This window comes from Pinus tabuliformis, chromosome 4_1 (genome assembly GCF_031772625.1).
Source record: "Pinus tabuliformis cultivar Carrire ecotype Pingquan chromosome 4_1, CPIR1, whole genome shotgun sequence".
Taxonomy (NCBI): domain Eukaryota; kingdom Viridiplantae; phylum Streptophyta; class Pinopsida; order Pinales; family Pinaceae; genus Pinus; species Pinus tabuliformis.
The window spans coordinates 953,774,777-953,918,955 of NC_142303.1; the positions used below are offsets into that span (position 1 = coordinate 953,774,777).

Consider the following 144,179-nt stretch of genomic DNA (forward strand, 5'->3'; position numbering starts at 1 on the left):
GCCAACATTGATCATGGATTATGAATATTTACCTTCATTGACCATGATTGACCATGGTTCAACAAGATTGATATTTTAAAGCAAAGGGAATAATAAACACAAGGCAATAATACTAAAAACCCAATGGATTATAAACCGTAGGGACTACCATTTAATCAAAGATAACAATATAAACTCAAGGTATATAAACCCTAAGATAAATATTATAAACCCTTAAATAAACATGTTTGGCCATGCTTGACCATGGTCGATTTTCATATTGAGACAATCTTTGTCAGAGTGCGATGTTGAACCATGTTTGACCATGGTTCAACCCTTAGATTAATAAACCCGGGAGATTGATTGTATAAACCTAAGGGATTGATTTTTATAAACCCTAAGGTTTAGTATTAAAAACCCTAGGTTTAAACCCTCATATACTAAACCCCTAGGGATTATTAATTCTTTGTGCTTTAAATATTGATCCCAAGATACTAATAACCCTAGAATTTTAAATCTAACGTATTAATAAACCCGAGGGATTAAGTTATTAACCCAAGGAAATATTAATATTATAAACTGAAGCCACTAATGAACCCAAGGGTTTAATATTATAAATACAATGAATTAGTAAACCCAAGGGATAAATATTACAAACCTAAAGGATCAAACAACCCAAAGAATCAATATTAAAAGCACGTGGGATTAATAAATCCTAACAATTAACATTTTAAACCTAAGGGATTAATAAACCCTAGGAATTAATATTTTAAATTCAAAGGATTAATAAACCTAAGGGATTAAATTATAAACCCAAAGTATTATTAATAATATAAACCCAAGGGAATAATAAACCCAATAATAAAATAAAATTAATCATTAACGATAATAATTAATTAAAGTACTCTAAAAATATTATTAATATTTTTATGAAAATATTAATGCTATTAAAGTTATAGTAATATTAATATTGCTAAGTTTATAATAATAATAATATTTATACTTATATATTAGTAACAATTATATAACATTAATATTTATTATGAGTAACATTTTCTTATTGATAAATTTATTATTATTATTATGAATATGAAGAAAAAGAATAAATACTTTATTATATTAACAATATTATATTAATTATAACATAAATAATTTATTAATGTAATAATATACTAGGCAAGAATTTTTTTTTTATATATTAGTATTAATTTTATTAATAACATTATTACTAACTTGTTATTAATAACTTAATATAATATGTAATATAATATAATAATGTGGTTGATATGTAATATAATATAATATAATAGTATGGTTGATATGTAATATAATATAATATGTAGTAAATTTTAAAATTTAAAAATTATTAGAAAAATTAAATATAAAAATTATAAATATAGTTTTTTATAATTTAATTTAAAGTTAATTTATTTTAATAGAATATATTTATTATTAAATCATAATTTAGAATGCTTAATTGTGATTATTTATGCTTGATTAATTATTCATATATATATAATCTAAATATGTAAATATATAGGTTAATTACAATAGTTATTTATTATAATTCAACACTAAAAATATTTTCAAAATATAAATATGTAAATACATACATTTTCAAAATATGTTTATTAAAAGAATTATTGTAAATTAAAAAATGAATAAAAACTTAAAAGTTTCATTTTGAAATTGGGGATGTATGTTTTTTTTTTGGCATCTCTATTCACGTAAACTTATTAATAAGAAGTGAATATTAAATCATAATTTAAAATATTTAATCATTATTGCCTATGTTTAATTAATTACAATAATTATATATCATAATTTAATTTTAAAAAATATTTTCAAAATCTAAACATGTAGATATATACATTTTCAAAATCTAAATATTAATATAAAATATGTCCATTCAAAAAAAATAAAAAACCCTTAAAAAGTTCATTTTTCCAAAATCATTTTCACATTGTAAAATATTTTACTTCAGCATTAAAATTTATATATGTAAATAAAACAAATTAATGTTATTGCTCAATCTCAAAATTCAGTTTGAGCATTAAAATCCAGTGGAATATGTAAAAAGTGAACACCCTCTCCAATAAGACAAAATGGTAATCTATTGATAGGATTTTAAATTACATATATGCACACAAAGAATATCAGAAAAAATCAACATAACACATGCAAATAAAAAAATGAATGCAATTTTAATGGGCTTAATTTGGGCCAAGGGGGGTGGGGTTTATGTTTATTTGTTTTCTTCTTGTATATCTATTCAAATGAATTTATTAATAAGACTTCATAAAGACTCACAAGGCTATGAACTTGATTTGTGCAAAAATACTTGTAATACTTTTGATTTTGGAGATGAATTTTCACATTATAAAACATTTCCAGATTATCATAACAATTTATATATCTAAATAAAACAAATTACTGCTATGCTCAATCTTAAAATTCCATTTTAGGATTAAAAACCACTATATGTTAGCAATATGATTTTGGAGATAAAAATATTTTAAAGTTATAAAGCATTTTCCTATTATCATAACAATTTACATATCTAAATAAAACAAATTAATGCTATTGTTCAATCTTATAACTCCATTTGAGGATTAAAACCACAATCTTGTGCAATATGTAAAATGTGGGTACGCTTTCCAATCAGACAAAATGGTAAGGTATAGATACAATGATGTTGTCTAGTTCACTCTTATATTTGAAGGCCAATTATGTTGGTAGGAAACTTCAATGCATATACACATATCTGAAAACTGGTTCCAACTGCTACAGGGGACAATTATGAGCTTTAGTCTTGTATGCTATTTTAGATGTTTCTAAAAACTATAATAACAAAAGATTCATTTAATTGAATTAACATGATATAAAAATAATAAATCACTTACAAATCAATGAGTATGCACTATAAGTTGCATACAGTTCAATTGGATCTGCACATACACATCAATTATCTATGCACTATTTACATGAATATAAGTAACCTCTCAATCTAGTGATTCTACCAAAATTAAAGAGTTACTTGCTTCAATACAAATTGAAAAGTTGATCTTGCATAAATCGTATATAACTGGAAGCAACCACTATTGGATTGTGGGTTAAAACGAAATTTTTTTTATGGGGCTCTAATTTGATTTTGATAATTCTATTCGACTCTAATGTTAACCCTAAACTGGTAAAAGGTCCATAATTTATAAGAATAAACATCTGGAATTGTCATATTTAATTAATTGTAAAAAAATACACACACACAAACGTTTAAAGCTAAAGTTGGATTGATTATTACAATCACATTTTGTGCAACAAAGTCTAAAGCAAGCTTGCAGTTATAGTTTTGACATTACCATCTTAGCCTTAATAATATGGCTACCATCATGTGCACGCTTAATTAAAGGCGGGTACACACATGTTTTTCACTGAAAATTGTGTCATTATGGATGCTTCTGACCACTATTGGACTGTGGGTTAAAACTACAGATTTTTTGTGGGGTTCTAATTTGATTTTGATAAATCTATTTGACTTTGATGTTAATCCTAAACTGGTAAAATGTCCATAATTTATAAGAATAAACATCTGAAATTGTCATATTTAATTAAATGTAAGAAAATACACACAAATACATTTTCAAAATCTAAATATTAATATAAAATATGTACATAAAAAAATTAATAAAACCTTAAAAATAATTTTTCCAAAAACATTTTCACATTGTAAAATATTTTCATTTCACCATTAAATTTTATATATCTAAATAAAACAAATTAATGGTATTGCTCACGTCTCATTAGAGAGCGTGTTCACCTTTTACATATTCTACTAGATTTTGCTTTCAATGCTCAAACTGAAAGCTATAGATAGGATTTTAAATTACATATATACACACAAAGAATAAATAAAAAAAATTAACATAACACATGCAAATAAAAAAATGAATACAATTTTAATAGGTTCAATTTGGCCAACAAAAAAAGGGGAATTTATGTTTATTTGTTTTCTTCTCGCATATATATTCAAATGAACTTATTAATAAGATTTCAGAAAGACTCACAAGACTATGAACTTGGTTTGTGCAAAAATATTTGTAATACTTATGATTTTGGACATGAATTTTCATATTGTAAAACATTTTTAGATTATCATAACAATTTATATATCTAAATAAAACAAATTAATGCTATGCTCAATCTTAAAATTCCATTTGAGGATTAATAACCACAATCTCGTGGCAATATGATTTTGGAGATAAAAATATTTTAAAATTATAAAGCATTTTCATGTTATCATAACAATTTACATATCGAAATAAAACAAATTAATGCTATTGCTTAATCTTATAATTCCATTTGAGGATTAAAACCACAATCTTGGGGTAATATGTAAAATGTGGGTACGTTCTCCAATGAGACAAAATGGTAAGGTATAGATACAATGGTGTTGTCTAGTTCACTCTTATATTTGAAGGCCAATTATGTTGGTAGGAAACTTCAATGCATATACACATATCTGAAAATTGGTTCCAACTGCTACATGAGACAGCTATGAACTTTAGTCCTATATGTTATTTTAGATATCTCTAAACTAGTAATATGGTAGCCTTGTATCTGATCTCATCACCACTATAATTTCCCACAATCTATGACATTATGAAATCTGAAAAAAAAAAAAAAAAAAAAACCACAATCTATGACATTATGAAATCTGAGAAAAAAAAAAAAAAAACTAAACTTAAACTTTGTGGATCCATAACATTAAAAATAGATCTGTAACTGATGAGTCTCATCATTGGGTAACTATATGGACCTTAATACACCTTTAAGCTTAGTAAAATCAACTCTTCTCATAATTCCTTACATGTTTTAATTATCTTTTTCTCAATGAGATGAGTAAAAGTAAGATGTTATGTCTAGTGGGCTAATGTGCATTGATTATAGGTTTTTGGGAGAAAATCATGGCAATTTGGGCTAATTAAGGTGAAGGAACTTGAATGAGACAAGAAGGATGGATTATAGGATATGGATCTTCCTCATTAAATCCTCACTCATTCGAATATCCCACAAATCAAATAACACTAGCTCAAAGTTGCAAGCAGCCAAGTCAGGGAGATCATGGGCAGTCGAGCCAGTGGCAGTTAAGAACCAGTTCATCTTGAGTTTGGGAGCCAAGCCTCCCTAAATTTAAGGAAGTTGTTGGAGACTTCAATTGTATAAATAAGGAGGCCTAGAGCCTCAATAGGATTCAGATTTTTTTATGTAAGAGCACTAAGTATTTTCAAGTTATTTAGGATTGTGCCAAAACACTCTTATGTAATTTTGGTTATGATAATGAAAATGAGCATTTCCTTGATCCAACGCTAAGTTGACTCAAAGGGTTGAAGCTCTTGGGTTAGGGCCCAACCCTAGTAGTAGAGGTTCCTCTTATTGTACTTGTATTCTTAGGTTATTTCATAGATTAATTGTTGAATTGATTTTGGCATTATTCCATTGCAAGTAGTAGTGAATTTGATTAGTTTGCTTCCATTTGTGCATAGATTTAGCAGTAGCTTTAGAGAGATAAAGGAATACCAAAAAGGATTATATCAGGTGGATTTGGCCTCACTCCTCCCTTCAGGGACCATGGTTTGAGGGAAAACTCCTATTCAGCCCCAAAAGAGAGAATTCTAATTTCTTATGGAATTTACGGTTTTATGCTAATTAGACCAGCATCTTTGCAGTTTTCAAGAATAGGTTTCAGTTGGTCTTTCTGATATCTCCAGCTTTGTATTAGATCTCGTGGTGTTTAACAATATTCTGCAAGTATTTCCATGCATGAACTAGGCAACTAAATAATGGAATTATGTTTTCTTATATTGATTGGAAATCTTTCTTGTTTGACATGATCCATGGGTAAATGCCAGTGATGTATGTATTGCATGAGTTTCAATAGTGCACAAATATCTCATGTTAGCAGCCCCAGCCTAACCTCATTCATCCACGATCACCAACGACCACTAAGTCCATCAACCAATTCATCATTTCATAAGAACAACTTTCCAGGTTTATTGAGAAAATCTAACCATCTCACAAACTTTGGTTTGAGCTCTAAGGAAGTCCTAGCCACTCCCTTGCTTTATTCCTTTCATCATTCACCTTCCCTAAGCCTTATACCACCTTCCAAACCCCTCCTTATGCTTTCGGCCGGATTGTGTAGGAGCATTAGGACATCCTGTAGGACGACCTGTAGTAGCCTGTTTTGAGGTTGATTTAAGGAAAATGCATCTAGGAAGTTAGGAGAAGACCCTTGTTTGCCTCCTAAGCTATCTGACCCTTCACATCCATCTCTAACCCACCTGCCATACCACCAAGAAGATTTAGCATTCACAGTTTCACAAAAAAAGACAAAAAGGGAAAAAAGAGTTATTGTGTTCATTCATATGCACAACAGTAAAGTGTTTGATTATCTCAGATTGCATGCCTAGGATAGTTAGGATTACACACATGTTAGCCTAGAATTCTTCTGAAGCAATATCTGTTCACAAATAGTTAGATGAGTGGTGTGTTTAAAGCATTTATTTCAGTCTTTCATTACTACAGTAGACAATGTTTCAATTCTCTTAATTAGGGTTAAATTCCCCTTTCTTCATTGGTAATCAAACTTCTTCTAAATCAATAGAAGGCTGATTTGAGAAACCATAGTAGTCTATCGTCGACGTAGCCATGACAAATAGTGGACTCATTTCATCTGCTTGTGTATACAACACTGTCACCTCCAAGTTTGTACGAACTCCGTGTTAATAAAGTAAAGTTGGTAGCCCCAAGAGTTGCAGCATTCTTGCTGCAATACTGGTGCTCATCAATGATGAAACCATCTTCAAATGGGGTAGCAACGATAATATGAACAGGTATCCGTTACATAATCAAGTGAATTTTGTGATGAACCTAGGATAAGAAAAATTATTGTTATTCCTCCATGTTGCATTTTATTCCTCTACATTCCAACAACCATAACTTTCACTTCGCATGGCGCAGCAAAGAGAATATGAACCGGTAGTCGTTATATAAGCAGACCAAGTTTATAACGACGCTAGGGCAAGAAGCCTTATTGTTATTCCTCCACGTTGTCATTTATTCCTCCACGTTCTAACACCCATACATTTCAAAATGTAAATAGACATTTGTTTCACCCCTTAGAGAATTCTTAATTATTTTCAATTTAATTTTCACTAATCCTTGTACGTGCTGATAAATAAGAGGTACAGTAAAATTTTAATCAAGATTTGGTCAAATATTATTTTAAATGGGGTTTAAACACCTGATTTAGATATGCAAGGAAGTTATCACTTTCAATTTCATTCATTGATGGAGTGGCAACGACAAGAATACACTGACATCTTTCAACTTAAACCATCTGATCAAAAACATTAATTAGCAAAAGTATTAAAGTCCCCAATTCCAATAAGCGGGCGCCTATCAGCGTAATTATTATATATAATTATTACTTTAATATTATTAATAATATATAATGTAATATCATTAATGTTAATTAATGATAATAATAGTATTTTTATTAATATAAATATCATAATTTTAATAATATTATTAACATTAATAATAAATATTGGGGTAGCATGAGGGGGAGGGATTCTCATTAATCCCACAGGAATCGTAGAAGACAAATATGCTTGGGACCTGGGAACGAAGACAAATAATCAAGCTGGGGCTTATGGGTTGTACCTCAAGCTTTCTCTAGCTCAAAAAAAGGGCATAAAGGACACACAAATTATAGGAGATTCCATGTTGACCATAAAGCATATGAAATATAATTCATTAGCCCAAAATACAAAAGTAAACCAAATCATCAAGAGATCCCAAGGCATGATCCCTCTCTTTGATCACATTACATTTTTCCATATCCTAAGAGGTAATAACAAGGAAGCTGATATGCAAGTCAATATGGCATGTCAGATGAATGAGGAAAGCAACAAAGTGAATGGTATAGTGGGAATAATCTACATTCCCTAATAATTGTTATGATTCGAATTATATTGACAGCGGAGTATGCTATTAGTAGGACCAAGAATCTTAGTAAAGGAGACAACTTGGATTATTATTGCTCCATCCCCCTAGCTTGAACCTTATTCTCCCTTGCTCCCCCCTCCCCCTCCTGCCCCTCTGCCTATCATTGCTCCCCATCCCCCTCATCCTCCATCCCCTTCACCTCTCCTCCCTTTTCTCCCTCCTCCCTCCTCCCTTGCCACCTTGGTTGCCTCCTCACTGCCCCCCTCATCTCTTATCCCCCTACCCGTGTCCCATCGACAGTCATTTCCCCTAGCCCATCTTCCTACCCTATGGCTTCTTTAAATTTGGGATTATGAAGTAGCATGGCTACTTCCCTCATGCTAGTACTACACTTGGAATCGAGAGGCTTCTATGTGTGAGAACTCAGGCTTCAGTTCCTCGTACCAGTAGCAGCGGTTGGAGAAATAGAAAAGGAAACATGTGAAGTATTAGGGAGGGTGCAGAGCATTTAATTCCTCTGGTCCAAGAAGGTCAGCTTGCGCGAGGGAAGATGGTGTGGGACAACTTGATGGATGCTTCGTCGAGCAGAGAAATAATGGTGGAGCATTGGGATATCATCGTCATGAGTACCCCTCATCAATTTGGCATCAGAGTTTGGACCAACATCTTCTATAAATTGAGTAATGGTATGATCTTCGGTCTCATGATTTGGTCTGTCTCTGTCCAGGGGAATTTCTCAAAGGCCTAAAGGTCGTGGCAGAGGCTCCTGGGTAGTCAATGCAATGGCAGAGACAATGTAACAGGCAAGGCGAAGGTGAATTGCACGAAAGGAAGTCAGGGGAAGAAGTTGGGTGATGTAGAGGATGGCATCACAGTTGTTAAGCTCGGTGGTGACTATGCGTTAGAGATTGTTGTCTGTCATAAGCAGAATTTGATCATTTTCGGATCAAAAAATCGCATTATCTTTGTGGGTAGTCACTATGGCGTCTCCCTTGTTGGTAAAATGAATGTGGTGAGCATTTAAGAAGACGAGGGATCGGTTTCTAGTTCATGGGGCCACCACCGGTCTCGGTCGGGCAGGATGTCTTGGCGAATGGCGAGGGAGGGTGGAAGGCTTCAATGTGCGTGTGGTAGCTATGAGAAGGAACATGTGGAAATTAAGGAAGGTCAGGAAATTGTTTAGCGGTGTATCCACTAGCAAAATTCTAGTTGATGAGCGCATTTTCTAGTTGGAAGACAAAATGGACGCTCTTCGGTAACAAATTGAACTCCTGAAAATCAAGTTGGTAGAGAACAACCCAAGGTCATAAGAAGAATCCACTGGAATAGATCTCAATAGTCTGGCACTGTTGGAGGAGTAACAAGTCCTTTTTGTTTTCTTTTTGCAAGCTTTTTGATGTCAAATTACACTTGTAAATATTTGTTAAACGAGTACTGTAGAATGTATAGTCATAGGCAAGTGTTAAGAGAGAATTTTGATATTTTGGGAAAGAATACTCTAGGTTGGGTTGAACAACATGTAATTATAGAGGCCTTGAGAAGTTTCTACACTCTGATATAAATCTCCCGATTTTTGTCCACTTACCTACGTGAATTAATATATATCTACTACTTTCTTTATATATATATATATAATTTAAAAATATATATAGTAAAATATTATAATTATTTATTAATATTATAATTTAAAATTAATACTAAAACAATAATTTAATATATATTAAGATTTTATCATAAAAAATATTAAAACAATAATTTAAACTTTAAAATTATTTAAAACCTGAAATAAATAAATCTACACCAGAAACCAAGTAAACTCTTTATATAAAAAAAAACCTAATGTTTGAAATTTCCCGAAGCAGGTAAACTTTACTGCAGCGAAATCCTAAAACGCAAAACCTAAAGTTACAGGGTGGCCAGAAACCCTACTTTATTTTGGCAGCGAACAAACAAACTCATTTTTGTATTGTATCCCACTGTCGAAGATGTGTGGAAAGAGAATGCGAACAAGGACAGGTAGGTTTAACAAGTTATGTTTAAAATCTACGTTCATTTTTCTTTTTATCCCACTGCAGCAGATAAGAAAAATGCGAGCGGGACAGTGTTTTACAAGCCCAACTATGCTTAATGCAGGATTAATAAGTTGCCTTTTAAATTTATGTTTAAGATAAGTGGTTATATAATTTTGGAATTTGAGAATTTGTCATTTGTGAATTTGTAAAACCAATAAATAAATGGAGGGTAGAAATAGATATCTGAAGCTAAAAACTATTTGATAACTAATTCTTAATTTCATTTGACTAAAAATTTTTGTAGATTATTAATTCTATACCATTCATAACTTTTTATACTTTAAAAAATGAAATAGATCAAGACTATAAACACAATTAAATATCATATAACAAGTTATGATGAATAATTTGCAAGTATTAATTAATATAATATAATATAAGTAAATTTAATATTTAATTTTTTACTCCTCAACATCACATAACATATCATACTATATCTATAATAAACTAAATAACTTTATAAACACACATAGCATAAGTGGATGGACTTCTTTTCCTTTGTCTTCCAGTTCCTGTTGCTGTTGTAAAATGCCTTCAATCTAAGAATTGAAAGGAAGGTCCACTGTTTCATATCTAACAGTTACCAAGTCAATAACAGCCATTCTTTTTTATTGTTTGAATATGTTGGGTGGGTGTGTCGTCTGTGCAGGGTTATTAAAGCTGCCATGCCCAGACATGGACATCAATTCATTCCGGTGGAAATGCTCAGTATGTATATTTGGTGGAAATTGATGTCCATGTCTGTGCATGGCCGCTTTTATATATATATATACACATATCCGAAAATCTTCACGTGCAATAATATGCTGATCAAATGTAGACTTCAGTTTTAAATCATATTGGAGAATATAGGCAGTCTTCGAATGCGCCACTAAAAGTTGCACTGGTTAGTTGCCTCCACTTTTTCAAGGAGTTGCCCATCTTCGTTTTTCTGTTTTCGATCATAGAGATCAAATAAAAATTTGAAACATGTTATCTTTCTTTCTCTAGTTTCAATTTCAATCACAGAAATTAAATAAAAAATTGAAGGTATCTCACTGCACGCTTGAACATGGATGGCCCGTACCCCAGTGTTGTTTTCAATCAGAAAATAAATAAAAATATTCGCGTATTGGCATATTGTTATAAAAAGCAAATTACAAGTGGGCTTAAGTTATTAGTATTCTTCAATCACAGAAAATAAATAAAAATATTAGGGTATTGGCATATTGTTATAAAAAGCAAAATAAATAAAAATATTAGGGTATTGGCATATTGTTATAAAAAGCAAATTACAAGTGGGCTTAAGTTATTAGTATTCTTGGAAACTTGTTCTGTTCTTTTTCTTTTGCTTTTAGGAGTGAGTGCGATTCCCCCATGCGTTCTGGCCCAGACCGTGAATCAGAGTGCAAACTGTCTGGCTTGTCGTAGAGACTTTCTGTGCTGTGGACATTTTCTTTTTCTTTTTTCTTCTCATGATTCAAACGAAACTCTTTGATAGGTGATCAGTACATTATTTAATTTGTTTCCTTATAATTTACCTCCAACAAAACCGTGCAAATTGGTTAATGGTTTCATTGGCTATCTAACTGTTTACCTTCCACATAATTATCCACGTTGGTTAATGGTTTATAATTCAACTTTGGTTTATTGTTTATAATTCTGATGATGCAAGTAACATAGATAATTGTGGCAATAGAGCTTGGAAGAATTCAAATCTTAAAATTATAATTATTTTAAATTGCTGATGAATTCTGATGATGCAAGTAAAATATATAATTGTCCCAATAGAGTCTAGAAGAATTCATTCAAATCTTAAAATTAGAAATCAGTTATTAACAAGAGCTACACAGTAACTAGTATCTGTGGCTCTTAATTTAAATATAGTTTAAATATAACTTAATTAAACTAAAAAACAATAAAGACAAATCATCATAAAAATAAAAACGCTAATGAAATATTGTATTGTTAAACTAATAGAAATGGAAGTTAATAAACAACCCATAATAAGAACTAAACAATCATTTTACAAATAAATAAATTTAAATAATAATAAAAAACAACAAAAATTGATTAACAATGTTAAAGTATAGAAAATTTTGGTTAATGACAAACTAATATGATCTCAAAAGAAAAACTCAATAACAAATACTCATTTATAAAATGCAATTAACTTAATAAATTTAATTGCAACATTTGATAAGAATGTGTTTTCTATTAAATCTTCAACATACACACTTAATATTTATAATAAAAATTTCTAAAACCTAACAACCTCTTTCAGATATAGACACATTATCTAATTAAACTTTAGCACATTATCTAATTAAGCTTTATGTTCGCTTACAACATTGTTCAAGTTGTTTGTTCTCATCTCTTATGTTCCTTAATAAATTTATTTAGTAATTGCATATATTTGCTTACAACATGTTCAAGTGATTCATGCTTATCCCTTATGTTTTTTCATAAAATATATTTGTAATGTATGATTCCAAATCTTTCCAATATATACTGGGATATTGGCCTATTTAACGAGTATTGGTTTGGAAACATATAGATAAATTGAGCTGAGTACTTTATATGATCAATTTAAAATATTTGAAGGAAGTTGTATGCAAATGGTAAAAAAAATAAGGAGAGTTATGGTTCCTTGGATAAGATAGAGGAGAAAATTCCATAATTCTACTTTCATATGGTCTTTTAATTGATTATGAACAAGAGCAAGTTAGAGAACTATAATAAAAAAAGAAAAAGAATTTTAAGAGATCAAGAATTATATTGAAAACTCAAAAGTTGAGACACTTGGATCATTGAAGGCTAAAACAACATTTCTTACACAGGTTTGCTAGTCATCTAAGGGTTGTAAACCACATTTGGGAAATTTTTACATTGGATGGTTCAAAAGTTGTTTCTTCCTTTGATGAAATTGCTTAGATTTTATTAGAAATTGTTAGTGGACATGTAAATATTATGGATCAATTGAAAATTTTCTAAACCTATTCTTCATGGATGAAGAATCAAATTCAATAGAGAGACTTGCTACACAAGAGGAAGCTTTAAATATTCTTATGAAGATCCCCAAGGACAAAATTCATGGGCATAATTTTTCTTGTCTTTCTTTGATTTGATGAGGAAAGATATATTAGAGGTGGTCGAGGATTCTAGAAAAAGGGGGTTTGTTTATGGAATTCTTAATACCACTTTAGTTGCTTTAATTCCTAATATGGAGGAGCCTAAGTTTTTTAATGACTTTAAGCTTATAGCCCTATGCAATTCTCTCTACAAGATAATCTCTAAGTTGATTGCTAACAAGTTGAAGGTTGGTTTATCAAATCATATGTCCTTAGCTCAATTAGGTTTTCTCTACGACAGGAAGATTCATGATGCAATCAGGAAAATTCATGGTGCAGGAGGTCATTCATACAATCAATACTCATAATTTTCCAACTTTGGTGATGAATATTGATTTGAAAAAAACATATGACTAGTGGTTGGTCTTTCTTAAGATTGGTTTCCATACAAATTGGTTTAAAATTTGAAGTTGTGTCTTGGATCTTGGGTTGTATTCGATCTGCTAATTATGTTGTTATTATCAATGGTGAACCTTTTGAATTCTTCAGGGCTTCAAGGGGAATAAGGCAAGGATGCTCCCTATCTCCTTTTCTATTTTTTCTCACTATTGAATGCTTAAGCATATTAATAACTGAAGAAAAGGAGAATGGAAGAATTAGAGTGGAAGTGAGCATGTAGCCATAACACATATCTTCTTTATTGATGTCTCATTATTACTTGGTTAGGGGAATGTGGATGAATGGAAGATGTTTAAAGAAATTTTAGATCATTTTTGTAATGCCACAGGCATGGAAGTAAGCCTTGATAAATTGATTAGTCTCACTAGCAACCTCGAGGAGGAGAATCTTGAATCCATTAAAAATATTTTTCCTCTCAATTTGGTATGCTAAATGATGGTTTTAAATATCTTTCTTATTTCCTCAAACCAAATAATTACAAAATAGTTGATTGGTTCTAGATTCGGAGAAAAGTGGAGAAACACATTAATATTGGTTGTAATGATTGGCTCTCTTCAGGAGGCCTATTGATTTAGGGAAATTAGTTATAGAGAGCATTCTAGTTAATTGGATAACCTCACACAAAATTCCCAAAAGTATTTTAATGTCGATAAGGAAAGTGAATGCTCATTTTTAATGGAATGAAAAAAATAAAAAAAGAGGTGTGTCTTTGGCCAAGTGGGAAAGATTGGAAATTCCGAAAAAAGATGGAGGTTGAGGCCTAAGAAAGATGGAGTTGTTCCCTTTATCCCTTGCTGCAAAAAGTTGATAGCCAATGTTTTTTAAAAACAACATATGGAACTCGTTCTAAAGGATAAGTTGATGGAGGTATGGTTAAGACAACACTCAAAATCAAACAGGGGTGTGTGAGTGATTTGGAGAAATGTGGTCAAGGGGATACAGGATATGGGAAAATGGATAGCCTGGAAAATTGGTAATGGCAGGAATTTAATAATTGAATGAGATTTGTGGATTAGGTGTGATAGTAGGCACAAATTGTGGTTGGTAGAATTTTCAAATTCTCATGGTGTTTATTATATTGTGGATGTGACTAGATATGACCCTAAGGATGTTAATAATCATGTCTAGGCTTCTACTCAAGATTTACAAATCTGTAAGTTTTTATAGGTGGATGGAATATTTTTTTGATGACTTTGGGGAAAGCAATTATCTTCTAAATATGGATGAAGAGGATAGTATTTCTTGGTCGAAAAATAATCAATGTGGGGTTATTTCAACAATATAGGGTATTAATGCTTTGATTCAGCAAAATTTGACCTATGAATCAAAATGGTGGTTTAATTTAGTTTGGAAGGGCCAAGGAACCCTGAAATGTTGTCTTTCTTTATGGCTTCTCCTTGAAAGTAAAATTCTCACTTGGGGTGTTTTAGCAAAAAAAAGGATGGGAAGATCATGGATTCTATGTTTTATGTAGTTAGAACAATGAATCTATTGACCATTTATTTATTTTTTTCCCTTTTGTGAAGCTTGTTTGGAAAGAGGTTATATTAGTCCCAAAAATAAAAAGTTGTGGTTTGGGAACTTTGTTGAAGAAATTTATTGGCTTTGGGTTCAGAGATTTAGTTTTTCATCTTTTAATTTTCTCTCTCTCAGTGTTCATGACGTGAGGAATTTGGATAGGGAGAAGCATAGTTCTTTTTCAAAATGATGGTGTGTTCCCAACAATAATTGCACATAATTCTAGAGTTTCTTTTATCGAACATTTCAAGCCCTAAAAATGGAAGAAGACAATAATTATAGGGGATTCTATGCTATCTAAAGTAAATGTATGGGCTTTCTTTGATGGCTGTCAAATGGAGAATTCTGGGGCTAGTGTTGTCATTCTACTCCCTCAAAATGTGGTTCTAAAATGTAAGTTGGCATTAGAAATGGTACAAACTTTGTTTCTAAGTTGCTTTGTGGTGTCCATTGAGGTTAGATTTTTGAAAGTGAGTGAAGTTTTTAAAACTGAATGATGATTACAAAATAATGGTGGATTGGTTCAATGAAAAGGTGGATATTAGAATCCTTCAATTGGAATCATGGAAAAGGATCTTACAATTACAACAACAATTTGATTATCTTAAGATCCTTCACTATTATAGGGAGTATAATGTTCTAGAAGACCTGCTCTAAAAAGAGGATTTACTTTTGGATGTTGGAATTTGTACTTGTTCATAATTTAGCAATGGTGTCTTATCCTTAGTCTTTTCCTTTAATCTCTTTGATCTTTTTTTTCTAGTGACAAGTTATTATTTCTTCTTCATGTACAAGTAAAGCATATTTTGAATGCTAAGATTAAAAAATTGTTAAGAAATCAAGTGAGCTATTATGCAACCAAAGGATTGTATTTTTTTATTAATATTCTAGAAATATCAAAAATATGTTTTATCTTTTAATATATATGTATATATAAAATGTTTGCTTACAATATATTCAAATAATTGTTATCTCTTATATTCTTAAATTTATTTAATAATATTATTGGCTTACAAAAATTCCAAATAGTTCTTATTCTTTATGTTCCTTCATAAAATTTATTTATTAATGTTGAATTCCAAGCAAGTTAAATAATTTTTACACTCTTATCACTCTAATTTAAATTCTAATAAGATTCTTTAGCATTCATGGTATTAAACATTAATTTTGTAAACTAGATGTTCATGCTCAAGTGGTTCTTATCTCTTATATGTCTTTATGAAATTAAATTCATTTAATAATATTGGATTCCAAATCATTCACATATATTTTATTTTTTAATATGTTTTATAAGCTATTTAAAAAAAAACATTATTAATACTAACCTAAAATTAAAATCATACTACTAATTAACCAAATTTGAACCCAAACCTTATTTAAATGATCCTCGCAATGAATGATCCCCTTATTTGAAAATAGAACATAAAGTCCAGGATTTAAAACAATTCAAAATAACAACTTGTTCATGTGTAATATTCAATAAATTTGAAGATAAAAATATATTTATAATAATACATTTAAATATATATTTGTAATAATATAAATTTTGTATTGAAAATATGTAAAGTAATAAATATCTGTCAATATTTATATGGTAAGATAAAGAGGAAAAGAAAGACCCAAAAAATGTGTTGATTATATTTATATTAATATCATTTTATTTTTCTTATATTTTATATTTTATTATATTAAAATAGTTAACCTATGAATTATAATTATATCTCTCAATTATATGTTTTTTTAGTTTTTTTTTCTAAGTATAAATAAATTTTTAGGATCTTTGAAATTTTCTTATGTATTTCAAATTTGTTGGTCTAAGTTTTAGTTAGGTGTTTACAATAATTTCCCAATGATTTTTAAGAACAAGATTTTATTTATTGTAGATGTGAATTTTTTTCAACTCTTATTTGTTTCTCTCTTCCTTCTTTCTCTTTGGTCCTTCTTATATATGCATTCTTTTTTTTCTCTTTTGGTTCTTCTAGTGGAAACACTTCTCCCCCTTCTTCTTTTTTCATTTCCTATTAGCTTATATTCCACCTCCCTTATTTCCTTTGTGATGCTTCCACTCCCTTTTCTTTGTGCCATCCCTTTTCTTCTTTTTCCCGTGCTATTTATTTCCTCCTTCATTATATCTCATTATATCCCTTCCTCTTGTGTAGCACAAACTAGAATGAGACAAAAATCATAATGCCTCTCTCCTCCAACCATCCTCCCATTTTAAAATTTAATGTCTTTAATTAACTAACCAAGGGCTTGGTTTATATAAACTCACAACATCATTAGTGAGCCAAGGATTTATTAAAACATACATGGAGCCATTTGAATAGTGATTAACTAGTAAAGTAGAGGGCAAGTGAATGAGAATATGAAAGCGATATTACACCCATGCATCATAGAGTCAAAAAGCATGTTCTAGAGCTGAGGACCAACTTAGTAGTTGGATATTCTATAGTTGTTGAATAATGAAAAATCTTCTTTATCAAATATATCATGAATTTATGCCACTTCTTTTTCTTTCTCCGACTTCACACTAAAATCATTTTTTCTCATCTTGAGCTTCATGTTCACTCTTTTCCCCATTCTTAATATCTTCTTAGGCTCCTCAAGCTTGTTGCTATCATTATCAAGAGTAAAATTTCTTTCCATATGTACACCACCATTCAAATGCAAAATGCCCTTCACTCCACATGATGTTATCTCAACTTTCATTATTTCCAGTTGTTGTAATGTGGCATATCAAGATCCCACTTATTGTTATCATCATCATATACATAAACATTAAACTTCTGAATAGTTTTGTAACACATCATCAATTGTTAAAAGAAATTATCTCCTTAGTGCAACATATCATAAGAATTTCTTCAATGGATTCCTCTCCCAAACACTCTTTCTTAAAGGAAACAATGGAAACTCCTCTAAATTTGTTTTCCTCCTCCTCATCATCTCCATAATATTCTCTTGTCTCGTATTAAAAAACATGATCATTCCTTTCTTTAATAACTCTCTTTATCTACTACTGCATTTTTTTTTTTTATTTCTTACCTTTAACATTTTCATCAACACTCATGTTGTCATTGTGTTAGCAATTGGGGAAAATTTGAGGTTTAATATAAGGTTTATAGGGAAAATAATAAAATACGAGTTATGAATTTTCAAGTGAAAGAAAGAAGACTACAATTTTTCCCTCATATTTTCATCTTATGGCCTTATAGGTTTTCTAAAATCTCAAGTGTAGTGACTCATTGGATGAAGAATTAAATTCTACATCCATTGAGTACCCACTTTACATAATTTTGATAGACTCACAATGAGATGTACTAGAAATATATGGAAAATTTATAGAAAAATTGTTTTTCATGTATTTCCAATATATCTCATAGTGGGTATATCAAAAGTATTTCATGCATTTCCAATCTATGTCATGGTGAATCTACCAAAAATATGTAGAGTGGGTATTCATTGGATCTGCATTCAACAAGTGCCTACACTTGATATTTCAGTAAACCTATAAGGAAATAAGTTAAAATATGAGAAAACTTATGTAATTTTCTTTTCTTTTCCTCCAAAATTATTTTCTCTTGTGTTTGATATCATCATCTTGAATAATGTTAGTTTTTTTAAAATTGATATTGATAGTAAAATTTTGTTTTGGGCCCATTTTTAATCTCAAAATTATCCTCAAAATCTTAGTATTTCTTTATGATTCCCTATTTAATATATTTAACTTTTGCAACTTTAATGTTTCCATCAACTCGAAACACTATTGGTGTCATCACAATCAACTTCCTCAATTATATCCTTGACTCTTGGCATGCATTTAGCATCATGCCCTTCATCAACATCCTTGATAGTAATTATATCAACATAAAAGTTTTCTCCAAAATTCTTCATCTATGTAGTTGCTTCAAATTCTAAATTATCTTCATTTTAATTCTCTTCATTCTTATTCCACGAGAGTGGCTTTCCTCATGAATTCCTGCAACTTTCATAACACTGTCAATACTTGCACAATAAAAAAACACTTAAAATGTTAAACAAAATAAGATCTTCTTTCATGTTCTCGTTTTCTCCTTCTCTTGTTGCTTGGATCACTATACATGAAACCTCAAAATTTTTTCACTACTTCTATGCCAACTACTACACCCAATGCAATGCCATCAATTTTCCATACCACTAGTAGGGCAATCTTCATATTCATGTGTTCATGTCCATCATCAATATGGAATTTCCCATCATAATCATCCTCTTGTAGCTCCATGATAGAATGATTTCAGTGTCACAAATAATAGCTTTCATCTATCTTCCTTCACCTTCTATAGTCTTCAATGCCATTTTTTTTGGCTTCTTCAAATTTGATTGCAATCCTCCTTACTTTGTGGTTTTCTTATCCTCAACTATTGTAACACAATCTCATCCTCAACATTGTTAATGACCTATATTAGTTGTCTTCTTTGTTAAACAAAATTCAAATTCTCAATTAACACCATTTCTTTACTAATTCTAATAATTTCATCTTTAATAAAATATTGCTTTGAATTCAAATTCTTTTACCAATTCATCCTCTTGCTTTATTTCCTCTTTCACAATCTCCTCATGCCTTTCTAATTCTTCTGCAAAATATTCTTCAACTTCATGTTATTTAGTGTTAGTTATAGCTTCTCAATAATGTTGCCCAAATCTTCAAAGTCTTCAAATTTGTCAAATTTCACTTCAAGATTAGTCACATTTCTATCCTCTTTTTCACTTGTAATTTTAAAATGATTGTTTTCTTCTTCATACTTAGCATCTGAACTTGGTTACTTTCCTTTGCACTTGAACTTGCACATGCACAAATATTAAAGTCATCAAACAATTTCATTGAGTCCATAAGCATGCCCTCCAAAGCTCCTTGTTTCTCAACTTTATGGGCAATGATTTTAATATAGTCATCATCATCTTCTTCAAATTTTACATCAAACTCTACCACATCATCACAATGCATTAGGGAACTTAGATTATCTCATGGATCATCATCTAATATTTATTCCTCTGCTAGTACACATTCAATAATTTCATCATCATAATCACCATATTTACTCAAATGCTAATCATTATCCTCCAATTCATTGTATGGATTATCTTCTACCTCATCTTCTATAAGGACTTCATCCATTCTCAAGTTCTCATTACATGCACATAAAATTCCCTAACATGACAAAGTTTCTTTACTTGTTCTAAAGCTTTCAATTTTTTCTTGATTGATTCACATGCACTTAAAATTCCATCTTCACTAGTGTTTTTACCTTCTACTAATTTTCTCAAGGCCTTATCTTGATTAGAGTTTCGTGAATTTTTGCATTGCTTCCATAGCTTCTAACTTAGCCATTATTTTTTTCGTGTATTCACTTGTTCCATCCAAAGCCTCTTTTCATAGGACCTTCCTATACTGCAAACTTTAATTCTCACTCCTTTATAAGTCATTTTGACACCTTTTCAATGTGCAACTTCTTCCCCAACTTTATAGCTCTACTCGATTTTATTGTTGGAGTTGCCTTATCAAACATCCATTACTCTCCTTCACTTAAATCTCTTGCAATATTTTTACCCATCTTCAACTCTTATTGGAACTACTCACTTCTCAAACCTTCCTGCACAATATAAATCTACCTCCAAATTTCTAAGCCCACCAAGGAATTTCCTCTTCAGCAACTACCCATGACTTAAATTCTCTTAAACCTTCTTAGACAACTCTACCCACATTATCTTGAAGTCGTTCCTAATCTTCCTTCTTACAACATATACCCAACATGCACCTAAAGTTGTATCATCTCTTCTTTTGTAACTCTACCTTTCTTAAGTAGGATTCCAACTACATAAGATACTCCTACTTTGATACCATTAATTATATAGATGGACACAACCTCTTACAATTTGCTCATTGAATTATACAAACACCTGATCAACTACTTTAATACTGCTTAGAGAAAAATCAAACACAATTTCAAGAGCTCTCGAGTTTGAAATCCAAACACAAAACTCAAAGGTGCAATAGATTAAGCACACATAGTGAAACACACAATTCAAGCATAGGAATCTTTGATTCAAATTCTAGGTGAAGCATACCTTCTATTAATTCTCAAAAAATTATACAAATGATTTTTGCGAAACATTCAATTCTTTTTATTTATTTCAAAAATATCTATTTAAATCTCAACCAAACATTTACAATAATTTTTTAACAATTTCTAAAAACAAACTTTTACTAATAATATGAATTTTCCACCAATAGAAAACAAAAACAAAAATCACCTTACCCAACTCATATTATTTTACTTTTCCCATTTAATTATTTTTTTCTTCTTCCATACTCTTCTTCCTTTTTTTTCTATATTATTTTACTTTTCCAAACAAAAAATTCTTCTACACTATTCTTCATTTTAAAAAAAAAAAAATTCCATTTATTTCCTTCTTCAATATATATCGTCACAATTCCAAAACAAAAAACGAGATACAAATTACAATGCTTCTCTCCTTGTAAAAATTTGCCATATTAAGATTTTAGTATTTTTAAAAATTAATTTAAAACACCTATATTAAAATTTATATATATTTACGTCGCCAAAACAAAAATGGCATAATGACATAGAGATCAGGATGCTTCAATACTCTCTCCCATATTAAAGTTTTAATGTATTCAATTAATTAATCAAAACGTCTTATCTTAATATTTTTAATTAATTAATTAATTAAAGCAATGGTTGTGAATCATAGGATTTGCCATAGGCCAAAGATCAAACGGTGCAGTATAATGCCGACTTGACCACACTAAACATGGGTCTTTCATGACGGGGAATATGACGATGACGGCAATACTGCGTTCCTGCATCATGACGCCATGCGAATCTGAGTTGCAGAGGACGAACATCTAAACTAATATTCCATCAAATTCATCAGGACTTCTGGACTTCGCTTTATCTCTGAACTGCTTTCCCTGGCGGGCTAACTTAAGGCTCTTTAGACGCATTTGAGATGTATAGAGAGCAAGAAACTTAGAAGTGTACATACTTTCATTTGAGATGTATAGAGAGCAAGAAACTTAGAAGTGTACATACTTTTCCATGCCTTCAAGCTACGGACATCAATATGATTGCCAGATTGGTTTTGTGCCTTCGATTTGTCCAGCCACCTATGCACAATGGTTTCAACAACTGAAATTGCTAGAACGTGCTTTTCTTGGTGGACAAACCATGTTCACAAGTGTTGGTCTCACCTGTATTTATAAGGTTGGAATTCATTCTTATATCCTTAAGCAAACGATATTTACATGTTCGGCTCTGCAACATGATCATTAGGAGGCTCACTGAACATGGAATAACCATCATCAATGCAACTCTTGCTATTGCTGTGAAACAAGCAATTTTCCATGTTTGGCAGCAGGCTCATGCATGAGATTTTTTTCGTGAGATCATTGACTTTAGTTTCTTATATTGGCAATAGATTATTCACAAGTTTAGATTCCTAAGTTGGTAGAAATATTTCATGGAAGGAAGCATGAAGAGAACTAGTTTAGCTCAAGTTCATAGCAATGCCAGAGATTTGTTGAAGGAACCACTTATAAGCGAAAATGGCGAGGACACTCAGTTGCTTTCCACGTTTGGAGGCGAGCACAGGCCTGGTATTCATGAAATAGAGCCTTTGGATGATGTGAAGTGCACTGCTGGGGTTGTATGGGAGGAAATCAAAAGGTTGTGGTGGATAGCAGGACCTATGATTGCAGTGAATCTGTTTCAGTATTGCTTGCAGTTGATCTCTGTTATGATGGTGGGGCATTTGGGAGAGCTTGCACTTTCTAGTGCTTCAATTGCCACTTCTTTTGCAGGTGTTACTGGGTTACATGTGTTGGTATGATTTACAAAACTTTGCCATAGTTATTTATTTTGCTATCCTTGGGTGTTTTACAGTCTAAATTCATTTATGAGGCTTCGTTTGTTCAAAAACTCAAAACAAGGAGGGGTCGGTCTGAACGATAATGTAACCCATTCTCTGATCTTGTTGTTTTTGCTCTTCCCTGAGTGTATCTGTAAAACATATCAAGCTACTTATTTGGGCCATTCTATTTCTCTTTTTATGTGATACATATTGCTGGAAATCTCTAACGACCTATTTTAGGAACTTTATTTCAGTTAGGTCTGCTTGGCAAAGATTGATACTCCATTTAAATTGAATTATTTTTTCTTTTCACTAAGTTTAATATGATTTGCAAAATAAAAAATAAAAAATAAAACAACAACCTTGCTGGGTTCTTGAAGTTCTTGAATAGTGTAGCAGTCAGGGGTTGACAACCGAGCACGGAGCTTTCATAGTGCACAGCAATATAATCTGCAAACAAGGAGAAAGAAAGAACAATTTCTTTTGTTCACCAAACTGCACAGAAGAGAAATCTGATTTTTTTATTAGCAGTTTTATCATTCAAATAGAAGGACAAAACCACATATATAAAATCCCTTTTGATAGTATTCTTTACAGTTTATTTTAATTTATTTATTTAGAAAACCAACACGGAGTTATTGCTTAAGCACCAGGAGTCCCTTTCATCCCACCTCCTTAATAATCTCCAACACAATTCTTTTCTTTTTCCCCACGGGTGGTGCATTTGTGCATTTACAGGCAGATAAAGAACTAATGATTCCTTATCTATGAGAATAGGGGTAATATCACTTAAATTAGAATTTAGATGGTTGTATTATTATTATAATAATAAAGTGTTTTACTGAATTAGATGCTCCTACGTCATTCTTCCCTTCTCACAAAAATGTCATTTTGAATTTAACATTTTCAAACCCATTTGAAAGTGGAAATTGATGAACACTATCAGTGATATTTAGTTTCCAAGATCCAAGAGGCTTCTTCTGTTTTTTGTCTATCAATGGAACCAAATAATGTTTGTAACTTCATCATCTGGTGGTAATAGTTTGCTCATCAGATACTCCAACAATTTCCTCTGGTTCTTTTATTAAAAGGTGTGAGATCCAGTCTTCAACCTGCTCCCCTTCTTCCCTTGCATTAAATTCATATAATCTACAACAATAAAAACATTAAAGGTTATTAGAGAATTTTCCTTATGATTCTGCACAGAACTCTCTTCTTGTGCTACTATTTGTTATATGTTTTAGCAAAAAAACCTTTATTTCCTCAAATAGACCGTTACTTGATCATCTACTTCAAATGATTTTTTTTAAGAGTCAACTGCTTTATTTTTGTAATTTTGGTTTACTGCTTGCAATCACTCCTTACTATGTTCATGTAATCTTTGAATTTGTTCAGCAAACAAATCTACATCATCAGTTCTCCTCTCCTCTATAGGCAGCTCCACTAAATCTATCGATCCTTTGGGGCTCTCCATATAGACAATATGGGATGGGGAAAGTCTTGTATACTAGTTAACTAAGCTATTGAATGCAAACTCTGTGAAAATTCGATTGCCTGAATCATCACTGCAGCAACGCTGCAGTCTTCACCAATGAAATTATAAGCCGAAACAAGAAACTGAGCAAGAAAGAAATACACAACACATTACATCGTTGTTGGATAAAAGTCCCCGGAAAAACCAATACTGGAAAACCGGTGCAGCAACTGAGGGTTTGTATTATTAAGCAGTAGTTTTTCTAATTACAATCTTTGGATGCCTTGCTGGCTACCCAATAAAGAGAATATCACTGACAGAAGATTAGTGAGAAATACCTCACACTATCACTGGTGATCCTGACTAATGCAGCCTCATAATAGCTAGTCCCTTGTTGCCTCTCACTCGCAATCACTGTGTAGGCCCAGCATCACAGCTCCTAGGGACTGCGTCACTCCCTTTGCTGATCAATTTTCCTCTTTGAGACTTCGATTTTGTCCTCTCGATCTCACACCCCAACTTCCGGCTTCAGAAATTGACCTCTCCAACAAAAAATACTAATCTCCAAAAGGCTCTGCGTCAGCCTACACTAGACAACGTAGCCTCTGTGTTGCCTCTGTGTCAGCCTACGCTGGACCATGTAGCCTCTGCGGTGCCTCTCCTGGATCTCTCTCTGCCTCCTCTATTGAGTATTCCCGGATTAGGACAAATCTCCAACCGGAACTATCCCTACCCCTCTTTGCAGGAAATCACTTCGAATTTCTCTGGCAACTGTTGCGCTTCTCTCTTTAGAAATTCGATCTCTGATCTCCCACTCGATGTGTTTTCCAAATGCCCATCAAGTCTCTTCTTATAATCATTTTATTGAGAACCAACAGCCCAAATTAGATTTTAATCAATGGCTCAGACCATTTTGGCTTGATCCTCGTCTTCTTCTCAAAGTTTCACCCACAATTAGATTAATACCCTTTAATTATTTTAATTTCCTAAGTTTAGACTTAGGCACCCATTAAAAACAATTAATTATTTTAATAGAACTGATTCCAGGTGGAATTTCCCAAAACAGTTTTTGGGTATTGTGCAATACATGTGTCCAAGTCTCCCTGCAAATTTTGAGGCTTATAGCACATCCGATGCTACCAGAAATCAACACTCCGTCTTAGCAAGGAATGTGCTCTAGTAATGCAACCCGTTGAAGCATCACCCTTCTCTGTAACATCTCCCTCTACGTTGTTGATGTTCAACATTGCTGCCCACCAACTGCTGCGCAAATGATGCATCTGTACTACTGCTGACACTGCCACTGTCAAGACTCAACATTGCATCCGTACTACAACTCCCTCTCAAATTCTGCATCCATGTTGTTGCCGCCACTGCCATTGCCACTGCCAACACTGCATCTGCACTGCAACCTTCTCCAACTACTGTTGCTACTACATCAACAACGGAAAAGCATCCAAAATTACTGAACAGGTGTTCAATATGATGCATCTTGTTGTTGGAGTTCTGACTGCCGCTAATCTCTGCATTGACCCTCTAAAGCCTCTGCGTTGTTGCTGACCTTTGCTCTGTGCCAATTGCACTGCTGCCAACTCTGCTTTGCGCTACTTAGTCTCTAGCGCTCCTAGCCACTACAACTGTCACTTTGGCACTCCTCTGCACCAACTGACACTATTCCATCCTGCTACTCCTTATCTGGGTCCCTATAGCAAGGTATTGATCGAAGAGGTGTACTCCTCAAGGATCCTGCCCAACTACAGTTCTATATCACCTCACCTCTGGGAAATCATGGAAAACTCCTCCTCCTCCTCGATCAGTGCGAATGTAGCCTTCGAATCATGCTTCTCGTCCTTGTCCTTCTTCTTGAGAGGGCACTGTGTAGCGTAGTGACCAATTTCACCACACCAGAAGCACTTGATCTTTGAAACAACTTTCTTTTTCTTCCGCTGCTCCTGTTGCCTCTTAGATGTGAGGGTTGCATTCTCATCCTCCTCCTTGGGCTTCGTCCCACTGCCACTGCTACTACTATCAAGTTTTCACTTGACTACGTCTCTCCTCATCTCTTCCCGCTAAAAAGCGGCCCACATCCCTTCCCAATCTAGCAATCTCTCTCTATCCAGGATACTCTGGACAAACACTTGCCATTCTTCTACGACTGAATTTAGGGCTAGCCTCACCATCTCGATAGGTTGAGGTGTTGACCCCACAACTTCCAACTCGTTTTGGGTTTCCTGAAGCTTTGCAAGGAACGGATCTATTCATTCCCCCTTTTACATCTGCGTGGATCTCATCTTCTGCTCCAAGTACATCTTTCGTTGCTTGGAAGATCCTTAATATAGCGTGGACAAGGCATCCCACATCTCCTCGACAATCCCTTTGCCAGAGATGTGATATACTACATGATCCTTCACTCCATTGAGGATCATTCGCTTGGCGTTCGCCATCTCTCCTCTATACTTTTTGAGCGAATTTGGATCTGTCAGTACAACTACCACACTATTGACATAGGTCTTGAATAAAAGTTCATCCATAAGGAATGACATCCTCGTGTTCCAGATCACATAGTTGGATGCACCATCCAACCGATCATGATCTCGTAACCCACTAGCTGCCATCTCTGCGAATGAAAGTGTTGAACTGCTTCCTCTCTCCTTTGTGCAACACTGGGTTGGCCTACGCACTCCCTGTTGGAGTTAGTAGATCTGCTGCCCCTTGCTCTTGCTCAGCAAATGAGAATTTGAACTTCTTGGTTGGAAGTCCTCTGAGGAAGAATTCCCTCAACAATGTCTCTCTTCTTCCTTTTGGCACACTTTTTTGCCCCAGCAACTGCTACAGAAAACTACCTCTTCGCTAAAGTTGTTGCACTACTCCCTTTGACACAATTCGATTACCCGAATCAACACTGCAGCAACTGATTAAGTTCCTTCTATTTGTTAAATACTGAACAAAAATATTTATTGTTTCCTACAGTAAACACCGAAACAAATACACTGCAGTCTTCACCAATTAAATTATAAGCGGAAACAAGAAACTGAGCAAGAAAGAAATGCACAACACATTACACCATTGTTTTTGGGCAAAAGTCCCTGGAAAAACCCAATACGAGAAAATCAGTGCAGCAACTAAGGGTTTGTATTATTAAGCAGTATTTTTTCTAAATACAATCTTTGGATGCCTTGCTTGCTATCGAATACAAAGAATATCACTGACAGAATATTAGTGAGAAATACCTCACACTATCATTGGCGATCCTGACTGATCCAACCTCAAAATGGCTAGTCCCTTGCTGCCTCTACATTGCCTCTGTGAAGTCACTGTGTAGGCCTAGCATTACAGCTTCTAGGGACTATGTCACTCCCTCTGCTGATTGATTTGCCTCTTTGAGACTTTGATTCTATCCTCCTGGTCTCACACCCCGACTTCCGACTTCAGAAATCAATCTCTCCAGCAAAAATACGAATCTCCACAGGGCTCTACGTTGCCTCTGCACCAGCCTACGCTGGCCAACGTAGCCTCTGCACTACCTCTCCTGGATCTTTCTCTGCCTCCTCTATTGAGTATTCCTGGATCAGGAGAAATATCCAACTGGAACTATCCCTGCCCCTCTCTGCAAGAAATCACTTCAAATTTCTCTGGCAACTGTTGCACTGCTCTCTTCGGAATTCGATCTCTGATCTCCCACTTGATGTGTTTTCCAAATGACCATCAAGCCTCTTCTTATAATCCTTTTGTTGAGAACCAACGACCCAAATTAGATTCTAATCAATGGCCCAGATCATTTTGGCTTGATCCTTGTCTTCTTTTAGAAGTTTCACCCACAGTTAGATTAATACCCTTTAATTATTTTAATTTCCTAAGTTTAGACTTAGGCACCCATTAAAAATAATTAATTATTTTAATAAAACTGATTCCGGGTGGAATTTCTCAAAACAATTTCGGGGTATTGTGGAATACATGTGTCCAAGCCTCCCTGCAAATTTTCAAGCTTAGAGCACATTCGATACTACCAGAAATCAACAAACTCAACTAAAATTCTGGCAACATCAAATCCCATTGTCCCAACTTGTTCCTTGCAAGACATCTCCATAAATTTACCAAACTCCTTTTCACAACCTTAGTTTACCTATTGGTCTGGGGATGATAGGCAGAACTGTACTACAACTTTTTTCTCAAGTTTTTGTAAAGAAACTAGTCAAAGTGGCTTAGACTCTTGGAGTCCCTATCTAATATGATTGTCTCTGGCAATCCATGAAATCTTTGAAAAAGAAATCAACAACCTTAGACACATTATTACTCTTTTTGTAAGGGATGAAATGAGCTACTTCAAACAATATGTCAACCACTACAAAGATGGAAGCATCACCTCTATGAAGCTAAAACAAAATCCATGGATAAATCCTCCCATGGTGCCTTTGGTTTAAGAAAGGAAGTATACAAACCAACATTTTGGCTTCTTCCCTTTTATAAATTACATATTTTGCATCTCTTAACATTTTTTCTAATATCCTATTTCAAACTCCACAATAATATTTTTCTTCCAACAAAACGTGTGTAACATACCCAACCCCTAAGGTGACTCTATGCATCTCATTCAATAATAATTTTTCAACTACAATGGGTTTGGTATGTAAGTTCTAGTTTTGTACATGAGGAATCCATCCTCACTGAACTCATAGTCCCTGTACTTAGCTTGCAAGTTATTTTTCTATAAGTCCTCTTTAATTTGTATGTATAGATGATCTGTGTTTCCAAACTCTAGGATTCTGATTTTTAAATCAGACTTGCATACATTGATGGTTGTAGCATGCACTTCAGGAATCCTTCTACTAAGTGCATCTACCACGTTTTTTTTGTGACTAGAGGAATAAAAAATTGGGCTGGTTTCGTACTTGTGTAACATGAGGTCGATTCCAACTACTACTACTAATATAACCCTAGGGTGCCTACATATGACCCTTCTGCAGACACGGGTAAATCAAGGGGATTTAAATCTCTAATCTCTTGGTACATAACACTTCATTTTCACGACCCTTGTCAATTGAGCTATCCCCCGGGGGCTAGTGCATCTACCACATTGTTATCCTTCCCTTTTATGTATTTTATTTCATAGGTGTACTCAGCTAGAAATTCTAACCACCAAATTTTCCTTGCATTTAAAGTTGGTTGTCCTTACAAGTGCTTTTAGGCTTAGACCACTGTGGTCTATTCTACGTTGAAATCTCTTACCCATAAGGTAATGTCCACATGTTAAGAACCAGCTCCAAATCATGTGTAGCATAGTTCCTTGTGAAATTTCCATGATTACAACAAATTGGAATTTAATCTCCTATCTTTTGTAATTTACTTTAGGACAAATAACAATTAAATCACTATTGCAATCTTCACAAATAAAAACGTTGTGGAAAATAAAATACTGGAACTAAGAAAATGATGCACACACTTTTAAAAACATGATACCGTTATTTTTGGACGATTGTCCCTGGAAAAGCCCCGAATGGAAAACCAGTGCAGCAGATGGAGGTTTTATTATTATGTTTAGAAATTTGAGAAATTACAATGGGTTTCCTTTCACAGGAAAACCTCCAGCAAATACTGATCTCCCCTAGAAAAATAATCGGGTCTCCACTACTCGATCTGGCCCTCTTCAGGAAACTCGCACTCCTCCAAGCTATTCACACTGCCTATGGGAAATGTGCACTGCTACTCTCAGAAATTTGTTCAGCCTCTGGAATCAACTCCCAGTAAGTCGCCTTCCCTCCTGGACGGTTCTAGGCCCACTTGCTCTGCCTCTGGATGATATATCTGGCCTTTGGCTCACTGAACGAGTACCTTTGCCACTCGCACTATCAACTATCTACTTGCATTGGCTGAGTATGGCCTCCTCCTCCTCTCTCTTGGAAACTGGAAAATACTGAGGAAATATCCTCCGAAATCTTGCTCCCAAAGCGACCTCCTCTACAAATAATTTGGCCTCCTCTTCCTATTTCCCAGACACTAGAAAATATTGAGGAAATCTCCTCCAGAATCTCGCTCCCAAATCTCTGTTGAACCCCTACTTCTGATGCTTCCCTAGCTTCAACTGTGCCTTTATTGAATACCTACGATTGGGTAGTCGAACTGCTTGAATGTTCACTCTGTCTCAATGTCACTTCTCCAATCCCTTCGACTTGCTATTATAATCTCTCGTTGGACTCTCAATGGCCATGATCACATCTCAATCGATGACTACGATTATCTTGACTCTGTCAATTAACTTTTTCGGAAGTCTCTAGAGAAAAATCGAACTTCCTCAATTAATTCACTTTAATTAACCACTTTTCCTAAGTTAGACTTAGGAAATATTTTAATTATGGCTAATTAATTTAATTGAGGTATCTCCAAGTCTTTTCTCGTGAAACCTTTTCTAGGTTTTGGAGATCCCGTGTTCCTTAGCCTCTTAGATACCTTAGAGACTAAAACACCTATCCGATGTTACCCTAAACTCAAAAACTAACACTCCCTCTTAGCAAGGAAGGTGTTCTCCACTATACCAATCTACTCCCTAAAGTAGTCAAACTTTTCCCTACCCAAGGCCTTTGTGAGTATATTTGCAACCTGTTGATTTGTGGGAACATGTTGTAGCTGGACTGATCCACACCACACACAATCTTTGATGAAGTGGTATCATATGTCAATATGCATTGACCTATCATGGAACATTGGATTCTCAGATGGCCTGATGCAACTCTAATTATCATAGTAGATGTTGGTCGACTTCATCCTCTAACTGAACGAACTCACTAGCAGCTTCCGAACCCAGATAGCTTCACATGTAGCCATGTCTTATGCCTCTACAGAACTCAATGCCATGAAATTTTGCTTCGTGCTACAGCAAGAGACAACCCCTGATCCAACACTAAAGTAGCACCCTGACATTCTTTTCCTATCCACTGAACTGCCTGTCCAGTCTACATTTGTATATGCACATAAGCTAACACCATCACCTCGAGTATATCTCAACCCATACTTGATTGTGTCGCACAAGTACCTTAATATATGTCTCGCCACTGTCCAATTCACTCTCTTAGGTCCCACTATAAAATGACTAAGAGTGTTGACCGCGAAATAGATGTCTGACCTTCTGTTGACTAGATACATGAGTGAATTGATAAGTTTTCTATACAAGGTTAGGTCCACATCCTTATCTTTGATCCATCTATCTTCCTCTAGTTTGTAATCATAGGCATGGACACAAGTCTACAGTCCTGCATCTTGAACCTCTTCAAGGTCTCTATAATATATCTCCCTTTGACGAAGGAAGATCTCCTCACCCATCTGCCATACCTCTAGGCCTAGGAAGTAATGCATCAGCCCCAAATTCTTCATCTCAAATTCTGTTGCCAGGTTCCTCTTGCAGTCCTCTATGAGCCCTGATGATCCTGTCAAGAAGAAATCATCCACATACAACACTAGGATGAGTGGCTCACCCTCTACCATCATATAGTAAAGGTTGGAATCTGTGTCACTCTTTACGAATCCCATTTGCTGCAAGTAGCTGTCAAGTCGACCATAGCATGCCCTAGGAGCCTGTTTGAGCCCATATAATGCTCTCTTTAACCTACACATGTGTGTGCCTCTCTCATACGTCTCGAAGCCCTTTGGCTATTCTATATATACGTCCTCCTCTATTACCCTGTTCAAGAATGTTGTATTGATGTCCATCTAGTGAATCTGCCTTCCCATTTGTGTTGCTAGAGATATCACTGGCCAGATGGAAGTATATTTGGCTAATGGGGCGAAGGTCTCCTCATAGTCTATACCTTCCTTCTGTGCATAGCCTTTAGCCACGAACCTAGCCTTGCACTTCTCTACACTGCCATTTGTAGCGCACTTAACCTTATAGATCCACCTGGACCCACTATTGACCTATCCATAGGCCTAAGCACTACCTCCCATACATCGTTTGTCATGATGGAGCTATATTCCACCATGGCATCCTGCCACACCTGATGTTGTGCAACCTCCTGATAGTTGGAAGGTTCAACAACCTATGCCACCAACACTTGGTACCTGTCTGGCTATCTGCACTCCCTCTTGCTTGTCCTAGGAGCCCCCATAAACTCTTGCGCATCCTTCAGCATTTGACGAACTTCTCTGCTTGTTCTACCAGCTCCTCATCCTGTCTCTGCTGCTTCGTCTGTTGCAAACTCATTGGGTTCCCTATACCTGAGTTCATGCTCAAACTAGTAATTGTACTAGTACTCTGTTGACCTTGCGACTGTACCTACAGCTATCCCTGTTGCTAGACTAATGGAGCTTTTTCTCACTCTGATCACCTACTGGAAACTCATGAGATCTCCTAAAGGCCCTTTCCTCCATGAATTTTATATCCCATCTCATGAGGTTCCTCCTATTGCTCAGAATATAGATCTTGTATGCCTTTGAGGTTTCGCTATACCCAATGAAGTACCCCTACTCTACAGTCTGATCTAACTTAGTGTGTTTCTCATCTAGCACATGGCAGTATGTTATACTACCAAAGGTTCTAAAGTGACTGACCTCCGGTTTCTTCATTGAGAAGACCTCTGGTGTTATCTTCCCCAACGCTTTGTGAGGAACCTTGTTTTGTATGTACATCGTTGTGCTACATGCCTCTGCCCATAGAAACTTGGGCATGTTCTGATCATATAGCATAGCTTTTGTTGCCCCAACTATAGACCTGTTCTTCCGCTCCGCTATTCCATTCTATTGTGCATTGTATGGAGTTGTCCACTCCCTCTTGATGCCCTCCTTCGCACAGAATCCCGTGAAGTCACTATCTATGTACTCTCCTCCATTATTCGTGCAAAGTACCTTGATCTTTTTCCCTGTCATGTTTTCCACTAGAGCCTTGAACTCTTAAAAATGACTGAAGACCTCATCCTTCTTCTTCAAAAAGTTGATTTGGATCTTCTTGAAGTAGCCATCTATGAAGGTAATGAAGTACTTGTACCCTCTGAGAGATCTGGTGGACATTGGGCTACAAATTTTTGAATGTACAAGCTGCAACATACCATCTGATCTCCTGTCACTCCTTGGGAACGTTGTCTTAGAAAATTTCCCAAGCACGTACCCTTTGCACACATCATCGTGTTCCATTCTTAATTCTGGAACACTTGTCACTGTCTCCTTGAGCATTTTCAGTGCTCCATGGTGTAAATATCCCATTCTCCTATGCAACAATTCACCCAAGTCTCTACCACTACTACTGCTATTGATGCTACTACTACTAACTAGTGCCTTTGGAGAGTCGAGCTGCAACTTATATAACTTGTTTCTACGAACTCCAATCTACTTCACCTTTTTCTAGTTTTGGTGTTTGATGCACACCTTCTTCTCTACGAAGTAGACATCATATCCCTTGTCTTATAGTTCTGAAACTAAAATTAGGTTCATGCCTAAGCTTGGCACATGCAGCACAACTGTAACACTGGTGCTTGCTGCTGACTTCCTTTGAATTTTGACGGTACCTCTCAACTGAAGTACATTTAGTTTTGTTTCCCATTTGGATCTGGAAGTCCATCTTCTCCTCCCTATAGCTAGAGAAGTAGTCTCTAATTCCTGTCATGTGTGTTGATGCTCTATTGTCTATGTACCAGACACCTTGTGAAGTCGTGCTAGAGAGGCAATCTATCTGAGTGAATTCATCCTCCAATCTGGAAGACAAATCCATATCCTCCTAGCCTTTGAATCTTTCTACAGCCATATCTGGGAAATCTGATTATTCAAACACACTAGAGAAATGAAACCCTTGTGTGCTTTCTCTTCCTTGCCCTGCGTTGATCTACTGCTACAAAACCTTTTGCTGCAAATTCTCTACCCTATATTTGCTCTGTGAAATCTCAGATCTTCCTCTAGAAACCCTTTCCAACAACCTTACTTCCTGCTGCTGCAATTGAGAGAATTTGATTTTTCCTTCGGATCACCTCCTTGGATTGGAAATCAAATTTCTGCCTCTGAAATTGACACTGCGTGGCTTGGCCTGCGCAAATATGGTTCTCTATGCTTCAGATCTTCTTTTGAACTACACAACCCTCGCTCTAGAGCTTCACTGATCTGATCTTTGCTCTAATACCATGTGAAATTTCCACGATTGCAATAAACTAGAATTTAATCTTCTATCTACTGGAGATTATTCATCTTTTGTAATTTACTTTATGGCAAATAATGATTAAATCACTATTGCAATCTTCACAAATAAAAATGCTACTAAAAATAAAATACTAAAACTGAGAAAATTATGCACACACACATAAAAATGTGTCACCGTTATCGGAAAACCAGTGCAACAGATGAGGGTTTTATTCTTATGTTCAACAATTTGAGAAATTTCAATGGGTTTCCTTTCACTGGCAAACCTTTGGCAAATACTGATCTTGATTGGAAAAATAATATGGAGACTAATTGTCTCTCTCTACTACCTGATCTGGCCCTCTTTAGGAAACTGGCACTCTTCCAGGCTATTCGCACTGCCTCTGGGAAATGCGCATTGTTTCTCTCGGAAATTCGTTCAGCCTTTGGAATCACATCTCAGTAAGCCGTCCTGCCTTCTGGAGTGCTCTATGCCCACTCACTCTGCCTCTGGATGATAGATCTGGCCTCTAGCCCACTAAACAAGGTCCTTTGCCACTCGCATTGCCAATTGGCTACTCGCACTGGCTGAGTACGGCCTCCTTTGCAAATAATTCAGCCTGCTCTTCCTGTCTCCCAGACATTGGAAAATACTAAGGAAATCTCCTTTGGAATCCTGCTCCCAAATATTTGTTGAACCCCTGCTTTTGATGCTTCCCTAGCTTCAACTGCGCCCTTGTTGAATACCAGCAATTGGGTAGTTGAACTTCTTGAATGTTCACTATGTCTCAACGTCACTTCTCCAAACCCTTCAACCTGCTCTTATAATCTCTCATTGGACTCTCAACGACCACGATCACATCTCAACTAATGGCTAAGATCATCTTGACTCCGTCAATTAACTTTTCCAAAAGTCTCTAGAGCAAAATCAAACTTCCTCAATTAATTCACTTTAATTAACCACTTTTCCTAAGTTAGACTTAGGAAATATTTTAATTATGGCTAATTAATTTAATTGAGGTGTCTCCAAGTCTTTTCTTGCGAATCCTTTTCTGGGTTTTGGAGATCCCAAGTTCCTTAGCCTCTTAGACACCTTAGAGACTAGAACACATGTCTGCTGCTACCCCAAACTCAAAAACTAACATTCCTCTCATGGTCTTTTACTTTTCTATACTCAAAGCATATTAAATGTCCATTTTGCATGAGGATTCCTCCTAGCCCGCCCTTGCATGCATTTGTGCACACAAATGAATTTCTCATTTGGATCAACTATCTACAAAATTAGTGCACTTGCCAAAAATAGTTTCAAATTCTCAAAGGTGCTTTCACAATCTTGAGTCCATTTAAATTTTACACCCTTTTTTTCTAAGGATATGATTAGGTGTGAACCCCTCAATAGACCTTTCGTAGTAGCTAGCCAATACCATGAAATGTGAAAATTCCTAGACTCGAAGGAACCCCTACTGCAGCAAATCTGAATCTACTTCACCTACTTGATTTTTATCATACATTAACCAAGTTATTCTTCTGAATACTGAAGAAAATTACTTCTGCAGCCTACACTAATTAAAAATTTGATCTCATGAATGGAAAACGCAGCAAAGAACAAGATACATAGGACACACGTATTTTTGGACACAATAGTCCACAAAAAAACCCAATGTGGGAAAACTAGTGCAACGGTTCTGAGGGTTTATTATTATGCAAGAGAAATATCTGAATACAAATCTCGGATGCTCATCTAGCAATCCTTTCCAAAGAAAATACTGGACAAAAGACTGGTGAAATAATCTCACCCTGTCACTGGAGAAATAGTGACTGATCCTCAGCTCTGGGAGGCTCTGCGTCACCCTCTGATGGCCTCTGCGTCACACTGGGCAACTTCTGCATCACCCCTGCTGGGTATTACGTTGTCTCTCTGCTCTGGATCTTCTGCTAGCTGAGAATTTGACTTTCTTGCCTCCAGTCTCACACCCTTGCTCTCGGCAACTGCAAATCGAATTCCCTCTATAGAATTTCAATCTCTCCTCAATGACTACATTGCCTCTGCATCAACATTGCATAGACCAGCGTCAACCCTCCTCTCGATGTCTTTTTGTTCTTTCTCTGCCTTGTATTCTCCGGAAAATCCTTCTCCCAGATTCTCACTTCCCTTCAGCTGCAAGACCTCTCTAATCGATTTTCCTCCTGAGAACTTCTCACCTCAGAAAACTGATTTCCTCAATCTCTCTGTGTGTGTTTCCTAATGAACCCCAAGCCTCCATTTTATATTTTTCCTGTTGAGTCTTCAATGGCCAAGATTAAGTCTCTAATCAACAGCTAAGATTAAAACACGACTTGATCCACCTTCTAGATCATTCTCACCCATATTTTGATTAATACCCATTAATATTTTAATTTCCCTAAGTTTAGACTTAAGAACTCCATTAAAAATATTAATTATTTTAATAAAATACAATCCAGGTGGAATTTCACCAAAAAGTTTATGGGTTCTTTAGAACTCATGTGTCTTGGCATCTCCACCAATTTTCAAGGCTAGAGCACTTCCGATGCTACCAAAAACTAACACTCCCTCTTAGTGAGGAAAGTGCTCTAGCAACAATGTCCACCTACATGTTGCTTTGTTTCTGAAGCACCTCCTTTCTGCACTGTTGCTGCCACCAACACTGTGTTGCTGTTGCTACTGTATTGTTACCCATGACATTGCCACTGCCACTGTTGCCTCTGTACTACAACTCCCTCTCAAACGCTGCATTTGCTATGCTGCTAGCAGTGCCACTACTAACACTGCATTCGTACTGCAACTCAGTTGCTTGAGAGAAGCAACTGAAAAACATCCAAAATTAACTGAACTTAACTCTGTTCAGCATAATACAATGAATGTTGGAATCTGACTGTTGTTGATTCAGACCCTATGAACCTTCTGCGTTGATGCTGACTTCTGCACTATGCCAACTGCACTGCTGCCAACCTTGCTCTGTGTTGATCAGTCTCTAGTCCCAAGCCACTGCATCTGTCCTCCAAACAATCCACTACATCATCTGACACTAAGTCCATCTCGCTACTGCTGAATCTTGGGCTCCTGTAGCAAGGAATTGATCCAAGAGGTGGACTCCTCAAGGATCCTGCCCACATGTATTCATCCCGACTACATCTCAATATCACCCCATCTCCCACCTGGAGATGCGTGGGCACTCATGGAAAACTCATCCTTGTCAATATTTGTTGAAGCAGTCTTTGGATCATGTTTCTCATCCTTCTCCTTTTGCTTCAAAGGACACTAAGATGCAAAGTGACCCGTCTCACCACATCTGAAACATTTCACCATCGAAATGTCCTTTCGCTTCGGCTTCTGCTATCCCTTCGATGCTAGAGTTGCATTCTCCTCCTCCTCCTTCGTCTTTGTGCCACTCCCACTGCTGCCACTATGTTAAAATTGGCAACTAGGGGCAAACTCCATGTGGATCATCTTATTTATGGTTGCTGATATTTTTCTTGGATTCCTCTCATCGAGAGGTGTAGGATTGATCTAAAGATCATCCGATTCCGATAAGTATTCATGGAGATATGAATTTATTTGTGTTATGGGACAATTCGTCAAGGTCGGCCAGCAACCAAATAACCCCCACTTGTGCTCAACGTTTTAGTATAAAAGGAGGTGTCTTGATAGTAATTTAGACATACACTTCACTCTTGATTTCTCTCCACTTGTTTTGGGTTTTAGTGGCAAGATAAATCTAAGAGAATGAAGCCCTAAACGCAGGTCTAGAAGGAGACCCTACACGCAGCAAAAGAAGCATGCCCTAGATCTGAATGCTGCCATGAGAAGGAAGAGTTTTGGATGTGCCCTAGCCGCAGTCAAGAAAGGGTATCTATGTTGCCCTAATGTAAAGAAGCTCTACGCTAAAGAAGATACCCCAACCCTTAGACGCAGCTATGGAGAAGAAGGCCTAAAATGCAGTGACGAAGATGATGAGGATGCCCTTGCTAAACGCAGTCATGATGCCCTAAACCTATATGTTGTTTTGGAAGGGTTTCTTATACTCTACGTTGTCATGGAGGAGAGCCATTGGACGCAGCAAAGAAGAACTGAAGATAGCGTCTTAAGGCCACTTAAATACAGTGTGGAGAGCCTATATTAGAGGTTGAGTTGTGGGAATGCGGATTAGTTTGAGGGCTGTTTGAGGGTGCAAACAGGCCCGAGAACAGGGTTGTCTCAAGGATCAAAGAGTTGGAGGTTAGGCTGAGTTGAGGAGGCTCCTCGCAGGCCTATCTTGAAGGCATTTCAAGAGCACCGAGATGTTGGAGTAAAGGCAGCTAGGGCACTTCTATTGAGCCGCAGAAGAGAGGCTACTACTGCATGGGAAAAGAGGTTGCATGGAGCCTTTTAGGAGTTGTGTGTAGGGTTGTTGCTTCAGCTAGGAGGCCGAGTATCTTCAGGAGCCTAATCAAGGTTGTTTGGACAGAAATCAAGGTAAGGAAAACTGGTTTTGGGGTGAGCTGTAGATGACAGCTGAACTGTGATAGGCAGCAAGCCTAATCACCTCAGAACAAGGGCAGCGTGGATAGGTTTGGGGCAGATTTGTGCCCAGAACAGCAGCACGGTTGAAGAGAAGTCTCCCTTGCCTAGGCCGCAGATTGTAAGGGTTGTTTGATGAATCTGTTAGGACTGTTGCAGCAATCGTAATGCCCAAATCAGTTCGAAGACATTGGCATTGCTATGTGCTAGGCCGCAGGCCATAGCACCATAGCAAGCCACCTTGGTGTCTTATGATGAATGTTGTAAGTAGACAACATTGTATATGACAATAGTATGCATAGTGCAACACTGCACAGAGCAACATGATGAAAGGTATGCAACATGATGATGTAAAGGGGCACAACATGGTATGATGCATAGTGCAGCAGTATGAAAGATGCAACACAGTGAGACACAGTGATGGTGCAACATGGTGCAGCTCAGTGATGCTGGACATGGTATGATGGTGCAGCACAATGATAGGTGCCGCATGGTGATGGAGTCACCTTGGAGGATCAGTTGAAGCAGCACGCCTTCTACTGAGTTCAGTTAAGCTACCTCATGTGTCATGTTCTTAGAGATAATCTCTACTCTTACTTAGATAAGTCAATATGTTAACTTCTGATGTATATGTACTATCTCTCCCTCTGTTGAACTATTGAAGAGCATATGAGAAGAATTGATCAAGGGTTTCCCCACATTGGGGTTTGTCCCTGGCTAGCGCCACATCTTGTGTCCTCTTGTCTTGGCTTGTCTTCTGTGATTTATGCTTATGTTCTATCTGCAATTTACTATTATGCTGACGTGATTGCTAATCTATAAAAGATATTGAGCTAATTGGGAAAATGGAAATAAATTGCTCTAAGCATAGAACATACCTAAAATTAACATGGTATCAGAGCTGAGGTGAAGACAAAGCCCAAGCAAGAGTAAAAGAGCAACCACCGAAGACAGTTGGAAAGGACAAAAGGCTCAATGGATTCCTCGTCCCTCTTCAAATTCACCAAGGGTGAAGTCGAAGCAAAGAATATTATCCAAGTGGCGCAACGGAAGCATCTAATGACCTACCTAAAGATCACTTCAATGCGAAGTCCAGATCTAAGGGTGGAAGGAAAGGCAGATGCCTTGCTTGCAATAAGTTTGGCCATTATGTGAAGGAGTGTCCAAATTGTAGGGACACATCACTTGATGATGATAACAATCATTCCAGGGACATCTTCAATGATCAGAGGAATGACAGGTAATATAGGACATCAAGGAAATGGCCGACTCTTCAAAGAAAGCAAGGAACCCCAGGTATGAAAAATCAAATGTTGTTTTTGATAAGATAAAGAAGTATTATCTTATATTGGCCCTCTCCTCTAGACTCTTTGGGAATCTGGCTTATTGATTGTAGTGCTTCAAGGCACTTCATCGGATAGAAGGGTGCTCTCTCTAATTTGGTAGAGATGGAAACAATCGTGGGATTATACTTGGAGTCAATGCCACCTATCCCGGAAAGGGTGTAGGGAATGTTACCCCTCAATTGAATGAGGGTAACTCGATTCATTTACAAGAATCTCTTTATGTACCTGATCGCAAGAAGAACTTGGTGTCCATTTCGGCAATGGAAGTCAAAGGTTTCAGGGTGGCATTCATCAATGGAAAGGTACTTTTACTCATGGGTTCAGGGTTGGCAATTTGTATCAAGTTGCAGGAAGTCCATTGGGGACCATGTCGATTGACACATCTCTTCTATAGCACCGGAGGTCTACTCATTATGGGGCCCTACCCAATGTGAGTCAGATGGTGATAGGGATGCCTGAATTCAAGAAGAGCATGGAGGTAGTTGTCCGAGATGTAGCGGAAGAAAATATTATAAGGGAACCATTCCCCTCATGTAGCAGGTCCACAGGTTTGGAACAACCCGAGGGGTTTGAGATTCATGATCGGGGATCTCTTGTATGCAGGTGGAAGAAATACCTCTATGGCTTGAAGCAAAACACCTCGGGCTTGATATGAGAGGATTGATAGCTGTCAGATGAAGCTGAGATTCACTAGGAGTGAAGCCGATCCAAACCATTTCTTGAAGGTTATGGATGATAGACCTCTCATACTTTCACCTTATGAGGACGACCTCTTCTTGATAGGTGCGGACCCTCACATTTGCAAAAGTAAGAAGGAGTTGGATTCCAGATTTGGAATGGTAAACTGCACGCCCGTGACTACTTCGATGGAGCTTAACTTTCAGAAGTTATGTGGTAGTGATGCTGGACCTGATTTGGGAAATGCCTCTGAGTTTCATAAACTCATATTAGCATTGATGCTCTTGGTGAACTCCTATCCAGATATATGTTTTGCAATTAGCATGTTGACCTCATATATGGTTGAGCCTCACTAGATTGGTACCAAGAATCTTCTGAGATATCTTCTGGGCACAATCTCTCATGGATTGAGATACACTGCCAGAAATGTGAAGCTGCATGATTATTCGAATGTTGACTAGGCAGGCAGTGTGGAGGATCACAAGAGCACTTCTAAGTGCTGGTTCTCTTTGGGTTCTTCTACGATATCCTGGATAAGCAGGAAGCAAAAGTCGGTTATTTTGATCACCGCTGAGACCGAATACATAGCTGCGAGTGTGACCTCGTGTGAAGCTGTCTGGTTGTGGAAGCTCTTCAGTGAGTTGTTTGGACACGTATTGGTATCATCATGATCTCCTGTGACAACCAGAGGGGGATTCGATTATTGAGGAATCTCGTGTTCTATGATCGCTCCAAGCATATAGACATCAAGGACCACTTCATCTGGGATATGGTACATCGATGAGCAAGAAGTTTCCATCGCATTGGGACTGATGTGCAGGTCACCGACATTCTATCGAAGCCCCTAGGAAAAGGTCAAATTGGTGACTTTCCGAGAACGACTAGGAGTCATGGAGAGAATCTCTCCTAAGGGTCCTATATGGTATGGACATTGAGCTTTGAGAGCTCCGGGGGGCTTGGGGGTACATCTTGGAGCGATGAGCAACCATAGGGTGAATGGTTCAGCCTTCTCCTAGTGGTCTGCTATGTAGGCAGGAAGAGTGGCTCATCCTTCTCCTGCCGAGACACAGTCATAGGGTGAGTGGTTCAGCCTTCCCCTAGTGATCTGTTGTGTACAGGGTGAGTGGTTCAACCTTCCCCTCGGATACCCCTTGCGACATGTAGGCAAGATGAGTGGTTCATCCTTCTCTTGCTGAGACATCCTACCCATGCAGTCTGGGACTCATGGGAAGTACCTATCATCTGGCCAATGAGCAAAGAAATGAGGATAGGACTATAGTAGTACCGATGGACGCATTGTGTTACTATCGTACTCCCTATGCTAGGATGATATTGATCTGGGATCAATGAAACTGACTTCGGGTCAGTATGAGTGGTTTGAGACACTTTCTTTTGATATTGATCTAGGATCAATGAAGCTGACTTCGGGTCAGTATGAGTGGTTTGAAACACTCTCTTTTGGAACTGACTTCGGGTCAGTAAGATTGATATAATGCACTCTCTTTTGGAACTGATTTGGGATTAGTAAGAGTAATATGACACACTCTCTTCATATGGGACTGACTTCGGGTTAGTAAATACTAAAGAATGGTATGAGACATTCTCGATCAATTCTTCTTCTTCATGGTTTAGCAGAGTAGAGAAGAGTAGTGCAGGGCACTGATGGCAGAGATAGTACAGTCTGGCAGATGGATCAGCGGATGGAGTTCTCCCTAGTTGAGAGGGAGTGTTAAAATTGACAACTAGGGCCAAACTCCATGTGGGTCATCTTATTTATGGCATCTGATATTTTTCTTAGATTCCTCTCATCGAGAGGTGTAGGATTGATCTAAAGATAATCCGATTCCGATAAGTATTCATGGAGATATCAATTTATTTGTGTTATGAGACAATTCATCAAGGTCGGCCAGCAACCAAATAACCCCCACTTGTGCTCAACTCTTTAGTATAAAAGGAGGTGGCTTGATAGTCATTTAGACACACACTTCACTCTTGATTTCTCTCCACTTGTTTTGGGTTTTAGTGGCAAGAGAAATCTAAGAGGATGAAGCCCTAAACGCAGGTCTAGAAGGAGACCCTACATGCAGCAAAAGAAGCATGCCCTAGATCTGAACGCTGCCATGAGAAGGAAGAGTTTTGGACGTGCCCTAGCCATAGTCAAGAAAGGGTATCTATGTTGCCCTAATGTAAAGAAGCTCTACGCTAAAGAAGATACCCTAACCCTTAGACGCAACTATGGAGAAGAAGGCCTAAAACGCAGTCATGAAGATGATGAGGATGCCCTAGCTAAATGCAGTCATGATGCCCTAAACCTATACGTTGTTTTGGAAGGGTTTCTTATACTCTATGTTGTCATGGAGGAGAGCCATTAGACGCAGCAAAGAGGAATTGAAGACAACATGTTAAGGTCACTTAAAGACAGCATGGAGAGCCTATATTAGAGGCCGAGTTGCTGTGGGAATGAGGATTAGTTTGAGGGTTGTTTGAGGGTGCAAACAGGCCTGAGAACAGGGTTGTCTCAAGGATCAAAGAGCTGGAGGTTAGGCTGAGTTGAGGAGGCTCCTCGCAAGCCTATCTTGAAGGCTTTTCAAGAGCACTGAGATGTTGGAGTAAAGGCAGTTAGGGCACTTCTATTGAGCCGCAGAAGAGAGGCTACTACTGCGTGGGAAAAGAGGTTGCATGAGTTGTGTGTAGAGCTGTTGCTTCAACTTGGAGGCCGAGTATCCTTAGGAGCCTAATCAAAGTTGTTTGGACAACAATTAAGGTAAGGATAAATGGTTTTGGGGTGAGCTGTAGATGATAGCTGAACTGTGATAGGCAGCAGGTCTAATCACCTTAGAACAAGGGTAGTGTGGATAGGTTTGGGGCAGATTTGTGCCCAGACAGCAGCACGATTGAAGAGAAGTCTCCCTTGCCTAGGCCGTAGATTTTAAGGGTTGTTTGATCAATTTTTTAGGACTATTGTAGCAATCGTAATGCCTAAATCAGTTCAAAGACATTGTCATTGCTATGTGCTAGGCCGCAAGCCATAGCACCATAGCAAGCTACCTTGGTGTCTTATGATGAATGATGTAAGTAGACAGCATTGTATATGACAGTAGTATGCATAGTGCAGCACTGCACATAGTAGCATGATAAAAGGTATGCAGCATGATGATGTGAAGGGGCGCAACATGGTACGATGCATAGTGCAGCAGTACGAAAGATGCAGCACAGTGAGACACAGTGATGGTGTAGCATGGTGCAGCTCAGTGATGCTGGACATGGTATGATGGTGCAGCACAATGATAGGTGCCGCATGGTGATGGAGTCACCTTGGAGGATCAGTTGAAGCAGCACGCCTTCAACTGAGTTCAATTAAGCTAACTCATGTATCATATTCTTAGAGATGATCTTTGCTCTTACTTAGATAAGCTAATATGTTGACTTCTGATGTATATGTACTATCTCTCTCTCTGTTGAACTATTGAAGAACATATAAGAAGAATTGATCAAGGGTTTCTCCACATTGGGGTTTGTCCCTGGCTAGTGCCACATCTTGTGTCCTCTTGTCTTGGCTTGTCTTCTGCGATTTATGTTTATGTTCTATATGCAATTTAATATTATGCTAATGTGATTGCTAATCTGGAAAAGATATTGAGCTAATTGGGAAAATGGAAATAAATTGCTCTAAGCATAGAACATACCTAAAAAACACACTAAGATTGACCTTCATTAGGTCCCTCCTTAACTCCTATTGAAGATCCGCCCACATCTCCTCCCATGAAGGTAGTTTTTCTCTGCCCAATATACTTTGGACAAAAAATTGTCATTCATCTTAGACTCCATTCAGGGCTATCCTCATCATCGCAATTGGCTGAGGAATGGACCCCACTGCAACAAGATGGTCTCTAGTGTCCTGAAGACGCTGAAGATAGAGGTTCACCCCTTCTCCTTTCTGCATCAAAGTCCGCTACAACTTCTGCTCCAAATACATCTTCCGCTGTTCGGAAGAGCCTTCATATAGAGAAGACAAGACTTCCCACATCTCTTGGGCTGTGTCCTTGCCTTGCAACTGTGAGACCACATGATCGAGAATGAGCCTCTTTACCTTCTCCTGCTTGTCCTTGTACTTCTTCTTTTGATCGTTGTCAGCAAGAAAAGCTATAACACTTTTGACGTAGGCCTCAAGATTGTATTCTTCTAGAATAGCTAAGATTCTGGTCTTCCATATGATATAGTTGGAAGCACCTTCCAACCTGTCCTGATCTCTGAGCCCATGCGATGCCATCTCACCCAACTGTTGAACTGACTCCTCTAGTCACTGCTCAGTTGCTCAGCAAGTGAGAAATTCGAACTTTCTGGCGGAAAGTTCTCTGAGGAGAAAATTCCCCTTCTACGTGTCTTCGTTCTTTTCCAGCGGATTTCTGCCCCGGCAAAAACTGCACCTTTGAAGCACTGTACTGAGGCTTTGCATCACTCCCTCTGCCTCTGCAAACTCACGAATTGGAAATCGTACCTCTATGTCGTCTCACTCATAGAGATATTTCCTCGGATTTTCTTCCTGCAAGGACTGCGCAATCCCTTCAAGGGGATTTGAATTATTTCCAAGTGCATCTTTTGGCCTCACTACTCGGCACTGGATCTGCTCTTCCTGTTTCAAAATCAATCCTCTGATACCATGTGAAAATTCCTACAATTGAAAGAATCCCTACTGCAGCAAATCTGAATCTACTTCACCTACTTGATTTTTAATATACATTAACCAAGTTATTCTTCTGAATACTGAAGCAAATTACTTCTGCAGCCTACACTAATTAAATATTTGATCTCATGAAACAGAAAACAGAGCAAAGAACAAGATACATAGGACACACTTATTTTTGGACACAATAGTCCCCGAAAAAGCCAATGCGAGAAAACCGGTGCAGCAATTCTGAGTGTTTATTATTATGCAGGAGAAATATCTGAATACAAATCTAGGATGCTCATCTAGCAATCCATTACAGAGAAAATACTGGACAAAAGACTGGTGAAAGAATCTCACCCTGTCATTGGAGAAATAGTGATTGATCCTCAGCTCTGGGAGGCTCTGCGTCACCCTCTGATGGCCTCTACATCAAACTGCATCACCCTGGGCAGCTTCTGCGTCACCCCTATTGGGTATTACACTGCCTCTCTGCTCTGGATCTTCTGCTGGCTGAGAATTCGACTTTCTTGCCTCCAGTCTCACACCCTGGCTCCCGGCAACTGCAAATCAAATTCCCTCTGCAAAATTTCAACCTCTCCTCACTGACTGCGTTGCCTCTGTGTCAACACTACATAGACCAGTGTCAGCCTTCTTCTGGACGCCTTTTTGTCCATTCTCTGCCTTGTATTCTCCAGAAATCCTTGTCCCGGATTCTCACTGCCCTTTAGCTGCAAGATCTCCCCAATCAATTTTCCTCCTAAGAACTTCTCACCTCAAAAAATCGATTTCCTCAATCTCTCTGTGTGTGTTTCCAAATGAACCCCAAGCCTCCATTTTATACTTTTCCTGTTGAATGTTCAATGGCCGAGATTAAGTCTCTAATCAATGGCTAAGATTAAAACATGACTTGATCTACCTTCTAGATCATTCTCACCCATATTTTGATTAACACCCATTAATATTTTAATTTCCCTAAGTTTAGACTTAGGAACTCCAATAAAAATATTAATTATTTTAATAAAATACAATCCAAGTGGAATTTCACAAACCGGTTTCTGGGTTCTTTAGAACTCATGTGCCTTAGCATCTCCACCAATGTTCAAAGCTAGAGCACTTCCGACACTACCAAAAACTAACATAAAATACCTGACCTTTGTCACATTTTCAAGTGTTGGACACTCACTGAAATATTTAATCTTCTCTAGGTCCACAACTATTTTAGTCTCTGAGATGATATGCCCCAAATAATGAATCTACTTGTGGTAGAAGGAACATTTACTCATTTTATCATTGAGTTGATGCTCTTGAAGTACCTATAAAACCATCCTCAAATGTTGTTCATGTTCTTCCTCTAATTTTGAGTATATAAGGATGTCATCTAAAAATACTATGACAAATTTATCCAAGAACTCTCTAAAAATTCCATTCATCAAGCACATGAAGACACGTGGTGCATTGCATAAACCAAAGAGCACCACAACAAACTCGTAGTGACCATATCTAATTATGAATGTTTCTTGTTCATGTCCTCTTCTTTAATTTTGACTTGATGGTATTCAGACCTCAAATCAATCTTTGAGAATACCTTAGCTCCTCTTAGTTGGTCAAATAAGTTATCCATCCTAAGTAAAGGCTACTTATTTCTTTATTGCCATCTTATTAAATTATCTAAAGTCTATGTACAACCTCAATATACCATCTTTCTTTTTAACAAACAACACTAGGGTACCCCAAGATGACACTCAGGCAGAGGTACCCCTTCAAAATTTCTTCAAGCTTCATTTAAACTCCTTATGTCAGTAACCCTTTTAGGTGGCAACCCTGGAATATCACAAAAGGCATCTTCATATTCCTTTAGCACTAGATAACCCTCGATGTTAGGCACCTTATCCTTGGCCTCTTCCTCCACATGTGCTTCATAAATTTGGCATCCCTTTCTAAAAATTCTTCATTTGCATCGCTGATATTTCCCTTACTGAAATAGGTCCTAGGATTCCCTGTAACTTACATTGTTGCCCTTCTTCATCAAGATAAATAAATGCCTTATTATAGGAGTCTATGTTGGCATGCTGCTTTTACAACCAATCCATGCCTATGAGGCAGTCATATGACCCCAATGAATGATATTTAAATCTACTTTGGTATTTACCCATTCATGTCTGTTGGACATTCTTTTACCAACTCATTAATTCTTCTCTTTGCCCCTATAGCTAGATGCACTATCCAAGTCCTTCCATGCTTAGTCTTTTCAAACTAAATCTTTCAACAAGCTTTGGGGCAATATAACTATGGCTAACTGTAGAATCAATTAATATTGCTATTGGTTGGTTATTAATCTTACCTTCAACTTCAATCATATGCACTTGATGATTAGCTTGTTGATTGTCCAATGCTGCATATATTGTGGGCATACTTCTACCTATGTCCTCCACTGTACCAGCTCTTTGTATATTGGCATGGTTCTAATTTTTGCATCCTTATGAGGGCAGTCCTTGAACATGTGGTCTCCCTCGTAACCCCAACATTTAATGGGCAAATATCTTGGCCTCTTTCCTAATAAGTCTGATTTATTTGGCTCACTAGGTGTGGGCTGTCTTGGCTGATTTTCCTGAGTTATTCTTGAAAAAATAGGGATTATACCCTTTTCTCCTGTGCTTCATCTTATCTTTCTTCTTCTCATCCCGAGCTTTCTGGAATGTTGGCTTGATTTTGCTTTGTTCATAGAGACATTTGGCCTTTCTTATTGCTTCTTCTAGGGTCTTGGGTTGATCAAACTTGATCTTGTCACTGTGATAGGGAGGCAAAACACTCAAGAACTTGTGGATCTTGACTTTTCACTAAAGAAGGCCATGGGATTACCTTCGTTAGAGGAAGGGCACTGGATGAGAAGAAGTCAAATCCTTATGATAACCTTTACAGCAATTCCTTTTTTGTTTTACTTCTAGTGGTGCATGAATGCAGTTACAACTAGATTACTCAAGTGATTATTCCTTATCTATAAAGGTAGGGTAACACCGTAACACTACTTTTAGATTCTACAGGCACAACTGCTACTAATAATAATAATCAATTTTCCAAAATTAGATGCTCCTACATCATGGAACAATCATTTATTAAATGCTTAATCAAATATCTTTTATTAAACTATGCTCAGAACATAGCAGCATGCTTAACAGGCTCCTGAGGTAAACAGCATAAAAGTGTGTATGAATCCATCTCAATTCACTTGCTAGTTAAAAGTTGTCATTAATAGAGGCTTAACTTTGTAGTTGCTTAACAAACAAGCTTACCAGGTTTAATATTTTGTTTATCGAATGATCTGTAAGTGAATGCACTTCAATTAAGTTGTAAGTGGGAAACGGAACTTTCAAGCTTTGACTATCCTGAACAGTAGACTGATCAGTTATCTTCTTGTTACTCTTGTCTGAACAGATGGGAATGGCAAGTGCATTAGAGACGCTTTGTGGGCAGGCCTATGGAGCAAAGCAATACCATTTGCTTGGTATTCAATTGCAGAGAGCAATTTTTGCTCTTTTTTGTGTGAGCATACCACTTGCCTTGATATGGGCATATATGGGACGCATTCTTGTAGCCCTTGGGCAAGATCCTTTGATATCTTTTGAAGCAGGGAAATTTGCAAGATGGATGATTCCTAGCTTGTTTTCTTTCGCGGTTTTTCAACCCCTTGTGAAATTTCTCCAAGCACAGAGTATCGTCTTTCCAATGATGTTAAGTTCTGCAATTACACTTTGCTTCCATGTTCCTATCTGTTGGATATTGGTGTTCAAAGTTGGATTAGGTAATAAAGGGGCTGCATTGGCAAACAGCATTTCCAATTGGCTGAATGTGGCACTGCTATCACTTTATGTTACATTTTCCCCTGCATGCAAGAAGACATGGACGTCATTCTCAAGGGAAGGTTTATATGATATTACAAACTTTCTTAAGCTCGCTATTCCATCTGCAGTGATGATCTGGTATGAGTCCTCTCTCTTTGGCTGTGAGTGTAGTTGAATTTAAAAAATTTATACATTAGTTCAATCTCTATTTCCATTTGGCTTATTCTACTTCAGGGTGATTAATATTTTTCAAACCATTTCTTCAGTAGGAATCAATTATGTACTATACTATACTAAATATTGCTCTATTCCTAAACTAATATCTCTATGTTTGTTGACAGCTTGCAGTACTGGTCTTTTGAAATGCTTGTTCTCCTCTCTGGTTTGTTGCCTAAGCCTGAACTTGAGATGTCTGTCCTCTCCATCTGGTAATTATGTCAGTTATCTACATCTGACAAATTTACTGTACATAAAGTTAATAACAACATCTGCTTATCCACTGCCGATTGTTACTTTATTTTGGTTGAGCTCTCTTTTGATTCTTTGCAGCATTAGCACTATTGCACTTGCATATATGATACCCTTTGGCCTGGGCGCTGCTGTAAGGTTGGTATAACTGATTTAGAAATGTTTCTTAGAGCAAGTTCCTTAAGGATATGATATTGTCAGTTCGAATTCTGTTCATATATTTCATACTAACCTTTTGCAGTACAGCACACGAGTTTCCAATGAACTAGGAGCTGGACGCTCACGTGCTGCACGGTTATCAGTGCATGTTGGGGTTTGTATGGCAGCCATGGAGGCCCTCATGATAGGCTCTACTTTATTCTCTGTTCGAAATGTCTGGGGCTATGTTTATAGCAATGAAGGAGAGGTAGTTGACTACATTTCAAGCATGATGCCACTGCTTGCAGCCTCAACAGTTATTGATGCTATCCAGGGTGTTCTAGTAGGTAGATAACCTTCTCATAGATTGTCTGATCTTGAAATAATCTCGAACTATATATTTGCGAAAATCGCGATTTTATCGCGATAACATCAAAAAATCGCGATTTTTTCATTTTCCCGATAATATCGTGCCATTAATTCAATGATTTTTTATTTTGAAAAAATCGGGATTTAATCTCGAAAAAATCGCGAATTTTTGAGAAAAAATCTTTATTCTTTTTTTATTTTTTTAATTTTGCTGATTTTTTCCGATTTTTTCCCTCACCGATTTACTCCCGATAACGATTTTCACAACACTTAGTCTGTCTCTAGAAACAAAAACATTCCTTCAGAGGTCATGTTTTCTTAAACTTCAGTGTTTCTACAGGTATTGCTAGAGGATGTGGATGGCAAACATTGGGTGCCTATGTAAATCTTGGGGCATACTATGTGGTTGGCATTCCTATAGCTGTCATTTTGGCCTTTGTATTGCATGTTGGTGGCAGGGTCAGTTATCCTTCTCTTCTTGATTTTAAAATACTGAATTTGTCCTTTCAATGTTAAAAGTAGAGTGTGGGTGGAAATTTTAGTCAAATTTTCAACTCCTTTTGATAAATAGCAAAACCATGATTTCTAAGAATGGAAACGTAAATAAATCACTGATTTTATAATGTGATTCGTGCTATATTGTTCAAATTTCTTTTTCCTGTAGTCCATAGATATAAAATATTATACATTTGACGGGATTTTACCTCCCATCAGGTTGAAAACAGTTGCTCTTCATCATTTGATACTGACCTCTGAAATGGATGCCTAATATCCCACCTAATATTGAGAACGAATATGTCTAGATTATTCGTTTCCTTTCTGGGTTTGATAAGGGATGTAAGAACAAAATCTAGGACATGAGATAGCTATAAATCACCTGCCAACTCTCTTGTAACAGTCAGAGATATTAATATACGACTCCATTAGTATATCATTCAGAGCTATGACCAATAACAGTACTAAAATAAGACCGGAACTGCCAGCAACCAATACATAATCCAGCATTATTAAGGATCTCAAAACAGATAACAGAGCTACTAGCTACTTCAAATAACAGCTCTTACAGCTAGTAGAATCAACCATGTCATCAACATTAGAATGTCCATGTATAGAAATTAAACAAAAATTTCAACCTGGATGGTTGTTGCACAACAAAAACCCATTGCAGTAAAGAGATTTGAAAGAGTTTAAAGGTAGAAAATCTGAAGGAAAAACTCCAAATTTAAGCATTCTCATCTTTCCTTGACCAAAAATCTGACCCTCCTTTCCATGCTTCATATCCTGTGTTAATATATCTCCTTCCGTGGGTTCTTTTCTAGGTTCTATTGCCAATCAAGGGAGGGTCCCCGATCTGGTGGAGGTTGTTTCTCCTCCAAGGTTGAGTATGCAGAATGCATTGTCCATAAAATTGGCCATCATCATTGTCATATGTTAATTCATTTTAACTTTCTACGTTTTTAATCCTAATGTAGCTTCAATTTATCTCCATTCCGAAAAATTAGAGCCAAACCAAACTGCTCGTTTGAAGTGTTTTGAGAAGCAACTCCCTGAGGAACCAAAGACTAGCATTAAATTTTTTAATCAATCTTCATCCAAATCCTATAGATAAACAAGATGACTTCCAATTCAAAGTTAAGGAGCTCTTTACTTCCACGTAAATAGCATTGGATATTTCAATGGTTGGTTCAGAAAAACAGATCCAAACTTTAAATGACTAATGTGAGCCTGTGCTCCACTATGTCATTATATTTTCGTAGTTTACATTCTTTAACAGAAATAAAAGCACAACATTTGGATCTTTAACTTCTATGACATGTGAAATACCCTTACAATAGAAAAGCCACAAAACAGAACACAATACCTTGGAAATTCACATGGGAAACCAACAAGCAATGAAGGATTGTGCCTCTGTTTTTTTATATTATGGAGATTACAATATATATTACAATGTTGTCCAAGGTTACTATGAAGCTATGACACACTATGGTATTTTACAGCCCTCTACAATATGCTTTGGTCTCTTTGTTGCATTAGTTTCTCCTCCACACTCTTGCTCATACAATGGAGCAACAAATGGCTAGTAAAAATTTGAACTCTTTTCCCTCTTGCTATGTTTTTGATAGCTAGAATTAGGATTAGGGATAGGATTTTGAAAAACACTCGGAATCTCCATGATGCTTTTAGAAGTCTCTACTAGATTCCCATGGATTACTAACTCACCATCTTCAAATTATGGTGAGTGGACATAGTCGTCACTTGGGCCAGTGGGGAATAGTTGGACTGTTACCTTGATGGGGCCATAACTTTCACATACGAACTCGATTTTAGGTACACAGTAACTTGTTGGAAAGATTTCATTGAGACGTAAATTTTCCATGAAGGGTGATGAAACCTGCAACAATCGTCAATTGTCAACCACAAAGCTAGAAGATCCAAAAATGTGCTAGAAGTTGATGTCTTGAAATCTAATGAAGTCAAGACCATACTTGAGACATTACAAATCCTAATCCCCACAATATAGTACGTAAGTACATTTATATTGTGCTTATGTAGATCCATTTGGATTATCCCTCCCCATTTGGGGAGGCTTTTGCTCTCTAAAAGCTTTAGTTTTGAAGGAAATGAGGAAACAATTCATCAACTTTCTATTTGGTGTACCATATAGCCTTGGCTAGTAGTTGATACTTCAATCCCAGCTTCCAAAGTTCTTGTTGACCACTTCTGGTCATTCTGATCTTCTTTTGCAGAATTGTGTTCTCTAGTAATTATGCATGTGCATCTGGTTTCAAACCTTCAATGGAAGGTAAGACTTGGCCCTCTTTATTTTCAGTTGGCAGGGATGATCATGGAGTTCTAGGTTCCTTATTTGATATATAGCACACGAGATGGAGACCTTTTTGCACAAGCACATCCAACCAAGGCACAACTCTCTCCTCCACCATGTACTAATCTCCATACTCTTATTTTCTAATGATGTGGTTATCTTGGCCTCCAAGCCTAGGGGTCTAGAGAGATAGTTGGATGTGCTTGCATTGTTTTGTGAGCTTCAGGAGTTGATATTCAACATTGGGAGGTGATCTTCAATTGCTTGAAGAAGTCCATTTTAGGTTTCCACTTTAATTTGAGGGGAAGAGGTTGATATTACCACTGCATATATATATCTATGTTTGGGTCTAGGCAAGTACTCTAACCCCATGTATATAAGGGGTATGTTTCCCTTTGTCTTATAGATAGAAAGTGTTTTCAAGACCATGTTCATATCCAACCTGGACCTCATGGACTCCATCATTAGACCCATAGTTCTGTACAATTTAGACATTTGGGTAGTAAGCCGGCTCAATTTAGATTGGGATTGCATTGAGAGAGTTCAAAACCTCTCACTCCATTGCATCATGAGAAGCAAGAGGATGACCCCCTAACCCATTGTTTAGGTAAAGTTTGTGGACACACCCCTTCTGGATTGAAATACTTTGACTGGTGGAGCTATTACATATTTGAAGATTCTTTAACTTGATCTTCAATAGGGAGTAGTACCCTTATCTTGCTTACCAATCTTCAAAGGTCAACACCTAGTTCCTCCCACCTGCTCTCGGAGAGTAAGGTGCTAGTACTCAAAAGTGTCCTATTTCCTTCATTCATTTGGTATATCAATAGATCAACTTCTCTTGTTTAGGTACATTTTGAATGTTTCTAGCCATCTCTTGCTAGGAAGCAGGAAATAAATGGGATTATCAAGGAGGATATTTATAAGTAGCACATCCAAGTCCCTTGGATCACACCCTCAGGGAGCTTGAGACCCAAGATGGCTTTTTATGTGGAGGAATTCTTAGAGATTATGGAGGACCTTATATTGTGGTTCCATTATATCTATGTTGCAGGAAACAACCCACAAGTTGGCATACTCGTACCCGAAACACCCTGAAATGTCAAAACGTTGCTGAATGCGACCAAAACGTGACCGAAACACCTAGGTGGCATTTCTTCATTTGGAAATGCCACTGAAATGTTTCGGCCCAAATCAGCCTCGTTTCCATGACATTGTTGCTCCTACAGGCTCACTCAAACACCCAAGAAGGGTGTGGGACCCTTTTATTGCCACAAAAGATTTAATCTACCACTAAATTTTATCTCTAATCACTCCACAAACTAATTTATCTCTAATCAATCCACGCTCTAGTTCTACTAAAAAAGCACCTTGTTCTATTTTTGTTAATGAAGATGAGGATGAGGATTATAAGATATGTAATTGTACTTGTCATTAGCTCATGTTTTATTTCATTTTCAGCACATATAGCCACGTATAAAGGTTGATTTTGGATGTAAAGCCTCATGTATAAAGGTTGATTTTCAAATCTTGGATGTACAACCTCATTTATAAAGGATAATTTTGGATTTTGAATCATGTAATCATCTATGAGAGTTAATATAGATTGGGTTTTCCTTCTAAAATGTCATTTATGTGTCTCATTCTTTTTTTCTTGCAAGATAATGCGTTATTAACTTATTTGTAAAATGTATACACACACACACATATGACGTTTCTCCTAACATTTCCATTTTCCGGGGGTCGCTTTTCCAGTCGTACCCATTTCAGAAACTTCTAGGCATTTCAATGTTTCATGTAACTTAGCCTTATATGCATCACCACTAGATGCATGAGAACAGGATCCCCTTAGGCTGGTTTATGTGAAGAATCGATTCCCCGATTCCTACTGCAGCAAACTGATGATATTTCTCCTATTTGTTAATTACTTGAACAAATTACTTGCAATTTTCTACAACAAATATTGAAATATATACACTGTAGCCTACACAAAATAAATATTGCAGAAACTAAATATGGCACAGGAGAGAAATAAACACACACACATCTACACAGTTATTTTTGAACAATTTCCTCGAAAAAACCCAACTCGGGAAAACCAGTGCAGCAGCTGAGGGTTTTATTATTATGCAGTAGTTTTTGAGTACAAATCGTTGGATGCCCAAACTGTCTATCTGATACAGAGAAAAACTGGCAAAGAGTTAGTGAGAAAAATCTCACATTGATTTGGGATATTCAACACTGAACAGAGACAGGCTAGCTAGCCCCATGCTGCCTCTGCGCAGCTTCTGCGTCAATCCTATGTAGCTCTGCGTCACCTCCTCTTTTTATCTCTTGTTGTCTAGAAATTCCATCCACTGGCCCTCCAGTCTCACACCCCGGCTTCTGGCACTAGATCTCGACTCTCCCAGCTGAATTTCGAACTCCCTCTGAAGCTATACGCTGCCTCTGTGTGGCACTGCATTGCCTCACTATACTGCTCTATGCCTTCTTTACCTTGCACTCTCTGGACCTGGAAAACTCTCCTCCGAACTACTATCAAGCCCCTCGCTGCAAGACGATCACTTGATCTTACTCCAACAACTCAACGTTGCTACTCTTGAGAAATTCGATCTCTTGATCTCTCTCACTCGATGTGTTCTCCAAGTGCCCATCAAGCTCCTTATAATCTCTCGTTGGAGCACCAACGACCAAGATTAAAACATAATCAAAGGCTAAGATTAACTGGGAGTTGATCCTCGTCTTCTTCTAGAAGATTCACACCAGATTTAATTAATACCCTTTAATTAACCAGAATTCCTAAGTTTAGACTAAGGGAACCATTTTAAAAAGTTAATTATTTTAATTAAATCATCTCTAGGTGGAATTTTCCAAAGCGATTTTTGGGTATTGGAGAATGCATGTGTCTTAGCCTTTCTGAAAAATATCAAGGCTAGAGACATCTGATGATACAAAAATCAACACTCCCTCTTAGCGAGGAATGTGCTCTAGTGCAACAACCCACTGAAGTATCACTCTATCTCTGCACCATCTCCTGCTGCGTTGCTGATGTTTGGCTACTGTTGCCCACCAATCACTGCGCAACTCTGATAAACTTTGCATTTGTGCTGTTGCTGACCTCGCTGAACTACTGCCAACACTGCATATGCACTGCAACTCCCTCTCCATTTGTTGCTACTGCAACCGCAACAATTGCAACGGAAAAGCATCCAAAATACTGAACCAACTGTGGTTAGTATGATGCATGTGTCGCCTTAGTCCTAACTGCTACTAGACTCTGCTCTATGACAACTGCACTGTTGCCAAATCTGCACTACGCTGCCCAACATCTGAACTACTACTAGCTACTGCATATGTCACTCTAGCACCTGACTACACCAACTGCCACTGATCCATCCTGCTACTGCATACTATGGGCTCCCATAGCAAGGTATTGATTCATGAGGTGGACCTCCTCAAGAATCCTACCCATCTTGTAGCTCTCAGGGGCTACAAAACCAAATCACCCCACCTCACTCCTGAAGGTATGGTTGTCATCATTGCGAAATTTGATCTACTCATACTGTTGTTGTTATTGCTATGTTGATACTTCTGCAACTACTGCAATAATGAGTTGATCTCCCCAGATCCAGAAGTACTAGCCTCTATAGGGCTACTCCCTTTGAAACTAGACTCCCTCTAAGTCTCGATCTCCCTATGGGAAATCTCTATACTCCCTTCTGGCAACTCACACAGTCCTGCACTGGAAACTGGATTGCGAAGGTTTGCGCTGGGAATCTCCTGGCTGGAATTGCACCTGCATACTACAACTAGGCAATTCACTTTGCCTGTGTCATTGCAACTAGTTCTGCAACTGTCTTCCGAAAACTGACTGCAACTAGCTATGCAACTGTCATTTGAATGACTAGTTGCATCTATTGACACTGTGATCCTCCTGCTACTGATTATGTTGGGCTTCCATACCAAGGATACTGATCTATGTGAGAAATCTACGGCAGCTGGATCTAATTTGTTTCTCTTCCATGGATCTTGCCAATTCGTGGCCATCTCTGGAAATGTCGAATTCCTCCTCTTCTCCTTTGCCCAGCTGCAGACTGTCTCTACGCACTCCCTATTGGAGTGGGAAAATTAGCTCACAACTACTACTGCTCTACTAGGAAAATTCGAACTTCTAGGTTAGAAGTCCCTTGAGAAAAGAATTCCCTTTGTGTGTGCTCTTCCTTCCTCTTGACGCTATTTTGCACTAGCAACCTGCCGCAAAACAACTGCATCCCAGCTGAAGATTTGCTCCGTAAGGAAAATACTACGTCTCTCTTTGCCTCTGGTAAGCTCTGATGTGGAAAGTCTAGTTTCTCTGTCAACTCTCTCAGAGAAATAAATTTTCCTCAAAAACTGACCCCTTGGCCCAAGGACTACGCTGCCTCTTGAGCATTTCAAACTGTTTCCTCTGTAGAGATTCAAAATTATTCCTTCCTTCTACTACTAAGCTCTCCGGCTTACGATCTGTGGTCTAATACCTTGTGAAGAATAAGTTACTTGATTCCTACTGTAGCAAACTGATGATATTTCTCCTATTTGTTAATTACTTTGAACAAATTGCTTGCAATTTTCTACAACAAATATCGAAATATATACATTGCAGCCTACACAAAATAAATACTGCGGAAACTAAATAGGACACAGGAGAGAAATAGACACACACAGATCTACATAGTTGTTTTTAGACAATGTCCCCGGAAAAACCCAACTCGACAAAACCGATGCAGCAGTTGAGGGTTTTATTATTATGCAGTAGTTTCTGAGTACAAATCGTTGGATGCCCAAACAGGCTATCTGATACAAAGAAAAATTGGCTATCTGATACAGAGAAAAACTGGCAAAGAGTTAGTGAGAAAAATCTCATACTGATTCGGGAGATTCAACACTGATCAGAGACAGGTTGGTTGGCCCCACGCTGCCTCTGTGCAGCTTCTGTATCAATCGTACACAGCTCTCCGTCACACTTGCTGGGCTCTGCATCACCTCCTCTTTCGATCTCTTGTTGTCTGGAAATTCGACCCTTTGGCCCTCCGATCTCACACCCCGGCTTCTAGCACTAGATCTCGACTCTCCCAGCTGAATTTCGAACTCCCTCTGAAGCTCTGCGCTGCCTCACTGAACTGCTCTATGCCTTCTCTGCCTTGCACTCTCCGGATCTGGAAAACTCTCCTCCGGATTACTATCCCTGCCCCTCACTGCAAGAAGATCACTCGATCTTACTTCGACAACTCAACGCAGCTACTCTTGAGAAATTTGATCTCTTGATCTCTCTCACCCGATGTGTTCTCCAAGTGCCCATCAAGGTCCTTCTTATAATCTCTCGTTGGAGCACCAACAGCCAAGATTAAAACATAATCAAAGGCTAAGATTAACTGGGAGTTGATCCTCGTCTTCTTCTAAAGATTCACACCAGATTTAATTAATACCCTTTAATTAACTAGATTTCCTAAGTTTAGACTTAGGGAACTATTTTAAAAAGTTAATTATTTTAATTAAATCATCTCTAGGTGGAATTTTCCCAAACGATTTCTAGGTATCAGAGAATGCATATCTTAGCCTCTCTGCAAAATCTCGAGACTAGAGCACATCCGACGCTACAAAAGTCAACACTCCCTCTTAGCGAGGAATGTGCTCTAGAGCTGCAACCCACTGAAGCATCACTCTATCTCTGCACCATCTCCTGCTGCGCTGCTAATGTTTGGCTACTGCTGCCCACCAATCACTGCGCAACTCTGATAAACTCTACATTTGTGTTGCTGCTGGCCCTGCTGAAATGTTGCCAGCACTGCAACTACACTTGTAATGCTCCTAAGTAGGAATACAAGTGATACAAGCATACAATCAGTTCAGCAAATAGAAAAACGAAATAGATACTAAGCACCCATGGAAATGCTGGAAATAAAGAACTGTTGAGCCATTTTATTACGTCTTCAAGAGAAAAATACAATAGTAAATAGAATGGTGCACCTGGGCTTATCTCAATGGACAAGCATGACCAAACCCAGGTGAGCAATAGCTGAATTGGTGGTTGCTACAGTTGTTGCAGCAATCTGCACTGCGCTGCCTAGAAAACTACTCTTTCTGCTGACTTCGAATGGCTGGAAACACCACTTCTCGTGCTCAGAAAATTATGAGATTCGAGCTCTTGACTCCTTGGCCTAAACCCAAAAAAACCCATGAAGAAATTTAGCTGGTTCAGACTTCTGAAATTCGACCCCTAAGGAGCCCAACTTTGGCTGCAACTGTAAAACTCGGTCTGCTGGATTCTAATTGTAAAACCTCCTGGAAAGTGTCCAAAAGTGCTGGGCTGATCCCTCCTACAAATCTCCTGACTTCCTGGATGAGTTTCCGGGTTGTAGCTCTTGCCCCCAAGACCCACGAAATTGCTGGACTGGCCCTTTGCGCTGTCTCCCAGACCTGGAATTCGAACTGTTGGGTTGCTGGTTTCTTTGGCTCCAAAGCTCTCAAGAAATATTGGCCTAATGTTGTCCTTCAGATTCCTTGGCTCCTCCAACAAATCGCTGATCTATTGTGGCTCAATCTCGTTCTGCGTGTTTTCGTGGTAGCCCAGAAATACGCATTTCTTGAGTGTGGTTGAATGATGGTGTTGTAGAAAACTCCCAGATCTCCTGAAACACCGATGGAACTGCCTTCCTAGGGCGGGCACTCAAGGGCCCCCGAACAACCAGTTGATTCGGCTAAGTAGTTGAACGAACAGTCAAGAAAATTCGATTTGCAAGGTGAATGAATGATGCAAATGAGAGCCTCCTCCTCCTTTTGTCTTCATGGGCCTTCCTTGCCTCATGTGGGCCCCTCCATTCAGCATTTTGAATTCCCTCCAAGCCATTCGAATGGCCTAGTTCGAATTCCCACGTGGGTGGCCCCCACCTTCCACTAGCAACCAAATTAAACTGAAATTTCTCCTAAGTCCCTAAGTCGAAACTGCTGGGTCCTTTTCCTTAGCCAAAAATGTGCAAAAATGTGTAGAGACACCCTGTTACAAATGTGTTTGAGAAGGGACATGACAGTCCTCCCCTCCCAAATGTTGCTTGCCCTCAAGCAACCTCAGAGCTGGGTGCTCCAAAATGTGCTCACCCTCCCAGGTGGCATCCTCATCCGGCAAGTTCTTCCAGCGTACCAAGAACTCCCTGATGGTCCTACTCCTCAGCTTCCTCTCCCTCCTCTCCAAGATGGTCTCAGGCTCCAAAACCAAGTGGCCCTCATCATCCAGTGGGGGTAACTCTGCTGCTGCTGTCACCTGTTGCCCCAGCACCTTTTTAAGGCACGAGACATGAAATACATTGTGAATCCTGCTCCCCGGAGGCAGCTCCAGCTCATAGGCCACCTCCCCAACTCGTCTGATCACCCGGTATGGCCCATAGAAGCGGGGTTGTAGCTTCTCGGCCCCCTTCTGCTTCAATGTGGACTGCCTGTACGGTTGTAGCCGGAGGTACACCAAGTCCCCCTCCTCGAAATGCCTCTTTGTCCGGTGTCGGTCTACGTACACCTTCTGCTGGTTTTGTGTTGTCACCAAGTTATCCTTGAGAGCCTTGAGGATGTCTTGGCTCTCTTGGATCCAATCTTTGGCCTTTGGGGCCCGACTGTCTCCAAAAACAACATCAGCAAAAGATAATGCATCATATCCATACAAAGCACGGAAAGGAGTCATACCAATGGACATGTGGTGGGTGGTGTTGTAGCAGTACTCGCCCAAATGCAGCCACCGGATCCAAGCCCTCTGTTATCCTATCATGTAGTTCCTCAAATACCCCTCCAGCCACTGATTAACTCTCTTTGTCTGGCCATCTGTCTGGGGGTGGTAGCTCGTGCTAGGAGTGAGCTCGGTACCGACCAATCTGAAAAGCTCCTGCCAAAAGCCTCCCATGAACCTATTGTCCCTATCACTCACAATGTTCTTAGGAAGCCCGTGCAACCGGAAGATCTCCCTAAAGAACAACTCTGCAACCTGTGCAGTCGAATACCTGGTGGGGATGGCGAAAAAGTGGGCATATTTGGTCAATCGGTCGACCACTACATAAATGCAGTCCTTGCCCTGCACTGTGGGGAGCCCTGTGATGAAATCCATAGATATGCTTTCCCATTTCCCCTCGGGGATGGGAAGCGGTTGTAGCAATCCTGTAGGGTGAATCATCTCCCCCTTGTTTTGCTGACATGCCTCACACTCCTATACATGCTTCAACACGTCCCCATTGAGGCCCTTCCACGTGAATCTGTCCCTGATTGCCATATATGTCTTCCAAAACCCCTGTTGTCCAGATAGTGGCGAGTCATGTGCTGCCTGGAGCACTCTCTCTCTCAACTACGAGCTGCGCACCAGAAAAATGTGCCCCTTGTAATAGGTGACCTCATCCATCACTCGGTAGCACTCATCTGCATGGGTACCTTCCGAGATCTCCCTTGCCCTCCTGTCCTTGGAGTACTCCACCAGTAGTTGAGCCTTCCAATCATGGCAGATGCTCATGAGTGATAGACCAGCGAGTCTCCGAGATAGAGCATCAACCACCACATTGTGCTTTCCTCGCACATACTCTATATCGAAGTCATTGGCCTTCACCTTGCTGACCCATCTCTGTTGCCTATCATTGAGGCCTTGCTACCCCATGAAGTGACGAAGACTATTGTGATCAGTCTTCACTCGAAACCTGTTGCCTACCAAGTACTGTCGAAATTTGGCCAATGCATGCATGATGGCCAGCATCTCTTTGTCATATATGGAATATGATCACTCATGTGGTAGGAGCTTCCAACTCTCGAAAGCAATGGGGTGTCCATCCTATGATAGAACTGCTCCAACTCCCTCCCCAGATGCATCACACTCCACGGTGAAGGGCTGGGAAAAATCTGGAAGTGCTAAGACCGGGCAACTGCTCATCACCTCCTTGAGGCGATCAAAGGCTACTTGTGCTCCATCAGTCCATGCGAAAGCCCCTCTCTTGGTCAAATCTGTCAAGGGTGCTGCCAGCTATGAAAACCCCTTGACAAACTTCCTGTAGTAGGTGCAGATACCCAAGAAACCCCTCAATGTTTTCACATCTCGGGGCACTGGCCAGTCACGGATAGCATGTATCTTCTCCTCATGGACCTTCACCCCATCAACACCAATGATATGCCCTAAGTAGAGCATCTTTGTCAAGCCAAACTCACACTTGGATAGTTTGGCATAAAACTGCTGCTCCTCCAGAATACGTAGCACCTCCAAGTGCTGGAGATGCTCCTCCCACATCCGGCTGTAAATCAAAATATCATCAAAGAAAACTAACACAAACCTCCTCAACTGTCTCTGGAAGACATAGTTCATGCACGACTGGAAGGTAGTCGAAGCGTTGGTCAACCCAAATGGCATGACCAAGAACTCGAAGTGCCCATAGTGGCACCTGAAAGTTGTCTTAGGGATGTCCTGATCCCTCACCCTGATCTGATGGTGCCCGGAATGCAGATCGATCTTAGAGAAGTACTTGGCTCCTCTAAGCTCATCCATCAACTCATCTATGTGGGGGATGGGGTACCTGTTCTTCAGTGTTTTCCGGTTGAGGGCCTGGTAGTCAATGCACATGCGTAAGGTCCCATCCTTCTTCTTCACCAGTACTACTGAAGAAGCGAAGGGACTGGAACTTGGCCTGATATGGCCCAATGCCAACAACTCCTGAATGGCCCTCTCAATCTCATCCTTATAGGCCTTAGGATGCCTATAAGGGGTAGTGATCACCGCCTGCACACCTGGCTCCAACTCAATAGTGTGCTCGAATCCCCTGTCTGGCGGCTGCCCTGGTGGAATATCCCCAAACACCACTGCGTATCTGTCCAACAAGGCCTGTATGTCTGGTGGTGGTGGTTGGGCCTGTCCCCCAACCTCTGAAATCCTCAGCTCCACTGCCCATGCGATGTCCCCATGTCGCAGATCTGCCTCCATCCTGTGGGCTGAGACTGTCTGGGGTGGATAGGAATGCATGCCTCTGAGAACTACTGGTTTTCCATTTGGCCTGGTAAACTCCATCTCTAGTTTCTTCCAGTCAGTAGTGACTCGCCCAAGGGAGTACAACCACTGGACACCCATCACTACGTTGGTGTCTGGCACATCGACCACAAAGAAGTGGTTCGTCATCGAGTAGTTCCCCATAACTACTGTCAAAGCAGGCACATACCGAGTGCACTGCATGGTATGGTCACCTGGTACTAGGACTGAAAAGCCCTCAAACTCAGTCATGGTGAGGCCCCTCCTCTGAACCAACTGGGCATCTATGAAGTTGTGGGTAGCCCCACTGTCAACTAGGACTGACACCCGTTGTCCCTGTATGGTGCCTCTGATCCTCAATGTCAAGAATTTGGGGACCCTGCATAAAGAAGCAAGGACTCCCCCGGATGGGGCAAAGGATGCCCCTCCCTGTGGAGGTGGTGGTGGTGGCCCCCTATCTGTCGGACTCTCACCATCTCCCACACTGCACTCCTGCCGCTGCTTCAACTCGTCCTCCTGGTCACTGTCTAAAAAGACCTCAATATAATGTGCTTTGTCGGCAGTGCACCGATGGCCTGGTGCCCAGGGCTCCCTGCATGTGAAGCACAACTTCCTCCTCCTGAGGTCCTTTCATGTCTCATCATCCAGCTGCCCCCACCCCTGTGTGGTCCTCTAAGGTGGAGGTCTAGTGTCATGCCCCTTCTATGGGAAAGGGGTCCGTGCAGGAAAAGGCGCTCTAGTCTTGGGGATGGCCCCCTGTAGATCTCTAGTGCACAAAACTGCCTCCTGCAGCGTGGAGGGTCTGTGTGACTTCACCAATCCACGCAGGGGCTCAAGTAAGCCCTCAATGAAGGTGTATACCCTCCGAGCCTCTGATAGATCCGGAACCATCACTGACACTCGCAGAAACTCTGAAATACACTGCTCTAGGTTGCCTGTCTGGCGCAGTTGGGTCAACTCCCTGAAATGGGCCTCCGGATACCTCTGGTCAAAACGTTCCACCACCCACCTAGTGAAATCCTCATAAGAAGCCGCATTGGCATGCCCCAGGGTGAACAAGCCATGAAACCACCAATCATGGGCTTCCCCCTCCATGTGCAGCGTGGCCATCTTGATGGCTTCCTGTTTTGTCATCCGGTTGAGCTGGAAGTAGGTGTCCATCTTCTCAACCCAAGCCCTAGCAGTGCACTTGGCAGTGCCATCGAATGTAGGGAAGTACATCCTCCCTATGGTCCTCTGCAGCTCATAGCTCTGTGTACCTTGTCCTCCATAGCCCTTTCTCTTCTCACTCTGCTTGAGCTTGCAGAAATATCTGAAAGAGAGTGCTTCCTTGAAGTCTACATCCATAGATTGCCACTCTCTGAAATGATCTCCCATCTGTGTGGGGTCTTCACCTCTTGTTCGTTCGATTTGTTCCACAGGTACGAAAGAGGGCAGTGTGGCTCGAGTTGGCCCAGTAGCTGATGGGTGTGGTGTTGTTGGTGAGGGATGATCGAATTGCTGGGAGGCTCTAGAAGTTTCCCCAAATAGAAACCCTCTAGGAGTGGTTCTCTCTCTGTTCTGCATCTTTATCTCCTCTATCATCTCTTTCTGGCCCTTGGCTAAGTCATTAAAAGCCCTGAGGCAATGTTACCAGACTCAGAATCGGCAATAAATCGGCGAGGCAAAAGAGCGAAGAGTTTTAATCAGCTCGGGAAAAAATCGGGATTCATACTCTGCACATACTCTGCTCATTCACCAAAACTTTGGTAGTGATACGCCAGATTTGAAGAGATTCGCCATTCGAATCTTAAACCAAGCATGCAGTGCTTCAGGTTGTGAGCACAACTGGAGCATGTTTGAGAAAATACATTCTAAGAAGCGCAACCGATTGACACAAAAGCGCTTAAATGACTCCGAGCTTCAATGGAGTGTGGTTTGCAGCTGTGACAATGGAGCGGACAATGGAGCGAGGTGTGGTTTGCGACTGTGACAATGGAGCGATAATGGAGTGGCTTGCCACTGTTTGCGACTATATCAATGGAGCGGACAGACAAACTAACCTAAAACTTTAAAACTAAATCAAAATCGCACCCGCAGATTTTTAACACACACTCGGCAAACGCGACAAAGTTGGCTTACTCGGGGACTCTGCGAGTCAAACTCGCGTTGAACACAAGTCAAACTCGGTCAATGCAAGTTTGACTCGCAGAGTTTTGAGTCGCCTCTTTTGGTGAACGAGCAGAGTATGAATTGCGAGTAATCGGCATACTCGACGATTCCTGTTTCATTGCCCTCATGAGGCTGTCGAAAGCCATCTCTTCCCTGCTCTTAGGTTCCATCATGTCCTCTTCTACCACTGCTTTCCCCCTGTCCTCCGTGTCTGGAGTAATCTCCAGCTCTCTTTCTCTGCTCCAGTACCTCTGCCTTCTGTATGTGATGTTCTGCCGGTCCCCTTCTCTCATAAGAGAAAATTACCACAGCTGAGCCAAGATCTAGGCTCTGATACCACTTTAAAGTTCCTAAGTAGGAATATAAGTGATATACAAGCATACAATTAGTTCAGCAAATAGAAAAACGAAATAGATACTAAGCACCCATGGAAATGCTGGAAATAAGGAACTGCTAAGCCATTTTATTACGTCTTCAAGAGAAAAATACAATAGTAAATATAATGTTGCACCTGGGCTTGTCTCAATGGACAAGCATGACCAAACCTAGGTGAGCAATAGTTGAATCGATGGCTGCTACAGCTGCTGCACCAATCAGCATTGCACAGCCCAGGCTCTTTCTGTTGACTTCGAATGGATGGAACAACCACTTCCCATGCTCAGAAAATTATGAGATTCAAGCTCCTGACTCCTTGGCCTAAACCCAGAAAAACCCACGAAGGAATTTAGCTGGTTTAGACTTCTGAAATTCGACCCCCAAGGAGCCCAACTTCAACTGCAACTGCAAAACTCGGCCTGCTGGATTCTAACTGTAAAACCTCCTGGAAAGTGTCCAAAAGTGTTGGGTTGATCCCTCCTACAAATCTCCTGACTTCCCGGATGAGTTTCCGGGCTGTAGCTCTTGCCCCCAAGACCCACGAAATTGCTGGACTGGCCCTCTGCGCTATCTCCCATGCCTGGAATTTGAAATGTTGGGTTGTTGTTTTCTTTGGCTCCAAAATTCTCAAGAAATGTTGGCCTAATGTTGTCCTTCAGATTCCTTGGCTCCTCCGGAAAATGGTTGATCTACTGTGGCTCAATCTCCTTCCGCGTGTTTTCCTGGTGGCCCAGAAATATGCATTTCCTGAGTGTGGTTGAATGATGGTGTTGTAGAAAACTCCCAGATCTCCTGAAATGTTGATGGAACTGCCTTCCTAGGGCAAGCACTCAAGGTCTCCCGAAGGTAAGGTTGAATCTCCCGCTTGAGAGATTCGTGGCTGAACAACCAGTTGACTCAGCTAAGCAGCTGAGTGAATAGTCAAGTAAATTTGATTTGCAAGGTGAATGAATGATGCAAATGAGAGCTTCCTCCTCCTTTTGTCTTCATGGGCCTTCCTTGCCTCATGTGGGCCCCTCCATTCAGCATTTCGAATTCCCTCCAAGCCATTCAAATGGCCTAGTTTGAATTCCCATGTGGTGGCCCCCACCTTCCACTAGCAACCAAATTAAATTGAAATTTCTCCTAAGTCCCTAAGTCGAAACTGTTGGGTCCTTTTCCTTAGCCAAAAATGTGCAAAAATGTGTAGAGACACCCTATTACAAATGTGTTTGAGAAGGGACATGACATGATTACAACTCCCTCTCCATCTGTCGTTACTGCAACTACAACCACTGCAACGGAAAAGCATCCAAAATACTGAGCCAACTATGGTCAGTATGATGCATCTGTCACCAGAGTCCTAACTGCTACTAGACTCTACGCTGTCACTAAAGCCTCTGCGCTGCTGCTGACTCTGCTCTATGTGAAAATTCCTTAAACCTGGAATCCCTACTGCAACACACTGATGTTACTTCTCCTACTTGTTAATCCATACAAGTTATTTACAGTGTTCTATGGTAAATATTGAAGTAAATACTACTGCATCCTTCGCTTAATTAAAAATAATATGCCGAAACAAGAAACTGAACAGGAAAATATACAACACAAGTGACAGTTATTTTAGGACAAATGTCCCCGAAAAAACCCGATGCGGGAAACTGGTGCAGTAGATCTTAGGGTTTTATTATTATGCAGTAGTAATTTATGAATACAACTTCTGGATGCCTTCCCGACAATCCAGTTACAGAGAATATCACTGACAGAGAGATCTGTGAGATTATCTCACACTATCACTGGAAATCCTAGTTGATCCAGCCCCTGAATGACTGCCCCTAGCCGCCCCTAGTCACATCTGCGTTGCCTCTATGCAGTGTCTGCGTCAGCCTAGCGTCAAACCCTCTGGGGACAGCGTCACTCCTCCAGCTGATCGATTTGTTGCCTAGGAACTTCAATTTCTGCCTCTCGGTCTCACACCCTGGCTCTCAGCTTCTGAAATCGACTCCAACAAATTTTCGAACTTCCTCTCGGCTTCTGCGTTGCCTCTACATGGGCCTGCATAGCTCTGCGTCAACCCCTCTGGCTCTACGTTGCCACTGCTGGATCTCCCTCTGCCTTCTCTGCTAAGTATTCTCTGACCGGGAAAGATTTCCCTTCAAATACTATCCCTGCCCCTCACTGCAAAAGCTCACTTCGAATTTCTCATCGACAGCTGCTTTGCTTCAGAAATTCGATCTTCTAAACTCTCTCTATGTATCTTCCAAATGACCCTCAAGCCTCCTTAAATAATCTTCTCGTTGACATTCAATGACCCAGATTAGAAGCTAATCAATGGATAAGATCATTTCTGCTTGATCCTCGTCTTCTTCTAGAAGTTACACCCACAGTTAGATTAATACCCATTAATTATTTTAATTTCCTAAGTTTAGACTTAGGGTCCCATTAAAAATAATTAATTATTTTAATAAAATTGTCTCCGTGTGGAATTTCCCAAAACGCTTTCTGGGTTCTTTGGAATACATGTGCCCAAGCCTCCCTACAAAATTTGAGATTTAGAGAACATTCGATGCTACCAGAAATCAACACTCTATGCCAACTGCACTCTTGCCAACTCTGCACTACGCTGCCTAGCATCTAACCTGCTACTAGCTACTGCATCTGTCACTCTAGCACCTGACTGCACCAACTGCCACTGATCCATCCTGCTACTGCATACTATGGGCTCCCGTAGCAAGGTATTGATTCATGAGGTGGACCTCCCCAAGAATTCTGCCCATCTTGTGTCTCTCTAGGGCTACAAAACCAAATCACCCCACCTTACTCCTGGAGGTATGGTTGTCATCATCATGAAATTTGATCTACTCATACTGTTGTTGTTACTGCTCTGTTGACGCTTCTGCAACTACTGCAATAATGAGTTTGATCTCCCCAGATCCAGAAGTACTAGCCTCCATAGGGCTACTCCCTTTGAAACTAGACTCCCTCTGAGTCTCGGTCTCCCTATGGGAAATCTCTCTACTCCCTTTTGGCAACTCACATAGTCCTCCTGCATTGGAAACTGGACTGTGAAGGTCAGCGCTGGGAATCTCCTGGCTAGAACTGCCAGTGTTGTGAAAATCATTATCGGGAGTAAATCGGTGAGGGGAAAAAATCGGAAAAAATTGTAATAATCGGTAAAAATCGGCAAAATTATATTAAAAAAAAAAATCAAGACTTTTTCCCAAAAAATCACGATTTTTTCGGGATTAAATCCCGATTTTTTCAAAATGAAAAAATCATTGAATTAATCGCACGATATTATCACGAAAATGAAAAAATCGCGATTTTTTGATGTTATCGCGATAAAATCGCGATTTTCGCAACACTGAGAACTGCACCTGCATACTGAAAGCGGGCAATTCACTCTACCTGTGTCACTGCAACTAATTCTGCAACTGTCTTCCAAAAACTGACTGCAACTAGCTATGCAACGGTCATTTGAATGATTAGCTGTGTCTACTGACACTGTGATCCTCCTGCTATTGATTATGTTGGGCTCCCGTAGCAAGGATATTGATCTATGTGAGAAATCTGCAGCAACTGGATCTAATTTGCTGCTCTTCAATGGATCCTTCCCATCCGTGGCCATCTCTGCAAATGTCGAATTCCTCCTCTTCTACTCTGCGCATCTGCTAACTGGCTCTATGCACTCCCTGCTGGAGTGGAAAAATCTGCTCACAACTACTGTTTCTTTGCTAGGAAAATTTGAACTTTTGTGCTAGAAGTCCCTTGAGAAAAAAATTCCCTTCGTGTGTGATCTTCCTTCCTCCTGACACTGTTTTGCACTAGCAACCTGTGGCAAAATAATTGGGTCCTAGCTGAAGATATTTTCCGCAAGGAAAATACTGCTTCTCCCTCTACCTCTGGTAAGCTCTGATCTGGAAAATCTAATTTCTCTGTCAACTCTCTCAGAGAAATAAATTTTCCTCAAAAACTGACCCTCCTGGCTCAAGGGTTGCGCTGCCTCTTGAGGATTTTGAATTGTTGCCTCTGCAGAGATTCGAAATTCCTCCTCCCTTCTGCTACTAAGCTCTCCGGCTTATGATCGGTGCTCTGATACCTTATGAAGAATCCATTACCCGATTCCTACTGCAACAAACTGATGACATTTCTCCTATTTGTTAATTACTTGAACAAATTGCTTGCATTTTTCTACAGCAAATATTGAAATATATACACTGCAGCCTACACAAAATAAATACTGCGCAAACTAAATATGGTACAGGAGAGAAATAAACGCACACACATCTACACAGTTGTTTTTGGACAATGTCCCTGGAAAAACCCAACTCAAGAAAACCAGTGCAACAACTGAGGGTTTTATTATTATGCAGTAGTTTCTGAGTACAAATCGTTGGATGCCCAAACTGGCTATCTGATACAAAGAAAAACTGGCAAAGAGTTAGTGAGAAAAATCTCACACTGATTCGGGAGATTCGACACTAATCAGAGACAGGTTGGTTGGCCCCACGCTGCCTCTGCGCAGCTTCTACGTCAATCCTATGCAGCTCTGCGTCACACTTGCTGGGCTCTGCGTCACCTCCTCTTTTGATCTCCTATTGTCTGGAAATTCAACCCTCTAGCCCTTCGGTCTCACACCTCAGCTTTTGGCACTAGATCTCGACTCTCCCAGTTGAATTTCAAACTCCCTTTGAAGATCTGCGTTGCCTTTGCATGGCACTACGTTGCCTCACTGAACTGTTATATGCCTTCTCTGCCTTACACTCTCTAGATCTGGAAAACTCTCCTTCGGACTACTATCACTGGCCCTCACTGCAAAAAGATCACTCGATCTTACTCCAGCAACTCAATGCTACTACTCTTGAGAAATTCAATCTCTTGATCTCTCTCACTCGATGTGTTCTCCAAGTGCCCATCAAACTCCTTATAATCTCTTGTTGGAGCCCCAACGACCAAGATTAAAACATAATCAAAGGCTAAGATTAAATGGGAGTTGATCCTCGTCTTCTTCTAGAAGATTCACACCAGATTTAATTAATACCCTTTAATTAACCAGATTTCCTAAGTTTAGATTTAGGGAACCATTTAAAAAAGTTAATTATTTTAATTAAATCATCTCTAGGTGGAATTTTCCCAAACGATTTACGGGTATTGGATAATGCATGTGTCTTAGCCTCTCTACAAAATCTTGAGGCTAGATCACATTCGATGCTTTAGAAATCAACAGTTTAGAGTAGGATCCCATCAACATTGGATGGAAGTTGAGCACCATATTTTGTAGGAGGCTAGACTATGTTGGATCTACCATAAACAAGAGATAGAAATCATGGAACACTTTATATTTAGATGCCTTGAATATTATGAGATACGTTGTCAGTTCATTGCCTATTCAGGTAGCCTCATAACTCCTTGTCCAACTTTTTCTAGTCTCTAGATTAGTGATGCTTGGCATTATACTTAGGAGAAGCACTTAGGCTTAGATAGCACATCCTCCTTTCCTACATTTGACTGAACACTACGCAAAGGATTATGTCAAGTTTCTTGTTATTGAGGCACTAAGAAGCAATGTTTTAAGACTCCGACTCCGACTCCGACTCGGCCGAGGATCGACTCCGACTCCGACTCCGAAACAGTAATGACTCAGCCGGCTCGATTTCAATGACTCGGTCGTTGTAAAAAATACATTAAATATTTATTTTTTTTATTAAAAAACATAATTTTAAATATTTTAAACATAATTTTAAAGATTTTTATTCATGTTTCCAAACACACAGCATTATAATATAGATGGAAGACAACATATGATCAAAGTAGGCTCATGAACCAATCCACTATATCAAAATGGTACCCAATGGCAATACATAGTCAACTGTCATACATGATCAAAGACTCAAAACAAAATACAAATAACCAAGGAGGCTAGAAATGGCCTCTACAACAAAAGTAAACTGTGATGGTGACCAGACTGCAATACTAGTTCTACTGGCTAGTAGCTACTGCCAGAGGAGCCAAGATCATCTCGACCAATCTCTGGATCATCATCATCAGAGTCAGACAAGGGGCCCCATGGCTCCTCATCATCATCATCGTCTCCAACTGCAACTGTAGAAGTGGTACCAGTACCACTAGCAGGCTGTGCAGCAGATGCAAGCTGAGATAGAGTAGATATGCGGCTGCGCTTCTGTCGTGGCTGAGCAGAGGAAGCACCTACAACTGGAGTCCTTGCTGGCTGTGAGACTGAGGCTGGTGGATTGGGATCTGCATCCAACTGAACAGGCTGAATTTGAACAACATGTTCAAGTTCATCAAGATCCTCATCAGGATCAAACTCTGGTGGACGACTCTCCACTACCCAATCTGATGTTGGATCAATGTCTTCCAACACAATGGGATCTGAATCAGGTCTTTTGTTCAGCAATTGGTTTCGTCTGAGCCGAAGGTTGTATTGGACAAAAACTAGATCATTCAACCGTTTTTTATCCAAACGGTTTCTCTTCTTTGTGTGAATCCTCTCAAAGACAGACCAATTGCGCTCACACCCAGATGCACTGCAAGTTTGACTCAAAATACGAATTGCAAACCTTTGCAATTGAGGGCACTGGCCACCAAAGGCCTCCCACCATTGTGCTGCAAAAAACATAGGAGTGTAATGAATTATGAGTTAGATGAAGGCTGAAGCTCAACAAAATTACAAATTATATCTAACTTTCAAATTATAAATGATTTAACAAACTTTAATAAAAAAAAGTAAAACTGTAAAACCATTAAGAAATTGAAAATTGAAATTTTTGTTTACCTGGCTCATCTGCTTCTCTTGCAATCTTTGCTAGGTTCTTCCCAAAGGTACCTGTTGCATTGCTGAAGGATGTGACCTGTTGATGTATCTCCAGCTGATCAGACTCTGATGGGATCATGCGTTCAATGCAATCAACCAGTCCATCTCTGACCTCCCCCCTCAAAGCTCCTGACTCCTTAGCTTTATAATGATATCGTGGGTTCAAAAAATACCCAGCTGCATGTATAGGGCGATGGAGTTGATTGTTCCATCTTTCATCAATGATTGCCCAAATGGGCCCATACTTTGCCACTCTATCCTTGTATGTTGTCTTTATTTGCTCCTTTGCTTGATCCATAGCCTCATAAATGAAGCCCATAGCCAACCTTTCCCCATCCACCAACCGCAACACCTTAACTAGTGGCTCAGCAAGCTTCACAATCTCTGCTGCCTTTCTCCAAAAAGTTTCTTCATGGACTTTCCTTTTCAATTCTTTGCCTTCTGGTTTCTTAGACCAATTGCTTTGATTCCATTCATCACTGGAAAACATCTTTTGCAAGTTTCTATGTTGGGAAAGCATAGATTGCAATGTCAAAAAATGTGTAGCAAATCTAGTGATGGCAGGCCTAATAATATCCTTGCCTCCAGTGTGTTTCCTCATGAGACTCAAAACCAGTGTATGATTATAGATAAATTTTGTTATGCTTTTGGCATGATCTACAGTGTTTCTGACCCAATCTAATTTTCCAATATCCTCAAGCATGAGGTCTATGCAATGTGCAGCGCATGGGGTCCAAAAGATGGTCTTGTGTTTTTCCTCTAACAGTTTACCAGCAAGAACATAGTTAGAGGCATTATCTGTGATGATTTGAACAACATTAGCCACCCCCACCTCCTCAATAACCTGATCCAATAGCTGAAACAACAAGTGGCCATCTTTTACCTTATCAGATGCATCAACTGATTTTAAAAACATGGTTCCCTGTGGGCAGAAGACAAGAAAGTTTATGATGGTACGGTTTCTTTGATCAGTCCATCCATCTGACATGATGGTACACCCTATTCTTGCCCATGAGTCCCTGAACTCTTGCAAATACTCATTAATGGATTGAATTTCTTTCTGCAAACGAAACCCCCTTAGCTCTTGCATAGTAGGGCCTTTGAAGCCTTTTCCAGCAGCATGTATGGCATCAAACATAGGCTCATAATATGGTGAACGAGCAGCATTAAAGGGGATATCAGCATCATACCACCATCTAGCTATGTAGTCACAAGCAGTCTCCCTCAATTCTTTCTTCCAATGGTCATCTAAAGTGGGCTGAATTTGACCTTTACTAACTTCAGGACCATGTGCATCTGATGGAGAGGAGGGAGTGAAATAACTTTTGATAGTCACATCACCCTTTGTCAAATTCATTCTACCCTTTCCCTTATCTTGAACAGAACCAAAAGAGGGAGGAACATAACGGAAAGGGTTGGATGCCTCAGTTTGAGGGATAGAGGAAGAACCCTCAAAATCATAGTGGGGGTTGGTAGCCATCATTTTTTGTATCTCCCTCTTCCTCCCAATTTCAGCCTGTATCTCTTTTTGCCTAGCCTTATCTTCTTTAAATTTCTCAAAGCTGGCCAACAAATTCTTTCTAATCTCCTCAATTTCTGATGAGGTACATGGGGTAATTTGGCCTCTAATCCCTGCCAAGTGTTGTTTCAACCTATTAATGCCCCCAGGACCTTCCTTAATTTTCCTATGGCAGAATTTGCAATGCATCTGACTATCAACCATTTCAACATATGCCCAAGCAGGATCTTTTGCTCTAGGTGCCATTTTTTGACTAGGAAAACAATCTGAAAATGAAAAAAATAAAAAAATTGATTCAATGTTCATTTATTTGACAAAAAACACTCTCTAAGCTTTCTTGATATGCACCTAAAATTTACTAAGCAAAAACAGATTTATAGAGGTGGAAAAAAATACCTCCAGGCACAAACTGCCTCCTCAAGCTTGCTCCAAGAATCAGCTCCTCAATGCTGCTCCAAATGGCTGCCCAAGAAGCTCCTCACTCCAGCTACAATGCTCCTCCAAGACTCCTCACTGCTGCTCCAAAACAAGCTCAAGAACTGCTCACTAATTCTCAAAGAAGACTCTCACTCAAATGCATAAGACTGCTGTGAGTGAATGAGAGCATTTGGGTGTCTTAAATAGGGTTTGGGAGGGGGAAATGGACCCCAAAAGCATTTAACAAATTACTATTACCCTTTGGAATCCATAAACTGCATTTAACTTTGTAAAAAATTACCAAAAAAGTGAAATTTTTTTATGATTTACGCTGCCCAGCCGTCCCTACATTGACTCGGCCGAGTCATAACGGACCCGGCCGGGTTGACCGAGTCACATATGACTCGGCCGAGTCATTGGATGACTCGGCCAAGTCATATGTGACTCGGTCAATCGAACCGGGTAGCTCGCCGAGTCACTCCCCAGGCCATTGACTCGGTTCGACTCGGCCGAGTCGGAGTCGATTCGGCCGTTTTGTAAAACAGTGCTAAGAAGCAAGCAAAGAGCATTGTTACGCACCACCTATGGGTAGTATGCATAGGAGAAATTTTTTCTCCTAGATGATCCTTAGCTGACAGTCGCAGCCCCTTGCAGCCCCCAGATAGCTCGATGTGCCATTTTCTCCACCACCTAAGCCAGCCATGTGGTCCCTCGCCCATCTGTTATGAATGTATGTTTGAAGGTGGGTCTCCCAACCCCAAAGGTATGGCTTTTCATTGGTATAGTTGAGTAATTTTTCTTACTTGTCATGGGCACTTTTGGGCATGGATTGGTGGGGGGATTCGGCAGGAGTGGGTTAGGTCTGTATTCTTGTCTCCATTGCCCGATTTCATGGTTACCCTTGTATCTTAGTCCCATGGGATCTCCTTTACTGGCCATTAGCTTTAGGGTTGGCAATACATGGCAAATCCCAATTTTGGTTGCGTGGTCTCGTTCCCGATACCACCTACATTACCCCCTTCCACTCATTTTAGCCCCATTCATCTCTTTTCTCATCCGGGTCCACATGTGTCAACTGGGTCCACATAGGGTTAGCCTCCCCCTCCCCTTGTCCACACCTTGGGTCGAGCCTGGAACAATGCCCCAGAGGTTGATGTAGCTAAAAGGAAAATAAAAAAGCATAATTTGGCCACTCTCAACAGGAAATGTACCACAAAATGCAAAAGATGGTTGAGACACACAAATTTAACACGTGGGCAAAAGCCAAGCATGAGATCTACCCCTTTATCCATGGCCATCACCATAGTTCCTATGAGCCCTCATGAGCTCTCTCCATCATTTAGGAACCCATGATAGTCCCAACCCTTGGTGGGCGATGAACCGCCCCACCTCAAAGGGGTATCCATTGCTACATATTACACATCATGCTCTCTATCCCTTGGAGCCCTGAGCAGTTATGAAGAAAAATCAATTAAAGGCAAAAGGCATATGAAGAAGGGTGGAAAAACAGAGTTCGGGGTAACTCATGTACCACGATTTTCTCCCTCCTTCACTCATATACCCAGGTGTGGGATTCCCTTATTATAGCTACCTTTGCACCTTGACATGTGGTCTAGATGATTCCCCTGATTCCCACTCCATTCCATTATTATATCATTTTCCACCTACCGCTTAAAAGATGTACCACAGACATGTCACCCCCTTTAGAGGTTGAAACCACCTAATAGGGTCCTTGGTTAACCCCCCTATTGAGCTTGGAGACACTTGTACATGCCAAAGCCCACTATGGAAGGGCATGCCACCATGAAGTGCCCCATTGATCCCATGACTTGTAACTTTATTACTTGATTATTCTAATGACTTGTTGTATTGGAGGGCAAGGGGACGCATTGGATTTTATGCAGGATTGCAAGTGAGTCTTCATTTGGGGCTTGGTCTCCCTATACGAGGTCCTAGCCCTCTAGAGGGCCACATTGGCACTTGTAGGGTGAGCGTTGAGAGCCATGGGCCTCCACCATAGCAGAGATTACTTCATGGATCCCCAACATCGATCATTGATTGCTCGTGTTCCACCTTTTGGATGAGGATGATGCACCTGGTTCACCATGCCCAGTCGGCTCCACACTTGCACCATACACTTGGCAAATGTTCTAGGATCTAGAGGATGTCTCCTGCTGCAAAGGGAGGGCTTACATCACCATCCTATCCCTTACAGTTGATCTACAAGCATTTTTGATCCACTTGGAGAACCATGAGGATGTCCTTGTGCCCCCACACCCAATTGGGAACACCACAGGTTCTTGCTTGGAAAACAAGGGGCCAACCCCTTGTCCACTATGTTTGGAGTCCATTTGTACATCATGGAACCCCTTGGACTTCATTTGGCCTTCTCAATGGCCCAACGACTCATTATGTTGAACATTCTACCCTCTTGAGAGGCTTATCTTTACATTAGTAAGCTATTTGGTGGGCTTGTCACCAAAAGTATTGTTATTGTGCACATTATTTTATTTTAAGGGCTCAATTAGGCCAATTTAGCTAAATTGAATTCATTAGAGTGTATATATAGAAGTGAGATAATTCATTTTCATCATCATCACTTGGATTGGAGTATCTCCTCTTGTGAGATTTTCGCTATCCTTCTTGGAGGATGAGTTTGGATGAATGGATGAATTTTGATGTTTGGATCTCTTTCATTTTGTCTTGGAGCTTCACTATTGGCATATGTTGATGATTTGATATACTCTTTCTTAAATGTAAGTACTCTTTTAATGCTATTCTTGTTATTTTCTTTTGTCACATGCATGTTGCTGGGATTTTCACTATACTAGGCTGAAATTTACTTCTTTTCTTATGTGAAATTGTGGAAATTTGATCTTTTATAGCGTTGTATCATGTCATGGGCCATGTATGAATAAGTGAATATTCGTAGAGATATTTTACGTCAAAATTTTATCTTGATAAGTCATCAAATATTGCAAATTGAAGTGTAAATACCTTGAAGCAGTTGTTCTCATGCCCTAATGCCATGCAAAGTTGTTTTAAGGGCCTCCTTGACTAAGTGAATCCATTCCAAATATTAAAATCTCCTTGAATCCATCTCTCCCAAAGGACAAGGCACTAATCCTCCATAGGTGATCACTCAAAAACATATTTTTCTCACCTCTCTCTCTTTCTTTCTAGGCCTAGCCTCCATAGGTGACCTAGGGCATCAATTTTCTCACAATTCATCTATCAAAAAAGTTTGATTTCTTTCCCACTACTGCGATGTTCTGTCTTCTAGAGGCCCTCCAAATTTGAAGCAATTGCAACGGTGGGATCTTGAGATATTTCAAGCCCTAGCTCCAAGATCAATTCTTACCCTTGGTTTCCCTTGGCTAGTGACCTCATTGGGATCATTGCATCAAAATTACCGAAAATTTCCCCTTTGATCCCCTTCTCCCCCTCAATTAGGTCAAGCACACCCCTAGTTGATCAATTCCATCCCCTTGACCTAATTTTGGGTCCACTTGGTCCCGTGTGGTCCCACAACTTATTGAAGCTAATTTCACAAAGACCACTTGGAAACCAAGTTTTCACAAGGATTTCTATGACTGGGTATATCCTTTACAAGTCTTATCCTCAAACCCTAGCCCTTGAAATCTGCGTGGCCCTTCTTAGAGAGCTTTACACCTTGCTTCTCAAGCAAGCAAACCATACAATTGAGTCTCTCTTGTGAATAGGCCTTACGAATCACTCCTTATCCTTTCATTGACTCACTCATCTAATGATTCCCTTTATACTGGGTCTCCTCCCATCGGTGAAAGTACGTAAAGAGCAGGGAGCCTTCGCTGAGGTGACAATGGGCTATCGCTCCATTGTTGCCCTTGACCTAGCAGTTGCCCCTTTTGGATCCCCTCCTAGGACCCCTGCTGTTTGAGCGGTAACAAGAACCACCATTTCAGCCCCAAGCTTTGGGAGGCAGCTTGACCCTCAGTAGAGAGGCCCATGCAGAGTTGTTGTCTAAGGTCTCAAGACATTTTACATCTAACCAAGAAGCTACGCCCCTCCACCAACTCCTAACAACGAGTCACCTCTTCCAATTAGAGAAACAACCCTTGGGCTAGATCTATCTCCTTTATGCAATCTTCCATACAATTCTTACCTTCAACCTTAAATGGTAGAAGAGTTTCCTATTCGACTTCAAAGGACCCCCACTCTCCTTCGTTCAGTGGTAGGCATGTGGAGCTTTGAGTCTCTTTCTCTTGTACTTTTCTTTAGACATTATGTCTCTTTTTACCATTATGATAGTTGAGCTTAGATCATATACATTAGTTTGTTTGCTTTTATAAGACCATCTTTCGCACTCCCCATTTTATATTGCCACTCATGTACTAAGCAATCTCATTGCCTAGTTTGGTCATTTGGCGGACATTAATAAACTTATATTATCTTATAAACATTTATTACTAAGTAAATGCACATATAATACGGGGCATGTACTCTGTAAGCGATATTGCTCACCTTATCCATTATCTCAAAAGATTCATATCTGTAGGCTTTGATTTTCTTCTATGGTCTTGTTGATGTGGGAAAATGTTCCTTGTCAACTTCATAGGATTATTGGGCAAAAGGCCCAACTATTGAAATGGCAAGCCCATTGGTTATGGACCAACTACCATAATCTAGGATTGATGAGTTAAAAATGAAATGCAAGTGTGCAATATGAAATGTAGCTAACCAAATCCTATTTAGAAGTAAAGAATAGGCTGACTTGAAATGAAATTAAACACAAATGCTAAAAGAAACAGTCCACTGACTGCAGCCTATGCAAAATCAAAGAGGCGCTAAGTAACCAAGAACAACGTATGAGTTGTTGAGAGACGGCTTGTTTCATATCAATTGTTAGCAAATGAAAATATAAGTATGAGCATACATCAATGATCACAAACATCAGAATAGCTTACAAGCTGAAATCCCTATGCCTACAAGCATCAAGAAAAATAGGATAGAATGGTCTATACCAATCATAGTTTGCAAGAGTACTTACACATTAGGTAACAACCATCTCGTATTAACATACGAAGATAGTTTACATTGCCAAGGAGAAAACCCTTTACTTGAATGCAATGGATCTATTTATAAACGTGTTCATGGCTTTTGGTGTTTTAACTTCTGTGGTTCTCCATTTACCTTACATAACTAATATTGGAAATTAACTAATAATTATATTAGTCTAGCTTGACGTGTAATTTCCAAGCTGGGTGAAAGTCTTATCCAACAACCTTGCATGTGTATAAGAAATATTCCCCAACTTTGGTTTAAGACTTACTAATCTAAATTCTACATTGACCGTTTCACTTATCAGTTCAACAAATACACTTTTACCTTTTCAGCTTGCTTGGTAGGAAGTACTATATAGTCATCTAGAGCTACTTCATCAACATCGTGAATCTCGCTAGCATTAAATTTCCTTGATTCAATGCTTCTAATGACTTTGTCTCTGAGTTATTCGAATGAAATCTCTACTTCTTTTGGATAGTTAAGCAGTGAAACCAACATTCTTCCCATGACCTGCATATTTGCCAATGCATTCAACACCTGTAAGTCTGTGTTTTGATTTGTGCGCATTATACATTTTGTTCTTCATAATTGATATATGCGTGTGGCTTGACCACTTATAACTGATTTAGGGCATAAATGTGGGCTGGAGTTGGTGCATACTATTCTTGCTACTATATGCATTGCAAGCGTTGTGACCGTCAACACCAAACCTCATTTAGCTCCTAATCAACTTGTCAACTGAAAACTGTTGCTACATCCCAGATGATAATGAGATTCTTGAAATACTCAATTATCAATATCATAAGTTCATCCTTCATTGTAGTAGCTTTCCTAATTAATGTTGTCTTGCTCTCGGCTCTGTCCCTCTGGATCCTGAGTTGTTCTTTTAAATTGTCGATCATTGTCCTTGGCCATGAGATCAACATGCGTCTTTTTCAACTTCACATCAGATAACTGTGTGAAATTGATTCCCACTACTCTGAGGGCTAAAGGATGTGCATCATCAACATCGAAAATGTATTCTTCAGTCATTTGTATTTATGACTTCATCTTTGCACCTTGCCTTTTTTTGTATATTACCTGCTTAAAGGCTTTATGCATGAAGTCAAATTTCAATGTATCGATTTGGCATTTTGTTCCCATGTCCCGCTGAATATTATGTGTTAATGAGCCAGGGTGCTGACCCAATTGTTTGGCTTACTACTTCACAACTAGGGCTCCTTCATTCTGCTTCCTAGTAACACTGCCTCCCTTTGTGCTCTGCATATTGCTGGAATGATGTTGATCATTTTAGGACATGATTTGGTCTTCTTCTCTAGAGATCTCCTTGGGATTTGGACATTCTGACTCTTTACGAATACCAAGATCAGATGGTTCAATCTGTCGCACATTCTCAACCTTTGAATCATCTATTTGTATACCTATTATCGAAGTTGCCTTTTCAATCATAGAACTCCCTTTTTGCTAGCAAGAAGGTATGCTGTATATTGTCCCAAAAGTTGATGGTGGTTCAAAGTGATGGTCTTGGATCTATTGGAGCTGGAGGCCTCTCCACATGCTTGTTCTCCCCTTTATCTCTGTCAAACTCCTAGCTCTTCTATATAGTTGTTATTGCTCATTGTTTGATGACATATACTAATCCCTGAGAGAAGGAACTTCTCGATCATTTGAAGGCGGTGATGTATCTTGACTGACTTTGAGTGAAAGTTATAAGCCCTATTACAACTCAATCTCTCATCTAAGAGGAAAAGTCCTAACCCCAATGGGATAGCCAAGAGGCAACTCTCAGGCAACCCACCCACTGTCACCTTGGTGGCCTTGCCTCTCACTTTAAGGTTAAGGAAGAAACGTTCCTGACTTAAGGAAGGTGTTCCTAAGGGTCAACTTAAGTCAAAGTCATCGAGTACAGAAGGGGAGTTCTATGACTTGGTTTGACTAAGGGAACTTGATAGTACCCACTCTCAAGGTAAAGGGCAAGCTTGTGTAGGTGCTAATAGTAGATCAAATGGCCAAATGTGAACAAGCTTTAAGGTATTCAATTAGGCAACAATACTTGTTCAAGATATGCTGGGAAAACAGAAAAAAAAGGTCTTGCTCAAATAAACTATGTACAAGGTATAACGTAGGTGTTCAATTGCACCACGAAAAAACATTAAATTAATGACACATAAATCCAATGGAGAGATAGGTCACAAGACATATTTGCAAGTAGAGATCATAGATCGTTCATTCATCACATCTGTAAACATCATTACGAGACCAAATGACAAGAGATTGCATACCAATAGTGTAATTTTATTTTAGGATATCAGAGATATAGAAGAGTTACACTATTTAAGGCTGACCTTTCGTATATTGTCTTAGAATGAGTTGAAGTTTAAATGTCAACAGAGCCACAATAAAATACCCATGTCCAAGATGCACTTGCCAACATTCAGCAGATCATAACCAAAGGAACGACATTTCAAAACATATTATCAGCAATGAATTCTTCAGTATTTGCAACAGTGATTAGGAGTGTATGAAATGTTTTTATATGCGTGTGAGCTTAGAGTACCTGTGATCAATGAAAACAGTGATTCCTTTGACAACATTGCAAAGTTATTGTAATCAATGTGAATACAACAATGTGTTATTTAACAGTGATATTTAAAGCACATTTTAAACCATAAGGGCGGAGATCTAAAGAACATTCAAGGAAGAAAGATACATTCCTTTACCACAATATTCAAGAGCAGATCATATCAATGGCTCAGAGCATGTGAGAACCAACTGATACTGTAACATTCAGTAGAGGATTTTACGGTGCATTTAACCATGATATTCTGTGTTTAAGGCGGAATAAAACCATGACAACTATTGTAGAAATGTCAGTCAATCCAGTGGTTTGTACCCCTTAAAATGATTTTGGATTTAGAACATTCAACCACAAATGTTATTCCCAAGTTGCAGTTATTGAAAAATGTGAGTAATATTATCTTATTCCAGGCGCATTTATCTCTGCATGTTGGCATAGTTTAGGGTCATGAAGGAGAAGATTCGCAAATGCCCCAAACAGTGAGATAGTTACAAGCATCTGTTCAAGAGAATGAATACCATATATATGCGGACTGTGTAAATGACAAACCGGCAGAGAAATGTTCCTTTAATGTTTCCCATACATATACAATCAATTGTTAATGTGAAGCATTAAAGAGTTTTTGCAAGCATAAACTAAAGTCCCAATCACGTCGAAGAGTTTCCATTGGTTAGGATAGCAACTCTGTGACTGAAACCCGCAAGTCTCGAGGTTGTGTTCCAACGCTACGTGTGGAGGTTTGGTCTCCCCCGTCCAGTCCCCGGGCAAGACTACGTAGGCTTGAGAGCAAAAAAAACACTGAAACCAGAAGTAAGATGCCAAGTCGTTGGGGTTATAGACCAAATCGTCCACTAGTATTCTCCATTGATTTGTTTAAGATGATTGTCAAAGATCTTAAATATGCGAAAGTGATGTCTAGAGATATGGTATTTACACACAAATTTAACCGGCTGCCCACAAATCTATGAACCCTTGTGACGCACCAGAAAATGACACAGAAATCTCCTGCGTTCAAATGTTTAGATGAATATCAAGTAAGTTGTTATGCCATTGGATATGAAATATTCACCATCTATCAACTCAAATCTGAAAAATCACAAACTTAAATCTCAGACGTAAAGCTGCTGTGAAGATACCAGTTGTTTCGCTCATTAGCTAAGTTGTTTACCCTGCTTTGGCAGCGATTTGTGTCTTTTAACACATGGATCACAAAAATGGTTCAACGTTGGCATGAATTGAGGGGAAGATTACTTATAAGTTATGATGTGTTTCCAAAGAGTGAATTCAAATCAACCTTATGAAAGATTTTAAACAACTTAAAAGTTGTTTTACCAGAAGGGTTAGACTCAAAGATTGACACATGAAACAAATTTAAGTTCGAATTACGTTAATTTTAGATAATAAAGCTTGATAGCTCACTTAGTATGACCAGATTTAAAGAAGTAATGATATAGTTATGAAATACTTTTATTTAACAATTTGAATTTAAATTAAAAGATTAAACCAATAAAATTTTAAGTTGGAAAACAAACATAAATAAAAATAAATAAAACATAAAATAAGATGATGATGGAAGAAATAGATAGATTAGTGTCTAGATAAGGTTATGGGATCACAAGTTCTAGGTGAAATTTAGAGTTTAAGATGAAACAATAATGAGGGCATCGAGAAGGATTGTCTCTCAAGTATTGACGAGGGCTACTAGGTTTCCTCGTAGATGGATGGGGGAATCCTATCGAGTTGCTAGTAAGGTGATCACAAAGGTTGGCTCAGGTGAGAGGGAAGAGCCCTAGGACGTCCTACCTCAATGCAATGGAACAATTCTTCAATGGTCAAAGGTGGAAGGCAAGAAGAATATACATTGATTACCCTTCCAAGCAGAGCAAGGTGCCCTTCTTTGTCCTTGCAGAGGCTCCACCCTCTAGCAAAGTTGGAAAGATATCCTAATATAACCCTTGAAAAATATCTAAAGAACCACTTAAAAAAATAGATGTACAAGAAACATTTAGGCAAGTTTTCTAATTAGTCTCCAACAAATATAAATGAGGGAAGCATCCTCCTTATAAAAATAAGAGGCCTCCTTGATGCAAGATGTGAATACAATCTACTAGCTAAAAACCATGAGCAAAAACCATTAGCTCATTTCAAAACCATCAACAAAATATGATAAGTGGGCACAAAACACCCTAAAAATCCTCTAAGAGAAGGGTGCCCCACTAGAAATGGTCAAATATCCTCAAAAAGGGCCACACATGTGGGCTAAAGGGGCTAGAAGAAGTGTGCCCTCTCATAAAGTGTACCAGTGTAAAAAGAAATAGTGAAGAAAAGGTCAACAAGGGCACAAGGACTAAGGTGCCCCTACAAGCAACTCCCATAAGCAAGGAAGTAGACAAAACAACAAGTAACAACCCCCATGTGTATGATGTTATCCTACATGTGTGATATGCCCAAAGTAGAATCTAATGTGAGATGGCATGTGTGGCTCCTCAAGTATGGTACTCCTCAAATAAAAGAAGGTGTTCAAGTGCAATGTCATATGTAACCATTGTAACAATTTGTGACTCTATGTAACCACCTCCTAGCAGTCCTCAAATGCCTCAACAAACTCCCACATGTGGTCCAAGGAGGAAATAATCATGCTAATGTGGGAGTAATGTGACCAATAGGGAAAGGGGGTCATTTTGAATGGTCCATGTGTTAATTGTGATGATTTGGCATCCCTGTCATTGCCCAATGCAATTTCATGGATCCTAATGTGGTGACATGTATCCCACAAAAAATGGCATGGATCCAAATGCTAGTAGATAAGAGTTGGTCCTCTTCATTTTCACTAAGCATAAATGGATCGTAGATTTCCAAGTTCCTTATCTGGTATATACATACATGAGTTGGAGGTTTTTTTGCATAAGCACATCTAGACAAGGGATGGTTCCCCTACCATGTATTAATCCCCATACTCTTATTTTTCAATGATGTGTTTGTCTTATCCTCCACGTCTAAGGGTCTAAAGAAATCATTGGATGATATTTCATTGTTTTGTAACCTTTTGGAGTCGATAGTCTTGGGAAAACCAAGGTGATGATCATCAATTGCTTGAAGAAGAGTCTTTCAAGTTTCCACTTTTAGTTTAGGGGGAAGAGGTAAGGATTACTATTTCATATATCTATTAAGGTGTTTAGTTTTTAGTGCCTATGTTTGGGTTGAAGAAATCTCTCCAACCCTAGTTATATAAGGCCTACATCTCTTCCGTTCTCTCATAGAGAGATAGGGTTTACAACACCATGTTCAGGACATCTCATCTAGACTAGACCTCATGAAATCCATCATTAAACCCATAGTTCTATATGATTTAGGTGATTTAAGGAGTGAGCTTGCTCAAGCTAGATCATGCCCACATTGAGATTTATGAGATCTCTCACTCCACTATATATTGAGATATAAGAGGATAGTCACAGGACCCATTTTTTAGGTATAGTTTGCAACACGCCCCTTCTGAATTGAGATCATTTTTAGCCTAGAAAAGCTACCACGTCATCTCTAATGATTATTTAACTCAATGATCAATAAGAGTGATACCCTTATCTTGCTTACCAATCTTTGGTGGTCAACGACCAACACCCCCTCTCCTCCCCGGCCCCTGAAAGAGAAAGTTGTTAGTACTCAAAAATGTTTTGTTTCCTTCAATTATTTAGTATATCAATAGACCATCTTCTCTTTTTCAAGTACATTTGGATGCCTCTAGCCACTTCTTTCCTAACATGTAGGAAATGGATGGGATTATCAAGGAGGATATTTATAAGTAGTACATCTAGGTCACTTGGATCACACCCTCAATGGGCTTGAGACCTAATATGGCCTTCAATGTAGAAGAATCCTTGGACAATGCAAGTGAACTCATAACACAATCCCCTTACATTAATTGACTCTAGATGCATGGCCATGGGATCATTGTAGTATAGTTTAGAGTAGGATCTCATCAACTTCAAGTGGATGGTTAAGCACCATAAATAGGAGGACAGACTATGTTGGATATGACATATACAAGAGATAGAGATAGAGGAGCACTTTATATTCATATGCCCGTGATGTTATGAGATGCATAGTCCATTTTATTTCTTATTCAAGCAGTCTTATAACTCCCTATGCAACTTTCTATAATATGCAGATTAGCAGTGCTTGGCATAATAATTAGGAGGGGCACTTAGGCTTAGATATCACACCCTCCATCATTGCATTCAACCAAACAATACTTAAAGGATTGTATCAAGTTTCTTTCTAATGCTCCTAATGGGTTGGGGCACAAAAAGGTAAGTAAAGAGCACCACCATTTCATCCCCAAGGTTTGCTAGGCCTTGTGTGAAAATTTGACCCTTGGTAGAGAGGCCCTTATAGAGTTGTTACATAATTATATTTCAGGACATTTTGCACCTAACCAACAAGAAACACCCCTCCACCAACTCTTAACAATAGGTCACCTCTTCGAAAAAGAGAAACATCCCATAGGCTAGGTCTAGCTCCTCCAAGGAACATTCTATACAAAGATTCTTACATTTGATCTTAGATGATAAAGGAATTGCCCATTCGACTTCAAAGGAGGACCTCCCCCTCCTTCATTCAATGGTAAGCATTTATATGATTGAGCCTCTTTCTCTTGTACTTTGATTCAAAACATTATATCTCTTTTTGACATTGAGATAATTAAGCTCATACAATATACAATAGTTTTCTTTTTTTTTATAGGACCAACTTTTGGACTCCCACTTTGTATTGCCATTTACGTATTAAGCAGTCCTATTGACCTAATTTGGTCATTTGTTGGATATTAATAAACTTATTTGATCTTCTCCTATCTACATTAACTACATATAAGGTAGGGGACATTCTCCATAAGCATTGTTTCCTACCTTCTCCTATATTTTCAAAGGTTTGTATCTTGGGGATTTGATTTTCTTATATGGTCTTGTTAACATGGGAAGATGATCATTGTCAATTGGCTTATTAGGAAAAAAGGACCAACTAGACCTTTCTTCATTGAATGGGCAAGCCCTTTGGTTATAGACCAATTGCAATAATCAAGCTTTAGTGAGTTAAAAATGAAATGCAACTAATAATGCAATACAAATGTGCAATATGAAATGTAACTAACTGAATTCTAGTGATGAGTAGTAAATAATAAGTTGACATGAAATGAGATTAAACACATATTCTAAAGGGAACAACCGACTAACTACAACCTATGCAAAATCAAGGAAGTTCTAAATAACCAAGAAGTGTATGATTTGTTGACCAACAACTTGTTTCATATCAATTATTAGCAATGAAAAAATAACTAAGATCTTGCATCAATGATCACAAGCAAAGAATAGCTTACAAGTTGAAATGTCTATGTCTACAAGAATTAAGAAAACTAGGAGAGAAAGTATACACCGATCACAATTTTCAAGAGTATTTACACATTAGGTAACAACCATCTCATATTAACATATGAGGATAGCTTATAATGCCAAGGAGAGAACCCTTTACTTGCATGTAATGGTTCTATTTATAAATTTCTTCATGCCTTTTGGCCTTCTAACTTTTATGATTCTCCACTGACCCTACATAATTAATATCGTAATTTAACTAATAATTAAATTAGTCATTCTTGATATGTAATGTCCAAGTTGGGTGAAAGTCTCATCCAATAAGCTTCCGTGGTGTATAAGAAATATTTTTCACCTTTGGTTTAATACTCACTAATCTAAGCTCTGCATCGACCCTTTTACTTGTCAATTCAACAAATACATTTTTAGCTTTCAACTTGCTTGGTAGGAAGTAGTGTAGTCCTGAAAAGCTACTTCTTCAACAACCTTTTTACTTGTCAATTCAACAAATACATTTTTAGCTTTCAACTTGCTTGGTAGGAAGTACTGTGCAGTCCTGAAAAACTACTTTTTCAACATTGTGAATCTCGCTAGCATTAAGGTTTTTATATTAAATACTTCAAATGACTTTGTCTTTGAGATGCTTTAATGAGATCCCTATTTCTTTAGGATAACTAAGCAAAACAATTAATGTTTTTCTCATGACTTGCATATATTCCATGCATTTCAAATCTCACTCATAACTATGAGTGTTTTGATTTATACACTTCATGTACATTTTTTCTTCATAATATATATTTGTGGGTAGCTTGACCACTTAAAACTAATTTAGGACATAAATGTGTGTTGGAATTGGTTCATATTATTATTGCCGCAATATATATTGCGGGTTAAGTGACTATTGCCACTGGACATCATTCAACTCCTATTCAACATGTCAGCGAAAATTTGTTACTACATCCCAAAATATACATAAGAAGTTTAGCTTCTTGGAATACTCGGTTATCAATGCTATAAGTTCATCTTGCAATGTAGTAGCTTTCCTAATAAAAATTGTCTTTCTCTTGGCCCTAGCATTATAGATCCGTAGTTCTTTCAAATTGTCAATCTCTATCCTTGACCACGAGATCAATCTACATCTTTTTCAACTTCACATTATATAACTATGTGAAAGTGATTTCCATTGCTTTAACTGCTAAAGGGTGCACATCATCAACACTAGAAATGTATTCTTTAGTCATTTATATTTATGATTTCATCTTTACACTTTGATTTCTTTTATATATTACCTGCTTAAAGTCTTGACTCGTGAATTCAAATTCCAATATGTCAATTTGTCATCTTCTTCCCATGTCCCACTAAAGATTTTTTAATTATTGAATGAACCAATGTGCTAGCTCAATTTTTTAGCTTACTACTTCAACTAGGGTCTTCTTCATTCTACTTCCTAAAGCACTACCTCACTTTGTGATATGCATATTATTGGAATGGTGCTCATAATTTTTAGGACATGATTTGATCTTCTGCATCTCCTTGGGATTTGAGCATCTTAACTCTTTAGGAATATAAAGTTTGAGTGGTTAAATATATTGCATGTTTCCTACATCTGAATCGTCTATTTGTATATGTATTGTCAAAGTTTCATTTGCTATCTCAAAATTCTCTTTTTCCTAACAAGAAGATATGTTGAATATTGTCCCAAAAGTTGATGGAGGTTCAAATGATGGTCTTCAATCTATTGATTTTGGATGCTTATCCACCTTCTTGTTTCTTCTTCCTTCTACCTTTTTCAAACTCTTGCCTTTTCTATATGGTTCTTATTACTCATATGTTAATGAGAAAACCTCCAAACTAATTCATAAGAGGCAAATAACTTCTCAATCACCTAAAGGGGATCATATGTCTTGATTAACTTTAAGCAAGAGTTATAGGAACCAAGCTCTAGAGTGAGTTATTTACTCTAGGCTATGTCAAATATATGATAATCTCTAGTTATGAGAGGGAACATTGCCCATGGTTCCTTTCTACTCTTTCACAATATCATCATTTCCCCATGCAAAACTATTTGGAAAGTTATTTCCCATAGCAATAGTTTGACTGCTACATACATTAACAATATGTGTGGAGCAATGGGTATCCCATGGATTGTTATGTAATAACTCTCTCCCTACACATACTATATCCAAGCAATTCCATAGCTTTGACTGAGTCAATAGAGAACCATGGAAACTTTTCTTCATAAATATTTTCATGTAATAAAGGCAAGATATAAGTGTAATTAGTAGAGTACTCTCGCAAGAACTTGGTACTCCAAAACTTTGGTGGTATGCATATATTAAAATAAATACATGTTCTCAAGTTATGTAGGTACATGCATAGTCCACGAGATACAATGCAATATGAAAATAGATTGTGTCTCCCTTTATCAATGCTTTGGCCTTCTATATATCCTCAACAAGATAATTTGTAATTATCTTTGCCTAGTTGAATCTAATGCCACACCCAATGACCTTGTACACAATAAGTATCCAACTCACCTACATGTGTTGAATGTCAAAAATTCCATCCATGTGGTTCATGAGCATGGCCAAATCCTTCACCTCTTCTTGCAAGTTTTTGACCAAGTATACTTTGTTTTTGGTTCACTTGAAAGGTTTAGACTAGAACCACTATTTTCTCATGATGCTACGTACATTATTTTCCTTTGCAAATTTTTGTAACCAAGCTTCACCCACATAGATTGTAGGCATTAGGAATTTGGATATTTGTGTAGGCTTGTGGCATTAAATTCCCATCAATATCACTTCTTTGAGATTTCAAGGTATGGAACAGAACATCAACTTTTCATATTAATCTACATAACACATTGCCATGTGGGAATAATTCCTCCCTTGTTATTGTTTTGTGAAGATGTGATATTTTAACATTGTAATTCCTACACATTTCTCCTCCACTTCTCTAATCACTTCATGTTGCCTCATGTGGGAATTCAACATCTCTATGCCTCATGTAGTAATACTTAATAAAATGGGTTTGAGGCTATGTTGGGTGAGAAAATGGTATTTTTCAACTATGTGTTTAGGTTCAGTGGTAGTTTTTTCTTTCCCTTTAACATAAACTTCAAATAGAAGGATTCTCATTAAAAATTATATTATTCAAGTGCTAAATAGAACTCTATGTAAAAACAGGCAAAGAGTCTTTTCACACTTGTCTTACACAATCAAACCAACAAACCTTAATAAATCATTTGGTGAGTTTAAAAATTATGAAAAAAAATTGTGAAGCTAGATGTAATGGGGGGAGAAATCGTGGAGGCATGAGTTACCACTCTCAACCTGCTTTTTCTACCCCTTTGGTGTGTATTTTACTTCGTTTTGATAATTTTTTTTAATGGTGCATAGCTTGAGGATCAAAGTGTGCTCTTTATGATGTAGCATTTGTTTTACCCCTTAAGATGATTCAACTTATCACTCATCAGGGTTGGGACATGCAAAGGTTCCTTTGATGAGATGGAGCATCAAGTGCTCAGGAACTGCGTGATGGTTAACGAGGGGGGTATAACTCATACTAGGATTTTTCCCATGCGCTAACTTTTGTCTTGCCCATATTTTTCATTTTAACTTTTTGTTTTCTTTCATTGCGACCATCTTATGCTTTTTCATTCTTTTAGTCTCATCAACCTCTAGGAAAAATTTTTTTGGCCTGACTCAAGGATGTGGATATGTGAGTGAAAAATCCTAATGAACTAATGATATTTAACCCAAAGGATGGAGATGATATCAAAGGAGATGATGTGAGATGGAAAATGTTAAGTATGGAAGAGGGAAATGGACACACTACTTTAATCCAATTTTCCCTCTATGACCCTAAGGTCTTAGGGGAGGTGCCACTGGACTAGGGTTGAATATTAACTCCCCTGGTAAGGTGAGAGAATATGTTTACAGTCAAGATTAGTCAATCATCTGTATCACCCTTTTATCCATGTTAAAATGCCCAAAACATTAAGTGAAAGCACTCAATTACAAAATGGTCAAAGTATGTGTTGAGTGGTAGCCCACCTTGATTTAAGAGGAATGTTGGATGGTGGGAGGTGCACGATCGGTGCAGATGGTGGAGGAAACTGACATATCACCATCAATGAGAAAATGTGTAGGGTTTTTGGCTAGATGACTATCCAAGATACGAGAAAAAGTTTTCTCCTATGGGGTTACCCATTTTGGTGGGTAACAATTACCATACCACTTGTGTCTTTATAGAACAACTTCACTCACTTCATGCTTTACTGCACCTTACCTCTTATGATTGTATCAAACATACACTAGATTTAATGTTATAAGTTACATAAGTCACATGATGATGAAAATGTACTCAATTTCAATCTATAAGCCACCATTAACAACCATGAAATAGAAACAAGTGCAAAGATTATTAAATTATCCTCATGCAAGAAATGAGCAATTTTATCAAGAAATCAATTATGCAATCAACAATTTGCATTAGAATCATATGAACAATTACTAGAGTGATTACCATTTTATTAAAATATAAGGTTTACTTGTGTATTAGAGTCACCTTAGTGACCTAAGCTATAAATTTTAGGGTTTTGAGTATTATTATTAGCTTTTAGTGTTTTGGAAAAATAAGACTTCTCAAATTCTTTATCAAAGAGGTAAATCTCATTATAATAATAACATTGGTTATTCATAATATTAATGAACATTATTCCGTAAATCCATCTTGTGCTTTAGGATGTAACCCTATCTAGGGTTTCTGAATTTAATTATTTATGTAACCACACTTAGGGTTTCTAGATTTAATAATTATTTCAATAGGAATTTATACTTTGGAATAGGGCTTTTATAATTTTAATTTAATTATCAATAATTATTACATGGATGGCAGAGATTTAATCTCCACATAAAATTCTAGAACATTCTTATTAATAGTTATAGATCAAAAGATCCCAAAATTAGTTATGTCATTTTTGCCCTTTTAATCAAATTGATTAATTAAAAAAAAAAATGTCAAATGAACAAGTGTCATATGAAATAAGTTATAGATTTTTAAGCATGTGGTATTGATAACCCATGGTATTGTAACAAAGCTTATTTACAAGTTAAGAATCTTCATGGTAAAGTGGGGGTCAATCTCTATGGTTAAGAATCTTGTTACATGTTTTTATAAATGTATATATGCTTAACTCATATATTAATTATGATTATAATAATAATAATAATAAAGTTATAATGCAGTTTAACTTTTATGAATTTTTTAATCTTGGGCAATGTCAGATGTGCCATGAAGTAAGTGTTTTGATGCTTATCATGAAATGATGTCTGTCAAATTTTATCAACCATTTAGTTTATATGGTTACACTAGGCTAACTTATGTCGTGTGATGTAGCTAAATTGCATGCTATATGAGAGAAAGAATCTCGTATAAATGTTGGAGTTATTTGTCTACCATATGAGATTAAGCCACAATCACCATTTCTAATGTAAAAGTTACAACATCGGAATGATTGAGCAGTTAAGCCACAATCACCATTTCCAATGTAAAAGTTGCAACATCGAAATGATTGAGCAGCTAGGTTAATTGTCAAGAAAATAGGGATTCGTTGGTTGAAGAGAGTTACCGTTTTTAAGAAGGAAAGGCAGTTATCATACATAGCCATCATTTCAAAGAAGAAAGCAATGAATTTTTTTCCATTAGTCATTGTTGTTAAATGATTGTGTTGATAGAGTTGCTTATCAAATGCAACTCTCATAAATTGTTGTTGTTTGACATTGGATAAACCAACACTCCTCGTGTGTTTCATGACATGGACTAACCACCTCTTGTGGATCCTTATCTCTAGCGATGTGGTTGTTGACTAATACCAGTCGGTTTTGGTCTAACAACAATCGTGATTCCCAACAAGTGGTATCAGAGCGTAGGTCATGAGTTCGATACACACCCGGCTCACGTTGGGGGGGAGATTGTTGGACATTGGATAAACCAATGCTCCCCATGTGTTTTGCGACATGGACTAACTGCCTCTCGTGGATCCTTATCTCTGTGATGTGATTGTTGACTAATACCTGTGGGTTTTGGTCTAACGGCAATCGTGATTCCCAACAGTTATAGTGCCCATGTTTAATTAAAATGAGAAATAGTTGAATGAAAGAGTCATTTTGGTGAATATGGACAGCCCCATGCAATAGTCAAGTGTCATCTTTCAGTTTTCATATGCCCACCATCTAACTACCAGAGATAGAGGATGTCACCCATTGATTGCACATGTGTTAGATTGATTCAATGTATGAGGGCGTAAAATAGAAAATGTTGAAGTTAACTATCATAGTATTTTCATTATTTAGAAGCTTGAAAGGTGAAAAGTATAAATAGTCTCTCTTTAGGGTTATTTATTGGTATGTTGTAGGGCTATTCTCTCAGGTTTTTTAATAGATATTACTTAGATTTTGTTTTTTTTCTAAATAGATGCACACCATTAGAAAAATATTCTTGATTCAATCTTTTCTCTTGAAATGTAAAAATTTAGATGCAGTTAAAATTAATATGTAGTTGATGAACAAAAAACTTGTGGGGAATAATGAAAAGGATTAAGCAACCACCTATAAACCCTAATAAATTATTGGAATGGTAGAGAAAAGATGATAAGCTAAAACTATATACAACCTTTCCCCCTTAGATTCGAAATTATATCATATAGATTTAAAAAAAAAAACATCCAAAGAAACCTAGGATAATCTGAATTCATTGTTTGAAGCAATAGTAACAAATACAAAATTTTCTTTGAAGCTGCAATTATTTAGATTCAAGATGTTCACTAAAGTCACTATGTCTAATGATCTAAGTTATCTATGATCTCTTATCACTACTAGAAATATAAGATCTCTCATTCGACTCTTGGCAAAAGTCTAAGCTATGGTGGGGGCAGAGGAAGCCAAAGGCATGTTGTTAAACAATTTTCCTTCTAAATAGATTGATGTTATTTTTACAGTTGGTCAAATGTCTTCATGAAATCTATAAGACATTATCATTTCTCTCTTAGTTGCATAAAAGAGAACCATTGTAGGTGATACAAAATATCTTCAATCTAAGACTACATTCTACTCAAGGTACAATTTTAGTAGATCAACTAAATACAAGGAGTAGATGGAATGTTATGACTATAAGAAAATGGGTCATATAACACCAAAATTATAGAATTAAAGCTAGTGATTTTCTTATAGTAAATCTCAAGGAAAACCATGTGAGGCTAATGTAGTTATTGTTGAAGATCCACATGATAAAGATAGTGGTGATGACCCTACTAAAGAAATGACATTTTAGACATTTTAAGAAGCTCACACTTTGAAGATAAGAAGGGATCTATTATAGATATAGATCACCGTGGATGGCTTCTGAGATAGCTTGGGAGTTTTTGGATCTTTGCAATTATACCTTTACAAGGATCATGAGATAGCCAATGTTGGGTGTGGAACCTGATTATCTTCTTTCATAGGTATCACCGCATTGGACCCCAGTTCGTAATGTGGCGGCAACACCGCCCATAATATTTTCACTGCAAGGAGGGTCCAGGAGGAGGTGGCTGCGATCTTTGGGAGCCCCCCCCCCCCGGTAGGGGATCAGGGGCAGCACCCTCGAAGCTAAAAACAGATGTAAAATTGCCTTGTAAAATGTTTTAATTTCGTAGTCAATCTGGGTCGTTCATTAGGCGGTGATCTGATGGTAGAAGTTATGTTTAATTTAGGGTTTTTTTTCCCTAGAAGTAAACCCCTCACTATAAATGAAGGAATTGTATTGCGTCTATGTAGATCTGTATTCTGAGTGAGAAAGAGAGAGGAGATTGTGTGAGAGTGAAGAGGGAATTACAACAGATCCGCTGTAGGTTGTATCTCTTCATTTTGTTGGATAATATAAAAGGAAGGACTGACTGTTTCCCTTGGACGTAGCCCAAATTGGGTGAACCGCGTATATCTGTGTCTTTCTTGTTTTTTTCCCGTTGGAAAAATCGTAATTTTCATTAATATTAAGGAAAATTACATGTTGTAGATGTTGTGTGCATATACAATTTTTATAGGCTGTAAGCCTGTCAAAAAATAAAAAGCAGATATATATATGTTCTCCACGCAGGGAGACATTTCCTTAAATATGTACTGTTTAGTTCTCAAAATTTAAATTACTCTACGCAGAGAGTATTTCCTGTAACATGAAGCTGAATATGTATAAGCAGAATAAATATAAACAGAAAAGCAGGTCGCATATCAAATGATATCAGGCTCCTGGTGAGCCTGTGCAGCATGGTCCATATAGGGGCGGTGGTAATACTGGTAGTGCTCCCCTTCTCTTTGTTCCTGTATCATCCAGATGTCGCGTGGCCGGATCGCTGCCTCTTTGGAAAGTTGGTCAGCGAGTGAGTTTCATTCCATGTAGATATGATGACATGCAAAACTGTCAAAATATGATATATATCTATGAACCTCATCCAAAATGTGTCGCAGAGAGTAAGCATGACATGTTGTTGTTTTGTTTATCCAATTGCAAACAATTTTTGAGTCACCAAACACTTGTAGATTCCTGCAGTTTTTTTCAATAGCAAATTGAATGAGATGTTTGGTTGTGATGAGTTCTTCATAGTTGTTTGTGCCTCCTCCAAGTCCCATTTGTATGTGATAGTAATGGGAGTTAGTTAAGTATAGAACGACACCCCCCCACATCCTGCCTCTTGCGCTGATCCGTCAAAATAAGCCCAAGGTTGGGAGTGATCAATGGTTTCAGGGATGATATGTCTAGGTGGAGTGTTATCATCATCATCAGGTATATTATTGTAGTCAACAAGGATTCGGGCGGTGATGGAGGGCCAGTGGGGGGCGGTGTCCATAAAGATGATGTGGTTCCTGGCAATCCAAATTTCCCAGCTAATGAGGAGGGGGAGGTTCCTTGCTTTCTACGGGGATGCTGTTGTCCACCAATTGGCCCAAACCTCCCTGATAGCTTGACCACTCCATGAGTTGGCTGTAGGGGTGTGTGAGAGTGTAGAATTCCAGAGGTTAGTGGTGATGGGGCAAGAGAGAAATAGGTGATCCACTGTTTCTGAGCTGTCTTTACAAAGGAAACACCAGAATGGCCCATGTTGACCCCTTTTGATCAGGTTGTCTCCAGTGGAGGCTTTGTTTTTCAGGATTGACCACATGAGCAGTCTTTTTCTAGGGGGGGCTTTGAGCTTCCACATTCCTTTCCACCATATATCAATATGTTGTGGTCTATGTCTATTGGCAAGGTGTAGATATCCCTCTTTGGGAGAGTACCGCCATTTTTTTCTATTGCCCATATAATCTCATCCTCCCCTTCCAATATTCGGATGTGAGACTCAGTAAGAGTCGTTGTGTATGTCCTCCAGAGATGGTGCCAATGATGAGGTAAGTGCAGGCTGTGGGTAGATTTCCAAGCTTGGTGTAGGAAGGTAGATCTCTCTTAGTCAGCAATGTGACAGATGTGGGTGATGCCAATCTCTTTGAGGTGCTGGATTAGTCCTTCTGGTAATAAGTGTGCATTCCTGCATCCTATCCAAGGGTCAAGGCCGATATGAACAGATGTCCCATCATAAATTCTCCATGTAAGTCTGTCACGGATCAATGACAATGATTTCAGTACCACTTTCCATATGTTAGAGATCCTAGATTTGTTCCAGCTTGTCTATCTTAGCCAATCCATCGGCCTTAATGGATCAATGTATTTTGAGGAGGCTGCTTTGGTCTAAAGACTGCTAGAGGTGATTAATTTCCATCCTAGCTTGGCCGCTAGTGCTATGGAGAAATCTTCCAATTTTTTAATGCCCCAACCTCCCCATTTCTTAGGAATGGACAACAAATCCCATTTTTCCCATGCAAAGATCCTCCCTGTTTGTTTTCCTTTCCACAGGAATCTGCAGCAGAGATTTTGTATTCTTGAAAGGATGCCCCTTGGGATCCAAGCTAGTGACATCCAGTATACCGGGGTGGCCTCAAGAACAGCTTTGATAAGCACTAGTCTTTCGGCTCTGGAGAGATACTTGTGATACCATATATTAAGTCTCCTTTCTAGCTTAGAGATCAACCATGTCCAATCAGCTATTTTGTAGACGAGCGACTTCAACCTGTATCCCAGATACTGGAGGCCTTCTTCTAGCTGTAACAGGGTGAAAGGAAACCTTTGAAGTGCGAACTAGATCTCATGTGGGGAGCAGTCAGATATAGTAATGGTGGATTTTGAGTTATTAATAGTCATGCCAGTTGTAGTTTTGAATAGGTTGATAGAGTGTTGTATAGTAGTCAGATCTCCTAATCCCCCATTAAGGAAGATTAACACATCATCCACAAAGAGGAGGTGTGTTATCGTGCATCTGTCCGTGATCCTTATGCCCGAGAGCCTGCCTCTGAGGTGCATATCCTTAAGAAGTTTGTTGAGCCCTTCCATAACTAGTAGGAAGAGTAGGGGTGATAATGGACATCCTTGCCTGGGTCCTCTTTCAGAGTGGAAGAAAGGAGAAGCAACACCATTAATCAGGACACTAAAGGATATGTTAGTGATGCAACATATTATCCATTTTATAACTCCCACAGGAAATCCTAAATGTGTTAGGAGAATTCTAATATACAACCATCTTACCCGGTCAAATACCTTAGATAGATCAGCTTTGAGAATCATACCTTTAATCTTCTTTGTCTGTATTGAGTGCAATACTTCCTGGGCCGTTCCTATAGCTTTATGTATCTGCCGATCTTGCAGTAAGGCAAATTGTTCTGAGGAGATCTGGGTGGAAAGAATGGGGCGGAGGCAGTTGGCAATGATTTTGGAGATGATTTTGTATATGCAATTGCACAGGGAAATGGGTCGGAAGTCATTGAAAGTTAACGGATTTTCTGATTTGGGGATGAGAGTGATGAAAGTTGAGTTGATGGCCCCATGCATACGCCCATATGTCCTGCATTCCTCGATGACCTTGAGTAAATATTGTCTTAGGATATCAAAAAAAGCTAAATAAAACTCCACTGACCAGCCGTCTGGACCGGGGCTCTTGTATCTCTTAAACCATTTCAGGGTGGCCTCCAATTTCCCTATGCATACGCCCAGATATCCTGCATTCCTCGACGACCTTGAGTAAATCTTGTCCTAGGATATCAAAAAAAGCCAAATAAAACTCCACCGACCAGCCATCTGGACCGAGGCTCTTGTCTCTCTTAAACCATTTCAGGGTGGCCTCCAGTTCCCCTAGAGTGACTTCTCTGTTCAGATCCATAGCATCCTCCTGATCAATAAACCGAGGGAAAAGTTGTGCTACCCTTATAACCTTTGCTAGGGTGGCAATGGGAGGAGCCTGGTAGACCTGTTTGAAATGTGAGGTGGCGAGAGTGGCCAAGTGAGGGAAGGTGTCTACCTCAATTCCCTGCTCATTTGTCAGTTTCCAGATAGTGTTGATTGCCTTTCTTCCATTTGCAAATTTATGGAAGAATTTTGAGTTGTCATCTCCCTCCTTTAGCCATATTGCTCTGCTTCTCAATCTCCAAGTTTCCTCCATTTCCTTAAAGATGTTCCCTCGCTTGGTTATTAAGGCTATGAGCTTATCCCTATGATCATTTGATGGGAAGAGACCCCCACTTTCATCCTCCATATCAACAATTTCTAATTCAATGTCTCTTAATTTTTGTTCTTCTTGTATCCTCTTGTTATGAGCCCAAATCTTTGATAGCTTCTTCAGTTCCTTTAGGTTATCGACGAACCCATCAGTGATGTTCCTTCCGACAACAGGTGGGTGGGCCTTCCAAAAGTCTGAGACAAGGCAGATATAGGAATTATCCTTCAACCAGGAGGAGTTGAATTTGAAGGGGGCTCGTGGCTTACTTATATCTCCCTGTATATCAAGGTATATCGGCAAGTGGTCTGATAAGCCACCCGAGCCAACCCACTGGCGGTAAGTATATCCTCGCTCCAGGAATCGCTCCTTGATGAGGAAGCGATCGAGCCTCCTGGCAAGACTATCCTCCCCACATCTTCTATTCCTCCAAGTTGGGACTAGCTTTGCAGATGGGATGTCAATGAGACTGTGGGTTTCTAGGAGTTGCTCGAAGAAGGCCGATAGAGGATTGACTTGGGCATGGTGCCCCCATGACTCAGAAAATCCAAGAGAGAAGTTAAGGTCTCCACCCAAAATGATATTATCTGGTTGCAAGATATTGGATGTCAGAAGATGCTCCTAGAAATCCTCCCGGTGGTGGCAGGGCCCATAGACATTCAACAGTCTGATTTCAATTCCCAGTTCGGTAGAGAAGGTATCTGCCCCTATGAATCCAATGCCACCCCAGGTGCTTATCAACTTTATCAAGCAAGGATTATACCCTAGGGCAATACCACCAGAGCGACCATTTACATCTATGGCTTGAAAATGCCATCCTCGCAGCATGGATTCTAGGAGAGGGGAAATGGCATCAACAACACCCAGGGTTTCTTGTAGGAAGAAAATATCGGTCGGCTCATTTTGGAGAAGCCTTCGCAATGCTAGTTTTTTCTCGGGACTAGCAATCCCTCTGCAATTGAAGGAGAGGACCTTCATGGTGGAGATGGCTCCAGGGGGTTCTGTGCTCTAAGGACCTTGTCAAGAGTAATTTGTTTGCTCGTGGCAACCTCCATCTCTGCTTGCTGTTTAGCTTTTGACAGGGAGGATGGTCTAACTCGGGGGAGCTTCAGAGAGGAGGGGGAAGGGACAAGTCCAATGCCGATAGCATCTGGAACCCGGAATCGAGAAAGTGAGCGAAGGTGGTATCGATGGGGGATGGGATCAGTTCCAGGTTTCAAATCAGATGGCACTTCCTCTGGAAAGGAAGGGGGGGTACAAGATATAGAAGGCGGAGGGGGAATCAGGGGACATTCAAGGTGATTGAGGCTGGATTGCGAGGTAACAGGGCTCTGCTGAGGTCCCATAGCTATATCATTATATGCAGAAGAACTAGTAATTGATGCAGAGAAAGGGTCAGGAATTGACATACCCGAAGATAGCGCGACTCCAGCGGCCGCCTTAGACCTGGTCAATGGAGGTGAAGGAGGCCAGAGAGGTGTTTTCTCGCGCTTCTTCGGTGTTGTCGAGACCGAACTAGATCCAGCTGCATCAGTGTCTGTTTTCTCTGCCTCATTCGAGTGATCCGCCTATGTCTGAGCTTTCAATGAGGGAGATGACTTCCCCTTATTCCCAATCTTCAATTTTGCTAGAAGAGGGAAATCTTTGTAGAGGTGTCCAACTTTGTGGCATCATCTGCACCGGACGGAGACCTCCTCATAGTCAAGTATTTGGGTACGATTGTAATTCCTCCAACGTAGGGTGACTTGCTCCTGCAGCCCTCCTCTGATGTCTAAGTGTACCAGAATCCATGCATAGGCCATAACCCCTGTGGAGAGGTATGATCTATCATAATCTAGATAGGTACCCCGAGTGTTTGTTAATTGGAAACTAGGGCCAAACTCCATGTGGGTCAACTTATTTATGGCAGCTGATATTTTTATTGGATCCCTCTCGTCGAGAGGTGTAGGATTGATCCAAAGATCATCCGATTCTGATAAGTATTTATGTAGATATGAATTTATTTTGTTTATGTAATTATTATCAAGCCAACCAGCTCTTATGTAGGCTCTAGAAGCCCAAACGTCATGTCTATTCATCATCTACACATTAGTATAAATATAAGAGGATTTGATGTCATTGAGACACACTCTTCATGTGATCTCCTCTCCACGTCTGGGTTTTTGGAAAAGGAGAAACGTTGAGAGTATATGCTAGTGTATAATGCCCTAGCTACAGTACAAACATGCCCTAGCCGCAGGTCATAAAGACAGGACATACGCTGGTCTTTGAGACACTAATAATCACAACAATGAATTCGGTCTCCATATCTACGCGAAGAAGACTGTTTTAGAAGTGCGAGTTAAGGGTGAAGGAGCCGCAGAAATTAGAGCCACAGAAAGGATAGCCGCAGAGATACTCTCTCACGTACGAATCTAGGTCATCTATCTATCTGCTCCGTTTGACAAGAAAATTACTCGGTCTTGAGTATATCTGAATAGCCGAATTATTCGAGGAACAGTGACAAGATAAGCGAGGCTGTGGGAGAGCTAGGAGAGCCCTAAATCCTCTGAACAGGCAAGGGTTCTGGTTATAGTTAATGCTGCACGACAGACCTGTGCATTCCTCATGAATACAGATAGATGCATCGCATGACAAAGAGCAGTCTCGGCATCTGATCTCACATGACAAGGATCAGTCTCGGCATAGATCTAATTCCCATGATGACAATCTCGACAATACAGATAGATGCATCGCATGACAAAGAGCAGTCTCGGCATCTGATCTCGCATGACAAGGAGCAGTCTCGGCATAGATCTAATTCCCATGATGACAATCTCGACAATACAGATAGATGCATCGCATGACAAAGAGCAGTCTCGGCATCTGATCTCGCATGACAAGGATCAGTCTCGACATATAGATCTCGGTGGTTTTCCTGTGGCAGTTTAGATGCGATGAACAACAGTAACTCAGATTACCTAAAGCAGATCTACTCTTTTGCACATTGTCTCGGCTTAATGAGGATTAATGAGGATTACGTATATGTTATTGTCTTGGCATAACCACAATGATGAAGCAGGTTTCAGTATTGATCAAGAGCTTCTCGGCATACCTGTAAAAGGAGACATACAGTGTCAATAATCATCACAATATTCAGATCTAGTATTCTTGATATGAATAAGTATCTCAAAGGCAGTCAAGATGATAAGGATCATAAGTAGTATGATCATTACAGTCTCAGCATGATGAAAGAAGCAATAATCATCAAGTCAAGGAGAGTCAGCTTTGGCTAGGAGCAGTGTATAGGATCATGATCTCACAATGATCTCATCCTACAATAATGTACAGTCGTGATCTTCATAGGTGCAGAGATCATCTCAGTAATAATCTCAAGGAGAAGTCATGGTGCAGCAATGATGCTCTCAAGAACCTTGCGTAATGAAGTTCTTGATGCAGTAGTGATGATCTCTGAGGTGCTGCAAGGATGATGATCCCACCAGCATGATGATGAATGAGACAACATGATGATGAATGATGATGGGCATGTTAGTAAGGAACAACATAGTGTTTGATGGGAGCAGCTCAGTGACCAAGTGTAGCACAATGACGGGTGCAACATGAGTACGAGCTGCAACACTATGAAAGGTGAAGCAGACACCTTGAAGAATCAGTTGAAGCAATATGTCTTCAACTGATCTCATGCAGATATCAAAAGTCAAAGTGTTGACTTCTATTGTAAATGTACTATCTCTCTCTCTCTCTCTCTTTCTCTGCTGAACTTTGAAGAACATAAAAGAAGAATTGATCAAGGGTTTCCCCACATTGGGGTTTGTCCCTGGCTTGCGCCACATCCTGTGTCCTCTTGTCTTGGCTTGTCTTCTGCGTTTTATATTTATGTTCTATCTGCAGTTTATCGTAGTGCTGATGTGATTGCTAACTGTGAAAATTTAAATAAACTGCTCTAGGATAGAACATACCAAATCTTAACAGTGTTCCCAATTCTCCTGAAGATGTCCTCAGTCCAGAAATGGAGCGGCAAACTGGGGAGACGAACCCAAATTGGCCTAGCCCCAAGCTATTCTCTGTCTGGGTCAAATAGCAGACTCCACCTCCTTAGCATTACCGGGGCCTGTTCAATATGCCAGAAGGAGGACAATACCCAATTTGTATGTTCTGCTCGCGCAAAACACAAAGCAAACCAGCCACGGACAAAGGTCTGTACGAAAGGCAGATCAACCAGATGTTGGCCCTAGATTTCTGCAACCCATTGCTTTAGTCTTGCCGCAGAGTAATTACGTCCCCTAACTCTGCCCACCAGGACTGTCGCTGCCATGTCCATGGTATCTTGCCACTAGAAGTCCTCCTCCTAGTCGATAAAAACCTCTTGTGCCTTGGGTTTAACACACCTCAACCTCTTTCTTGGTCTTGGCTCCACGACCTCTGCACACCCTTGAGATTTGTCAAGATTAGGGTTAGCAGGGTTAGGGTTAGGGTTTAGGGGAGATGGGTCAGGGCTAGCAGGGAAGGCGTCCGGGAGGGGGGGACGTTCGAGTAGCAGCCGGAGGGGGGAATAGGAGCTGAGGTCGGGATAATGGGAGTAAGAAGGGGCAGAGTCACTCCCTGCAGAGACTGTGAGGGATAATGTGAGGCGACAGAGGGTTGGAGTGAAGAGAGGCCGAAAGAACCAGCCACCGGATCAGGGCCAGAGTTCCTGGATGCAAAATGATGGGGGATCGGCGCCAAGGGAGGAGCATCAGAGGGCGGCCAAGAGGACGACACTTCAAGCATATTAATGACTGCACTCGTCGGACCCGTGAGTGGCGGAAGCGAAGCGATAACCTCGGTTAATTCTCTATTGAACGGGAAGTATACCTCGAAGCTAGACTACCTGCCGAAAATGGATATGCCTTCGAGGGGGTCCTCAGAGTAGTCTATTAGGCCGGTCTCCATTGATGCCCCGAGGGTTAGGCCAGTTGTCACCGTTTTCCCGAGTAACCGTCATAGGAGGGGACCAAACAACAACAAAAATATGATGAACGTTAGGGTTCAATCACGGTTGCAGGGAGTAAGGTAGGTGTGCTTCAAATGGGAGGAGCGTAATGGTGTGGAGCCAAGCGCCTGCTGGGAACGTGCCTAGTCTAGCGAAGGCGTGTACCAACTGTACTGCAGAGGCCCTACCTCGTGTTAGGATGCGGTTGCGCCAGGGAAGCTGCCATCAGATCCCTTCTTCTCCAATTTTCGTCTCATCCTTGAAGGTTTGGTCTGTGTGATGACGCTCCCAGAAAGAAGCATCGGTGTGGTGCCAAGTTATCTTAATTCTAATTTTATTAAAAAAAAATGTTGAGTTTAAAGGGATTATTTTTCAAACCAAGCTGAAGGACATAACTATATTGACAACTTCTATGGTGAAATTTGAAAACCAAGAAAGATGAAGTTGTATATATCATTTGAGTAGGAAATAATTAACATGCCTAGATTAGAGTAAAATTCTAATAAAACATATGGAAATCGTGTCTCTCTTGTTTTATGTGTTTATATTTCTGCAATATATTTTATGTGTTCCATTGCTCTGTAATATATAATTTTCTAACAACTGGTATCAGAGTCGAAGGTCTATTTGGTTGATAAACTCGCAGGAGAGAAGGGTTCCTAGTTCAAGTGGGAGCAATGGCGGAAGATGGTAGGTTTAGGGTCGAAAAATTTAACGGCCAAAACTACCAGCTATGGAAGATGCAGATGGAAGATTATTTGTACCAGAAAGATCTGTACCAACCATTGAGTGGAAAGACAAAGAAGTCGACGAGTATGACAGACATAGAATGGGATATTCTCGATAAAAAGGCACTTGGAACAATACGATTGTGCCTAGCGGTGCTGGTAGCCTTTAATATTTCAAAGGAAACAACAATAGAGGGTTTAATGTCAGCATTGGCCAAACTATATGAAAAACCCTCGACCTCAAATAAGGTATTTCTTATGAAGCGTTTATTTAATATGAAAATGTCAGAAGGTGGATCTGTTGTTGATCATTTAAATGAATTTAATATAGTTACTAGTCAGTTAAGTTCTGTAGGGGTAACTTTTGATGATGAAGTTAGGGCTCTATTATTTCTGTGCACATTTCCAAAAAGTTGGAATGGTTTAGTTATGGTCATTAGTAACTCTGTCTCTAGATCTAGTACTTTAAAGTTTGATGATGTTGTTGGTGCAATTCTTAGTGAGAAAATGCGACGGAAAGTTCCGGTGAGACATTAGGTAATGATTTGACTACGGAGACTAGGAGAGAAAAATGGAAAGAGGAAAGAGCCCAGGATAGCACAGTAAGTCAAGGAAAGGCATATCCAAGTCCAGATCGGGGATAGTGTGCTGGAAATGCAGGAAGAAAGGACACCTGAAGAAAGATTGCAAGTCTTGGAAGGGAAAAGAAGGAGACACGCAGCAAGAAAACAATCATGAAGCAAATGTGACAGGTGATGTGTTGCAAGATGCTTTGGTTCTTTCATTAGAAAATATAGTGGATGCCTGGGTGGTAGATTCAGGGGCCTCATTCCATGCCACACCTGATATGAAACATTTTCATGATTATGTTCAAGGAGATTTTGGACATGTTCGATTGGGTGATGATAAACCCTGTAAAATCATTGGAGTGGGTACAGTTTTCATAAAACAACAGAATGGAAATCAATGGCTATTGAAGGAGGTAAGGCACGTTCCAGATCTGAAGAAAAATCTAATTTCAACAGGGCAGTTGGGAGGTGAAGCCTATGTAACTACTTTTACGGATAAAACTTGGAAGGTCACTAAAGGATCCCTGGTAATAGCAAAAGGAGAAAAGGTTGGTACATTGTATTTATGCAATGGTATTTATAATTCTTTTAATGATTTAACGTCTATAGGAGAAGATACGACATTGTGGCATCATAGGCTTAGGCACATGAGTGAGAAGGGGATGCAGATTCTTCACTCAAGAAATTTGTTGCCAAGTTTGAAACATGTTGATTTAAAATTCTGTGAGAATTGTGTTTGTGGAAAACAAAAGAGAGTCAGATTCCTCAAAGTTGGGAAAGAAAAGAAGAGCAAAAAATTAGAGCTTGTGCATACAGATGTATGGGGACCTTCTCAGGTATCATCTCTTGGTGACTCTCGTTATTGTGTTACTTTTATTGATGATGCAACGAGAAAATCCTGGATTTATTGTATTCGAAATAAATCTGATGTATTTGATACTTTCAAGAAATGGAAAACTTTTGTTGAAAATGAGACAGGAAAAAGGTTGAAGTGTCTCAGATCAGACAATGGAGGTGAATATTGCAGAAAAGAGTTTGATAGATACTATTCAGAGAATGGAATTCGCAAAGAGAAGACAGTTCCAAGAACACCACAAGAAAATGGTGTGTCAGAAAGGATGAACAAGACAATCATGGAGCGTGCAAGGTGCATGAGATTGCATGCAGGATTGCCTTTACAAATTTGGGCAGATGCTGTAGATACTGTTGTTTATCTAATAAAAAGAGGACCTTCAAGTTCCTTGGATGGTGGTATTCCAGAGGAGGCATGGACAAGTAAAAAGGTAAACTACTCATTTTTAAGAACTTTTGATTGTGAAGCCTTTGTCCACATTAATAAAGAAAATAGAACAAAGATTGAGGCAAAATCAAAGAAATGTACCTTTATTGAATATGGTGTTAATGATTTTGGTTATTGCTTTTATGATTATAAAACACACAAAATCATTAGAAGCAGAGATGTCATATTCAATGAAAAGGTTTTGTATAAGGATCAGCTGCAGGAAAAGAAACAGGAAAAAGAAAGCAGAGAATACACAGTGCTTCATGAGATCACAAAAAAATGATGGTGCCTGAAAGTCATAATGATCAACAACTAGAACAATAACAACAACCACAAAAACAACAAGCACCTCAAACACCTGAAAGTGGCGTTAGAAGATCTAGCAGGATAAGTAGACCCCCTGAACGATACTCTCCTTCATTATATTATGTATTGTTGACTGATTCTGGTGAACCAGGATGTTATGAAGAAGCAGTGCAGGTAGAAACTAGGAAGAAGTGGGAGCAAGCCATGAAAGAAGAGATGGACTCCTTAGCACATAACTAGCCTTGGGACTTAGTCAGGTTGCCTGTAGGTAAAACAACATTGCAGAATAAATGGGTTTACAGGTTGAAGGAAGAAGATGGAGGTAGAAAAAGGTATAAAGCTAGACTCGTGGTGAAGGTGTTTTCATAGAAAAAGGGTATAGATTTTGATGAGATATTTTCTCTCGTTGTTAAAATGACTTCAATCAGAACTATTTTAAGTCTAGTAGCAACTGAAGATTTGCATCTTGAGTAGTTAGATGTAAAGACAACCTTTCTCCATGGGGATTTAGAGGAAGAGATATATATGCAACAACCACAAGGATATGAGGTAAAAGGGAAGGAGAAACTAGTGTGCAGGTTGAAGATGAGCTTGTATGGCTTAAAATAGGCTCTAAGGCAGTGGTATCTAAAATTTGACAGGTTTATGTCTGAACAAGGTTATACTAGATGTCACTCTGATCATTGTGTTTATCTCAAAAGGAAAAATGATGGAAACTATATTATATTGTTATTATATGTAGATGAGATGCTTGTTGTAGGTTCTAACATGTAGGAAATAAATGTGCTCAAACAAAAATTGGAAAACTCATTTGCAATGAAGGATTTGGGAGCTGCAAAACAAATCCTTGGTATGAGAATAACTAGAGACAGGAAGAATCATAAATTAAAATTGTCTCAGAGTGAGTACATACAAAAGGTGTTGAAAAGGTTTAATATGCATAATGCAAAACCAGTTAGTATACCTTTGGCTAGCCATTTCAAACTAAGTAAGGAAATGTGTCCCAAGACTCAGGAAGAAATGGATTATATGTCTAAAGTTCCATATGCATCAGCGGTTGGAAGCTTAATGTATGCAATAGTTTGCACAAGGCCTGATATTGCACATGCAGTGGGATTTGTAAGCAGGTACATGAACAATCTAGGAAAAGAACATTGGATGGCAGTGAAGTGGATTCTCAGGTATTTGAGAGGTGCCACAAATCAAGCATTATGATTTGGTGGTTCAAACATTGCTCTACAGGGATATGTTGAGGAAGATATGGCAGGTGATAGAGATAACAAGAGGAGCACCATAGGGTATGTGTTTACTGTAGGTGGAACAACTGTCAGTTGGGTTTCAAAAATGCAAAGTTTTATTGCACTCTCAACAACGGAAGCAGAGTATGTTGCTGCTACAGAGGCTAGTAAAGAAATGATTTGGTTACAAAGATTTCTGGATGAATTGGCTAAGAAGCAGGAGTTGGGAAGGTTATACAGTGACAGCCAGAGTGCCATACATCTTGTAAAGAACTCTGCATTTCATTCCAAGACTAAACATATACAGCTCAAGTACCATTTCATACGGTCAGCATTGGAAGATGGACAATTGAAACTGGAAAAAATACACACTAGCCAGAATCCTGCAGATATGTTAACAAAAGTTGTAACCAGGGAGAAAATGAGAGTCTGCTTAGTTGCAATTGGTCTTCAAGTATGATGAAGAAGATGAGAAATAACCAGGTCCAAAGTGGAGTCATTGTCCAGCAAATGAAGCAGCGGTGGAGTTGTTATAATCAGTCTACAAGTGAGATATTGTTGGGTGTGGAGCTTGATTATCTTCTTTCATAGGTATCACCGCATTGGACCCCAGTTCGTAATGTGGCGGCAACACCGCCATTAATATTTGCATTGCAAGGGGGGTCCAGGGGGTAGCGGCTGCGATCTTTGGGAGCCCCTACTGGCATGGGATCGGGGCAACACCCTCGAAGCTAAAAAGTAAAATTGCCTTGTAAAATGTTGTAATTTCATAGTCAATCTAGGTTGTTCATTAGGTGGAGATCTGACAGTAGAAGTTATGTTTAATTTAGGGTTTTTTCCCTAGAAGGCAACCCCTCGCTATATATGAGGGAATTGTATTGCGTCTATGTAGATCTATATTCAGAGTGAGAAAGAGAGAGGAGATTGTGTGAGAGCAAAGAGGGAATTACAACGGATCTACTCTAGGTTGTATCTCTTCAGTTTGTTGGATAATATAAAGGGAAGGACTGGCTGTTTCCCGTGGACATAGCCCAAATTGGGTGAACCACGTATATCTGTGTCTCTCTTGTTTTATGTGTTTATATTTCTGCAATATATTTTTTATGTGTTCCATTGCTCCGTAATATATAATTTTCTAATAACCAGATGGAGAAATGTGGATGTCACCAAAAATGGATGGTTGTCCAATAATTCAGGAGATTCATATTTCAGGAGTTTAGGAAGCTTGAGTTTAGGAACTCAAGAATCAATGGTAGAAGATACACATCTACGAGGATTATAAAGCAGCTCGATGGAGCCCTACCTAGTCCAAGCACTGATTTCCAAAGAAAAAGCTTTTAGAAGAATTTTTGGTTCTGATTACCTACAAAATTTTGTTTTTCAATAAATATGTGTTTGGTTTGAATTAATTTTTCTTTAGTATTGTGATCCTTAAAGGGGGTGTTGGAATATAAATCTTATGTAATGAAGTCACTTTAGTGACTAGGCTAAAAAAGTTTAGGGTTTCAAGTATGATTAGGTTTTAGGGTTTTGAACAAATAATACCTCTCAAAATATTTCTAAGAGAGGTGAATCTCATTGAAACAATTGCACTATCAATGAGTATAATTGCATAAATCTCCCAGAATGCGCAATAATGTAACTCTATCTAAAGTTTTTCCATATAATGATACAACTTATTTCTTGTTACACATTCAAGCACTCTTTAACTCATGAAATCGTTCAAGAATTCATATAACATAATGAGTCAGGCAGTACCAAATCTTAATTTGCAAGGCTTAGTAAACAATTTGGGTGCAGGGGGGGAGGAGGTGGTGTGGGGTTGCAAGTCATAAAGTAGATGGTCTCAACAAGTTCACGTTACTTTTTCTTATTAAGATGTAACTAAATTCCATCATCTACTTTCAAGCTCTTCTCAATTGTGTGTTGATCATATTTTGCATTGTATTTCTCTTTAGACTTCTTAAGTTTCTCTTAAACTTATAACTATATTCACCTTATCCCATGTATGAATGTTTCTTCCCTCAATTCAACACTTGAGGTTGTTTCCCCTACTTTAGGTTGTCCATATACAATATCCAATGGTGATGGTATCCAAAAAAAATTCAAAAGGATACTTACTAGTGGAAGGGTGGGAAGATATATTATAAAAATGTTATATAAATATGCAAACCAAATTTTCATCCCATGTCCTTGGAGTCTTCTGATTATAACCTCTAAAAAGCTAAACCAGAGTCCTATTCACCTGTTCTATCCTCCCATGAGTGTGTGGTGAAAGGTAGTGGATATTTTCAATTTAGTATCCAACTTCTCTCACAATATAGTCAAAAATATATTAAGGAATCTAGTAAATCTATCATAAATGTTGTTGCTTGGAATCCCAAAGTGCATCCAACCCCTTTCAAAAGAAAATCTTGCAACTTTTTATCAATTGATGGTCTTCATACAAGTTGTCAAAACACACATCTCATTGAATCTATCTACTACCACATATATGTAGTGATTCCCTCCTATCTTCAACAACTCCTAAACAAATTCCATGCATATGATTTCCTATGGACTAATAAGGGTTGGAATTTCACTATATAGTCCTTGCTTTCTATTACTAGGCTAAATGGTACAACATAAAACACAACCTCTTATAAATCTAGCTATATCTTGTAGCATCTGAAGCCAATAAACATACCTCTAAAGTTAGCCACAATCTTCTAGACACCAAAATGAGTATCAACATTGGATGTGTGAGCTTTCTTTATTAATTGTACTCTTTCTTCCTTTGATACACAAAGCTTCCCCATATTTTAAAATCATATATCTTAGAGATGGTAATCAACATCTCTGAGTTCTTATTATATTTACAACTATTGATACACTCCCTTGAACTCATCTTTCACATACTACTCTTTGTATACTTCTTGGGTGAATGGATCCATGTGTTAATGACTTCTAGACCATGGTTTTTGGTGTTGGTGGTCTAGATGGTAAATCAATGAACTTTTTGGTAGTTTCTTTCTCATTTTTAGTCACAAGATGAAATTATTGCGAAAATGTCATCCATTTATATTGTCTTGTTTGCTAAAGCTTCCTCTAGGTCTATAAGTATTGTAGAAGTTGGATTATTTTAGTATGGATGGTGGTATTCTTATAAATAATACTTATGTTTCTTCACTACTTGAAACAAGACATAGAGTCCCTTGTCATATATAAGGTAGTCATCGAATATATTTGAATGATAGTTGATTGGTCTCTCCTGACATTAATATCACTCCCATAACATGCACACTAGTATCAATTTCTACTTCAAAATACTTCTGCAAGTTTACGTAATGTTAGAACCAAGGGTTGACTAATCTTCTACTTTGGTTATTTAAAGGATTTTTGTTGATTATTACCCCACTCTAAACTATTACCATTGGTTGTTATAGAATGAAGTGATGCTACCACAACTAAAAATGATGTTATGAAATTTCTTAAATATACGGTAGCTCCCACAAAACTCCTAACTTTTGTGACATTTCTAGGAGTGAGCCATTTAAGGATGACCTCTATCTTTGTAGGATCAATCTTCAACTCATCTCAACTAATCACATTACCCAAATATACCAAAAACCTACTTAGCAAACTCATAGTTCTTTACGTTTGTTTGCTATTGATGTTTTCTTTGTGTGTCTAACACTTTCTTCATAAGTAAGACAAGATCCTCCAAGTAGAACCAAAGATCAAAATGTCCCCAGTTAAACAATGACAAATGAAAAGAATGGACACAACTCGTTATTCATTAAGTCCATAAATGTAACTAGTGCATCACTCAAATGAAAAGGCATTGCTATTTACTTATATAGTCATTGCTTCATTTTTTAAAACAATATTCTGAGTGACTTCTTTCTTGATTCGTACTTGATGATATACAAATTTCAAATCCAACTTGGTGAATTGCTTTTCATGTTGTCGCTAATCTAACAAGTCGTTCATTTGAGGGAAAGGGTGTTGATTCTTGAGAGTGGTCTTATTTAGATCTATGTAACCAATGCACATTCTCTATATTCCATCTTCATTTGGTATCAAAATTATTTGGGAAACCCATGATGAGGTAGTTGGTCTTATGATACCTTGCTCAAACAATTCCTATAATTGATTCTTTACTTCATCTAACTCTAATATGGATTCTTTGTACAACCCTATAGTTCAAAAATAAGAGTCTACTAGTAACTTTATCTTGTGTTCTACTTCCTCTTGGGTGACATTCCAGTTGGATCTTGGAAAGTTTCTTTGTATGCTTTCAAGGGACCTTTCAATATGCACTTATATTATTGTGTACATCTATCAAAGGATGCCTTCAACTTGCTAAATTGGTGTCCTTTTGTTTGTATCTCAAGAAAAAAAGTACATACTTATTGGTTGAGCTAATCGCTCTCTTAGCTTGGTGTGCACTCACCAGAGAGATCTTCGACTTCCCCTTTTATGACAATCATTGGTTAAGTGGTATTTTCTTTTCTTTTTATTGAATATAGCATCCCTCATTTACATATAGGGGCTACCAAACACAACACTACAAACATCAAGATGCACTACATCAAATTCTAGTTCATTAATAAAATTTTCATTTATCACACATCTAATTTTACACTACTTGGTAACTCTAAATCCTTATTCATCCACTCCAAATGGTATGGATGAGGGTAATCATGCATTTATAAACCAAGCTTACTTACCATGTCCTTACAATGAGATTTTCCTATGAACTAGAATCAAATAATGTCATCATTTCCTTCTCCTCTTTGTGATGGAGGCTACTTAGGCTCACCTCATTTTATATTATTGTGAAAACTACCTTTTCATTACATGTAAGCTACTTTCTATCTCCTTTCTCACTCTCCCTGAAAGAATCCTTGTTGGGATTGCTCTTTCTTGTTGTTTACGAGGTTCAACTCTAGAAGAAGTTACCAATATTTTTATTTTGTGTGGTCATCATTGTTGCAATGTTTATAGCATATTAGGTCATACATGTGCAATGTTGTTAGCCTTTTTATTTTTCCATTTTCATTTCTTCTTCTCACCCTTATTGGAAGCTCTATATTGGTATGTCTGCTTCATACCATTTGGCTATCCCTTGTTAAATTTAATGTACTAGGTCTATACATAAGCCTCACTTTTTCTATTGGGTTTAAATAACATAATTTGTGTCCTTATGTGAATTTAGAGACCACAAAGGTAGTTGATGACAATGTCTAGGCCTTGAGGATTTGTTTTCAATCGAGTGACTTGCTTTCAAAACTTTGTAGTGCACTTTTGCACACTCTATCCTTTCCTCTTCCATTTGTAGTGCCACTAAATCTTCTAGTCCTCTTTAAACACAATAGCGTAAAATTGGGACCTAAGGAAGTCTTTGAATACATACCAGTTAGTTACTAGTGGGTCTAGCCCAAGTGCAAGTGCCTTGATATGGATCTTCCACCAATTTCTTGACAGATTTTCAGCATTAGCATAGCAAAACTATTTTTTGTTCCACTCATACACTATGCACATTGAAATAGAACTCTAATTATTGCAATAAATAATTTAATTTAATCCATCTATTTCATCTTCATAGTGCTTCATCCATCAATTTGCTTCCATCTTAAAGCAAGTGCTAAAAAGCTTGGTTATTGGAGTTTCCTTTTTTGGTTTTGAATTTTCCTTCTTTCCTCAGCTCCTCATGATATCAATATTTTTCTCAAAAGAAACCATCTGTAAGGCCATTTTTCTGGAAATCTTGACTACTTGAGATTCTAACCTTGCAAATCTTCATTCAACATCATTGGAGTGTCCTTCCCAATGCTTCTTTTCTAGTTGTGCAAATTACAACTACTAAACTATTATTGGGTTGATCTTGAGATTTATAGGGTGGCAGTGCTCATGCAAAGATAGATATTTTGAGTTAGGTAAGGATATACTATGCTTAAACCACTAAATGCTCAATTAAAACCACTCTATTACTAATGTAATGTATAAACCTTCTTGGATATTCTAATGGTTGGGTCACCAAAACAGATCTAAATTTAATGCGACTACTATGAGCTTATGCTCAACTGTATGCTTATGCCTTTGTATTTTTAACGCTTTAAGAGAAATAAAAACATACCGTTCAAATTCTTTAACTACCATAACATATGAAATAGACCATAATTACAAAGCCACACAATGGAACACAATTATTTAACTTCTATCTTCTTATATCATGGAGATTACAATACATATCACAAAGTTGTCCAATCTTACTATGAAGCTATAAGACACAATAGTCATTTACAGTCCTTTAAAACACAGTTCCCTGTGTTTGCTCTATTAGTATCTCCTTGACACTCCTCGTCATACTATGTCACTATTGGTGGCTAGTGAAAAAGTGAACCATTTCCCCTCCTTTTGTTAGGGTTTTGATAGCTAGAATTAGGGTTAGGTTTAGGATTTGAAAACTCTTTTAAAACCCCATGATGCATCTAAAAATCTTTATTGGATTCCCACATGTCACTAACTCTTGGTATATGAATTATGGTGCATTAAAATGGTCACCACTTGCATTATTGAAAAATATTTGTCTTGCTACTTGTTGGGGTCATAATTTTAGCATAAAAAATCCATCTTAAATGCATGATATCTTGTTGGAAATATAAGAACAATTTCTATCAAAATTGATGAAAACCTCTAACAACTATCAAATGTTATAAATCCAAGACATGCTATTAAAAAAAACACATGCCAAAATTTTATACCCATAAATTCAACAAAATCAAAATCATCTATAAAATTATATATATGTCCAAAATCTTACCTAATCCCCTATCCAGAGTAAATCCATATGGTACTTGTCTAGACCGATTTTGGTTCTTTCTCACCCATAACTAAATCGGTTCTGTCTCACCCATACCTAAACATGATAATGCTTATCTGTTTACTTGATTGCTCATTTGAAATGGCATATCCGCTAACAGTGGGCAGAAACTCCACATGATTTCTCAATACTGGAGAGTAATTGCTGCGCAGATGCGAACAATTCCAGCATCACATTATTTGGCGAGGGGCATTCTTTAAGGCCAAATTATTTCTCATAATCTGGCATTATTGCAACATAGATGGATCCTCTTCTCTAGAACATACTTGAGGTTGCTGAATTGCAAAATCCCAATTCTAAAATAATTTATTAAGCAAGATATGATGTGGAATTTCTCAACTTGATACAGATAAGGCCAGGTACGAAAATTAAGGGCGGGTTTAACAGTTTCAGTGCTTCCCAATAACAGTAACAACGATAATGCTGATTTAATCTATTACAGGAAATTTCACATTTCTCTGTGTGTGCTACATCTGATGCCCATTTTTCTAAATGTTTCAGGGACTTTGGATTGGACTTCTCCATGGATTATCTGCACAAACAATTATACTGTTCATAATAACGTTTTGTACGAATTGGGAGGAGCAGGTAAATTGCTTCAATTTTCATCCCCTCCAAAAATTGAAGAAATTTTGAAATAATGTCAGAATCTATATGACAAAACATACACAAACCACTGAGATATTTAAAATGAATACAAATTTTCTATACATTGGATTGAGATGGTCTTTGAGAATGAATGCTTGAGACTGTTGGCTTGTGACCAGGCAAAAAAGGCAAAAGAAAGAGTTTATGCATCAGCATTGCCAATGGTTACTGATAATAGCATAAAGGTATGTGACTTTTAGGTAGCATTTTTTAGCATTTTAAAAGCATTCTCCTTCCCAGGTTTAAAGGCTAACTAATCCAATACTATTTAGGCTAAGAATGAGCACAGTGCACTACTTGGATTAAGAATAGAAATATAGTCTCGGATAAACACTATAATGAGGAAAGCAAACCATTAAAACAATTTGACATGCACAGCTTTTCTTATAATTTTGAACGTAGATTGAGTGTTACAATGGCATAGACTAAACATATTGTTTGCTTCCAGATTTCTATCAACGCTTTATTAGAGTTAGCCAATACCAGAATTTCAGGAATACGTTTTTCTCTTACCATTTTTTTTCTTTAATGGGTTTTTGTAATAGGAGAGAGCAGAACCTGTGAAGGCTATAATAAAGAGAATTATTACAAATCTAAGAATTTGGAGCATCAAAATATGAAATATCTAACATCTTGAGCTGTGGCAATTGTGTTTGATCAATCAGGATGAACAATTAAGTCTTTCGCCTTGATGGGTGAACTCAATTTTCAAACTCCCGTAACATACAGATGGAATTTTTGGCTGCCCTGACATGTGCTAAAATATGCCTTGCCTGCTTCACATCTGTAAGAGAAGGCAGTTCTGAGTGTTTTATTCAACCAGATATTACATGGGAGATTTCCTTATAGCGCTTTCTGTGCATCATTGTTGATGGAAGCAAAACCATTTTGTTAAATAGTAAAAATATTTTGGACACTGGCATCATGCAAATATGAGTAGAAATTCCTTTTGTGGGTGGAGAAGGAGAAGAATTACTTGATTCCCTCCTATATCTATATACCCTTGTTATTCAGAGTCCTTTAAAAATAATGCTTTGAGTTTTTTCAATGGAAACAAAGTACAAATATAATGTCACTGGATTTCTTCAATGGAAATAGAAACCTTTTCAAGCACAATGTAAGCTTTTCCAATGAAAACATAAATGATGTTTCGTGGAAGTGGTCTCAACAACTAGCATGGCAATTTTGGTAACAACAAAATCCATATTTAAAAACTTAAAATGCTCAAACAAACAATCACTTGATAACACAGACTATGGAAAGTAAAATATTCTTTTGACAAAGTTATACCCTTGTTATTCACAGTCCTTTACAAACAATCACTTGATAACACACAGTATGGAAAGTAAAATATTCTTTTGACAAAGTTATACCTTGTTATTCATAGTGCTTTAAAAATAATGCTTTGAGTTTTTTCAATGGAAACAAAGCACAATATAATGTCACTGGATTTCTTCAATGGAAATAGAAACTTCAAGCACAATGTAAGCTTCTCTAATGAACACATAAATGATGTTTCGTGGAAGTGGTCTCAACAACTAGCATGGCAATTTTGGTAACAACAAAATCCATATTTAAAAGCTTAAAATGCTCAAACAAACAATCACTTGATAACACAAAGTATGAAAAGTAAAATATTAAAATATTATTTTGACAAAGTTTTGATTGTTCAAAGACACATTTTGCATAAAGATTTGAATGCCTAAGAACTTAAATAACCAGCATTAATCTGCCATATATATATATATATATAGGTTGAGTGTAGGCTTTGTTGAGAAAATCAATGTGCTTATGAATTAGGGTTGATTTCTCTTAGTAGGGTAATTATTTGTGAATTTGTTGGCTTATTATTTCTTTTAATGTGTTCTTTTCATCAAACAATTATCAAAAACATAAATATGAAGATCACAAAAGGACAATGAACACAAGATATAGGTTCCAAGCCAGGGCAAAACCCCTCCAAAGGGAAAACCTAAAAGATTTGTTATTCTTATAAAATCTAATCAAAGTAAGAAATCCAAAACCCAAATCCAACCTCCAAGAAGTCAAGTCAAACTGTCGAAATCATAGAAAAAAAGTTCAATCTCAATCATAAAACAAGTATCAATTCCAGCTCATATGCCACAAGAAGATCAAGTATAATGCCATCAAGAAGCTCACACATCTAGCCCAGTCGTCGAAATCACAGAAAAAAAAATTGAATCTCAATCATAAAACAAGTATCAATTCCAGCTCATATGCCACAAGAAGATCGGGTATAATGCCATCAAGAAGCTCGCACATCTAGCCGAGGAAGCTCAGACTATCTTTTACATAATGTTTGCATCATCTATCACCATTTGTCACAGGAAGGCTTGAATTATATATCATAGAAAAGCTTGCAAGTTTCAGATCATTCTTCATAGGAAAGCTCACACTCCTTTTCAGATGTATAGCCTCAAAACTTCACATTTTCTCTTGCCTCAGAAGGCATTTCAGAAACCACCGAACTTGCTTTCCATTATGGTGGAGGACGTATGCCAATATATAGTGGTTCCTATGTGCGAAAAGACACATCCATTCATTGAGTCGAAGTGACATCCAAGGGGGTGACTTGGATTTTTGTGGTGAATTTACCCAAATTACGTTTTCAAAAAAAAAACTTTTTTTTTACAAGAAGTCCAAATAGGACTTTGACTCTTTGACTTAATAAATCCTAGAACCATGAATAACATACTGGTAACTTAACTAATGAAATATATATATATATATCATTTTTTTTTTACATAAAATGCATAATGATACAAGCACAATGATAATTATAAAGACCGAACCTAGTTGCATTTTCCAACACTCTCTTAACTAGGAAGGTATTCATAATTCCACAACCAGTACAACGATTCTTTCAAATTGAAATATTCTCATAAGAAGAGTCGGATTGACAAGTCATCTTCAAGCATCAACATCATGACCAACATTGTCAAATTGTAATATAGCAAGGCCTTGATTGACAAGATCTAACTCTCCACTATATTAGAGCACAATGTTGTGTTGAAAGTGCAACAAGAAAATCTAGTTTTTGACTTTGCCTTGGTCAAACTAGATTAAAATTCGAATTTCTATTTCAACTGAATACTTGGAGGTAGTTAACTGAGGTGACATGGCTCTTGTCACTCAATTAAATCAGTAAATTCGAGTTGGAGAAGCTTGAGTTCAATTTTTGATTGATTGCTAATTTGTAACAATCTATTTAAGTTAACTTGAGTTATTGTCAATTTACCTAGTTCTAACTATCAAAAGAATTAGTGGAGATCAAGTTGTGGAAGTGGAACATCAACCACACTCAGTGATCAATCAACCCAAAATAATTGTTGCATGCAGAGAATTTGAGTTACCTAGTTGAGATGGATATTCCAAGGTAGTGTACTATCAGTTGTAGCATGTTCCCATGTGTATAGGTGGTGCATGCAGTCAAAGATTGACCTAAGGCTATTGCGCAATTTCTTGGTGTGAAATTCCTAAAAAATAGGGGCAATATCCCAAGGGAACAACACAAGGAAATAGGAGTTTGGGAAGGCTTGAAGTTGGCTAAGTATTGGGCTAGGTTCAGTCAGTCAGGCAGATCGATAGACTATACACTTGCAGGGCGTGATCAGGCTTGAGCAAACATTGTATTTCTTCTTCATTCTTTGATTAATGCAATACATATAATAAGGGGTTTTAAGCAGTTTCTTTCCCCTCAATAAATCTTTGTGCATGTGTGATGTTTCCTTTTGCATGTCTATGATTCTTGTTTTAGATGGTGAATTAACTTCCGCAGGTAAGTAGAATAGCTTCAAGTCTTGTGATTTAGTATATTTCACGAGTAGTATTGGATCTACACATTAATTTCTACATGGTATCAGAGCTGCAATCACTATAGTGCAAAGATTTCAAAGTTGTCATTGCGGGAGGTTTTAGGTTGCATATTAGGTTATAGGTTTTCTTCAGGACTGAGAAGATGGCTTTCAATGGACTAAGGCTCGAGTATGACCTTGAAGGAAGCTCAAATTATTTTGCATGGAAGGAATTCATGGAGGCAATACTGAAGGATAATGGGTTGAAGGAATTCATTGATAATGATATTCCGAAACCAGCAGCAGCTGATGCTCAAAATCTAGTAGATTGGAAGAAGTGTGTTGCCAAGGCGAGGAGGATCATATTGGAGGTAGTACGATACCATATTGTCTCCAAGATCCAAGGGAAAGAGACTCCGTATGCAATGTGGTAAGCATTGACATATTTGTTCCAGAATAGTAGTGATCACAGGAAATTGGCACTCAAGGACAAGTTTCGAAATATCACACATAGGAACGAGACCTTTCCATAATACCTGAGCAGGTTCACATAGTGTCGTGATGATCTTGGTCAAGTTGGTGTTACTATAGTAGAGGATGATTTGGTGAGACTAACCCTTCTAGGCCTTCCCAAGAGCTGGCACAACTACCAAGATTCAGTGAATGGGAGGGAGAAACTACCAAATTGGGAACAATTGTGGTCTGATTTGGTATAGGAGGAGATAAGGTGAAACACCAGAGATGAGACTTCATCCAAGGGTGAGGATGAGGAGAATTGTGCCTTGGTTGGAAAGGCAAAGAAAGGGAAAGGGAAGAAATCCCAATCCAAAGAAGAATCGGGTCAAGGGGGCAAGAAGAAAGACTTGTCCAGAATCAAGTACTTTCATTGTCATGAATTGGGACACTATGCCACGAAGTGTACACACAAGAAGGCGGGAAAGAATCCCTCAAGAGGAGTTGTAGGTGAAGATTTTTCTTCACAATTCGAATTGGACTTCACCCTCATTGCATGCATGGCAAACACAGTGATGGGTAGTGTGTGGTATCAAGATAGTGGTGTCTCATTCCATATGACAGGGAACAAAGAATTTTTCAGTGACTTGGAGGAGAAGGATATCTAGATGCACATCGAGATGGGAGATGATGGAAGGTATAGCGCAACCGGTATTGGTACAATTACTTTTTAGAGGGAGTCTGGCTCCCCTCTCAGGCTCAAGGATGTGATGTTTGTACCGGGTCTGAAGAAGAATCTAGTTTCCATAGTTGTGTTGGAAGACCGTGGCTACGATGTGATATTCAGCAAAGGAAAGGCTTTCCTGAGACACATCGACATGAGACAAGTGAAGCAGATTGGGGTTCGAGTGAAGAGCATCTACAAATTGGATATGGAATATTGTGCAACATTGAGAACACAAGAACAGAAGGTGCAGAGTTGAGATGTCAACAAATTATGGCATATAAGACTTGGCCATTTGCATCATGGCGCTTTGAAGATCATACAAAAAATTTCTACAGGCATCCTCAAACGAGCACTAGAGTAGTGGGATACATGTAAATGGTGTACGTTGGGGAAGTACATAAAATCCACCTTCAATGATCAAGACAACAAGGCGCATGCATTCCTTTGAAAGGATCCATTCTAATGTATTTGGACCTTTCTCAACAGCCTCCACTTCCAAGCACATGTATTATGTTATATTTGTAGATGATTTCTCCTAGAATTGTTGGATCTACTTCATAAAAAAGAAAGACCAGAAATTCTCCAAATTTTTTGAATTCAAAGCACTTGTTGAGAAATAAACTAGCAAGAAAGTGAAGGCTCTCAGGAGTGATAATGGAGGTGAGTACATGTCAAATGAGTTTAAAATTTTTTGTGCAAAGGAAGGAATTCGATGGGAGTTGACAAAACTCCATATCCCACAATAGAATGGGGTGGTTGAGAGGAAGAACAAAAGTATAGTGGGAGGAAAAAGGATATTGTTGCATGACCAAGGCCTACCACTGCACTTGTGGGCTTAAGCATGCAACACAACAATTTATTTGCAGAACATGAGTCCTCACAGGATTCTTGGCATGAGTACACCAGAGGAAGATTTTTCAGGGAAGAAACTAGATGTGTCACACTTCAAGATCTTTGGATCGTCATTTTACTGTCATGTTTCCAAGGAAGCAAGGAAAAAGCTAGAGCCACAACAAAGTTGCGCATATTTGTGGGTACACAGAAACACCTCATAAATATCATGTGTACTTGCCATCCCTCATGATGATAGTGGTAAGAAGGGATGTGAAATTTGATGAGGAGAACGCAATGAGGTGTTCTCTACAGAGGGAGCTTCAATTGCATCCTTATCAGGAGATTTTAGCTACAAAGGAAGAACCTCAGGAAGTTGTGGAGCAGCCACAAGTAGAGTTGAGAGTGGAGACATCCAGAGAAGGAAGGAAGTGAACTAGGGAAGCTGAAAGATTATTGCAGGATGCTAGAGAGAATGTGGGAGCACCCACATCACAATGCAGGCGAAGGAGGTCACCGGATCGGTACAATGGCTACATGGCTCTGATGAGTGAGATTGTAGAGGCTGAGCCATCCTCGTTCGAGGAAGCTGTAGAGAAACTTGTATGGGTTGATGTTATGGTAGAGGAATATGATTCCATTCTTAGAAATAATGTTTGGGAAGTGGTCCCAAGACCAGTAAACAAATCAGTGGTTGGTTTGAGATGGCTTTACAAGGTAAATCATGCAACAGACGGAAGCATAGAGAAACACAAGGCCAAATTTGTGGCCAAGGGGTTCTCTTAGGTTGAGGGAATTGATTATGAGGAGACCTTTGCTCCAGTATCAAGGTACTCATCCATCAGGTCAATTCTAGCATTGTCAGCGCAACTGGGGTGGAAGATTCACCAGATGGATGTGAAGACAATATTCCTCAATGGATTTATTGAGCATGAGGTGTATATTGAGAAACCGGAGGGGTTTGATACCTTTGACAGAGAGTCACATGTGTGCAGACTCAAGTGAGCGTTGTATGGACTCAAGCAAGCACCCCGTTTTTGGTACAATGGGATCGACAAATATCTCACTACGTTGGGCTTCACTAAAAGTGAAGCAGATGCAAACCTTTATCACATTGCGGTTGAAGGTCAATTATTGATTATTGTGTTGTATGTCGATGATTTAATTTTAACTGGTGATGAGAAGCTGATCAATTCTTGCAAAGAATATTTTGGAATAGAATTCGAGATGAAGGACATTGGGCTCGTGAATTATTTCCTTTCTTTGGAAGTATATCAAGGAGATGGGGAACTATTTGTCTCTCAAGGAAAGTATGCTAATGAGATACTGAAGAAGTTCCACATGGAGAAGAGCAAACCCATGGAGACTCCTCTAACAGGAAACTGGAGGAAAGAGGATATTACTTTAGGTGAAGTAGTGGAGGCTACCATCTACATGCAACTTATGGGTTCACTTATGTATTTGGTGAACACACGACCAGACATGTGTTAAGAATTTAACCATCTTATTCAAGCAATGGTTAAGCCTACCAAACTGTATTGGAAGGCATCAAAGCATGTGTTGAGATACCTCATAGGCACGAGTGAAGTTGCAAGGCTTCACATATGCATATTGGGTGGGGAGTCCATCATATAGGAAGAGCACATCAGGAGGAATTTTCAGTGTTGGGTCAACAACAGTTTCTTGGTACAATAAGAAGGAGAGATGTGTGGCACTCATCTCATCAGAAGCAAAGTACATGGTTGCAAGTCAAGCAACATGTGAGACAATTTGGATGAGAAAGATTCTTGTTGGGTTATTTGGTCAGATGATGGATCCTATTGTGATTTACTATGATAATCAAAGTTGTATCAAAATCTCTGAGAATCTTGTATTTCACGATCGATCCAAGCATATCGACATCCAGTATCACCATTTATGAGATTGTGTGCAGAGGTGGATTATGTTGTTGCAGTACATTCCAACAGAGGAACAAGATGTAGATATTTTGACAAAGGCTTTTTCAAGAGGAAAATTTGAGTTCCATAAAGGCATGATTGGGGTATTTGATTCTCTTTCTTGCTGAGAGGGAGTGTTGAAAATGCAACAAGAAAATCTAGTTTTGAATTTGCCTTGGTCAAACTAGATTAAAATTAAAATTTCTATTTCAACAGAATACTTGGAGGTAGTTAACTGAGGTGACATGGCTCTTGTCACTCAGTTAACTTAGTAAATTCGAGTTGGAGAAACTTGAGTTTAGTTCTACATGATTGATTGCTAATTTGTAGCAATCTATTTCAGTTAATTTGAGTTATTGTCAATTTAACTAGTTCTAACTGTCAGAAGAACTAGTGGAGGTCAAGTTGTGGAAGTGGAACTTCAACCACACTCAGTGATCAACCAGTTAACTAATCAATCAACCCAAAATAATTGTTGCATGCAGATAATTCGAGTTACCCAGTTGAGATGGAGATTCCAAGGCAGTGTACTATCAGTTGTAGCATATTCCCATGTGTACAGGTGGTGCATGCAGTCAGAGATTGACCTAAGACTATTGCGCAATTCCTTGGTGTGAAATTCCTAAAAAATAGGGGCAATTTCCCAAGGGAATAACACAAGGAAATAAGAGCTTGGGAAGGCTTGAAATTGGCTAAGTGTTGGGTCAGGTTCAGTCAATCAGGTAGAGGGATAGACTATACACTTGCAGGGTGTGCTCAGGCTTGAGAAATCATTGTATTTCTTTCCTATTCTATGATTAATGCAATATAGATAGTAAGGGGTTTTGAGCAGTTTCTTTGCCCTATATAAATCTTTGTGCCTGTGTGATGTTTCCTTTTGCATGTCTATGATTCTTGTTTTAGATGGTGAATTAACCTCTGCAGATCAATAGAGTAACTTCAAGTCTTGTGATTTAGTGAATTTCATTAGCAATATTGAATCCACACATTAATTTCTACATGTTTGGAGGCATACATATGGATAACACTATAACCTCCTGTCAAGACACATACCCCATCCATACGTTCACTAGGTATGTCCTTACAATACTATTATTATCTTGGATTCCCAATCATCAAAGAATATCGATCCTCTTCAACCACTCTTATCTTGATTACCTTGCCCAATCCTCAAAGAGTTTTGGTCCACAAGACTACTTCTATATTGGATTCCCAGTCCTCAAGAAGTATTAGTCCCAGATGCTTATCTGATCCTCCATTCTCCCTAATAGTGCCTTCACTAGACGTACCACTGTTAGCCCTGACCTAGTGCATGGCACATGGATAATATGGTGTCCATCATCACTCCCTCTCAACCAGGGAGGAGATCCTTACTCCCGCTTAAATAGGGAGACATAATCGAAATTCTTAGTTTTTCTCATACTTCATCAACACATCAACTACTTGTTATTTTGTGGATATCTTAGTAGTAGTTGCAAGGGCTCCTATCTTGCATCATCATATCACACCTAAGCTTCGACCTTCCTGGATGTCAAACATCTTACAGAGCTAAATTATTTTACATTCTATCTCCATGACAGGGTTTCTCGACTCCTAACAACATCATGTCATATCAAACTTTGAGCTTCCTGGATCTTGTCAATCATCAAAAAACATTGTCATCATATGGTTCATTTGTCATCTTCAAGGAGCCAAAATTCCTTATGGCTGCGAGCACATGCCTTCCATTATTGTATAACAATATTCAGTCTCCATGCTCTTCTAAGTTATTATTAGTGCCATCCACACAATCCATGTATTTCATGATCAAACCAAGCAGTTGTAGGTACATCAATCTCTTCCAACAATTTATCTCAACTGCTATCTTTCCATCCTATGCATATTCTTCTGCAATATGCCTTTTCAGGGAGCCAAAGCATATCTTCAAACAAATCATCAAAATTGGATTTACCAAATCACAATGGCCTCAAGTCAAGGTGCGGGATTCTTTATGTCAAATTTTGCTACTTGCTTCCTTTGAAGTCAACATTCCTTTGCATTTTTTTTATCTCATATTGCAATAAAGTTTTGTTTCATGCTCTTTCAATCATAAATCTGAACCATTCAACAAGATTCAATATTGTAATCATCAAGGTCTTTACAAATCCCTCTTTTCATCCGAGGTTAGTAATTTTTTTTTATATTTGATAGTCTTCTTTAATACATACATCAAACTGCTCCTTCCTTCAAAGTCTTCATGCTATGGCACGTTCCTTCAAGTCTTTCATCTGCTTATTCAAAATTTAAATAGAATTTTCGTTGACCTGTAACCTTGATTAGAAGAATAATGAAAGAACAAGGAGACAAAATATAAAGACAGTGACATTAGTAATAATTAATAAGATGTTTAATACTTATCTCTGGAGGAAGGTTGTCTTCCTCTTAATATTGGACCCTTTTTCATCAAATCTTGTCTTCACATCATCATGATATAATACTTGCCATTAAGAACTAGGTTCCTTTTTCCTTTCACAGTAGAAACAATTAATTAGGGTTTCTATTCCTAGAGTTTCTCCTTGTATTCCACACTTTGCTAGGGTTTACAAACCCTAAATAGTAAGACTTGTCACTTAAAAATTGCAAGGTTCTAGAACCACACAAGAAAGTTAGTTGCAAAACCCTAGATTTTTAAAGTCTTCAATATCTGTCACGAAAGGAATTGCAAATTCTATGTAAACCATAGAAACTTCATTGTCATCAAGACTTTTTATCCAAGCAATGTGAAATTCTACTAGCATGATGCAAAACACTAATGAAATTGTTTGACAAGCCCTTTTATATATTTCATTTGATTACAAAACCTAGTCTTCATGTGCAACATAACATCAAGCTCATTGTCTCTAATTTATTTTTTATGTAGACCCTTTTCATAATCATCACCGTGGTCTAAAGGACTTAACATCACAAGCAATTGACATAGGTCATGGAATGCACATAAATTATATGTACCCTTTTGAATTTTACCTATCCATCTTGTAGAGATTTGGTCTTGACATTTCTAAAGTCATTCAAAGGAGATACGATCATTTCTTCCAAACTTAAATAGGGATGAGCTAATCCATTAATAGAGCTTAAATGCTTTGGTCTTCAAGCTAGGATATGAACCAGATCATCATACTTCCTTCATCTAGATTTTTAGAGATGATCCACACTTCTTTTCATCAATCATTATTGTCCGATGTTGTCAAGCCATACATCACTATTTACAATATTTTTAAATCATGCCACATTCACTCACTTCCATAGGTATGAGGAAATTCTATCATATGTCAAAAATTCCATCATGGAGGTTACAATATTGTTGTCATATATATTAATTTGTCACTATCATCATATAGCAAAGTCATAGTCATTGATATGCCAAGATTGATTTCCATGCAGAGTCAACATGATTTATCTATGTCATTGTCAATTCAATTTTAGATATTTTTGTCTATAGATCATTGTCACATTAGGTCACTACATCTAGATCATCAACTCACTGCTATCACTATTTTATCATTCCTTAAGTCCCGATATCATTTTTACTTGAATCACTGTAATCATAATAGCATCAAGAGTGTGTAGGTCACGGTTATATCTAAGTCACTGTGATTTGTTGTCCAGCGAGCCAGAAAAAGTATCCATATGCGAGCTACAAGAATATAGGGCGTTGTCACCAAGGTCAAGCAAGGCCACACAGAAATAAGAACAATGCCAAAGTCTAGAAACAAAGGCGTTGTTATAATAATGCCACTATACATAATTTGATGTCAAGGAAATATAGATAAATTCTATGCCACCATAGAATGAGATCAATATGCCTTCACATAGAAAGGTTGATATGTCATCACTGAGTGAATTCAATATGTATAAATGAGAGAGCCTCAAGCCATCAAAGTTTGTTGAGCCACTGTAAACATAATGTGTCATAGAGTATGATCGATCCACAAAAAAGGTATGGTGTGGGCCACAAAAACAAAAAACCATAATATGTAATGTGAGCCATAAGAATAAAGAACCATTGTTTTATAGGTGTGAGGCACTAAAAAATATATCCGAGCCATAGGGTAAGAGGGAAAGCTACAGTTGACATACAAATCATATAACACAGATGCCATAGATCATAGATCAAGGCCATGTAGTATGTGTGGGATTATTAGAGCGAGTTGCTTATTCTTATATGAGCCATAGAGTAATATAACGAGTCATAAAAGGTGTGATCATGTATAGATGCAAGTCACCATAAATTATAAGTGAGTCAAAGATTTGTAAAACTAAGTCACATATCTAAGAGAACGAGCCATATAACAGAATGTGAGTTATAATACAAAGAGGGTGTGAACCATGTAAGCCACTGTGATTTAATGTTTGTGATGCCATGAACAAAAAGTATAAATTTCAGTCCCCTTCAATGTTTCAGACATGATGAATGTTATAAAAATGATAGGTCTTCTTAAAAAATGCCAACAAAAGGTGATCTTCAGACCTCCTTCTTCAAACCTTTTCTCTAATACCATGTTGAGAAAATCAATGTGCTTATGAATTAGGGTTGATTTATCTTAGCATGGTAATTATTTGTTAATTTGTTGGCTTGTTATTTCTTTTAATGTGTTCTTTTCATCAAACAATTACCAAAAACATAAACATGAAGATCAAAAAAATACAATGAATACAAGATATAGGCTCCAAGCCAGGGAAATCAAATCTGTTCTTCTTATAAAATATGATCAAAGTGAGAAATCCAAGACCCAAATCCAACCTCCAAGAATCCAAATCAAACCCTCCAAATCACAGGAAATATCATGAATCTCAATCATAAAACGAGTATCAATTCCAACTTTTATACCACATGAACCTTAGGTATTCTGCCATCAAGAAGCTCGTGCATCTAGCCTAGGAAGCTCAGATTGTCTTTTACAGAATGTTTGCATCATCTATTACCATCTATCACAGGAAGGCTCATATTATCTATCACAAAAAAGATTGCAAATTTTAGATCATTCTTCATAGGAAAACTTGCACTCCTTTTCAGATGTATAGCCTTAGAACTTTGCATTTTCTCTTGCCTCAGAATGCATTTCAGAAACCACCAAATGTGCATGCCATTAGGGTGGAGGACGTATGCCAATATATAGTTGTTCTTATGTGTGAAAAGATACATTCATTCATTGAGATGACTTGACATCTAGGAGGTTTGACTTGGCTTCTTGTGGTGAATTTACCCAAATTACATTTAAAAAAAATATTTTTCCTTCTTTTTTTATAGGAAGTCCAAATAAGACTTTGACTCTTTGACTCAATAAATCCTAGAAGAATGAAGACCATGCTTAACTATTGAAATAAATTTCTTTATTTCTTATTTTTTCTTTTTACATAAAATACATAATGATAGAAGTACAATGATAATTATGAAGACCAAACCCAGTTATATTTTCCAATGATCCTTAGTTAAATCTTGTACATTTGAATTTTCCTAATTACAGGACAAATTTTGTTGGTCTGTGTTTGGTAAAATTCAAGGATGACAGTTCGTTGAGTTGTGATTTAAAGCAAGGTCGGTGGAAGTTTCTCACAAGTGCAGGTTTTATTCTCTATGCAATCCAAATATTGGATGTTGGATCCCCTAATACATTCGACACATTGACCTGGAAAACACATCAACATAATCTATACATCCACGAGAATTGCATCTCAAACACATTCATTGCATCTTTGAGGCTTAAACAATGTAAACTTTGAAACGAGAACTATAAACTCAAAACGGGAACTTTGGCCCAAAAACCCCGAAAAAACATCAAAAAAAAGTGCTAAAAACAAAAAGTGTGTATACTGGAACGATGATTTTATTTTTTAGGGGTAAATTTTGAACATGTTTTAAAAATGGCAGTGACTACGAAATTTACTACAAAATTTTTGTGCAAAATATAGCTTCAAAACGAAAAAGTGATGATACTGGAACGATGAATTTTTTTTAGGGTCAATTTTCAAACTTTTAAAAAATGTTAGTAAAACCAAATTTTTATGTGCCAAACAAAGTTGTTTATGAGGAAAAAAACACATTATTGGTTTTGGTAGAATATCATTTTTCTTTCCTAAGTATAAATTCAACAGGTTCTCAACCATAACATCAACATCAACGACCCGGATGCGGGTGTTCACATCTGTTATCAATGAATAAGCATGCCGTGCAGACACCTGGCCTGACGGATGGCAGGAGGGAGATCTTCAGGGTACGCAGCAGTGGTGGTGGTTTAAGGTTTAAAGCAGGTGAATTAAAGAAGGATCAGTCTCGAAGTGATATGGACATCAATGCAGGCATGGCCTCTCTGTCCTCGATTCGGCTGGGCAATATGGATCGGATCAATTACTCTGAGGCAATTAATGATCCTGTTCTATATGAAGCTAAGCAGCTTCAGTCTCCTTGTCTCATCCTTCCTGTGGACTTAATCGCTCGGCTCTGCTATTTCCTCAGCAGCACTCCTGCCATTTCAGGTTTCCTCTGCCTCAATTGCCCGCTCAAGTCGTTGGTTTTTGCTTCAATGCCTCGCAGTCGAGGTATTCCGCGTCGGGGGCGTCGGTCTGGAATCAGGGCTAGCCCTTCCCATTCCGCTCCTCAGCAAGTTTCCCCAATTGCCTCAGTCCCTCCCGCTTCTCCGCTTTCAGTCCATGAGGGGATCATCCCGAACAACTCTTATCATTCCTCTAGATTTGTCTTCCAAAGCCGGCTCAACAGGCCGATGGTGACTGTGAATTTCACAGTTTTTGTCTCAGAGGAGGAAAGTAACCAAGTCAGCCCGACCCCTCCTGCATCCTCAAATTCGCAGGACGACAGAATTCTACTTGGGGACATGACTGGGCGGGTGTTTCATGTTGATCGCATGAATGAGGACGCCCCTGCACAGGAAATGCCTCAGCAGCATGACCCAGCTACGGAAGATGACAATGTTCGCGACCCTTCTCAAAGACCATCTGGCTGTTTACATTTGGTCACGGATTCTGGGGGAGCGCCGCTTCTGGACGAAGATGGGTATGTCACGTGGGTCGCCTCTCCAAGCCCGGCGAAGGAGGAGATGCAGGCATCTCCAAGACAGGCAGAATAATCTCCACTGGGTGCACCTGCTTTGTTCTTTTTGTTCCTGTGTTCCGGTGTCCTTGAAATGGCAGTTATTCTCTTTGGTCTGTTTCAGTCTTATGCTCAGGTAGTTATGTCAGTTACCACTGATTTCAATTTTGTTTTAAAGTCAGCTATGCCAGGCGCTACTGTGTTTTTTGAAGTCACTGATGGGCTTGATAAATGTAATCCGAGCAAATTTTGTCAGTATGTCAGGGACCGAAATCAAATTTCCAAGGTCTGCATTGTAAATCCGGTTGAAAGGATAAACTGTATTGTCCCTGAGTTTTTGGATGGGGAATGGCCTCGGCCTCCTCTGAGGCTCTGACCTCATTGTACATATTTTTTTCCTTTTTTAATAGATTTAGTATTTACAGAGAAAAAAAAAACATCAACATCAACGGTGCTATGTTTTTTTTTTTGTTTCAATCCCACCATCTACTTCAAGAGTAACATATTTCAATCTCTTCATGTCAAACACCATCCATTGAATTATGGTCGGATCAATAATCCAAATCTATTGCACGTGACAAGCTCCTACAATCTCTTATATCGAATCTACTTTATATATCAATGTTGTGTCATGAGCTTTCAATTTGGCTATTCATTTCACGTTTACTGGTCTCTAAGTGAATTTACCAATTATTAACAATTACCAATTATTAACAAGTGATATAGAGGTAATTACATACTATAATTGGCTCAATTAAACTAGTCAACAGTTAATACTAATATGTACAATAGTTTAAAATCAATTTAACAATTAAAAATTCTTACAATGATAAAACTAGTTTTTTATGTCTGCAAAAATTCAATTCAACAAATATACTATTTGTAGAAAATAAATCTATTACTAGGGCTACAATGTTGCTATATAAATTTACTACAACTACTTTTTATGAAATAATTGCAAGGGCTATTGAGAGAAACAAGGCATAACGACTGGGAAGAAAATAAGGTACATCTAATAAAATACAGTATGAATATGTTTTATAAAATACAATATAGTGGATAAAATAGAGTATAGCTATTTTACAAAAAAATTTAAATAATTTACAAGTATAAAAAAATGAAATATTTCCTAAGTTAGAAAATAACAATTTGAATTGAGTGAAATATATATGGATAGAAAGAAAACATATTTATATATTTACACAGAAAAATAACTTAAAATTAGCATTACCACTTCTTTAGAGTCGCCCTTGCTCTAGAGTAGAATTGGTAATCACAAGCATACACACACTAACCAGCAAGATTGGAAGCAATTACTCTTTGAATTTCAGGAAAAAATGATTAAACACCAAAACAATAAAATCCCTTAAACTTAGTTCTCTTAATTTTTATACAAAAACTACTTAACTATAATAACTTCCTACTAAATTCTAGTGTTTTTTCCCTTAGTGTCCAGGAATACGACCATTTTTAAGTGTTTATACTTAGTACCAAGTAAACAAAACTAATTAAAACTTATTTCCTAGTATGAAGGAAGGCAGCCACTTCTTAGTGAAAAAACATATAAGTATTTATATTTAGTATGAAGTACAACAAACTAGTTAACTAACTATTGCATCATGTGCTTATTTTAGCCTATAATTAAGCCAAATGGCATGAGTGGAATGACATTAAATTAACTAACTATTGCATCATGTGCTTATTTTAGCCTATAATGAAGTCAAATGGCATGAATGGAATGGCATTAGTGGTCTAAAATAGTGGAATGAAAAATCTTACGCTAACTTACGATTACAAAATTTTGAAATTACTATCAAACAAATTCAGATCTAAAAATATATAGTAATGGTTTAATCTTTTATAAATTCTTCAACTACAGAAAAACTATGTTTTATATGGATGTTAAAGTTTTAAATGGCTTATGGCTTATGCTACAAAACAATTCTTCAATGTAAACCTTCTCTAGCTCATGATTCCTCACTGAAAATTTTGCACTTATTCTTCTAATAAAAACTGTAATAATCCAATCACGGATAAAATGGAAACAAAATGGAGAAAAACGGATAAGTAGCTTTAGGCTGTAGGTGGAGCTTAAAAATCTAGAAAATTGCCGACATTTTGAAAACTAATTGGGGGTTTTTGAATGTGTAACAGGCGGTGTAACATCCATGGATGATTTCCTCGAGAAGTTTTTTCCACATGTCTACCGACGAAAGTAGCATCACCTGCGTGAAATAGAATCGCCCCGCCACCACCATTATTTACATGACAAATAATTTTATACTCTATAAAGAACTAGAAAAAAGCTCTTGAAAAGTAATGATGAAAAAAAGCTCTTGAAAAGCAATGATGAATTCAAATATGAACCTGATTGTGAAAAGTTCAGAAAGTGCATCTACATTACCACACAAGTTAAAAAGAATCTAAACTGATTATTCTTCACTTGAAAAATCCAAAACAATTCTCATTCTAAATATAACAAATAATTTTTTATTTCAATTTTCATTTACATGACAAATAATTTTATGCTCTTCTATAAAGAGCCAAAGAAGATCTTGAATAGCAATGATGAATTCAAATTTGAACCTAAGAAGATCTTGAAGAGCAATGATGAATTCAAATTTGAACCTGATTGTCACCAGTCCAGAAAGTGCGTCTACATTACAACAGATGAAATTATTTTGTCAACATGAAAATCACGTGAATAAATGAAAAGACAACATAGCAGGCCCTCACCTCAAAACAAAATCGCTGCAATATTACCACGCTTCCTCCATTACCCACAATAAAAAGTTCTTGGATCATACAGTCTCGATCTGTGGTGCGCAAAATAAACTGATATTTCCCTTCAAGTTGAATGACAAGGAGAAAGAGGCCAGCCACAGAGACAGTCATTGTGAGTGTATGTAGAAGCACAGAATGCATTGAACGGCTTGAACTGTGGAATCGTGCCACACAGATGGTTGAAGCTCACATTCAACTACGCCAGATTCCTCATTTGGGCCATCTTCTGCGGAATGCGTCCCTCGAGTTCATTATGTGACAGATCAAGGAATTCCAGAATTAGCATATCACCCAACGAGTCGGGTATTCTACCACTAAGCTTATTGTTTGAAATGAAAACATAATTAAGGTTTGAATTCCCATCGAAAAAACTGGGTAATTGGCCTGTGAAATTGTTGAACGATAACTGCAACGAGCGGAGTTTTGGCAGGTTGCCTAACCAGTCAGGGATCTCACCGGACAGGTTGTTTTGTACCAGATCTAGGGTTTCAAGTTGGGAGGAATTGGGAATAAGTGGGATATTCCTAGTGAGTTGGTTTTGGGCCAGATTAATGGTCAAAGGAGATGGTAACTTCATTAAGGACTCTGGGATAGATCCTGTCAATAAATTCTGGTCCAAATACAATTCATAAAAATTAGCGCTCAACAAACCCAGTGAATCTGGAATGCTTCCGCTCAAACGATTGTTACTTGCCAACATCTCTGCAAGCAATGACATATTTCCTAGCGAGGAAGGAATCTTACCAGACAGCAAATTATTTGAAATATGCAGCGTCGTTAGCTGCTTTAGATCTCCCATGGAGTCTGGAATGGGACCCGAGAGCTTGTTGTCGTTCAGTGTCAAGATTGACAGTTGAGTCAGATTTCCAATGCTTGAAGGAATGGAGTCAGAGAGCTGATTCGAATCCAAGTTCAAAGAAGTTAAATTCTGCAAATTTCCAATGGATTCTGGAATAGGGCCGGTGAGCAGGTTTGTGGAGAGAGACAGAGTGTGTAGCCTGAGCAGTCGCCCGATGTCAGAAGGAATGGAACCACTGATTTTTTTGTTGTTCATGGAAACAACTTTCAGGGATGAAAGATTAGAAATAGAAGATGGAATTGCACCACTTATATTTTTCCACCTATCAAGAATAAGGGTTTCCAGATATGAAAGATTCCCTATGGATTCTGATATGATTCCATTCAAGTAGGCAGTACTGTTGCCTGAGTCCAATGGATCCCCATCAAGAATAAGGCTGACTACTCGACCGCTGTCGCTATCACACGTCACACCATTCCACTTGCAGCAATCATTTCCCGTCCATGAATTGAAAGCTCCGCTCGGATCCTTCACGTAGTGGGCTTTGAAATCTATTAACACAACACGGTCTTGTTCTCCACATTCTGCTGCCTTCTCTTTTCCATGGCATGAGTTTAACGACATCAGCAGTAACGCAACAACGAATGCTAAGATTTCTGCCCTGCGTTTCTCCATTGCACAGGCAAAGAAATTACAGAGAGTAATCAGAAACTTAACTTCTGTACAATGGGCTTGAAGTTTATGAAACCCACATTGCAGGAGAATCAAGTAGGTATTTAAAGTCATAAATGGTCTTTCTATTTTTAGGGTTTCATCTTATCTATCAAGCATTGTTTGGGGTGATTCTCAGAATCGCCGGGTGGTGGGGCGATTCTCAGAATTGCCCCGCCATCGCCCCGCCACCACCCGGGTGGTGGCGGGGTGGTGGCGGGGCAATTCTGAGAATTGCCCCACCACCCGACGATTCTGAGAATCGCCCCATTTGCTACGAATCGCCCCAAGAAGCATATTGAGATCAAGAACTATTATTGTCTCTGTCTTGCAAGATTTATGGACTATTTTCTCTTGTGAAATATCTTTATGATGCTCATATTTTCACTCATATGAATCTCTATGATGCTTATTTTTTTCTCTTGTGAATCTATCTATAATGATCAAACTTTCACTCTCCTGCGGATTACGATCTTTAGACTTCTCGCTCTGGTCACAGGTCTTTCACATAGTCTCTCACTTTATCTCAAGATTTTCAGATGACTACAATGGGATAGTCTCTTGTATAGATTTAAGTCTCGCTCTTATGAATACGCTCACACATATTATTATGACACAAATTTTTTGACACAACCCTCGTGTATCATATGGCACAAGTCTCTTGTCATAATCTTCACTCTTGCATTGGTCACAGTCTATCACTCTGGCACAAGCCTCACTTATATGCTCGTCATTCAATCTACATGACTTCACATTCTTGCGATCTCACTCATGTGACATGACTATTACTCAAGCTAAAAAAATGATGGGACAAATGAATGATGGAACTTGTAAGATACTTGAGTGGATTTTGCTGTATTCATTGCATCGGCGACTCTGAGTATCGGGTAACATAATCAATCAGCTACTCTGAGCATGGTCCCTACGTCTTTAATCAACGGAGTATGCAGGAGCAGAATCATGACTGGACTCCCCCCATGAATGCAATCTTCAAACGCTTGGTCGTTTTAAAAGTTGTCAATTGAGACTGCCGATATTAGTACAGTGTCTGAGGCGTGTAAGGTCCACTAATAAGAGACCGAGAAGACCTGGACTTGTTAACTAGACATTCTATTTTTCAAAATTTTGAAAAAATGGTTCAAATGGTAAATCTTAAAATTATAAATATAAGTGGTTGAGATTATCTCATGGTATTTTCAAAAGTGTGCAAATTTAAAAAAAAAAAAAAAACAACTATTTTTTAAAATTTTGAAAAAATGGGTCAAATGGTAAATCTTAAAATTCGGAAATTCTCCACATTCTGCTGCCTTCTCTTTTCCATGGCATGAGTTTAACGACATCAGCAGTAACGCAACAACGAATGCTAAGATTTTTGCCCTGCGTTTCTCCATTGCACAGGCAAAGAAATTACAGAGAGTAATCAGAAACTTAACTTCTGTACAATGGGCTTGAAGTTTATGAAACCCACATTGCAGGAGAATCGAGTAGGTATTTAAAGTCATAAATGGTCTTTCTATTTTTAGGGTTTCATCTTATCTATCAAGCATTGTTTGGGGTGATTCTCAGAATCGTTGGGTGGTGGGGCAATTCTCAGAATAGCCCCGCCACCGCCCCGCCACCACCCGGGTGGTGGCGGGGTGATTCTGAGAATCGCCCCACCACCCGGTGATTCTGAGAATTGCCCCATCTGCTATGAATCGCCCCAAGAAGCATATTGAGATCAAGAACTATTATTGTCTCTGTCTTGCAAGATTTATGGACTATTTTCTCTTGTGAAATATCTTTATGATGCTCATATTTTCACTCCTATGAATCTCTATGATGCTTATTTTTTTTCTCTTGTGAATCTATCTATAATGATCAAACTTTCACTCTCCTGCGGATTACGATCTTTAGACTTCTCGCTCTGGTCACAGGTCTTTCACATAGTCTCTCACTTTATCTCAAGATTTTCAGATGACTACAATGGGATAGTATCTTGTATAGATTTAAGTCTCGCTCTTATGAATACGCTCACACATATTATTATGACACAAATTTTTTGACACAATCCTCATGTATCATATGGCACAAGTCTCTTGTCATAATCTTCACTCTTGCGTTGGTCACAGTCTATCACTCTGGCACAAGCCTCACTTATATGCTCGTCATTCAATCTACATGACTTCACATTCTTGTGCTCTCACTCATGTGACATGACTATTACTCAAGCTAAAAAAATGATGGGACAAATGAATGATGGAACTTGTAAGATACTTGAGTGGATTTTTCTGTATTCATTGCATCGACGACTCTGAGTATCGGGTAACATAATCAATCGGCTACTCTGAGCATGGTCCCTACGTCTTTAATCAACGGAGTATGCAGGAGCAGAATCATGACTGGACTCCCCCCATGAATGCAATCTTCAAATGCTTGGTCATTTTAAAAGTTGTCAATTGAGACCGCCGATATTAGTACAGTGTCTGAGGCGCGTAAGGTCCACTAATAAGAGACCGAGAAGACCTGGACTTGTTAACTAGACATTCTATTTTTCAAAATTTTGAAAAAATGGTTCAAATGGTAAATCTTAAAATTATAAATATAAGTGGTTGAGATTATCTCATGGTATTTTCAAAAGTGTGCAAATTAAAAAAAGAAAAAGAAAAAAAAAAAAAAACACTATTTTTTAAAATTTTCAAAAAATGGGTAAAATGGTAAATCTTAAAATTCGGAAATTCTCCACATTCTGCTACCTTCTCTTTTCCATGGCATGAGTTTAAGGACATCAGTAGTAACACAGAAACGAATGCTAAGATTTCTGCCATGCATCTCCATTGCATAGGGAAAGAAATTACAGAGAGTAATAAGAAACTTAAGTTCTGTACAATGGGCTTGAAGTTTATGAAACCCACATTGCAGGAGAATCGAGTAGGTATTTACAGTCATAAATGGTCTTTCTATTTTTAGGGTTTAATCTTATCTATCAAGCATTGTTTGGGGCGATTCTTAGAATCGCCGGGTGGTGGGACGATTCTCAGAATCACCCCGCCATTACCCCGCCACCACCAAAGTGGTGGCGGGGCAGTGGCGGGGCGATTCTGAGAATCGCCCCATCTGCTACGAATCGCCCCAAGAAGCATATTGAGATCAAGAACTATTATTGTCTCTGTCTTGCAAGATTTATGGACTATTTTCTCTTGTGAAATATCTTTATGATGCTCATATTTTCACTCCTATGAATCTCTATGATGCTTATTTTTTTCTCTTGTGAATATATATATAATGATCAAACTTTCACTCTCCTTCGGATTACAATCTTTAGACTTCTCGCTCTGGTCACAGGTCTTTCACATAGTCTCTCACTTTATCTCAAGATTTTTAGATGACTACAATGGGATAGTCTCTTGTATAGATTTAAGTCTCGCTCTTATGAATACGCTCACACATATTATTATGACACAAATTTTTTGACACAATCCTCGTGTATCATATGGCACAAGTCTCTTGTCATAATCTTCACTCTTGCGTTGGTCACAGTCTATCACTCTGGCACAAGCCTCACTTATATGCTCGTCATTCAATCTACATGACTTCACATTCTTGTGCTCTCACTCATGTGACATGACTATTACTCAAGCTAATGTTTCATTCATATAACATCACAATGTGTATGGTATCTCAACTTGTATAACATCATGAATATGCACTTGAGATATGATCTCGATTGGTCTTGCATATCGACAGTGTTACTTCATTGTATCCCATTGTATGATGGTATCGGAAAATGGCTTCTTAATGTATTATTGGTATCAGTACAGTCTCTATCTGATTGGTATTGGTCATGCTCTCACTGTCCTGATTAGTATCTGATTATGTTCTCGATTCTTGACAACATTGGTGTATGGTCTCACTACATCGTTGTGCTCTCACTATGATCGAGTTATATGTATGTGATTTCATTACTCTTTGTTACATTCATATGAATGGTGGCATCACTGTATAGAAGTACGTATGGTATTATCTAAAGATCTATATATCACATGTATGATCCTTTGTATTCCACAACAGTGGCATCTATGCTTTGTGATATCTACAGAGACCTTATCTCCAAGAAAAACCCTAATCAGAATATATGCATAGATGAGATAGTGTTGGTATGACTCAATGTTTTGATTCAACATTATGATAAACTTGACACTTTGGAAGTATGATTAGTCTTGGAAATAAAACATGTTCACAAATGAAGTTGTGAACAAATCATCATATTTGTACTTTGTACCTCTTTGTTGAACTTTCAAGGAAAATCTAATAGATGAAAAAAAAATTGGATGGGTTTTCCCCTTGTGGGATTTCTCCCTGGTCTCTGAAAAAAATCATGGTGTTTCCTTTGTGCATGCTTTTCTTCTCATGATTCTTTATGTTTTGCAGTTATGATAATGTCATTATTCTTTCTATATAATTTCTAATGATGGTTAAATGTTGTGGGGTGAATGTAATATGAAAATGATCAAATGCAATTATCTAAGCAAAGAATAATGTAGCCCTAAGAAAAAAATTAACACAAGTCAAATCTTACCTATAAATGGATATCAGACTATGTTAATACCGGGACAGTAGGAGGAGTAGGGGTTCCATTATATGTGATTGTATTTTGTTCCATTGTTGGGTAGAGCAATGGTGAGTGGGAAGTTAGAGAGGAAAATAGAGGGGGTTGATACTTTTATAGCAACGATATAGGCCACACATCTCAGGTAGTTCTATAGAGAGTACAATATTCCATATCCTAAATACCAACACCTTTATAATATCACAATAATCACCTCATTCAAATCTCGTATGAGAAAGTTATGCCTCTCACAAGTTTACCTATGCAGTTGACCACCATAGTACAAGTGGATGCCACATCAACTCCCTTATGCATATGTGTTAAGCTAGCCACATGTGGGATTTCAAGAAGTCTCTGGAAGGTCTAAGAACCTTATCACTATTTTAATGTTGAGGAAGTCAAATCTTTCCCATAAATGGATATCAGACTATGTTAAATATGTTGATTTTCTAGAGAAATTAAGGTTAGCACAATATTTATGAAATTCGGATAAGTAATTTTGATGTAGATATTATTTTAAGTTGTTCTAATATATTATTCATCAATTATACTTCATAAATTCAACAATAAAGAACAACAGAATAATAGAGATCACAATGCACAAAAGAGAGACAAGATTTACCTTGGGAAAACCCACTATGGGGAAAAACCTAACAACCTTTTCAATAGAGAAATTCTTCTTGTTCAATGAGAGACACATCTAGACTTATGGTCAAACCTGGTATTCTCCTTCAAGTCAAGTCACCCAAATCTAATCCTACATTTTTCTCTTGATCATGCACTACCATAATTTCAGCCCTCCTGCAATACCAATTTCCCCAGAATTAAGGCCTTGCAGCAATTGCCCCAGTAACCCAGAAAATTTTGCCCCCCCTGCAACAGTTTCCCTAGAAACTGTGAATCACAGAGAGAGATTCCTTCACACGTGTGAGTTTCTAGAGAGACATAAGATAAAGAAATTTTGGCCTTCTTTTTCTTCCTTCTTCATCCTTCTTTTCCTTTTCTCACTTGCCCAGAAATTGTCTTAAGAGAGGCATGTGAATTGCACAAATGAGGAGCTCAAGCTACCTTTATATAGTATGTTGTCTAGGGTAAATGTATGCGTCTCTTGGCTAGGGCCAACTTGACTTGGAGGGAATCCAACTTGTCACTTTTGAAGCCAAAAATTTCATTTAAAATATTCAAATTTACATCTTTTAAAAGACGCAATGGGACTTTGACTCAAAATAAATTTTCCTTTGACTCAAGCATTTATAAACATGATTTACAATGATAAATACAATTATATCAGACCACAAGTACATTATGAAAACCAACCATAGTTACAAATTCAACACTCCCTCTTAACTAGGGAGGTATTCATAATCATTTTCATAGGCGTTCTCAGATTGAACAAAGTTCTCTAAAGAAAAAGATTATCCATTATTACTAGCATGATCATCTATCATCAACATCCACTAGCAGCCATATATGGGGTGGTACCAAAACCATGGAAACATCATCAACATATCAGGACTCGCTACTCCAAAGTGATCATTCCTTGAATCCCATGGACACCACCTAGGAAAAAAATGTTGAGGCCCTCAACTAGCAAGCGCTCACCCACCCTTCCTGGTGAGCACTATCGGCCAAGACCTCACTCAACCCATTCTTTGTTGGTGATTGGGTCTAGATGTTGAACTAGACCTCACTCGACCCTACCCAATGTGTGATCAGGGTCCAGGACCTCACTCCACCCTTCCGGTGTGTGATCATGGTACAAATGTTGAAGGACCTCACTCCACCATGCCTGGTGTGTGATCAAGGTCCATGACCTCACTCCACCATTTCTAGAGTGTGATAAGGGTCCTCCTCCAAGATACACTCACTCAACCATACCTATTGAGCTCTATGGGTCTCTTGGACCCATTCTCCCCTTCAGGAGAATGTTCATCCGTGCTACAGACAAATCAACACCCCCTCTCAATGAGAGGGGTGATCTCGACGAGCCCCAACTTGTCTCTAAAATACATGAACTTCTCCCTTGGCAACAACTTCATCAGAATATCAGTTGCTAGTTCATTGGTGGAGATGTACTCGATCCTTATTTCTCTCCTTTGCACCATGTCACGAATGTAGTAGTTCTTGATCTCAATAAATGGAATTACATATTAAATTGTATTGTTTGAATGACTGGTGCTCTAAATCCCTATATAAGGGATATGTGTAGGTATTATGACCGTTTATGTCTCTTTCTGAAACATATTTTGTCTAGCCTTTAGCTACATATGATATGATTTCACTCCAAGAGATGGCACTTTTGGGTGGAAAAAATGATTGCTCAATTGAGCCCTTTTTAAGTGCTCGATCAAGCCATTTGAGCACTTAAACAATGTAACCCAATGTTATTTAGGAGCTCGATTTAGCCATGTCTTTGTGGCAGTGAAATGAAGAAGATTGGGTTTTGGATTTATTTTCTGGCTCAGGTAAGTTTTATTATATGGAATTAAATTTCAATATGTTATTTATTAATTTATATGTCATTGTACTAATTTAATTCATTATTTCTTTTGTGCTTGATAATTAGGTACAACACTAGCATGTTGCCTTCAAAAAGGAAGAAATTGCATTGCAATTGAAAAAGATCCAATACAATGCAATTTCATTCAGGAAATAATTAATGCTCTTCAATTTCTTCCAGATGCAATGCAAGAAATTGGGTTGAAGAAAGGTGACTTTAGTGAATCACGTGTGGCAAAAAAGGCAAAGGAACCCCAACCACCATTACATGGAATGTTTGGAAAGACATACATTGGGAGATTCACAGACATCAAAGATCCGTTAGAAGAGGAAAATGAGCAAAAGGAAGCAAAAAATATTGTGGAAGAAGACAACGGTGAAACTCTAGAGGACGAAGAGTTTGGATTATGTGACATTGCTGATTAAATTTAAGTTATGCTTGGAAATCAAGCTTTGCAATGTTTTGACTTTGACATTTTATGAGAAGAATAAACACTCAATTAAGGTTGTTATACGTTCAATATTTGTAATATGTGATTTTCGCATTAATTTTTAAGTTAATCATTAATTTTTGAAAAAAAAGTGATTATTATTTTTTTGACATGAAATTCATAAAAAAAAACTATTATTTAACCATTTTTAGTTAAAATTTTCGTATAAAAATTGTGATTTTGACATGTCAATTCGAGCAAAAAATTATCAAAACGTGTAGTTTTTTAGTTATATTTATGTTAAAAATGGTTATTTTTATGTCTATTGTTAAAAAAATATTGTTTTTTAGAAACAATTATTTCATGTGGATTGAAAAATTAATTAAGGATGTATAAATATGTAGAATATTGAAAATTCAAAATATCGACCTTCTAATTTAAAAATGAAAAACAATAAAAACCTCACTACAAAAAAATTAAAATTAAAATAAAAAACAAGAAAATATGAAGAAAACGACCACTTCAAAAATTAATAAATTTACAAAATAATTATTTACATTTCATACATTAGAAAATTTAAAGTCAAAAAATAGGTCTTTTAAAAAAAGGGTATGATGCAGAATACCCACTTTTTTAAATCAGCATGAAAATCACTACCATTCTAAAACATAATGTACATAAAAAAAATTAAAGTGCCAAAAACTATGCTCTAAAAAAAACATGTGTGTTCTGCATCACCCGTTTTCAAAATCAGGTCACTTTTTTGCTATCTCTACGAAACGGGTAACAGTATCAGTTCCCGTTTCAAAGTTTACATTGTTCTTAGAAAAATGTTGAATTGGAGAGATAATAGAATGATGGAGATGATAAGGACATAATCCATGCATTTTCAACCCACACACCAAACACATACACATAAGGGACACAACGAATCTATTACCTAAATCATGCACATGAGAAACACACCTAACTTACATAAAAAATGCACATAAGAGACACACCTAACTCCCATATAAGTGATGACAAGTAATTTTTTTTATAAAAATCATGATTGACCAGTCTCCATTTCAAAGAATATAAACATAATTCATGATTTCATGGCCAAAATATTCAAATTAAACAATATTTCACTATGAGAAATGTTTGATATTGTCATTTCCAAAGTAACTACCAAATTTGAAATGTCAAGCTTGAAGTTCTTATGTTTCATTGTAAATAATATCCATGGTCCTGGAACCTAGAAATTGTAGAACAATCATTGAGGGTTTGTAGAACAAGCATTGAGGGTTTTGCAAAAAAATTGGTTGGAGGAGAGAACTATGTTAAGTCAAATATAAGACCCAAATTAACCTTAAAACCCCTTATTAGTCCCTATATGGAGTGATACATTTCTATTGTTATAATGTTATCTAGGTTAGAACCCATTATGGTCCCATTTCATTATAATTATACCCATTGTCTCCTATATATATAGTAAGGAGACCTAGTCTTAGAATCATTAAATATTGTTTTGTACATTGTACTCATTGTAAAAGGAGTTTTTCCCTCAAAGAGGACTATAATTGTTGGTTTCTTATCTTTTTTAAAGTGCAAGGTTCATAACATTTGTTA

General features: G+C 38.1%; 1 protein-coding gene across 3 annotated transcripts; it reads left to right on the forward strand.

Moving 5' to 3' along the window:
• The first annotated feature begins 21,881 nt into the window (after nt 1–21,881).
• LOC149179314 (protein DETOXIFICATION 16-like) lies at nt 21,882–117,017 on the forward strand. 3 transcript variants are annotated; one of them, XR_016258259.1, is made up of 8 exons: nt 21,883–22,969; nt 49,204–49,748; nt 49,952–50,038; nt 50,160–50,216; nt 50,325–50,563; nt 50,926–51,044; nt 115,763–116,094; nt 116,575–117,017. XR_016258259.1 is itself a non-coding variant. In XM_089420589.1 (7 exons), the coding sequence occupies exons 1-7, from the start codon at nt 22,607–22,609 to the stop codon at nt 116,599–116,601; spliced, it is 1,437 nt and encodes a 478-aa protein (XP_089276715.1). In that variant the 5' UTR covers nt 21,883–22,606; the 3' UTR covers nt 116,602–117,017. The 3 variants fall into 3 exon arrangements, 1 of the variants encoding a protein (XP_089276715.1); XR_016258260.1 differs by lacking the exon at nt 50,926–51,044 and having other exon boundaries at nt 21,882–22,969; XM_089420589.1 differs by lacking the exon at nt 115,763–116,094.
• Nucleotides 117,018–144,179: the final 27,162 nt, after the last annotated feature.

Excerpts from the sequence above, each read along its gene's own strand:
- LOC149179314 (XM_089420589.1), top strand. The coding sequence starts at position 22,607 with ATGGAAGGAAGCATGAAGAGAACTAGTTTAGCTCAAGTTCATAGCAAT. Across the intron at positions 50,039-50,159 it reads ATGTCTGTCCTCTCCATCTG|CATTAGCACTATTGCACTTG; the intron begins GTAATTATGTCA and ends GATTCTTTGCAG. Across the intron at positions 50,217-50,324 it reads GGCCTGGGCGCTGCTGTAAG|CACACGAGTTTCCAATGAAC; the intron begins GTTGGTATAACT and ends TTTGCAGTACAG.